At 37.1% G+C, this 144,179-nt stretch overlaps 7 protein-coding genes and 2 non-coding genes across 10 annotated transcripts; 5 read left to right on the top strand and 4 right to left on the bottom strand.

The window, feature by feature from the left end:
* Positions 1 to 5,731: 5,731 nt before the first annotated feature.
* Positions 5,732 to 39,160, bottom strand: LOC140153718 (E3 ubiquitin-protein ligase rnf8-B-like). Of its 2 annotated transcripts, none has more exons than XM_072176542.1 (9): positions 39,032 to 39,160; positions 21,166 to 21,297; positions 17,919 to 18,791; positions 16,858 to 17,094; positions 12,510 to 12,668; positions 11,532 to 11,666; positions 9,433 to 9,637; positions 7,611 to 7,940; positions 5,732 to 6,870 (listed from the first exon to the last, which is right to left on the bottom strand). In XM_072176542.1, the coding sequence occupies exons 1-9, from the start codon at positions 39,125 to 39,127 to the stop codon at positions 6,833 to 6,835; spliced, it is 2,205 nt and encodes a 734-aa protein (XP_072032643.1). In that variant the 5' UTR covers positions 39,128 to 39,160; the 3' UTR covers positions 5,732 to 6,832. The 2 variants fall into 2 exon arrangements, with proteins under 2 accessions (XP_072032643.1, XP_072032645.1); XM_072176544.1 differs by lacking the exon at positions 39,032 to 39,160 and adding an exon at positions 26,388 to 26,596 and having other exon boundaries at positions 5,735 to 6,870.
* Positions 39,161 to 46,386: 7,226 nt separating this feature from the next.
* On the bottom strand, positions 46,387 to 56,396 carry LOC140153717 (uncharacterized). Its single transcript, XM_072176541.1, has 5 exons — positions 56,277 to 56,396; positions 53,322 to 54,617; positions 52,296 to 52,421; positions 51,455 to 51,659; positions 46,387 to 47,699 (listed from the first exon to the last, which is right to left on the bottom strand). Exons 1-5 carry the CDS (start codon positions 56,352 to 56,354, stop codon positions 47,371 to 47,373), a joined length of 2,034 nt encoding a protein of 677 aa, XP_072032642.1. The 5' UTR covers positions 56,355 to 56,396; the 3' UTR covers positions 46,387 to 47,370.
* Positions 56,397 to 64,055: 7,659 nt separating this feature from the next.
* Positions 64,056 to 82,071, top strand: LOC140152398 (uncharacterized). The gene is given in 8 exon segments (XM_072174703.1): positions 64,056 to 64,356; positions 68,243 to 68,455; positions 70,170 to 70,375; positions 71,215 to 75,646; positions 75,649 to 75,696; positions 76,442 to 77,202; positions 78,228 to 78,445; positions 78,582 to 82,071. Coding segments are annotated over 7 exon segments (5,916 nt in total). The 5' UTR covers positions 64,056 to 64,356; positions 68,243 to 68,274; the 3' UTR covers positions 78,652 to 82,071.
* A 9,621-nt stretch (positions 82,072 to 91,692) lies between these two features.
* LOC140153716 (lamin-A-like) lies at positions 91,693 to 110,063 on the top strand. The gene is made up of 9 exons (XM_072176540.1): positions 91,693 to 92,242; positions 98,802 to 98,877; positions 101,998 to 102,099; positions 102,363 to 102,533; positions 102,992 to 103,149; positions 104,498 to 104,696; positions 106,510 to 106,737; positions 107,402 to 107,497; positions 108,295 to 110,063. The coding sequence occupies exons 1-9, from the start codon at positions 91,992 to 91,994 to the stop codon at positions 108,331 to 108,333; spliced, it is 1,320 nt and encodes a 439-aa protein (XP_072032641.1). The 5' UTR covers positions 91,693 to 91,991; the 3' UTR covers positions 108,334 to 110,063.
* Positions 110,064 to 110,886: 823 nt separating this feature from the next.
* LOC140153857 (U2 spliceosomal RNA) lies at positions 110,887 to 111,075 on the top strand. The gene has a single exon (XR_011859195.1). It is a non-coding gene; the product is annotated as a U2 spliceosomal RNA (small nuclear RNA).
* Positions 111,076 to 112,648: 1,573 nt separating this feature from the next.
* On the top strand, positions 112,649 to 112,837 carry LOC140153855 (U2 spliceosomal RNA). The gene has a single exon (XR_011859194.1). It is a non-coding gene; the product is annotated as a U2 spliceosomal RNA (small nuclear RNA).
* A 2,877-nt stretch (positions 112,838 to 115,714) lies between these two features.
* On the bottom strand, positions 115,715 to 123,732 carry LOC140153714 (ADP-dependent glucokinase-like). Its single transcript, XM_072176539.1, has 6 exons — positions 123,481 to 123,732; positions 122,210 to 122,403; positions 120,490 to 120,680; positions 119,426 to 119,519; positions 118,122 to 118,261; positions 115,715 to 117,485 (listed from the first exon to the last, which is right to left on the bottom strand). The coding sequence occupies exons 1-6, from the start codon at positions 123,622 to 123,624 to the stop codon at positions 116,818 to 116,820; spliced, it is 1,431 nt and encodes a 476-aa protein (XP_072032640.1). The 5' UTR covers positions 123,625 to 123,732; the 3' UTR covers positions 115,715 to 116,817.
* Positions 123,733 to 126,028: 2,296 nt separating this feature from the next.
* On the top strand, positions 126,029 to 129,544 carry LOC140152396 (uncharacterized). Its single transcript, XM_072174702.1, has one exon. The coding sequence runs from the start codon at positions 126,029 to 126,031 to the stop codon at positions 129,542 to 129,544; it is 3,516 nt and encodes a 1,171-aa protein (XP_072030803.1).
* An 8,453-nt stretch (positions 129,545 to 137,997) lies between these two features.
* LOC140152395 (steroid 17-alpha-hydroxylase/17,20 lyase-like) lies at positions 137,998 to 138,914 on the bottom strand. The gene is made up of 2 exons (XM_072174701.1): positions 138,797 to 138,914; positions 137,998 to 138,176 (listed from the first exon to the last, which is right to left on the bottom strand). Exons 1-2 carry the CDS (start codon positions 138,912 to 138,914, stop codon positions 137,998 to 138,000), a joined length of 297 nt encoding a protein of 98 aa, XP_072030802.1.
* Between the last annotated feature and the right edge of the window lie 5,265 nt (positions 138,915 to 144,179).

Here is a 144,179-nt window from a genome sequence, read left to right as displayed (position 1 = left end):
ATTGCAACAAGTCACTGTTCACTCTGCTGCCAGAGGAGGCTTAAAGGCATTCCTACAATGCACTATGATTGGGAAATTTGATCAATATAACCTAATTTTAAAGGCAAAGTCCCCATTGCCACACACACAAAATGGTAATTTTAAACCTGCAGCCAACGAGCTAATATTTGAGACTTGTGACTGATATTTGATATTCTTACAGGAAACAATCATATTGTCCCACTGCATTAATTTTATTCCTAAGTCTCGATGTTTTGAATGTTAAATAATAGGATGAAAACACCAAATATTTGCACACAGTCCAAATGCAAGGTATGATCAACTGTACCACATGTGTACAAAAGCCAGACATACAAGGTCAGAAACCCCATTGGGTTGTGGGAATGTCTTTAAACATCCTCTGCTCTGCTGCAAAACTTGTCCAGTTTTAATCTTTTAGTTGTAATAGAAAGAGTCATCTTCCATAATTTAATTTGATTTCTTTGTGCCAAGTCCATAATTCTATAGCCGATTTTGTTTTTACTTATTTACTGACATCTTCAACCAATGTGGCTTGTGTTCCCTCAATGGGACAAAGCTACTTCCAAACATATACAATGTGGAGAGCGGAAATCTGAATTGAATCTATCAACGTTACCAATGAATTTATAATTTTTAGAGAGTCAATAGTCAAGCATGTGGTTCATTTTGGAGATCCTCATGCATCACATGCAAGTACTCTCCTTGCCGCTCCATGGTCTTTCTTGAATTTGGGACTTGCAGCCTCCGAGTGAACACCGACTGTGACAAATTTGTCCACATACTTATTTACACAACATGGTAACAATCCACTGAAGATATCTCACTCTTTTTTTCCCAAATTATTGAGTAATTAATGTACATTACTTGGTCAGAATTCCTTTCCTAGATTTAATTTTAAATGTATTATAATTATGATAATTAGCAGGCAGAGCTTATAAATTCACCCAATCCCTTGTCATCTTTCCTGACATCAATCAGTAAACCTATAGAGGCCGTCAGCGTGACGTCATATGCCGCCATCTTGTGGGTACACGCTGTGATGGTCGTTCGATCTCCATGCGTGAACAGCAAAATCACTGTGTTGATGCGCGATGCAGCTGCGTGGCAAGCTGCGCCCTGCACGTAGTGTCCGACGCATGAACACACAGATCATTAATACCCACAAGATGGCGAAAGGCTGACGGCCTCTATTCAAGGCTTACATAGATAGATATGGGTGTTCTCATTGAATCAAATTAATATCGTGATCCTGGATTATATAAACTACCTGATTTAACAGCTCACGACTTTGCTGTCTAGTGTTAGAGGGATCATTTCCCAGAGCACCCTCTTGCAAATAAATATTTTAGTCTGTGATGTTGGTGTTATTGGCAATTTTATTTTATCTAGATCACCCAAGTTATTGTATTAGCAATTGAAGCACTACTGGCTCATTCAACTCACATGTTGTACTGATGAAAGGAATTCTGACAAAGTTTGGCTTCTTTTATAAATATTTATTTAAATAAAAAAAGAGACCACATGTGTAGGTCCATATCAAATCCATACAATTGCACCTTGATTGTGGTATTACATAAGTTTTGGGTTTGTACATGATTCTTTTTCCATGAGGAAAATATGCCCCAGATTTATTTTCCCATTTTATTGTTATTTCAAAATTGAGTGAGTCTCCTTAACATCTTTTAGCATTAATATAGTTATACACATAGACCAATAGATCTAACATTAATAAACTTCATTCAGGATGTGAACCTTCAACTAACGAGGACCTTGGTAGATGAAAGGTATCTGTTGTAATTATTTTCATCTTCATTCTTATAAATAAAATGTCATCTCCTGTGCTGGCAAATAAAACAATGAATTAAGTAAAAACGTAGTTTAAAATTGTACTTGAGAATAAGAAGAACACCACATGGTTAAGTTTTCTATGAACATTATGAAGCAATACAATAAATTTTTTGTTTACTTCTCTGTCCAAAATTAGAATAACATGTTGAAGTTTCACTCCCTTACATGATCATATTGCATGTTATCTTAATACATTCAATGCACCATGATTCTTAAATACAAAATGCACCTGAAGGATTCCTACAACAAATCTGAGCTTAAACCACTCTCAAGATTATTGGGTACATAGTCTACTACTTCCCATATGATTATTTTGTTGTAAATTTGACAACCCTTATTATTTGATTATTTGGAAGGAAAAAAAAAAAGCGCAGTGATTTATAGTGCGCTACGCACAGGCACAACGCCTAGACGTTGATCCACAAGCCTCAGCACACTTTACAGGTTGTCGCTGACCACTATGGCCCCACATCATTCCATAAACCATTAAACAACAATTTAGGGACTTTGCTGCTTCAAGAGCGCACACCCTAGACATTCCACAAATAACCTTCTCAACCAGGATCAGCTCCCCGAGTTTCGTATGGGTTACAACAAGACAACTTAGCAGTGAGTTCCTTTTCCAGGGGAATTTCAAGCTAACTCAATTTTCCACGAGCGTACTAGGCACCGTCAGGGTTCAAAACAGCAACCTCTCGCACCATAGTCGAACGCCTTATCAATTGAGCTAACTTGACTGCTTGATAGATTCCATTTCAAATTGTTCTGTGTACTTATTGCTCTGAAAAATAATGCTTTTTAAATAATAAACTAATAATATTTTAGTTTGTTGTGGGAATCCCGACTATTATTAAAGGCAAGGTGTCCAACCTTTTGAAATGGCTAACTATCAAAGATATGTCCTGAAGTTGATGATGTAAAGATGCACTGGTTGATCATGTTCATAAAAGGACACATTTCATGTCTAATTAACAAGTTCTGAGTATTTTGGTTTGCATATATGCCATGCCAGTTTTTAAGCTTTTATCTCACTGGAGAATGTCTTTGCAGGCAGTACGGAGGCTCCATGCATGGGTTACAGATTGGACACCCCTGTTATAGACACAAATTAATAGATTTAAACCTTTACTTTAATGCACCTTACCACTTTCACTACTTCTACTTAATAAGCAATTCAAATCTTAAATAGCAATCAGCTCTAGATAACTTGTCCAATTATAAATGAGCAACATGTGACCTTGAAACCAGAAACGACATCTTATCTTTTTCCATTCAAAGTCACACATTCGCTAGTGTAATACAAATGAAAGTAGATATTTAATGTACTTCAACATCAATTACTGTAAAAGTCGAAAGTTTCGCGCAATTAGTTTTTCGCACCTTGCCAATTTTGAACTGTTTCACTTGCGTAAATAAATTTTCAACCTAAGCTTATATTGACTGATGTACAAAAGGAATATATTCGCGCATTGTTATTTTTGTGGTATCTGCTTGAAATGCAAAAAGCGCGAAAATGTAGCGTGAACATTTCCACTTTTACATTATAACAAACCATAACCAAAAAGTAACAGTAAAGAAGCGATTTGTCACAAGTAATACCACACTAATGAAGCATTTGTGTCAGTGTGTTTTGTGACATGGTCCCTTGGTTAACTGCATACTCATTGCCAAAGATCTATTGCAAATTCTTAAGTTTTAAAACTTCATAGGAAATGATAAAGAATTACATAGTTCTCTAGGTAAGCTACATGCTCCAGTGTTGAGCAGCCAACCACAAATCAGTCTGCAGTGTTAAACATAATTATTATAATTAGTAATCATCATCATCATCAGTCGGCTGCGGAGCAGGTGACTACAAGCTTTCTCCAACTATTGCGATCTTGGGCAAGCGAAACAATTTTGTTTGGTTGAATTAGTAATAAATAAATTTACTGTTACAGAATAAATAAAATTATAATACACTGCATACTGAAGTGGTTTGGCACCACTGGGTCAAATTTTGAAGGTGATAAAAGTCACAAGAATCGGCAGAATGAAAGTAAGTGTTTTTGTTATTTATTCTCACTTACAATGTTCATAAAGATGAAAGATAATCAAATTGTTAGTATAGCGGTGACAACTTACACCATATTATGACCCAACTAGCACTGCCTACGGAATCCTGCTCCCATCTTAATTCCCCTGAAATGTACCAGTATGAAAATCTACTCAATGAAATCACATGGATGTTTTGCAATTCCACTGTTTTGCTTGTTACAATTCCCACCACATTTTAATCTTCCCTCAAAAACACTATTTGTAATAAGTTGCTCATCATAAGGTGCTCATGAGCATATCTTATTTTGAATTGTTTTTTGTTTGTGTTTTTTGTTTGTTTGTTTTGTTTGTTTTACTTATAATGAATTTTTTCAAAATTAATTCTGGATAATTTTTGGATTTTTCATCTCAAATTGTTGGTTCCTTTGGTGCTGGATGTTAACGGTACATAGGACAAGGTAAAACCTACTATGAGAAGGTTTAGTTTTAGTATGCTGTGCTGACCAAACATAATAGCATGGGCAATTTCTACAGAATTGGATAATGGGTCAACCAGCTAGTGTCAGGCACAGTAAATATTCAAACTAGCGTATTGGGAGAAATGTGAAGAAAACTCAGGCAGCAAATGCAGTAAGTAACATACAGCTAGGGATCGTATATTAAAAAAGCAAGTCATTGGTCCTGTCAAATATGTGTATGCACAATTGCACATCAAGGTTCAGCATAATCAGTGACTGTTCATCAGTATTATTTTTCTTTTATTTTTTTACAATTGTTTTTGTATAATTGACTATAAATACTGTCCCTTCTGTAATCAAAAGAGATTTGTTATATATTAACTTCACATTTGACATAGCACCATAAAAAAGTGGCTCAATTAAAGCACATTTGCTCAAGCAAATAAATGAATCCACATTAAATTGCCAAAAAATTTACGGTTCATTTTTAGAGTATCTTGGTACTGGTAGACTGGCGATTTACAGATACAACTGCCGCTGATTGAAGAAATGCAGCAAATGTATGATGCTTGATACATAGGTTATGTGACAATGTCATGTTTTATTTTTGCTTTTCCAAACCATGAAAATCGGATGATAAAAGATTGACAGATATTTTAAAAGTTGATTTTTAACAGGACAACAACAATGGCTGGATAGAGAGCAATATCTTGTTCTCTACCTTCCCTTTTATTGGGCTATTCCATTTAAAATCCACACTACCCCTGTGGAAGATTAAGTAAATATCTGCCACAGAGGTAGTATGAATTTCAATTTGAATGAGCACATTAGGCAGCTCCATTTGAATTACATACACCCTCTGAGAAAGATTCAACCTGAATCTTCCACAGAGGGAGGGCGAGTTTAAAATGGAGCTGCCTAATGTGTTACACTGTAAACTGAAAAGGTCCTAAGAAGGACAAATCAACCTAAGAGTTAATACCCTACTATAATGGGGAATTATCTCTACACTCCTTTGTGCCTCAATTCAACTTAGGCAAAGTTAGGGCACTAAAGAATTGAATTTAGGGCACTTTTTAGGACACCACTTCACTTAACAAAGGCAATCACTTCACTTTTAGGACAGCCACTTCACTTCAAGTGGGTTTCCTGGGAAGTGAAGTGGTTCCATTATTATGTGAAGTGGGTGTCCTAAAAAGTGCCCTAAATTCAATTCTTTATTGACCTAACTTTGCCTAAGTTGAATTGAGGCACAAAGGAGTGTAGAGATAATTCCCCATTGTAGTAAGGTATTAACTCTTAGGTTGATTTGTCCTTCTTAGGACCTTTTCAGTTTACAGTGTTAATTCCATTTGAAATTCATACTCCCCCTGTGGAACATATTTCCAAAATCTTCCACAGGGGTAGTGTGGATTTTAAATGGAACAGCCCATTGTGCAAACAAAAGCCAGGGTTGAAAACCTCTAATATGGTCTATACCTATTTACATGTGTGCAACTTTGATCAGCCTACAGGAATGTTCCTAATCCTTCATGACATGCTGGTTATCATGAGGGTGACTCAAGCATATGCACAACACAGTGGTACAGACAGGCATGCACAAATACCGGTGTGGGTGCACTAAGCAAGTCAACCAGTCATGATTGCTAACCAGCCATTTAATGCTAAAGATCACATGCACACACATCACAGGATGTTGAAAATGCCTCTAGTTGTATCTCTTGCTTTTATAACAATACTGCCAGCTGAACAAATTATGTAGATAGGTATATCATCACTGTTCTGGCAAAACCTCATAGCTCCAATAGCTGCTAGGTGTTACATATTTACATAACACATAGCAGCTATTGGAGTTACAAGGTTTTGCATTTTGCAGGTTTCCATACTATGATGGTGGTAGGTGATACATACATCAGATTCTAAATTGCACTGGTTCTCTCTTATAAAAGTTTCAGAGAGAGAGATGGTACGTGACGTTTGTTAATTTACCAAGATGAGTAAAAGATTACTCTCAGACTTGAACATTTACGATTGAAAATGAAATATTTATGATCTATTGTCTTAAATGCAATTGCATGCTCTATGAACGAAATGACAACCTCATCTTAAATGTATGTTAAAACTTGCACTGAGAATGTCTATAGTCTGTATGTATATCTACCTCGAATCGCCGGCCCAGGGTCACCGGCACTAGCTTTGAAGTTTAGCATGTTCTGCGTTAGCTTAAGCATTACTTGGTGCATGTACATACTTTTACACATGCGATCAACATGCTGCATATATACACACAAGAAACTACGCTAAGCCAACACAGTACATGCTGAACTAGCTAGTGTTGGTGACTCGAGGTAGATATACAGACCATAGAGTGTGCAAGTGGGTTGAGCATTCAAGTAAGATTATATTTCTTGGTGCAACTATGTAATACTGCATTGATATGTTACTGCATTTGTTCGTCATGTTCCTTTTTAATATGGACATCCTCTTGACCAGTGTCCTCTTCGACCTGAAACACAAAATTAATGAGGCTGTTAGTCATCCTTTCTTCAAAAGAAACTATAGGCAAAATATCAAACTCTTGATCATGAGAGGAGGTACCTTCTGTGTCAGCTATGTTTGCCCCGTAAGTGTGTGGTCTTTGCATAGTACGCTCAATGCTAATATCTGTGCGTACCCAAGTTCGATATTTGCCTATATGCGAATTGCGAAACCCTACCTAGCAGTGTTCGAAATAAGCACTTATCCTCTTGTCCTCTTGTCCAAAAATCTACCTAGTATAAATTCACTATAACACAACCCAGGTGTCACAGCATGTATGATTTATGTGATGGGCTTGTATTCATGAGAAAAAATGTATCAACTAAATTGATCAAAAGAGCATTGGCTCTCATTAAAGTTGTTCCTTGTTATGCAAATGAGACAGTTTACACTCCCTAGCTTTTACACTGAGATTTCGGGACTTGTTCTTTGTTATGCTAAAAACCTTCCGTATTTTACATGCTCAAGGCCATTTCTACACAAGTGAATGAGCATGAAAAGAGTCTACCACACGACTATTTGGTGCAAACTTAATATTACATTAGTGTACTCAGGGATTGTAATGATACGACAATTTTCAGCTCAGTCACTATCGAAGGGCTCTTTTATTCAATTTGCGCCAAAATCCAACATCCCATCCAAATGGTCTCAAGAACTCGGCAATGAGTGACACGCTGTTTATTCAATTAAACCCAAAATTCAACTTACCACATCTATGGCATGTGCCATAGCCACCATAATAATACCCAGGCATGCCTGGATCATAATTATCATCTATAACTTCTATGGGGTCGGTGCCTTCGCCATCAGATATGACGATAGGATCATTGCGACGGTTCTGGTGATGCATTTGCTGGTGAGGTTGTCCACGGTGACCGTGATGATAGCCACGATTATGATGCTGCTGTTGCTGATGATGTTGCTGTTGATGTTGCTGTTGTTGCTGTTGATGATATACTGGAATAGGAATGGGAGGTTCTTGTTGACGTGGAAATATTATAGCCGAGGTAGGTGGTCTTGAATTTTCATTTTGTTGTTCTGCAAGAAATTACAAATCAAAACAATTCAGTTCAAAATTCATGCATATTGTGTTGAACATTGTGAGAGGTATCTTTGGTGAAAAGCTGCCATACTTGGTGTCAGGGATAATGTGGATATTTAACTCATCCCACGCGGGTGTCGACTGCAGACGACAAGTTCCAATTTTTCTAATATTCAAAAATTTCAGAATTGTAAATATTCATGACCATATTTGGAATCAGCATGAAAAATGCATTAAAATAAGTACAAACAAGCCTAGTATTGGTTCAGTGGTTCTTAAGTTAGCTCTTGATCTTTTTAAGAAAATATCTCAAAAATTGGACTTTTTATGATGTTTTAATATGTTGAAACCTATGGTTAACATGTCCTTCATTACAACTTGGAAATCCAGAGCCAAATCTCTTCTTTCTCTCATCACCACAGGTATATAGCATGGGACACAACCTTAATTTGGCCGACCCAATTTTATTGACCTTCCTATGGCCTTGCATCTCCAAGATTGACAAAAAATCTAAAAACATATAAAGCTTTAGGTAAGTGCCTCGACACTTGATTCATTTCCATCTAATTTGCAATTACATATTTCGACCCAAATGTAAATATGCAAAGTGGAATTCTATTTCATCATCTCACATATAATCAGTATGCTTGGAAATGTCAAATTTCCTGTTATTCACAAACAGTGAAACCACATAATTTTTCCAGACGTATTACTCTACCATCTTATATTCAAGACATTTGGATTGAATTCTTATTTCCTCAATTCACGTATCTAGATATAACCACAAAAGTCTTTATCATTTTAGAAGTTGAAACTGATAAGATTTATTTCTTTCGGTTTACCATAGTAACGGTAAATTAACAGATTTGCTTACAAATTTCTCAGACCTGGTGATAGCATCGGTGTAAGACATACGACCAGGCGATATCATATTAGACCTGCTGTAAACTCATCTCTGATACTTTCATACCAAATGGTAATGAATCTCAGGTGACTTTGTAATCGAATACTAACTTTGAATGAAAACTCCTCTAATATCTCTTCGATTTTCAAGATGTCCTATAGAATTACATACATGTGTGACTGCAGAGTCATGGTTCCGTTACAATACGACACTGATACTCCGATACATTACCAGACACTATCAATCTAACAGGATTTATAGCTGTCCATGTACCATTTCATTTCAGTATGTCTAGCTGTAGGTCATCATTTCTATTTTATTTCCATTCATAAGTTTCAAATATTTAAAACTTAACTGTATACATTTGATAAGAGAAATCCTCGCTATAATCTACTCCAAACTCCAGTCCAGTGACACCTCATTAATTTCCCTGGACCGTTGGATGCATTGTATGAGGTATTAGCATTTCTCTTTGAAAAAAATTCAATAAAACAGGGCTGTAGTACTAGTTTTGATGCCCCTCTAGTAAACCTAGACCTAATCCTACCCAGGAAAAGATACATAAGGTCTCACATATGTCTTACTTTTTCTCTCAATGATGATAGCATCTCTTCTGTCCTTCATTTCTTCACTTAGTTTTTCAACCATCTTGTCAATATAGTTATCTAGTACAATGGAACGGTTATGAGAAAGGACAACTGTCCTACAGACTGGACACTCCCTCTTCTTATTCATCCATGTTAGAATACAGTAATTACAGAAAGAGTGTGAACAGTTCAGAGTAGTTGCCTGTAGAGAAAAAAATATAGAGAAAAGTTAATACTTTGAATCATATTTGTTTCATATTAGGCCAAAAAAAAAAAACATGTTTGTTTCCTGTAGCAGGTCAAAAAAGTCAAATGCGAAATGCATTTTTTTATTTTTTATTATTTTTATAATCCATGTCTTCAAATGAAAAAAAAAACACCTTTTTTATTGCAAATTGGAATGGAATTTTACAGTGGGTCTCTCCAACACACACAAAAATCATATTTCTTCATATTCAAGAACATTTATGACCCCCTATCAACCTGCAGTAGTTTTTCACTATGCTCGTTTGTTGTGTAATGTGTAAATGTTTTCTCCAGTAGTGTTTTATATTATTTTTGTGTGATTTTTCCAGGTTTTTTTTCTTTGTAAGTTAAAAAAAATTTCAAATGCGCACAATAAGCCGTCAAAAACGAAATTACCATTTGAATGAGAAGACACTTAAGAGGTCAAAACTCCTGAAGCAAACATTCCCCATTTTAAACAGGCCAAGTTTATTCAGCTTATAATTGGCAAGAAAATTGCGACTCATAACATTGTGTATTGATATAGAATAACATGGATGCAGTTTTACGCAACACTTACGCTAGTTGCGCATTGCATAATGTGTGACTGCCGCACGCTTATGTGAATGTATGTGATCGTAAGTGGGACTTATTATTTACATGTGCAGTAACAAAAACTTTACCAATAGAGGCTGTCAGCCTTTAGCCATCTTGTGAATACAAATGATCTGTGTGTTCATGCGTCGGACACTACGCGCAGGGTGCAGCTTGCTACGCAGCTGTTATCACGCATCAACGCAGTGATTTTGCTGCTCACGTATGGAGATCGAACGACCATCACAGCGTGTACCCTCAAGATGGCGGCATATGACATCATGCTGACGGCCTCTATTATAAGCCGAACAAACTTAAATAGGTATTCAGTTCAGAGAAGTTTAATATCTTACTTCTCATAAATATGTTTGATAATTTTTTAATCAATATTATATTTTTAGTTTGCTCTAACAGCTAGATACTTCTACAGCTAATATGACTAATTGAGCTATTCCAGTTGGAATCCTTACACCCCTACAACCTTAATCTTCCACACAGGGAGTGTGAATTTCAAATGGAGTTACCTCAATGACCGACTCCATTTGATATCTACACCCCCTGTGTGGGAGATTAAAGTCACATCTTCCAAAGTGTCTGTATGGGTTTCAACTGGAATAGTCCATTGTACCTCTATTGTCATCTTTTCAGTCCCTCCCTCCCTACACTTTACTAGGCCAGATGATTCTTACAAAATGAAAACATACAGATGGGCATAGGCCGGACACCATGTGTGCTCAGAGGAGGCTTAAAGGCATTCCTACAATGCACTATGATTGGGAAATTTGATCAATATAACCTAATTTTAAAGGCAAAGTCCCCATTGCCACACACACAAAATGGTAATTTTAAAACTGCAGCCAACAAGCTAATAGTTGAGACTTATGACTGATATTTGATTTTCTTACAGGAAACATTCATATTGTCCCACTGCATTAATTTTATTCCTAAGTCTCGATGTTTTGAATGTTAAATAATAGGATGAAAACACCAGATATTTGCACACAATCCCAATGCAAGGTATGATCAACTGACAACTGTACCACATGTGTACAAAAGCCAGACATACAAGGTCAGAAACCCCATTGGGTTGTGGGAATGTCTTTAAACATCCTCTGATGTGTGCTTGTATGTTGGGACTGCCTTGCCATGCATCAACCAAATTTAAACAAGTGAATAAATACATTCACATGCATACAAATTAGGCCAAATAAAACACAAACTGAATGATTTTGCTCAATGTACAATTTCACATTATAGCAAGAAAGTCTACATCATACCTGCATGAAAAATTCTGAGCAGATACTACAGGTGAGTTCTGTTTCCATGACGTCTGTGATGTTCTGCAATGCCTCTGCTCTTGCCCTCTGAAGAATCTCTTCCTGTTGCTCCTTCTCTAATTTGCTTTCATTTAGCTATAAAAATGATAAATAAAATTGATAAAATCAATTATTTTAACCCAGGATTTTAACATTTTCCTTGCCATTTGAGTGCAAATATTTGTGCTCAATAAATGTGCGCCAAAATGTACTTGCGCCCCCTTTTCCACTTGCAAGAAAATACATGATCCCTTCCCAAAAAAACTTTGCTTGCCTCTTCCCCACCTATATTTCATTTCACCTTGAGTTTGGATGTGAGGTAGGTACTTATTCTGTTAGGCGATGCCGCAGTGCCACTGCCAGTATCAAATCACATGCGCAAACAAAAACCCACTGACACCACTACCAAATTTGAGGTGAAACTAAGTATTCACCCTTGGGGAAGGTACACTTACAAGTAATTGATGTGGAGATGGAATAGTTACTGATTTCATGTCAAAGCTTTTTGTAAAATTAAGGACGCCAGATGGAGAATGTATTGTCATTGGTAAAGGGAATTCCTACTATACTCTGATCAGCTTGTAATAGGCAGGACTCATAACATCGTGGATTGATATAGAATGGCGTACACACAGTTGGGCGTAGCACCTACACAAACTGCGTATTGCGTGACCGACGCCTGCTTTTGTGAATTTACACCAGGTGTAAGTTTAGACTTTATTGACTCGCACAGTAATAAAAACCAAAGAAAGCCACGCCTATTACGAGCTGATCATAGTATAAGTGTATTAAATGTAAATACAAGAAATCGGGACATAACACAACCAATCGGCACAAGATATGACACATTAATTAACTCTTATTGAACCTGTCTCACTAGTACATAAATAAGCCATCTCTATTAATATGTTGATGTTGTACTAATGAATAAAGTCTTACTTCATTCTTCAGATTAGAGTATTCCTTTTCTTTATGCGCTATGACTTCTTCCAGTTTGGCTTTCTCTGCTTCCAATTTCATCTGCAAATCTTTGTTTTTCTCCTCCAGTTTTCTCTCTAATTCCTCTTGCAAACTCTCTTCCACTCTCTGCTTCTCATTCTATTTTATACAGAAGGAAAGAAATCAAAATCTCAAAAAATTGGCTATTTTACGGTGGAAAACATACATGAAATAATATCACTAAATTGGTATGAAAAAGAATACCGCATAGGCTCTTGTGCTAATAAGTGCACAGTTAGGCTTAAAGTGGTACTGCGTGATCCACAGCCTCATCCCCCAACACACTCCAAAAAAGGTTTTTATACCATCGGAAACCTAGGACTTCATGTTTGTACGCATAAACATTTTGCACATTCGGTCACTTGACAAAGATATCATTAGCATTTTCTGGCTGTCTAATGCCATAAATTAAAACAGTAGTGGCCTATGGGGTACTGTAATATATAACAAAATATATAATAACATGTACTTATCGTAACTCGCAATTGCATGTCAGAATCAACTAAAATTTAGGAAATGAGCTTGTTTTGTGTGTGGATATCAATTGAACCATACCCTTATATGTACAGGAGGATGCTAGAATCACGAAATACCCTTTAAAGATAAGTTTGCTTGAAGAATATTGATATTACTGTACTACGTTTAGTTCCTTTTTGCTTGCATACATGTACATTTACATGTATAAAATCAAATCAAAAATCAAATCTCATCAGCAATGAAAAATATGTGATGGTACTAAAATCAATAATTTGATTCCTAACCAAAAGGGAACTAGCAAAAATATCACTACAAATGAAGACAAATCCACTTTGACTGATGTATGGCCTATATAAATGCACTTCGCAAATCATTAGATATAATTGAAATTTTTAAATAAATATGAAGCTAACACCTTTGAAGATGAAAAATGATCATTATCTTTGTTTACTTAAATCTAAAAATAGGGACGGCGGTCCCAGATAGGTCGTCCGAAGATATGAGATAAATGTTTTTTTAATTTTCAGCCTATTTTAAAAGTTGACCTCAAATGACCTTTGACTTTAGTGTGTGACCTTGAATACCACTATTACATGAAAGTTCCTATAGTAAAGCTATGGCTTAAGTTTGGTTGCAATTGGATTTGAACTGTTCACATGAGTCCAGATTTTTCATTTTCAGCATATTTACAAGTTGACCTCAAATGACCCTTGACCTCAGTATGTGACCGTAAATATCGCCAATACATGAAAGGCAACCATAATTCAGCTATGACCCATGTTTGATATAAAATCGGACAGGTTGAGCCCATATTTATTGGTCGAGCTATGAGTTTGAATCCAATATTTTACAACTCACAGCGAGACCAATAAATATTGGGCGTGAAGCATCCAATTTTATCATTATTATGTGTTGGATCCAATATTTTCACACACTTGGATCCATCAAAACATAATAATGGTTGCATTAGGGCTCATATTGAAATACCCTACCACGTTTTCACACAGAAAGAAGGCTGGATTCCCCTCGCTAAGCGCGTGCCTCAGGAAAGCTCGGTCATAAAATGGATGGATTATATGCATCAGTGATACACCCTGCCCAGGATTTTAACAAAAGAAGGCTAGCACAGGAAAGCTGCAGGATGGCGCACACCTTCCTGTGTAAGGGAATTTCAATATGAGCCCTTAGGATTTTAATTCTTCATATGAGACCAAATTAACACATACACACAGCCTGTTGGCTGGACACACACAGACTGATGGACACACGACTTGTGATGCCATAAGGTCTTTCCTTTGGACGACCTGAAAATTGAAAATCACATATTTGTAAACTCACTATCTCTCATTCTAAAATAAGGGTAATAACTTAAACGTAACAACTTCCATTTTTCACTAGCAGACTTTACACCACCCACATTTTAACTGCCAAAAAAATGCGATCTGTCACTACATAACAAGAATGAACTGTTTCATGTCCATGAAAATACACGCTTATTTCTTATTGTAAGAAAGATATCCTTTCCTCTTGAAGTTTGGGTTTTATTATGTTTCAGTTTGGTTATTTAATGGCATAAAGTCTTCTCATGAGAAGGATGTTGACAAGTCATTCCAAATAGCCACAAATATTGGGATATTTGGAATGCCTTATTATGGATCGCACGTTTTGCCCCATTGCCAGCATTCAATTGAATATACACTAGTGTGGTGCCGAAGCCATTTATATCTTCCCTCATTCTGCGCGCGAAACCATAAATGGTCATTCTTTACATTTGGTATGGGAAATCCAGGCTGCTACTGAAGGGTCTCTTATCATGGATTGTGTGAATTAACTTTGGTTAGCTAAGCAGGAGCATCTAGGAGGAAAAAAAGGTTCAAATTTGTTTGACCCAAGTCTCAATAAGACACCGACTGACACAATGCACCAATGTACCAATTTCCATGGCAACGAAGCAGCAAACATCCACAAAAAGACACGCTCTCATCTCCTGAAAGGTTGTATACAGAAGTTCTTACACAACAAGGACACTTACTCGCCATCTGAATTTGAGCTTGGAAGCCATCTCAATGTCACCGTCACCATTTCAAAATTTGAAGAAAAAATCCTTGTTTAATAATTTGTGGAAATTTAGCATGCCTAAAAAGATAGGACTAAATCATTACCATGTGATATAATTAAATTTTAACAATGGTAATTTGTTTGATCTTTTTCAATTTTTATTTTGAATTTGAAAAATGTCAGCAACAAAATTGAGGCTTTTTTATCATCTCTTCGTTTTTTTCCATAACACTATGATTTGGCCCAAGACTACTTCCCACTGAGACAATGTTGTAGCTATGTCTAGTTGAAAACAGTTGATAGTGATTTAATGATTGATTGCATGATTGATTGATCAATCTATTGATTTATTTTTGAGTGTCAACTTAAAAATCGCAAGAGTAAAGTTAATTTCTAGTTGTCCTCAGCAACAGCAGAGATGGAAATTGTGAATTGGAAGGCAGTTTGATTCTAGAGTTGATCCAAAAAAATATTGGGGAAAACAGTTTTAAACAAAATGCAAACAAGAGTTTTGGTTTTTCAGTAATTCTAAACTATGTCACAAAATGATATCATTTGAGAAATAAATTTTGAAAAATAAATTAAATCAGTTTTGGATTGCTTAAAAATGATCATTTTGGTTTTCTGATTTCTACAACACTGGCTCAATTGTTACGCTCAAAGTGACGAAAAAAAAAATGTTTTAATCGTAATCACACTAATGCTCACACACTAACTGCATGAAACGTATGTACATGCATTAGTAAATAACCTATATGGTTAATTATAATCAATAAAAAAAATTCTGAGATATCTTACGGATCAGCAGACCTTGCGTCGCCGGAGGTGCAGCGTTGAATTCTTTAAGCAAACCCTCTCATTGGGTATTCTTCGGCATTCACATTTTATCTGGGCTATATATATATCCACGTTCCTAGATTGGTCTCCAGTAAAGGTAGTAAGACGACACAATTTTGATAATTGAAGAGCTTAAACTCACACTGCAGAACACAATTTGCACATGTTTTGGTTGAAAAGAGCCATGTTTCGAGATAACATGGATTATTTCATCATAAAAACCCTATTCTTCTTTCTACTTTCTTTTAGATAATTTAAACGGTCATCTTGACCCTTTAAAACGGTCGTGTTGACCCTTTAATGAGTGACCTGCATATTCACTCTATTGTAATTTTCATTTAGCATGTTTAGCAGTCGATTCTTTTGACCACTCTATGACATACCTCAACATTGGGGAATTCACAGTGGCAGTAAAACAAATTATATATTTCCATCAAGCAGTTTACTTCATCCGTATTCGCTGAATAATTCAAATTCTTTTACTGATATCGAGATGCGTTTTATGTCAACTTTCAATAGGGAATTGATCAATTCTTCCTATTCTATTGAGGAAAGCGTAGAACCCAGTATTTTGTTTTGTTACTTCAAACAAAAAATGCTTGCAACTGATCAACTGTTAATGTTACCGTTTTAAAGCAACTTGGAATAATGATCATGAGTGGAGATGTTAGTTATTCAAAGCCCGTAAAAAGACTTTTTAATTTTAATTCATCCACAGGCCCAAACTTCTCTTATTTTCCCCCTATTATCAATCATCTTTGCACCGGGCCCATTTTCAGTAGCTCTCATATTCCCATGAGGATGTTAAAGATATTATGATCCACCAAAATAGCAATAATGCTCATATATATATCCTGGATAAGGGCCGATGATGTGATTGGGCAAGTACTGAGCACAGAATGCAAGAAAGCCACACCTGCAGTGCTGCTCGTTGTGATTCCAACTGCTGCAACATCATCTCCTCCTTGTCCCTAATCTCCTTCTCCAAAGTCGTCTTCATTTCTTTCTGCAACTCTTGCAGATTCTTGTCTTTCTCTTCTAGTTTTTTCGACCACTCTTCCTGAAGTTGAGCCTCAACTCGCTGTTTCTCCCACAGAAGTTCCTCCCTCTGGGCTCGTAGCTGTTCCATCATCATGGCTTCTTTCTCTTGTACCTATTTTTGGGTGAAGAAATTTTAAATATTGTTATTTACTTGTGATAAAAACATCAATGGTCAAAAGGTGATGAATCTATACAGAGGAGAAAATGCTTGAGTAATACAGTGTGCTGTTACATGTTACTGCGGAGTGTTCTCAGATAATCTTGGTATCATTAACATACAGTACTTTATTTAAGTCTCTCACCAATTCCCGGGTACCTGATTTCCTACCTGTCCTTGGCCTACCCGGGTCAACAGGTTACCCAAACTCCCCTCCCCCCCACCATTTTTTTCCCAAAAATTGAAGAAGTTATAGACCCTTAATAATTGTTATTCAAGGTTGTAAAGCAGAGAACTACTGCAGCTAAAAAAAAATTGTAATTTCTTTTTTCTAAGCTGGATAAAGTGCGGTTTAATTACTTTTGCTTCTATTGAACATCTAACAATGCATACTAATTAAATATTTCCATGACTGATCAAGCAAAAGTAATTAAAATGTACAACTTTATCCAGCTTTGAAAAAAATATTAGCAATTCACGCAATAGAAGAGCCTTAACTTCTTTAGCAAATTAATCCACCAGTAATTGTGATGAGAAAGACAACATAATATATTTCTATGATTACCAGATAAATAAACAAAATAAAAGGAAAAAAGGCGTCGGTCAATAACAACTGGAAATCATTCCATAAAAACACACACTTCATACATGTGGATCTGTGAAAAAATGTTTTAATATAATTTTTATCAGTGCATTATAATAGTATTCAATGGGGCAAAAAGAAAACATTATTTATTACATTTAAATGTCTCAACAATTTTAAGACAATCTGGGTTTACCTGTGACTCTAAAGTAGCTTGCATCTCTTGTTGTAATTTAGTCAAGTCTTCCTCTTTCTCCTTCAGACGTCTCTCCCACTCTTCTCTGAGGGTATTTTCTAGTCTCTGCCTCTCCTCGGCCTGCGCTTCTTGTTGAAGCTTCAATTGCTCTTGTAAATCAAGTTCCTTCTGCAATACCTGACACTCCATAGCCTTTTCCATCTCATTCTGTATCTGCTGTCTTTTGGACTGGAAATCAGCCTTTTCTGTATCTAACTCTTTTAAAATCATCTTCTCTTTTTCTTTAAGTTGTTTTTCTAAAATCATCCTAGCCTCCTGCTGTTCTTTCAATTTTACCATCAGATCTCTAAGCTGTTCTTCTGCTTGTTTGGCTTGTATTTCCGCCTCTTTCTTCTGCTTCTCTAGCTGCTCAGTTAATTCTTTCTCCGACTCCGACATCTGTCTCTGCCTCTTTGGGAGAGGTGAACCAGATGTGCTAGGTCGTTCAGAGTCATCGGAACAAGTGATCATATCCATGCTGGTATCACTCAACTTCCTCTTCTGATCATTAGTCAACAGCAAAACTCTTTGAGATCTACTATGGTCTCTTCCAGAAGTGTCCACTTCTGTATTCTCGTTGTATAAATGTTGTGTTTCTTGGCTGTAATTTCCTTTAGCCTGACCTTTAGTTCCCATCTTACGAGTTTTCTTGTAAGATTTTAAGATAACCTCCACATCGGCTGGAGAATGATGTTCTTGGACAACAGTAAACAAAAAGTCAGGTGGCTGTGTCTTGTCCGGTGCAACAGCTAATTGGACTATATCACCTTCTTGAAGCAGGTGAGGTCTTTGTGGGCTGAGTTGGGTCCCATTCACATGAATACCATTCAAGCTCTGTAGGAAAATTAGACAAAAGTACAATTGTATCGATTAATAATTACACACAATATATATTCAGTACAAATAGTTTTGAATATGTACACCCCCACATCACACACTGACACACCCATATATATTATCACCTTTTGAGTATACCAAACTTGAAAACACAACCACTTGAAAAGATCATGCGTTAATATCAGAAATGTCTTTAGAATGACAATGTGTTTAACACACTGTGTTATGTTTAATACAAAGTAAAAGGCATCCAGTTCACACTCACACATATAGTTGTAGCTAACACACACAGACAGATACAAGAACACAAAATAAATTAATGTACCTTGCATTAAATTGTTCATTAAAAACCTTACCAGTTCCTGTACAATATGCACAAGGCAGTAGGAATATTCTATACACTGATATCAAATTAAATCTACAGACCTCAGTAATGTTTAAGGGGTACTACACCCCTCGATAAATTTGTGTCTATTTTTGCATTTTCTCAAAAACTAATAACACAGTGGTAACAAAAGTTATGTCTATTATAGGGGCAAGGAATCCAATTACTACACTGGAATTTCAGTGACCCAGGACAAGCGGTTTGTTATTTATGATAAGAAATAAGGTACCGCTAGGATGTACCTCGTCTATCATATATACTGAACCGCTTGTCTTGAGTCACTGAAATTTCAGTGTAGTAAATGGATTCCTTGCCCCAATAATATACATAACTTTTGTTACCAGTGTGTGATTAGTTTTTGAGAAAAATGCAAAAATAGACACAAATTTACCACATGGGTGTAGTACCCCCTTAAGTCACATTCTAATATTTTATCCTATACCCTGCAAAATAGTAATAATATCAATTTTTTCATGCTATGAATTTTATTAAAATTTCAAAATTAAACAGCACTAATTTTATACACGATATTGAATTCTATTCCCCATGGTTACAGCAGCTATCAGTTCTAAACCAAACTCGTCTTCCATATCATTAAAATATATTCAACTTTGTATTATCAGTCTGAATATTTTCTATGTTATATTAGATCAGTTCTACTCCCATTACACTTTCACTTCAGTCTGACCTGCGAGTACTTCCTGCTTTTGCCAATAATTCATGTCACAGAAATACTCCATTACAAAACACATAGACATCGTTCATCAAAATTATCCAAACAATCAACACTTTTGAATGCGGCAAAAATTTATCCATGTTGAACCAACAATGTTACCTGCATAATTTGAAATAGTTTTGTGGTGAGTAATTCCATATAATAAATGTGAAAAAATGTTGACAATAAGATCAAGACTACCCACATTTAGACCAATGATGTGGAGTCATTTACACTGTCAATATTGTTGCTATTTCTATCATTGTTATTATCATCACTACCATAAAATTAATTTGTGGGGTCCAGGCCAGGATAGTAGGCCTTGATCAAAATTATGTTTGAAAAAAATATTAGTGCGATTCAACATTGATTCAATTTGCCTCTCTTGCTGATTGTGTTGTTTAAGTTTTAAGGTCAATTGGAATGCAAATAAAAATACTAGAACAAACTTTGTAGTTAATCCTGGAGTGCACCTTTAAAACTGTCTGGAGGGTTGAGTTTTTTGCACATGAGCATGTCTTGTGGTATAGATTCTGTCTAGCATTATGTTAAACTCTGCTGTAACATGTGATGAAGATTGAGAGAGCGAATATGATAACTGTCTGCGAATTCTGTGCAATCATCATTAAAATGAACATGGCATATACCTACTTGAAATTATAATTATCTTCTGTAAATATCTTTTGAAAAACGAGTAACAATTTAAGAGTATTAATTTGCACAAAAAATCTAGCTTTCTGTTGGTGGATACATGAGAAACTGATGTCACACAAACAGAATTTTTAATGCAACAATTATACTTACTTTAAAATAAAACTGCAGACAAAAATGTGAAAAAAACTTCCTCTAAAAATTTGTATTAAATTTCAATTGTTTAAATACAATGTAAATGTGTAAAATTGTATATAGATATTAATGTCTGCAATATTTATTTAAATATGTGCAATTTTCAGGGGGTGTGAGTGACCTCTATTGAAAAAAGCACTTCGTTCAAAAAAGAGGAAAAAAGAGGAAAAGCACTGAAATATGCTCAAAATGGGCTGAAAATGAAAGAAAAAGATAACGTTTTGCCTCAAAGAAATTTCCAAAAAAGAGGAATTCAGGAGATTTCACACCCCTGAATTTTACATCTCTATGTATCATCATTACACTACACAACCTGTTATAAAATAATAAATAGTGTAACAAACAAATGTTGTTTAATTCAACCAGGGATATGATGAGACAAAGTTGTCTCAATTCCCTAATTCAAATGTCAATATGTGAGTCACCTTATTATCTCTCACTGTCCAATACTCTCCATCATCTGTCTCTTTTAATATAGCGTGTTTCCTGGATAACATCAAAGGATTCTTCCGGGATACTAGTTGAACTGTCACATCCAAACCTCGACCTAAAGTAACCTAATAACAGTCAAAATTCAAAGAACAAAAAGAAACAAAAGATTTGATGAATTTTAATGATAACAGAATGTACTGCAGACTGGGGTGGGCACTCACTAATGGGTGATGGGATTCTCATGGAAAGACCCCCTTTTGGGGGCCTTCTCACTGAAAGATCCCCTTTTTCGGTGTCTAGGCTCTCACCAAAAGACCCCTAGTTTCAAACTGCTGTACGGCTTTGTACGCACATCCCCGGATCCCCGTCACTTTCAAAGGCGAGTGCCCCTTGGGCTGCATACCAGGTCCATTAAGCTACTTGCAGTTCCGCCATTATGCACTATGTGAGGGAGAGCCTCGAACTGGCAGCATACATGAATGGGAATTGAACTAGTCATAACGTTCTGTGTAAGGTTACATAATTCTTCCTTTCATGTATGCTGCCAGTTCGAGGCTCTCCCCGCATATAGTGCATAATGGCGAACCGTGCAAGTAGCTAATATGCAGGATTTTATAGGGTGTGCAGATTTCCCGGGCAGATTTTGAAAAAGTGGAACTTTTTTCCGGGGGCACAATTATGTGAAAAGTGAACTTTCTTACCAACATTTTGACATTTTTGACCCAAAAAAAGTAAAAGCACTGATTTTTTTTGCTCACTACATGAATGCTTACAAATTTGGATTTTTTGGGATTTTTTTTATACTTTTGCAGGTTTTTTTTTTGGGGGGCAGCAATCTGCAGCAACATGCATGTGAAATCTGTATTAGAGTAGGCATCCAATCCAACCCTGCCATCAAAATAAATTCATTATGAAATCAATAAACTCAGCTTGTCAAATCTGACTTTTTATTTAAACAACAAATCAAAATAATAAAGATGTCTAAAATACAATACTGTGAAAGGTCATTTTCTGTTCCGGCCAGTCCAAAAATAATCACTGTGATGACTGATGACAAAGACAAGACATATAATTATGAAGGCTCTTTGCAATTTGCTATGTACCCATGCATAGACTCTGAAGCCATGAGAAAAGGGAAACCGACAAAGTTAACCATTATTTCTTCTGCATAAAGAAATCTATCTTGATTTTGATTATCAAGAATTGCAGAGTGCACTGCATTATTATCCTTTGAAGTGGAAAGTGTACATTTTATTTAGTGTAAAAGTGTAACATTTTCACGAGATGAATTTTTCACGCTTTGCCAATTTTGAGCCGTTTCCCTTGTTTTTAAATTTGCCATTCTAAGTTTCCTTACATTGATTTGACCTACACAAAAGGAATGTATTTACGCATTGTTATTTTCATGGTAGCAGCTTGGAATGCTAAAATAAATATAGCACTAAAATTTCCACTTTTAGGCGAAAAAAAAAACCCTGTTCTCTGGGGCCCGACCGACTCAGATTTTGAACAAATTGGGAAAAAAATTTTCCTGTGTAATGAATACCGACCAAAATTTCGGAAATTTCAGGAACAATTTAAAAAAAATTTTTTTCTCAAATTGCAAATTATTTACAGATTTGGGTGATTTTTTGGGTCATTGCCAAAAAAACAAAAAAGGCTGACCGACCGACCCTACTTCAAAGATCTGTCCACCCGTAGAACAGGGTTTCTTTTTTTTGTCGCCTTACGGTAAACTAATCACTTGACTACAGTCACAATACATGTACCAGGGTAGGTCAAGGTGTGCATGCAGTCAAGTTGTCCAGTATTCATGAGATTATTATGTTATAAATATGTGGTTTTCAAATTAATTATGAATAATTAATTCATCATCAATCAAGGTAATCTGGATTGACCTTAAATTTCCCCTTGAATTATTATATTAACCTAGTACCTGTACTGACAATTAACAGTAGCAAAAATCAATATAATCATTAATTTGTCAATAGTTAATGTTTGAAACGCACCTGCGTCATTAATGTTGGTACATCATGTTGCCATGGCAAACATTGATTTTCAAAGTCAAATACATTTATAACCATGATAACATCATGTCATCATTCAAGGGACCAGTCTACACATACAGATTACTAAAATGAACTTTATCATAATGAATTCCTTATAAATATTGCATGTCAGTATTACTTTAGGAAAAGGGCTGCTGCTATTAAAGGAGGGTATGGGGGTGAGACACACACCAATTCTTAATTTTGTCGGCAAAACCATAGGATTGTTGGCCAATTACAAGAGTCGTTATTATAAAAATTAAATGTGCGATTGTTAATGTAAAAGTACATGTAGTTACACATAAAAAAAATGTTTAGGAAAATTTTTGATCCTCACCCCCCCCACTTTTTTAGATTCTTGAGCACCCTGGGTAAATATGTTCTACACCCTCCTGATCCGATTGGTCTAGCGACGTCCCTGTATAGGACTGGGCTATTACTTCTCATGCAGGTATGTCTAGCCAAACATGAACAGCATTGGTTTTATATAGTGGTTCTTGGGATTCTTTTTCATACTTTTTTCCCACAAATTTAAAATTTGGCATCAGAGACATCCAGCGGAAAAAAAAATGTTCGTACATATTACTACCTAATCCAACTTACACCTTGTTTGTATCTATGCATAAATGGACCTTGAGATTCATGTACAATGTACATGTACATGAAAACGATAATGATACAAACTGAATCCATGTAATGCAAGAATCGCTGTTGCAATGAGAAGCAAGGGAAGCAAGAATTTCTTGTGACTGGCTGGCTGGGTAGTATCAAGTCCATGTTGGCATGGATAATTGCTTTAAAAATGGTCAAAGCACAAATTGTGCATGATTTAAGCCAGGTCAAGCAAATTATTGAAGTGAAAATTGTTAAAGAAGACAAGAAACTAGAGGTTTGTACAAAAATGCACCAAAGTACACATTACATCAAATTGAATGCAAAACCCCAAGCCTTTAATGTGTGAAATTTTTTGTGCTAAACTAATAATAGCTATTAGGGACCGTTCACAAACACTTGTAAGGGGGCCTGCTATGGGGGGGGGGGCCTGAAAAAATGACCACACATTTTCCAGGAAAAAATAAGTTTATATGCCTGCTTTTCTATGGGGTTGACCCATAAATTTCATGTCAAAAAGGGGGGGCCCTGAAATTTTTTAGGTCTGTAAAGGGGCCCCAAAAATTTTTAGTGATGAAATTTTTTTGCATCAGGCCCCCCTTACAAGTGTTTGTGAACGGTCCCTTACTAGTATTACTATTAGCATAGACAGTGAAGGGTCTCCTTCACTATCTATGGGCTTAGGCAGTGGTTTTTTACTAGGTGAACAGGGGGGGGGGGGGTGTTGTGGAAAAGTTCCCCCTTCATGCCCCCCTAGCACCACCACTGGGCATAGGCAATAGAATGTGAACAGACATAATCATTGAGGTAATATTGTTCAGTAATACTCAGTAGGTAGATGAAAAATGCTAAAAAACCACCATTATTCTGCACAAAACTCAACTTGTTATTAGACCGGTGCACAATAATCAGTCATTGATGACTAATTATGAAAACCCTGAAGTTGCACTCCCTTTCCTGCAACAAAACACGTTGTTCATTGGTCCAAGGAGGTTCACAATTCATATAATTACCGGTAATGTTTTACATAGGCCTATAATGAGAGTTAAACAAACTTGGAGAAAGTATACAGGTCTTTAAAGGGTGGAAATCATGATGCTCTTGGCTATATGGAAAGACGTCATTGTGCTTTCCTCAAACAAAGAAAACAGGCATGCACTTGGATAGCTATTTGTGGGAAATTTACTATCTTTGTGAAATAATTGGCTGTACATACAAAAATGTATATACAAATGTACTGCATCTTCCAGGATAGGCACTAATTTCAAGATCTGATTTTTTTTCAATAAACACACCCCAACACACCCCTGTGTGTGTTTGCCGCCAACCGAGGACAATGTGTATTGCTATCTAACCGAGGACGCGTGTATCATGTTTTCATCGCCTAACCATGGACTTAAAATGGCGAATTGTTTTTGTGTACAATATGAAATGGAATTTTATCCATCAACTGCTGACTGTAGTTTTTACATGTGTGGTCCTCGGCAAACAGCGCTATAATGCATTTAGCATGCATTTGAGGTCTTTTGCAGCAGTTTGAGACTGCGGACTGTCCTCGGTTGGAAGTAAGTCTGCAGTTTAGGGTGAAAAATCTTATGTGTATCCTCGTCTGCTGGCAAACACGTACGCATTTGAAACATGCTGTCACAAAGAGCTGATAAATTCACACATTATGTGACAGCAGAGCGGCCCTGACAGTACCAAATAGGAGGATGTTTTTTATTCAGCTGAAAAATAAATTATGACATCTGGCCAAAATAAAAGTGGCCCAAAAATAACATAAAAAAAAGAAACTGCACATTTCATAGGGTATCCTTAAAACTAAAAAAACACTAAAAACCTTAAAAAAAATACAATTAAAAAAAACTTTTTTGCTAGTTTTTGATCCTTACTGCAATTTTGATGAATACTCAGCATATTGTCACCTTTAGTTGAGTGTTGGGTAAGAATGTGAAATGACCACTTTGAGTTGAAAATTCTTTGAGTCGCACTTGATTTTGCATGACAAAATAAGTCATTCTGAATATTAATTTTCTGCCGTTTTCATGTAAATTATGATCAATGCTCATTCCCTTTAAATTATGAAGTGCAAAACTCAGCACAAATGTACAACAAATTGTTGATAACATAAAGATGACATTTCACCACACCTTAACTTTTTTCAATTAAAATATATTTAATACTAATATTACTCATATAATAATTACCCAAATATTAATTAACTTGTTTGATTAAAGCAAACAACAAGTTTAAACATAATGATGATCATAGTCACGATTTTCCCATTTTCACTCTGATAGCAACATTTTGCCATAACACAACAAATAGCAGCCCATCCCTGAACAAGGGAATGCAATCTACCGGTTTGTTTACATTCTGTAGGTAGAGTTCCCGCATACACATCCACACACACAAAATTCTCATTAACATACAATTTTACCTTAACAATATTTCATGATTTTATTGTTTTACACTTAATGACAGTCAAATTCAATTCCCCCAATTGATGACACGTCTTTTAATCAGTTAAAAATCAAGTAAAATGGATAGCTTACAATTCTTCAAGTCTCGGTAAAAACAGAGTAACAGCTGGTTGGTCTGCTGATATCTGATCAAGTAGGGAGTGGGTCTGGCTCGCTCTCTCTCTCTCTCTCTGTGCCAGTGTTGTGAGATCAATATTATATGCTCAATTGCAAATCTATGATCAACCATACAGCAACGGAGCAGCTAGCTATCTGGCATAGTGACACTATACCTTTAATTTTCTGAGAGCCACAGCTCGGCTGCCTGCATTCAGCTGATTGGTTAGGATGCTGTTGAGTTGGCCTGACCTTACTTTATTATGCAAGCATTTTTTTACCGGCTTGTAATTTTCATTTTATGACATTTCACTTATTCTTTATTATTCATTCCATTCAAATTGTTATCTTCAAAAGGGAAATTAGAAATTATTTTTAACAAGTTAATGATTTCAAGTTTTTTCTCAACCTCCACTCCTGACACAGCTAGCCCTAAAATAAAAATTCCCCAAAATTATTTGGATATGCTTAGCTGATCTATAGTTAGATTTATCTCAGGGTAAATATAGTGTTGCCGCATTGAGTGATATTGATCTGGAGTTATAGATTATTGATCAACAGCCACGCCTCTCCGAGATATAATAAACAGCTCTCGGATGCAACTCTGAATTCCCAAACTGCTAAAGTGGCTGAAAATTTCTCAAAAGAAAATCAAATCAAATAAAAAGCAATTATGACACTGTTTCAAATTTGAAGCAGGTTTGACTGCCAAAAATGGCAAAATATAAAGTTTCAAAAAATATTGTTTTAAATATGTTTTCTAGACTGAAATTTTGTGCTGAATTCATTTCTGAAGTCAGAAATGCACAATCTGTCATTGTTTTCCTGATATGAGCATTACAGTAGAGGCATATGCTTTTGACGGAAATAAAAATATGAGATCCATAAGTGACAACATCATCACAACATATTTGAACTCTATTGGCACATTTATAAAGGCTCTGCATGGCTCACATCATGTTGTAGTGCAAGTCTGACATCTGATTGGTGCACACACATTGAATATAGGTCACATGATTGCGCAATATTACAGGTACTAATTGTTCCCAATTTTGCCCAAAATGGGGTGGCGAGTCAATTTGATAAAAAATTAGAACTCAAAAAATATGCATTTTAGCACAAGTTTGATACTATATCCCTGTAGTACTGTATCATGGGAATAACTGATTAGTTTTTCTTAAGTCAGAAATGCAAAATCTGTCTTTGTTTTCCTGATATGAGCATTACAGTAGAGGCATATGCTTTTGACTGAAATAAAAATATGAGATCCATAAGTGACAACATCATCACAACATACAGCGTGTCCCAAAAGTTACTTAACATTGTGAATTGGATATATCTCAAATATTTCCTACTTCATACCAAAATGAAGAACATATTCATATAGATTGATCTTTTAGAATTATTCTGATACCAAAAACAGCATTATTGATGACCCTTTGACCTTACTGTGCGACTGTACATATGTGTGTATCAAACCCACAAAAGCAAGCTCATGTTTCTTTGTTCAAGAACATGAATGATGTACTTCCATGAACAATAGAGTTGGTTCACTCACTGCGCACGCTACATTTAGGTATGAACATTCATGGATTACATGGCTTAGCGTAAGCGTGACTGCTGTTTTAGATTATAATTAGGATATATGGACAATATTAAACTTTACTTTAAAACAGTTGAAGTGAAGATAAATGTCCTATAGATCAACGGATTCAGGTCGTATGGTTCTTTGCCGAGACAAAGTCGGACAAACTCACTGAAGCAATGTTTAAGGAACAGTTTAATGTAAATTATGCACTACCCAGCCGAAATACAATCCAGCAACTAATGCTGAAATTCCTATCATCTGTTCATGATCTACTTCGGGCAGGACGTGGAAGAACAGGAAGATCGTCTACAAACATTGATGTCATACGAAGAGCGGTGGCGAAAAGCCCAAGGCGATCAGTACGTCGACTTTCAATGGAGAACAACGTACCGCGTACAACTGTTCATCGAATCCTCAGAAAAGATCTTAAGTAGTTTCCATATAAAACCCAGATAAAACAGAAAATGAAGATTACGCATTGAAAACAAACAAACAAACACAGAATGATATCACGTTATATCGTGTTCACGTCTCAAATGACGAGACTTCTTTTGCGTTTATAAAAGTGGGTTTTACGGTACGGTAGATATCCATTAATTGAATGCCAAAGTGTCATGACCACATAGGCATGTTTGGTATCATAACATTTCTAAAAGAATTATCTACATACTGTGCAATTTTTGTAACAACACTATTAACCCAACGCAAGTTATGACAAATTCACAATGTTAAAGGCCCATATAAAATTAACAGATGTGGAAATAGGAGTATAAACTAACCAATAGATCCAGTTGTAGTCCTACTAATTCATGGCATATTGGATGGCCTATGGGAAAGTTAGCCCATATTAGCAAGACTATCCTTGCCTTCAAGGTGAAACAAACCTACTCATGTTACCCTCTGGCCATGGGCTGGCCTGGTATCAGATCTTACCCAGGGAAAGATGACATTCCAATATATGCCTTTAAGGGACTTTTGGGACACCCGGTATTTGAACTCTATTGGCACACTTATAAAGTTATACTCATCATGTTGTAGTGCAAGTCTGACATCTGATTGGTGCACACACATTGATAGGTCACATGATTGCGCAATATTACAGGTTCTAATTGTTCCCGATTTTGCTCAAAAATAGGGTGGTGAGTCAATTTGATAAAAAGATTAGAACTCAAAAAATATGCATTTTAGCACAAGTTTTTCTCAGACTCTCACCCATTTCAGACTTGAAGCTCCCCTCACTCACCCATTTAAATGTTGCCAATTTTGAAAGATATTTTTTACAAGATGAAGAAACATTTTGAAAATTATTGTGTACCCAAAACAAAACCAACACCCACCTTGTCTTTCTGAAACTGCTTATCACATTTACACTTTTCCTTTTTTAAATAGAGGGATTGTATCATGTAAATTATCATTTTTTTAAATGGTATTTCCTCATCCTGGTCAGGGATGTCATGGAGAGAAATGGGGGGGGGGGGGGGACCACCTTAGCCTCTGTGAATAATTGTTAAGCCCTGCCTAGGGAATAATAATTTCTTCCACAAGTTTGAAAGTGCTTCAATAAAGCAATCAAAATGTGTTCTAACCCTAATGGTAAACAAAACATGCTTTTTCCACAAAAAAGGCTTACGGAAACGCTTTTAAGCAAATTATTCCTGCTTTGCAATTTGGGATCCCAAAAATGGCATGTGCAAAGGGGGAAAGCCATTTTTGGCGGGCAGAGAAGGGGGGAGCAATTTTTGGCAAGCCGTTTGGAAATTTTACCCAGGGGGGAAGCTCTTAATTATTGCACAGCCCTTATGTAAGTATGTAAATTATCAGGTCTGGTGATGGGCTGTGGGATTGTGCAATTTCCAAAGGTTCTATTTACATTGGAGCTAATCCAGTGCGGGGGATTTTCCAGCTGTTCCACCAGTATAATATCTCTTAATGTTATGCAGTACTCGTATCTGGCAACACTGGTTTGTTGTGGTCTCACAGCTGATCAGCTAAATTTTATACTCTGCATAGGTAATGTTGGCACCTTGCCAGCTAGCTGATGTCAGTGCCATATTTTAACACAAAAATATTAAAATAAAACAATGTAGCAGTACTATATTATTGACATTCTCTTTATTTTGATGTTTCTTGTATTGAGATCATCACACACCTTTGGAATAATCGAAATCTCTTCACACTTCTTTATTTTAAACCCCTAAAACATACGTACATTTAAAAAAAAATCTAAATAGCAAGTAGGGGAATTTAATAACAATTATATTGGACAAAATGACCTCACAATTATCAATTCACAGATATTGTATGCATTGATTTTACTTATTAAATCTATTGACCTTGCAAGAATCCGGTAAAATACACTAGCACAAAATGCATGCAACACTGCACTAAACCTGAACAGGTACGGTACATAATAATTTACATCCATAGGGTGACATTCTATATTAAAAATCATTTTCAAACTCTACAATTACCATAGACCAAAATAATTTTTGTCTAATGTGAAAGCCGGGGTGAAAGCAAGCCAGAAGCACTAAAATATTGAAAGTTTATTTTTATCGTGTTACTCAATTTACATGTAAATAATATCATGTCTCTTCAGTCTGTTGCTATCCTATGTACATGTAAAAAGGTCATCCATAAATAAATTACTGCTAGTCTTTATTAATATTATTAGCAAATATTATTACAGAGGTTTTCAGTTATCATGTAATTATGATGTAACCGAGAGAATTTTCAATCAAATATTTGGTCATTCAATAGTTGTATTTTATTGCTATTTAATTTTCTTAATTGACCTATAAAAAGCTATAAAATGAAATTGAGATGATCCCTAGATTGGGTAAGGATTTCCTCATTATTTATTAATAGACTAGTTTCAAGTCTTGCCTCTCATCAAGATTGATGCATACAGCAGCAGGTTGATATACAATGGAAGTTGCAGTCTTGGGTACAGGCTAGGGCACAAACTGGTCAGGGAGGGTTGCCAAGAACAAGAACTTCCTTTAAAACAAATATTGTAGATCATTGAAGGTTTCATGGTAAATAAAATGTGTTGCAGATTCTGTTGCATTTCCACCATATGTGGGCAGGGGTGCACACAATAGCATAGCATTGTGACTACCCTACTAGTACACAGTTGTGACACGATCAAGGGAAATGAGTCGGATGTCGCTAATATTGATTTTGAGATATTGGCAAATAAAGCGTTTAATAAAATTCTTTTGTTTTATATTGTTTTCAGCTGTTGATAAATTGACATTTGTAAAGAAAAGTCGTATCAACATAGGGTTTTCAGATTCTGAAACCTATATAGAAAAATATGTAAAGTTGTAAACCTCATTTTCGACCATAATCATTTTCCTCTTGATCATGTCACATTTGAGGATTTTTTTATGTGAAAATATTCCACAAATAAAACTAGAAATATGCGGTTTGTAATTAAGATGGCCCCCACACAAAGGTGTGTCAAAAACAAAGGTTTCTAAAAACAAATAATATGTAAATAATAAGCTCATTTATGCATAAATATGCAAATAACATGGCACACAACTATACAGCACATCAGGATTAATTAAAATGTAGGCAAAATATGCAAATAAGCTCATGAATATTCATAAATGCAAATCACATGACACAAAACTAAATAGCACATCATACACCATATCCAATCACCATACCAAGTTTGATATAAAATTGGATTAAGCCCATATTTATTGACACAAAACTAAACAGCACATCATACACCATATCCAATCACCATACCAAGTTTGATATAAAATTGGATTAAGCCCATATTTATTGGTCGAGCTATGAGTTTTAAAATATTGGACGAGGCATAGTCGAGTCCAATATTTTAAAACAAAGATGTCAAAGATCTGTGTCAAAGATGTCAAAGATCTGCGTTTTGTATAATTCCATCAAAGGACCTTCAGATGCTGAACAACTTCAGCAGGGCATACATGTAGACAAGCTCGGTCAGTGGGAGTCAGCATGGCAGATGGAATTTAATTCTGCAAGAAATAAAACATAGGGTCTGCATTGCCTGAAATTCTGTCCAAAAGATGTCAAGATCTGCGTTTTGTATAATTCCATCAAAGGACCTTCAGATGCTGAACAACTTCAGCAGGGCTTACATGTAGACAAGCTCGGTCAGTGGGAGTCAGCATGGCAGATGGAATTTAATTCTGCAAAATGTTTTGCTAAGAATATACTGCCTTACACATACCACCTTGGTGATTCCATCTTTCAAGAAACCAACAGTAACACTTACTTGGGTGTTGAGATCAAGAATGATCTCAAGTGGAACCTCCATGTAAATAAAGTCAAATCTGCAGCCAATGCTTTCAACTCGCTCGTCAGACCCCACCTTGAATTCAGCTCTCCCGTGTGGGATCCGTACACTCAGCCAGGAACAAATTTCTCAACTTGACAAATACAACGCAGGGGAGCTAGATTCGTCTTCAACGACTACTCTTATACAAGCAGCCCATGAGACATGATATCTATTCTAAGCTGAACTGGGAGCCGCAGGCAATGAGAAGAAAAGGAGAAGACTGTTGGTATTACATCAAGCTTTGCATGGTCACCTGTTCATCCCGGTAGACAAAATCCTGCGCTCAACGACATGTCCGTCCCGCTATACCAACAAGTTCACATTCCACAGAATACGAGCCAGAGAAGATTGCTTCAAATACTCCTTCTTCCCGCAGGCAGTGGTGGACTGGAACAGTCTTCCATATAACATAATCTCAACAGACAAGAAAGCAAACTTCAAATCCAAACTTCACAAGCACCTAAGAGAGTAATAAATAGCATTGCACACCAGTCACAACCCTGTCCGGATTACTTCTACCTTTGCCAAGCAACCAAGGAGTGTTGGACAGTACCAAATCGGATTCAGATTCAGATTCAGAGTACAGAATTGAAACTTCAAGCTAAACACAAATATCGCAAATAGTTAATTGGCCATACATTGTATTATCACAAGGCACCCATGATGTATAGAGTAAGAGTAAGACCTTGTTCACATTAGAAAATTTTCTTCTTTCGACGAACCTCGAACGAAGATTAAAAATTGTTTTTTCCTAATGTGTACGCACTTTTCTTCCTTCGACAAAGATTAAAATTGCTTCATTCAACAAAGCTAAAAAGGTTGTTTCGACAAAGGAATACTTTGTTTGACGAAGCTAACTTTGTAATGTGTACGCTCGCTTCATTCGACGAAGGAAAGTGATCATGTAACAAGTGACCTTCGCCAGCTTAAATAATAGCCGGGCATTAATAGCTTCGTTAATTTTCATGAAATGTGTACAGTGCAATGTCTTCCTTCGATCTTCGTTCAGCGTAATGTGTATGCATGATTGATTAGTTAATCAAGATTAACTTATCTTCGTAGAATGAAGAAATCTTCTAATGTGAACAGGGTCTAAGACAATATCCCAAGGGATGGTTGAAGGTTGAAGAAGAAGAGCACCCCAGCAGCAGGATGGATAGGTGACATCAAGGTAAGTGCCATGAGCATGAACAATGTGTTCCGCGATAAAGAAGATCCCTCCGAGGTTTGGCTCATCTTCGACCTGTGACGTAACATCCTCTTCACAGGTCAACGAACATTTGCCGCTTTAACATCAGTTGGCCTGATGATGCATCCGAGATAGGATGTGAAATATTGCCACTCACAAAAACGTAAGTCCAGTAGATCAGATTATAATAATTTCATAATTAGAACTCATAGGCTTTAGTTGGCATCCAACCCAGTTTTGTTCAAAGGAAGAATTTATTGCACAAGTTTGTTTTTCATCTTTCGATCCACCATTAGTTCAAATTGCATTGCATAGCAACTTCCATCACATTTTACTGAGTTAATAAAAAGGCTATAGTGTAGGCTATAGCCCCCACCCCCTAAATTGTATTCCTTTTTTGGAGGCTCTAGTGGTGGGAGAGAAAACATATTTTTTAGTAGAAAACATTTAACACAAACAACATAGGACATAAAGGCCAAGTAAAATAAAATAACATACATGTACATACATTGTATGTATATCTTTGGGACGTTCTCAAAATTTGGTGAGGGAGGCCCTTATTATTTGTTACAAATTTGTTACAAATTTACTATTCATTTCTGTGTAAAATTGCAATTGCAAAGGCTTTGTCAACACATCATAAAAACTGGGAAGCCCCTAATATTTTTGTTATTTCCTTTAAAGCCCTTCCACTAGCTTGTAATGCGTAATGATAACCAAGATTTAACTTCGTTATTTAAAAAAATGTCTTTACAATAATTTTAGATACAAACCGGGTTCGATTTAGAGGGGCTTTACATGCACAGATGCATGTAACATTGGTTCTGTACAGTATGTACATGTGAAATTTTGCCTGTGCATGCAAATATTTGTGATATTCAGCCCATAGGCCTATTCAAGGAAAAAACTGCAGTGGTGCATGTAACTTTTATTCTAAAATCGACCCCTGGAAACAAAGTTAACAAGGGAGCTAATAATAAATAAAAAAAGTAAAGAAAACTATTTTAAAATCTCCAAAAATCGGTGAGGGCAGGGATCATGACAGTGGGTGTACAACCTCTGTTACTTTCCTATTCGGCAAGGATGACAATTTTGACATCCTCATCTGTTTACAGAGAGGTAGACAGCCCTCGAATTAAGGATCTGAAGGGGCACGGCAACTTTTGGGGGGGGGCAAGTTAATTATTGCCTTGGATTTTAACTGAAAAGGCAAGGCAGCACTGCAGTTTGCAATATTTCAAGAGGGCATCATGGCAACTGTTGAAAATTTGAGAAGGGCACCAAGGCAGTTTCTCAAAAGTGAAGAAAACACATACAAACAGTCTAGTAGATGATTTTATAATGAAGTAGACCCTCCCTCGGGTCCATGGAGAACGACTGATAATGTAGATTACATAGCATTAAAAATCAACCCAATACATGGACCCTCCCAGTCTGTAAGCAATTTGACTTCCAGTTCCCACAAAATGCTGGGAGTTCACTTTTACGGATTTGGAGTCACGCAATCTTTCTATATACCACGTCCATGTTTTCACTACATTAACGTTTGTGTAAGCGACTAAAACAACGATATTGTATCCGACCAATCAATGCAGCTTGGCAGCGCGGGGATATTTGAAAAGGCTTCCCTAGCTAAATAATGTGCAAACATTTGCAAACTGCACCCGATAATATACGCAATATGGACAATAGGCTAAGTCCGAGTCGAGTGGTTGCCTTTTATTATTGCGCGTACCATGGGTCTATCAGACGCGTGCCACTTGAGCTCAATACCTCTCAGTTGTTGACAAGCAATGACAAGTGTCCCATCCGATCTTGCGTCACATCCCGCGGCATAGCTTTGTGCTACCATATTTGAATTGAAACTGGGGCGGGGCTTTCGTAATTGACATCAGAATCACCGGGCTTCGTTGAACGAATATTTGGAAGTGAAATCTCTAACACTTCTCTCGGCGTGGGGAGCGGTCACTGAATTTTAGCGTTCAATATAGGAGGTGTGATCAGTGTAGTGGCATCAATTTGAGCTAATTTGTGTAGAGAGAGGAATTGGTTTTGGGCTGTGTATTTAGAATCGGGGGTGAAGGACTATGGCATATTTTGGTAGGCTATTATGTAATTATGAATCGTTCCATTATCCAGGCCGGACCGAACCGAGACTGTGGGACAGTCTAATAATGAAGGGGCAGGGCTGGAGCACCGACGGCAACTTCATTAGAGGGCACGGCAAGTGTCTGCCATCGGTAAAGGATATATTTTGAGGGCATTGCGGAAGTGGGGATGGGCACCCACGGCATTATGCCGTGGGTGCCATGGGTAAATTCGAGGGCTGACCATGTGCTTCGTTTGTCCAATTTGCCATCAAGATTTTGAATGGAAACAGTTGTCAGTAAATAAATATTTTCAATTTTGTTCTGGGACTGATTATTCAGCATCAAAGTGGTTACGTTTAAATTATCTTGGTTACCGGTACATGACATGAGAACAAATACTTGCACCTTCTAACTTTCGTATCACAAGCTATCGGTTGTTCATAGTCATACTAAAGTTAGAACTTTCGAACAATTCTCGAGTAACCCTTTGCTAGTGGTAATAAATTTATATTTGATTTGTATCTATTGGTGAAATTTTCCTTAAACAATAATTAGGGCAATCAATCCTGACTTTTAGACCACCCGCAAATTTCACTTTGGCAACAAGGTTAAACATGTTTTCAACTGTACAAACATACCTTTTATTCCATCGAACAAGCTTTATTTGTTCCAAAATTCACATTTTCATAGCTATTTTTATAGAGCTGGTAACAAAACAGGTGATGCCAGCTCCGAAGTTTTCACGTAGCACAAGCGCTTGAGTGATGTACGCTCGTTTTGAAGGTCATTTACGCTAGCATATCATGCATTTTCAAGCACGTTTGACATTGTTTTACTGCGTGACGCAATTCTACATTTATTCAAGATGGCAAATTTCTCGAAAAACATGATGTATTTTACCCAGTAATTTCCCTCATTAGGCCGTATAAAATTAATGTTTTGGTTCTCGTCCAGAGGATTTTCATGAATTGATGAGGGAGGGAGGTGTTTTTTTTGTTTTTTGTTTTTTTTCCAATGTAAAATTAGCATTGTCAGTAGTTTTCGGTCTTCTCCAACAGTGCTCGAGGAAACGATGAGGCCAAGGTCTTAGCCAGGCATGCGTCCACACGTCTTTAAGACGGCCTAATCTAATTTGAGACAGGTGGATTTAATGGATTTTACAGATGTGATAGCTCTAAAACAGATGATTTTAAGGTTATATGAACTTGAGACTAATTCAGAATGACATGTAAAGGCCAAATCAGGACATATTTGACCCCAGTGACCCTTTCATGGGTATAGACAAGTTGTTTTATATTTGAGGGTCAAATTTTGGTATCTGCTTGGACGGGTGGTTTCTGATTTCTGGCTAAGACTCTGGATGAGGCCCTTTTTTTTTTTTTCAAATGTGAGATTCTCAGGGATAAACCCCTAGAGTGCCACAAAAGACTTGGAAGTGATGCTTTTTATCTAATAAACTTATTTTTATGTATGAAGATTTCATAAATCATTCCAAAATCTAAAAAAAATGAAAAATCTAAAAAAAAAAAAAAATCTGACAAATCCCAGAAATTGAGGAGGGAGGGGACGAGAACCAAAATATTAATTTTACACGGCCTTACTCAAAGCCCTGCCCTCTTTCACAATATTTTAAGCTTCTTGGATATCATCGGAAACATAGATTAGTAATATTAGGTAGGTCACTGTATTTTTAAAGATTTTTTAGATGATTTTTACGATGTAAAAATTGATGATTTAAGCTTCTTTTTAAAAATTGGTTTTAGCTTATTAAAAAATGGGTACAAAATCATTTTTAGCTTGTTGAATATTGTTGCTTGTAGTTTTAAAGCTTGACTCCTTAGATGAAACTTTTAGTTTAAATTAAGCTTATGTAATAATTTCTTGTTATAATCAAATTATGTATTTCTTGGCCAAACTGGAACACTGTGAACGCTAGTGGCTCCGCGATAAACATGTGAATATAGCGCGGTACAGAAGACAGTATACACACGCCTTACACTGCGTGACACGCTTACATGTAGTATACTACATGGACACAAGGCGAATGTTCCAGTTTGGCCAAGAAATACTTAATTTGATTATAGAATATTAAACACTGTTAAACCTGGCTTGTCCTGAATGAAATAGTATATAATGAGCCACAGTGTCAACACCCTGTATTATAAATATTTTTTCCATACAGCTCAATACTCCATTGAAATCAATATTCTATTAAATATTGACACAGATAAAGAAAGTTTACATATGCATTGTGTTATACTAGGCTTGCACCTGGAACTTTTAAAACTGAATGGGCTAAACGTGTTCCTTTATACCTATAAAGTATTAATTGTAATTCTCAAAATTAAATATATCACAATCTTTACTTTTAAAATGCAGTAAAAGATATCCACAGCAAGCTGCAAGGCCCCGCTATTAGTGTATTGCTTTTCGAGTGAGTGTACTGGAAACAAAACCCTGGTTTTACCTGAAAACAAATCGATTTTCTTGTAATAGAAACATCATATGGGGTACTAGAGCATGCACAAATCGTAATAATGTGTAGAATATAGAACTCTGTTGTATCTCATATGATAGTCATGGTATGCTTAGCCTGAGTCGCTCGGCCTATCTCGAACAAAATCGCGATGCATAGCTGTTGAAAAACGAGAGGATTCGCTGTACTATCACTGCAATTTTTGACACGAAGATATAGGGATGATGACGATGTGTGAGCCCCTCTACTAGCGCCGGTGGTCTAAAAGTCAGGATCGCCATTTAGATTCATCAGATAATTACCATCATTACCAAACATCATATCTAGTGGGGGCCAATGTAACAACTTCAAGTAGACTACATTAGGGGTGGTGCAATAATTATGTACGTGTACCGGGGAATTATAGGGTGATTTTTGGCAGGCCAGAAGGGGGGGCAAGCATTTTTGGCAGGTCAAAAGGGGGGTCAAGCGATTTTGGCAGGTCAAAAGGGGGGCAAGCAATTTTGGCACAGATATTTTGGGTACCGTTTCTATATTACGCCCTAATAAAAAGGCGTAGGAAAACATTAGGAACACATTCAAATATGCAAAATTTCCTGCTCGCTGTGCTCGCATAATTTTTATGTTTTTAATTCGGGTTCCCCAAAATCGTGCATGTGTAATGGGGGGGGCAAAGATTTTTTGGCACGTCAAAAGGGGGGGGGGGGGCGAAGTTTTTTTGGCACGGCCAAAAGGGGGGGCAAGCGATTTTTGGCAGACCATTTTGAGAATTCACCCCAGGGTACCCCTTATATTATAGGTGTTTTCTGTTTTAGAGTAAAAATCCCGGCGTACTTTCGCCGAATTCGGCAGGCTTGTCCCATGATTCATGCATGCCGAAATACGAAAAAGTACAAAAACACTATTGAGTTTTAGAAATTTGCCTTACGAGAAAATCTACTTACCTCTCTACCAGGAGGAAGAGGAATTAAACCGTATTTTGGTGATTCTCCGCACTGCCTCAGACACCAAATGAGCTGATCTTCAATTTCTTCCGCCATCTCGAGCTGTGGCTCGGACGAATTTTGTTTTCAATATTAGCCTCTTCCCTGCCACCGAATACGGATGGAAAATTACTACGCACTACAACAGAATGCGTTCGAGACTACCTTTAACATATAGGGTGTTCAAAATGATTATTTCAATAGAAACTTTCAATTGCTGACTGTGAATGATGAGGTAGGCCTACTGAGTACGAAAATTTGTGTAGATCTGTGTAGGCCACAACGGAAGAAGGAAGTATTTTAAGAACGGATCAAAATCTCATTATAAAGACCACATTTTTTTTTCAGGTGTCATTTCAAACATGACTATGAAAAAAAAAAAAGCTGTCCAAAGTCCCTTTCTCTTCATATCATGATTTCGCACTTGACCCCGGGACACTCCCACTTTCGGGAGGACATGTATGTAGGGCTGTTAAGACCCCCCTTTTCAGCGTTGCTGTCACCCAAAGACCCCATATTTGTTTACGAACATAATGCTATGTCACCCGAAGACCACATATTTGAAGCCAGAACTAGATATCTATTCCAGTCTGTTTCACACTTTCGCATTTCTGTGGCACTGTTTCAGCTCTCACCCAAAGGTTCCATTTAAAATAAGGTCATGTTCTCACCCAATGACCCCATATTTTGTACATTTTGCTCTCACCGAATGCCAAAAATCATGCTCTCACCCAATGACCCCAAAGTGTCAACCCTGCGAGTCAGCCCTACACCTATATCCAAGTTCATATTGAAGTACCCCCGGGACTTGACCATAGCCTAATATTATTACAAAATTTATACAAAAAAAAAAAAGGAACGGATCAAAATTTCAATTATAAAGACTACCCAATTTTATTCGGTTGGCTTTTCAAATGTAAAAAGAAAGAAAAGCATTTTTTTGGCATGCCATTTGGAAATGATACCGGGAGAGATCATAATTATTGCACAGCCCCTAACTAAAGCTAACTATTAATAAACAACAGTAACATGCAATACATGCCATGACAGAATTTGGATCCTCAGTAATGGAAGCAAAGCAAAGTCAGTTAAGGAACTTCTGAACCAGGCCACAAAGAAATTCCTCCTTGACATTTTGCCTGGACATCATGTGGACATGAAGGGTTGTATTGAAAAGTTTCTGCATCATGCAAAGCCAAAAAGACTGCCAAAATGTTTGGACCAGTGGCATATAGGGCAGAGGGGGGGGGGTCAGAATGAGAATACCCCCAATTTTCTCCCCATAGCTGACGGCGCGTTTGTATGTGGCGGTAGGGCGTCCCCGTTCTCCTTCTCTAATTCTGTGATGTACATCCATCCATACCTAAAATTAAATTATATACCTTGTCCTGTGTGAGTCAGCGCATGGACATAGTACGTAGATTTTCATGGACTTTGAGCTGGCAAAGTTTGGCTTAGAGCATCTCTCAATTATGACTGATATTTTTTACGTGTATTTGCATGTTTAATGTATTGTACATTAGTATTTAAAACTAATGATATCATCAAACCTTTTCAACAACTTGAACTAACACAAACAACAAGTTATTATATTTGCACAATATTTTTATTTATTAATATTACACCAAGCTGTTTTGATATATTTCATTATGTACAATTCAACAACCTCTTTTGGTTTTTGTATAACATATAAATTCTGATGTTAGCCATCGATACTTTCATAATGAGCTACTTGCAAATGGTTTAGGAAATAAGCATGAAATAATCAAAAAGCTCAGCACCAGAATCACATAATTGTAACTACATGGAGTTCAGATATCATTGTTAAGTGGCAGTACACCCAATCGCCCCCCTGCATATCCCATACAAAGTCTTCGGGACTCATGAAGATAAGATATAGGGCTCTGATTCAGCATTACAGACAGAAATTGATCAATAATTCAATAGTGTATTGTTTGAGACCATGATGGAGATTAAATTTTGTGTTCCTGAAAAACCTAGTGTTGCCAGCTTCCTTTTCATACCAAAATTTCATTTCTGCAAAAATTGATGATAGTGGCTGTGAGCCTTACTATTATGATGGAATTGACCAGGTTAGGTGGGCCAAATACATGCCAATACTGAAGAAAATAACAGATAAATTCCTATCATGAAAGGGCTGTTTTGCTTAAGGGGTGGGGTATGATTGTTGGACAGTATTTATTTTGGGACATTAGAGCACACCAGACATATCGATTGCATTCTGAATACTGAAGAATGTCATTCTGATATCAAATAATTTTGATTTTTGAAATTGCAATTTAATACACATTTTATGGCAAATCATTAAAAATTGATATTTTGATATTTAACAGTACTTGAAGTAAATTTTATAAATCTGATGATTTATACTTAAAGTGTATGTAGCTTGGAGGAAAAACCGACGATCAATTGAAAATTTTGACCTTTCAGTATTGAAGATATGGATTTTTTTCCCAAAACACCAAAAAATTAGGTCTTTTGGGAAAAAAATCCATATCTTCAATATGAAAGGTCAAAATTTTCAATTGACCGTCGGCTTTTCCTCCTGCTACATACACTTTAAGAATATATCATTAGATTTATATAATTTGAAAAATATCAAATAAAATTTGTATTATATTGTGATTTTCAAAAAATGAAAATTATTTGATATCAGAAAGACATGCTTCAGATTCAGAATGCAATTCGATAGGTCTGAGGTGCTCTCATGTCCCACAAAAAATACTGTCGAAACGCAATAAACGCTCATTTTAGATCCCTTAATTGTTTGCTCAATATTGTATTGCAGATTTTTCTGGGAAAGAACCCAAATCAAGTTTCACATTATGTGTTACTATTAAGTTTTTATGATTGTTATAAGCAAGCATACTGAAAAAAGCCAGTGCAGGTACCTGGTTAAAGCTTTAATATGGAAAAACAGCATCACATTCCTGGAGCTGTAACATTATACATACAAGCATTGGTGCATCACCTACTGTATTGTGTTAATTTATATCCAATATCAAGTATTCTTCGAATCCGAGATGAAAATGAGGTATTTTCGTCTCACCTTGAATGTCCCTTCAGTGTTTTAATGATATGAGCAAAGATCCAGGGAACAATTGTAAAATTGTCACATAAACTGAAATAAGCTACATGATGGAACTACATGTTCTTTAATTCTTAAAATTACAATTAAGTGGTGTTGTTGGTATTTTTTTTTTTAATTTTGGTTTTGTAATTAAACAAAATGCCTTTGTCTCACACATTTGGACATTCCAAATGAAATTGACACAAATCCTCTCTAGTTATCATTGAAAGTATACCAATTTTAAATGTCTATATGACGGCGACATTTGAAGAGATGATGATCATGTCGTACAATAATAATAAATTTCTTGTTTATTGATGTTACCAGTTACTCAATTTACTATTTCCACTGATGTCCAATAATTTGTTGGTCGCAAGCAAATAGTGGCGTACGTGAAGGACAAAATACGTTTCTGAGAAAAACATGTTTGAAGGATACCCTACTAATAATGGAGTTGATACTCCTCCACTATTATCTCTCAGTGGCCCGATTCCATTTGAAATTGAAGTTTAACCCTAATCGTACCAGGTACTACAAAATACTACTTGATATATGCGCGCTGTTCGTGCTTGCATCCAACGTGGTGTGATGACGCAATTGCCCTATAGGCACAGTTTTGCTGGCCAGCGAAGCCCAACACCAGTGGCAAAGTGTTGCTGACCCAGTGCTTGGCATGCGAGGGGTCTCGGGTTTGAATCCCACCCAGGGCAAACAACTTCTTTCTTTGTTTTCTCTCTTTATTCCTTCCTTCTTTCTCTTCCCGTCGCCAAAAAGCCCTAAGCTCTAAACCTTTACGTCACTGTGTGAAACTCTACACCACTACGTGTTGCGACCGACAAATTCACTAGATGCCGGGTCATTTGAAATTAACAGTCCCAGGCAACATGAAATTGGAACAGAGTATACTTGCTGACCAATGCAAATCACCAGGAATGCATTATGTACATATCCAAATGTTAACTGAACAACTGTGTGTATTAACTGTGTGTATCTTGTTGTACTTTATGCTTCATATTTTACACACTGATCCTGGAAGAAGTTAGCATCACACATACATAATTGGCAATGGCAAGTGATTTTCAAGTTTGAAAAGTAACCTGCATTTGATGTGAATCAAATCCACTACCGTAAAAACTGGATAGTTAGCATGTGCTTACTATCGAGCGCTTTTGAAAACATGAAATTATACTGAAGTCCGGCACTTTGCCAACTGAGCTAATGGGGTTGAGACACATTTGAAGGTTTACTTGTTCATAACTATGTGTATCAATGATTTGCTCAAAACCCTTTACACTTTTGTGGATGGGGCTCTTCATGTTTGCTTTATATTTTACACACAAATCTTTTCACCAACTGGAAGGAGTTAGCATCACACATGTATACATGAATTGGCTACTGATTTTTAAGTTTGAGAAGTAACCTACATTCGATGTGATCAAATCCACTACCGTAAAAACTTGATAGTTAGCATCGGTGCTTACTATCGAGCACTTTTGAAAACATGAAATTGTACCGGCCCTTTACCAACTGAGCTAATGGGGTTGAGATACTCATTTGCAGGTTTACTTGTTCGTATATAAATATGTGTATCGATAATTTGCTCAAACCCTTTACACTTTTGTGGATGGGGCTCTTCATGTGTGCATGTTTGCATGTTTTCGAAGCGCTCGATAGTAAGCACATATGCTAACTATCAAGTTTTTATGGTATGGAATGAGAACAAGGAAACTGTATATAATTGTAGGTCAATATTTCAGCAACCATCAGACTTTAAATATAATTTTGTCCTACAGTGTCAGTAAGGCCAAAAAAAAGTTTGTTTGCTTGTCCTCGTCCAACCGACCGTCTTGGCAGTTCCGACCCTAGAACTTTTTTTTTACAATTTTCCCGAAAATGTCATGAACCTTTTGTTTGAATTAATATCGATTCCTGCACTTGATTCTAGCAAATTTTCTGTTTCACTTTGAAAATTTAGGAGAATCAAGGTTTATGGACATTTTTAGCAAGAATCGATGCAGACTATTCTCATCTGGTGAATGATGATTTCAACAATAAATTTCTCATAGTCTGAATTATAAGTTATATGTGACTGATATTTGACATTGAAAATTATGAGAATCAACTTTGATTCATGCAAATCTTTTGTGAGAATCAATCAATGTACAGCCTGATCTCATCTGGTGAATGACGATTTCACGATAACCTTCTCATAGTCTGAATTAAAAGTTATGCGACTGATATTAAACATTGAACATTTAGAGAATCAATATTCTTACCCAGTAAATGATGATTTCAAAAATACTTTTCACTTTTAAGTTTGTAAGTCATTGGTGACTGCTTTTAGACACTGAACATTTATTTAGGAGAACCAACTATTGGGAGCGATTGCTGAATAGGGTGCAACTCTACTTGTCTTATTCCAAGACTAGTACTGCCCTACCCCAACCCTAACCCTAAACTCCATAAACGAGGACAGAACTCAAGTCTAGCAAGTTGCACCCTATTCGGTAATTGTACCAACTTTCGTATAATGCAAATCTTTTTAGCAACAATCACTTAAAGCCATATTATAACATTTGCTGAGGCGAACGCCCTCAAATTTTTGGTAAATTCTGGTTTTTACACGATTGTAATGTACTTTAGTCAATAAAGATACTCTGCAAAAATCAAGACTTTAGGTGCTGTAGTTTTGTCAAAATCCAGATTTTGAATAAAACGATGGAACTGGCGTTTTATTATTACGATGGAAATATTAGTCGAACATGTATGCACAGTACGTACATGGCGTGCGGGATACACATACACACACACCCGAGGATTGTACCAGTATTACAACCGCTGGAGTAACATGCATGGGCGCTAGTAGTAAATTCCAATTTTCTATGCTTTACCTCACTTGTTCGGCTCAAAATTAAAAGGGACATATCTGACAGTAAAAGCTAACATTTTATGGAAAATAAATACCGTTAATTTCAACACCTTTTGTGTAGTCTGTATAGTAATACAACTGTTTCAATTTGTAATATCTGTTACAACAAGAATATTTGCTGGACAACAAATAAGTCAAGATAACTTTTTTGTGGTGGTAATTTCCGCTATATAATACATTGTACACTGTAGCACCCAACTTTCTTTCATGCACCTAGCATGTGCCCAAGAATTAGGCAAAAAAATTGTTGTGTTGCCCTCAAGTGGGAAAAATGGTAAGGTTGGATCGGTCGGTCAATTTTTTTTTTCTCTTTCTTTTTTAAACCTTCAGTTTTTTTAAATCTCAAAACAAGCAGCATTTAAAAATGCTGCTTCTTCCATGAGGACATTTGTCAATGTTGACTACAGTTTAATTGTTAGATAATCAATTTAAGACTAGTTTTTCAATAAAACATTCATTTTTAAGTGGAACACATTGATATTTTGAACATAAAGCATATCTGTCAAAATCATCATTAAAAAAATGCAACCCTGATATTTCAGAATTCATGGTCAGTCGCGGATGGCAACACAACAAATTTTTGTTTTGCCTTACTATACATTGAAAACTCGTTAATTGGTTCCGGCAAAATATCTGATAACACACATTCTTTTTTCAGTTCCAAGCATATACCTTTATATATTATAGCCTGTTAACACTAATTCCTTTTAACACAAATTATAATCCAAGGCCCCTGCAATTTTGTGTTAACGAGGTTCCATTCTATTACCTTCTTACTGAAATTTGCATAATAACAAATAACACCCGCGATCAAATGGCAATCTCAATTAGAATTCTTACTAATTACAAGGCAGGAACGAGTCATATACATGTAATATGTAATGATAATAATGATATAGAAGTATCTAGAGTTAAGGGCTCTTGGTATGAACGTTTCGACAGTATTTTTTGGGGACATGAGAGCATATCAGACATATCAAATTGAATTCTGAATACGAGGAATGTCCTGATACCAAATAATTTAGATTTTTTGAACTTTGCGATATATAATTCAAATTTTATGCCAAATTATTAAAATTTGATATCTTTAAAATTTTTGATATTTAACAGTCCTCGAAGTAAACTTTCTAAATCTAATGATAATTATGTACTTAAAGTGTATGTAGCTGGGATGAAAAGCCAGGAATCAATTGAAATTTTTTTGACCTTTCATATACATTGAAGATTTTTTTCCCCAAAAGACTTAATTTTTTGGTGTTTTGGGGGCAAATTTAATATCTTCAATATGAAGTCAAAATTTTCAATTGATTGTTGGCTTTTCATCCCAGCTACATACACTTTAAGTACATATTCATTAGATTTATAAAGTTTACTTCGAGGACTGTTAAATATCAAAATTATAATTTGCCATAAAATGTGTATTATATCGGGACTTTTCAAAAAATCAAAATTATTTGATATCAGATGGACATCAGAATGCAATGTCTGATGTGCTCTCATGTCCCACAAAAATACTGTCCTAACATTCATACCCCACCCCGTAAAAAGCAATTCAATTTTATGACATACTTCTTCCACCTATTAATTACACATACATAGTACCAGTTTCAAAACATTGATAGCAAAATGGTGGGGTTGAGTAACAAAAACATGGTAAAATCATTCTTTCAGACTTTTTGAGTAATATTAAAATGTTTGTGAAAGTTTGGGATTCCTAAAAAAATGTTGTCTTCACGTCAAACAATTGTAGTCTACTGTGAACTGGAAATTCCAATTTTTATGCGATTTTAGTTGTTATTATAACACAACTTTGGTCTGGGAATTCAGGAATTGCTATCTTTATAAATGTACAAGTGATCAGTTTGCCACTAACTTCAGGAATAGCCAATTTCTAAACAAAAGAGCCTGAACAAAGTTATCTATATAAACTATTTTTGGTATGAGAGAAGCAAATTTGCGATATGATCCCGAATTTCACAGAAACAATGTTGGGTTCATATATTTTTTTTCATTCCCCTAAAAAAAATCCAAATTTATCTTGACTGACTCTTTCATAATTCATATGCCTATTATACCCAACAGCTTTGATGTTTCTTTCTTTCAAAGTGACACACCTAGTCTTAATTTTTCCCTCTTGAAGACTTTGTAATATTCAAACATTTTTGTCATCACACAGCCCCCCTGAAAAATTATGGACTATAAGCGCCACCAATTAACAAATTTTATACTATGTAATACGATACAAATATGTTTGATACAATCTACAATGTATAGCACTTGTTAACATATAACACAATCATAGCTATCTCCATCTGAATCGCCATCATCGTTAAAGTCATCATCATTAAAGTCACCATCTGTGTCGGAGGATGAAGAGGAATCAGAACTGACATCATCATTGTTATCACTCAGAAGATCATCATCCCAATCATCCCACGAGCCTTCAGCATCATCAGCATCATCATCATCATCATCATCAAGGTCAATTGACAAGTCTTCATCGTCGTCGTCATCCCATACATCCCAGAAGTCATCATCGGAGGAGTCGCTGTCGCTGTGCTCATCAAAGTAACCAGCTTCTATTTGACGCCGGAGTTGCCTCTCTTGCTCTGCAATTCAAACACACAAGAAGTAACTTTACTATGATTCTGTTTATATCCAAGCCTTGAAATAAGCGGACTGGAACCAGGAGCAATTTACAATTTATTTTTGAACATTGCTCCTGCTTCACTGGGACTTTACAAGAACCAGGAGCCATTTCTGAAGAAACAAGAGCAATTTTCAAATAGTAAATCCTGTAACAATATAGCATAATGCATACCAGCACTGTTGCATCAAGTTCCAAACTGGAACCAGGAGCAATTTATTTTAGAAAATGGCTCCCGGTTTGTGTGAATTTTACAAGGCCCAGGAGCAATTGTTGGCTTTAAGATGGCAAATTTGCTCCTGACGCCTGCTTATTTGATGGCTTATTTATATATCTTATCATTATTTGAAGCTAAATGCTTTATCTATCTACTGATATTATTATATTATGCACTTTTCAAGTGCAATGTACTTCCCCCACCTGTATCCTGGGGAAATGATAGGGGCTTGTAATTTGTGTACATCCATATCAACACGATGCACTTGTCAGCTACTACCTGTGTCTCGTTTTACATAACAGCTAGGAATAAATACCAGACTCATCTCAAGTGGAGGTCACTTCAAATTCAAATCATCCCTAAGTCACATGGTTTAAGAATACAGAGAACACTCCTTAACCATGTGACTTCAGCGATGATTTGAATTGATCTCCACTTGAAATGAGTCTGGTATTTATTCCTAGCAAGTGCATCATCTTGATATGGATGTACACCATTTAAGTATATTCTCTGACCCCTGAGAGTAGTCCTTCAAGGAGGACCACGCTCCATTTAGTACGATAGTCCACGCCGTCAGGCGTGGGTCCTTCTAGATTAGACATATCCTGACCTGGAAAGTCGAGGGAAATCTCAAACTGATTAACCACGCCTACTGATTAGCTACTAATGATATTCAGCCAATCCGATTGACTAAATATCATCAATAGCTGTCAGTAGGTGTGGCTTGCCTACCTGCTACCAGAATACTAGCTTCCAGCTTGGAATTGACACCAGTATTGCGTAACAAAATTGATTATTAACCCTCTTCAGTTGCATGTGTTAATCCTGTTATAATACTCGGTTTTCTTCTTACCCTCAGTTCACTGACCTGTAGGTTGCGCACAATCAATTCCTTTTGTCATCACTACATTTAATATTGTCCTGGTTAACCTCGATTCCTTACTATTTTTTTATAAAGGTTGTGCTTGAAATTATTGATTGCAGTGCAGTCCATTCAATCAAATGTTGTCATAAACCTATTTGATCGTAGTGCATTTGTTATGTGTGTGAGACGAACTGTCTCGGTAGATTGCAATCATGCTTTTGTTGAATGGATTTGAGTATACCACCATATTAACGGTATGATACGTCATATGCGCAACCTCTATTAATTGGGATAGTTGGCCTATTCGTTTAACATGTTTAAGAAAAATATAGAATTGGAGGACACACGCTTCATAAAAACTTTGGGTTTCACGCATTTATTTACTTTAATTCCTTTTCTTGAAAAAAAAAAAGTTCAGCAAGTTCTTTCTTTCTTTCCTTCTTTCTTTCTTTCCTTCTCTCTTTCTTTCTTTCATTATTTAATACGGGCATATAATTACATTTATTTCATGTATCATCATTTATGTTTTATTATTAATGTGTGTTCATTAATTATTCATTTATTTATTTTATTTTCGCTGATTGATTTATATATTGCCATTGATCAGGCTTATATAGCTTATATCGAGAAATTATGATTTCTTTCATTTTTGCTTGCTTTTTTTTTTTGTTTAGAGATTTTTAGATCAAAGACTAATCATATCAGAACCAGAGTATTAATGATTATTGATGCTTAATCAGTCACTAATGAATGAATATCATGCATATGAATTATAAACGAATGCAATTTGTAATTGAATTATAGAATGAATGATTGGTAGATTGGTTGATTGAGAGACTGATTAATTTGAGATTGATGAAGTTATGAGCGGTCAATAACTATTTGGCTGACTGATTGAGATTGCCAGATCTAACACTATGGACCACGTGAATGGCCTCATCCTAATGACATAGTTCAATAACCTCAATTAAATACTCAATAGTGCAAATTTGACCTCAAGTTTCAGAGTATGAGTTTTGTATCCAAATTTTCCAAGGTCATTCAATGACTATACAAATGTATTGGGGTTAAAGAATTGTGCCCTTATTAATTATAGATGAGCATAATGTGGATCCTAGTGTAAGACCATGAAGAGACAATTGAGAGACTGATTATAAATTGAGTGGTTGCTTGACTCGATTACTTGATTGATTGATATTTTAACACCAAGATACGGTACATTAATTGCGAGACTACAATGTAATTTGTTAATAATTGATCGATTGATCGAATCTAATGATTATTGATTGATGCTTGATGAGTAGTTCAAATTTAATTTCATCAGACTGACTATTAATTTATTGTGATTCTATTATATTATATTATTATATTATATTGATTGATTGGATGACCTCCATATCAAATAATTCATTAATCAATTCATTAAATGATTCTGATTGTTTTATTGATTGTTTGTTGAATACTTATTGGGCGGATGTTGGTTGAATGAAACAACGATTGAGTGATTAAAAAAAGAATCCCTTGAACTTGAAGAACAGTTTGCATCCATTTTTCGAAAATCGGAGTGACTTTTACTTTTTCACCCCTAGCATGCAAATTGACCTTGGACCTGTCGAGCCTACTTGGTAACTATATGTCCTACGTGCAAATATGTTTTACTTTTGTAATCCTTGGACCTAGACAAATAATTTGACATGTTTTTTAGTGAATTTGGAGCATGTTTAATTTTTGCCCCCTATATGACTATGAGCATGTAGGGTGTTTGAGGGGTTTTTTGAGGGTCACGGAGTTCCAATGGTTGACAAAATTAAGTTTTGAATTCAGCATACCCGAATGAAACAAAACAATGTGGTTGCCAGCTTTTACGCGAACTTGCCGCTTGATGCTTAAATAAGCACATTTCCAATAGAACCAGACTAATAAAATAACACTGATTTTACAAAATAAATTAATATGATATCACAGTTTAGGCCTACACAGCTGGTCTATCGAAACCCAGCTACTTCAAAAGTGTGAAGTGTTTTGATCCATGCAATCTCAAAATCAATCGATTGAGATGACTAGAGCGTACTCGTCCCAGTTACATAACAGATGCGGTTAAATGATGGGCGTGGTTACCAACCATATTTGGAGTTATTACGTTGTCATTAACTGGGTTGGTTCAGGTCACTGCTTATGGTAATTCGATTGCGCTGCTGGGGTAGAGCACCAATCTATAAGGACCAACGCCTGACGGCGTTGATAATAGTGCTACATATTGCGTTGGTCCTGTATGGACTACCTGAGAGCCACTGTAGGCATGTATAGCCTGTATTACATGCCCTACTATCTCCTTGGTTCTATCATCACCAATCATCCATTTTGCAGGGTCAGGAAATTACAAAATACTGTGTGCGCCAGGTGCACCAACCATTTATAATCCCCTATGTAATCCCACCTTTCCACCAGTGCCTCATATTTCTCCAATCCAAAGTTTGTTTCATGGAAAAAGATGGTGTAAAGACAACTGTAATTTCTAGCTTCCTCAACCAACAGAAATGCCAATGGATCTCTTTAGAGAAATCCTGAACAAAACCCTCCTATATCTCATAAAAATCTTGTGTACACTGTAAAAGCAAAACTAGTATCTCCTTACCGGTTCGGTCATCCAAAGCCTTTTTTCGTCTCTCTTTAAAGGCATCGTCAAATTTGTCCACTACTTTGTCTATATATCTATCAAGATTCTCAAGGCTAAATTTAGAAGTGATGGTCGTCCGACATACAGGACAGAGGTCTTTACGCTTGGTCCAACGGGTGATACAGTGCTTACAGAATGTATGGCTGCAATTTAGAACTGTGGCCTAAAAATATGCAAAGAACACACACAAAACATAAATAATACACAAAACAAATACACACTGTACAAGATGGTTTGGAGGGCAATATTTTTGGTAAAATGATGTAAAGATAAGTTGCATGCCATAATTATATTACACCAAGGGGGCTGTTATTTCCCTCGAAATGGTGTGGGTCATGAATATGGGGTCACAGAATGTTTTTTACCAAAAATAGGGGGCATTGTAAAATTATCAAGGGCTTTACAATAAAAATCTGAACATAAGTGCACCTTCTTTCCACCAAGGGTACACATTTCGTATAACCATTGTGGAATACCTTGTTGTGAATAAGTGTGTGCGGAATGGAGGCATATTCAGGACCCACCCCCTTGCAAAGAAAATGACATCCCCCTTACAGGAGATAAGACAGCTAGCAAGACCTGATGGAAAAGCAGTAAAGTATCCGACAGATATCGGACAGATATATTATCTGTCAAGTTATATATTGTGGTTTTGCCACACACAAATTGGACCATGAAACTTGCAATATGTTCCCCCCCCCCCCCAAATAAAATAGATTGACTTTCATACCACAGGGTAATTCTGTCCTGTGTCCACCTGTTACCTTCAATCTTGATTGGCTCTACCATATCCACTCACCTGGATGAGAATTTCTGCGCAGATTAGGCATTGTAAATCCTCTTCTATCAAGTTAGACAGTCGTTCTTTTGCTTTCTTCTTGGCCATTGCCTTCATGTGTTCCTTGGGCGACATTGAGATTAAGTTCTGTCAAACAAAATATCAGAAATCAGAAATATGACAATTATATATTTGAAAATGGTAAGGGAAGATTATTTGAAACTTTATAATAGAAACCTAACAGATGGGAGAGAACGTCATTTGCCAAAATTTATTTGTATTGATGATTTTATATGCATTTCATTAAGGGCACATGATGATGATAATAACTACTCATCCAATAATGACAAAATATTTCCATTAAGTTTACTTATTGAGTGAATAGTAGGTTGCATCAAACCCTTCTCATGGCAACCAAATTTTTTGTACAGTACCTACTCTTAAAATATGCCACTGGTCAAATAAATAACCTACACCAAATTTGAATTCATTCCAAAGTTATCTTCTGGGTCCACCATGAGCCTATAAACTTTGAGCGTGATATCCTGCACTATTCAGTTCAAAGCAATATGGCAGCCATTTTACTAGTACACAGAATTTGGTACACAAAAATGGCTGCCATGTGCTTTACTTCTGGATTTGGGTACTAGTTGTCATGAGTGAAAACTAACAGAGCTTTAACCAGGGCAAGTGGATTTATCAAAATTCAATTTTCATTATTACATTGCATGTCCTGTATGAATGTAGACATCTTGACTCTGCAGTGCTATATGCATTCAGCAGGGTTGAAAACGGATAGCACAGGGTCAGGGAACACTTTTGATTGGGTCAACCTGATTCAGGGCACAGAAAAATGATGACCGGGCCAGTTCGATCTGGAGTGTTTGGCTGTCGGGTTTGTTCGGGTCCGGGAGTTAACAAAAGTATACTGTGCTCGTCTTTTGTTCAGACTATTTGAGAGGAATTGATCAGACAGCCAGCATACATGACATGAATCTGTAAAAACCTGTCAACTTAAACATGTTTAAAAAACTTTCTTACACTCACCATCAACATTTTCAATTCGCTTAATTCAGCATCCAGTTTTTTCAGTTGGACTGTCTTATCTGCATCACTCTTCCCATCTTTCTCAACTTCCAACTTCTGCTTCTCCAAGTCAACTTGCATTTGCTTCAGCTGTCTCTTACACGTTTTGAAATATTTATGCCGACTGTATGTCTTTTTCTGTCCCTCCAGTTTCTGTTCCATTTCGTGTTCTAGACTTTCTTTCTCTTTTCTCCACGACATTACTTTAGTCCTGAGTTCATGTCTCATTTTGGTGATTGTTGACTGCATTCTGTCCACTTGTTTCTGCCATCTGGAGTTCAGTTCTTTCTTAAACTTCTGCATCTCTTTCTGATTGATCTTCACCTCCGTTTGCAATCTCTTCTCCAGTTGCGTGGCTCTCTTCTCCATTTCCGACTCTTTCCTATCAAGGCTTCTCATAAGTTTCCTACTCTCCACTTGCTGTACTTGTTGTTTCTTCTTTTCCACTACACCTTTTACAACCTGTCTTTTCGATAACAACCGTTTCAGTCTAGCAATCTGTTCATTTTCTTTGCTGATTTCTTCCTTCAACTCTGCAACTTGCTCTTCCAACAATTTTGTTTTTGACGTAATTTTCTGTGTCTCTGTGGTAATGCTAGTAAATGATGACGATGATGATGAAGCTGATGTGGATGGTACATGTTTTTGAATATCTACTGAATCACACACAATTTCATGCTCATTTGTTTCTACACTGGTCTGTTTCTTCAATGAAATCTTTGATCTGCCTCGATGAGAGGAAGCACCTTGGCTATCACGTACACATTTCCTACGTGGGTTTTTTCTTCGAGTTCTTGCTGTAACACTTTTCACAATTGCAACTGTGTCCTTAGGTACTGTTTCTGACATTGGTTTTTCTTTGACTACAATATCTGCATTCAATTCTTTCTTTGGCTCTTGAGTTAGACTTTCTGCTTTAATCATCTGACGAGAGCACTTGGTGTGCTCCTTGCTCGATTTGGTAGATGCAAGTTTCTGTACCTTAACTGGCACATCAGCATCAGTCTTCGGGTACTCGGAACAACCACGTTTGCCTGCCTTTCTTAACATTGTCTTACAATTCTGATTTTCTTTAGTGTTCTTCTGAGTATGTGAACTCATTTTAGACCTTGAGCTCTTTCTGATTAAGTTTCTGTTCTCTTTGGAATCGGTGAGTACCGGTGGGTTTGAAGCTGCATTTGAAACTACCCAAGTACCGCTTGTTGTTTGCGCAACCTTTGCATCTATGGCCGTGGGTTTGTTGGACTTGTTAGCATACTGTAGAAGAAAAAAAAACCACGAAAAGTAGTAATAAGTTAGTTCAGGCATCCCCCCAAGCATTTACATAATGTGTACACTTGGGATCCACCATGTCCTCATATAACAACAGGAGGATCAAAAGTTATGCCATTTACTTGCATCCAACTTCTTGTAGCGCGAGGCGTTCAATCGTAATAGTAACAGAGCCCAAAAGTAGTGCTAGATAAATGTATACATATTTTCTGAAAGGAAATTGCACAAGGAAACTAATTTCTGGCGGCTTTTGCATTTGAAAAATTGTAGGAAGTAGTGTAAATAGGGAAGAGGAAGGTGACCTGATATGTTTGGAAAATCATTCTTTAAAACTTACGTACGGTATAACATAAAATGTCATTCCTTTCAAGCACTCATGCAAAAAGAACATGTAAATGTTTTTTGTAAATGTGACTAATTCCTAATGGAATTACCGACATTTATACAGCGTGATATTGGTAGTCTACAGTGCTTTTAATTTATAAGATAATCATCATGATCATGTAATAAAATATTGATTTCAAGTGAAAGGCCCTATTTTTCTAATTACATTACAATTACAAATTATTACAATTATTGAAATTAGAAGTTCCAACTCAGTGTATTTCCGAGAATATCATCAAAAAAATGCCTTAGAATTAGTCTCATGGTATGCCATATTTGTGACTATAGCCAAAATATTAAATTCTCGATCATGAGAGCCAACTTGGGTACGCACAGTTATTTGCGCCGAGCGTACTACGCAAATACCGGCGCTTACGGTGCAAACACAGCTTTTGAGAATTGACCAATCATATGGTCGTTGCTAGGCAAGGTTCGGTCATGCAGGTCGCGCGATCGTGTTATTCTATGAAAAGTAGGCCTACACTGACGCAGAAGGTACATCCTCTCATGATCGAGAAATTGTTATTTTGGCTATAATTCGGCAGTTTTTTAATGATTTCTTCGGAAATATACCGATTTGGAATGCCAAATTTCAATATGTTTATGAGAAAAAACAAGATGTATCTTTTGCGGGCCCTCACTGATTTTCGGGGGCTGAAGACCCTTGGTTTGGGCCCTCCTTATTTCGAGCCATGTATGTAAATATGTATTGTGTTTGGGCCCCGGTTTAGGCCAATTTGGCCGACTAGCAATTTATGCGTTAACTACGGTTTGCCTTTGCCTTTCAGTTTCATGTACTTAAATCATTATCATGTCATGCACCGATTACAGTAAGTGCAGAACTGTCATGTATGCATGAACTCGACATGTTCAGTGTTCATGATGCATCCATGACTGCCATGAGAACCGGCGTGGCGCGGCGCGGCATTACATTTGATCATATTGATGATTCAAATCCAATCAAGCAGCGATTGCTATTTCCAGAACGTCGCTGGATGAATTTGTTCAGTGATAAAGGAGCACAAGCCAGTTGGCACTGTACAATTCCGCGGTGGACACTAATTTTTACATGTATAATTTGTGAAAAAGGAATCCTGCTTTTTATTTTTTAAGCTTTAGCAAACTTCTCATGTTGTGCATATTGTTTTGTTACCATTTGGTGATGCTGTTATGTGCACATATCAAGAAACATTATCAATTATAAATAGCCTCATATTGAAGTTTAGAATGTTTTCTGTCTATTTTTACCCAGCCACTTACTTTACTGTGAAAATTTGTGCCATTTTCGCATTCACAACCTTTCTTACATCTGCTCCTAAGTTTCATGACCAGCGCCATGTTCCCGAAATGACAGTAGTTGTTCCGTGTGTTCACAGCTAAATTCCTATGGAAAAATGTACGTGACAAAATAAAACATGGAATCAGCCAAATTTACTGAGTGGTATAATCTCATTGAGAAGACTTTTGTGTGCTACATAGCGATCTCGGAACACTGTTTTGGACACCTGCGTTTATAATATGCAAACGAGATTATCAAGACGATTTATTGTTTCTAGAATATTTATAGTGATTTTCTCATACTGGAATTTCCCTGTACAATAAGTCTTTTACAGGGTGATCCAAAAGTGACCGGGTCTAAAGGGGGGGGGTATTTGATATCAAGGGGAGCCAGGCGGAACTTCCCCACAGACATTTTAGGATGGAAATGGGGTGTAAAGTATCATTAAAGCCATACTGTACGATCTTATAATATGAAGTTGGGTAATTTTTCAAAGCTGATTTTTTTGCATATTTGTAGGCCTAATGTTTAGGCCTACACATGTCCCAACTCCCAACTTGCACCTAAATGGAATCGGCCAAATTTGTTGTCTTTGTAGGTCAACAGAGCAAAGTTCGACATAAAGTCATAATTTTTTTATTATGATTTTATGTCCTCCCATAGAACTGCATGTTAAATGGCCAAAATAACCAGTGGGATTTTTTTCACTTTCAGCTTAAAATGGACAGCAACCATTCCCTGCAGTTATTACTAATATTATTTCAACATTTTGAATGAAGAATAACAAAATTAAAATTTGACGGAAATCGTACATTATTAAAGGCTTTAAATGACTAAAAATGGGACAACAAATGATTGGGTCGAAAATTTGGCTTTTCCCCATCACACTAAAAAATACCGTAAAATGGGGTAATTTTGGGCACTTTTCAGAGTTTTTAAACCACTGCTTCCAAACAAAACCAATTATATTTCTAATTATCTCTTTTTTATGACATTAGGGTTCCCTTCTACACCAAGTTGAAAAAAAATCTTTAAATAGGAAGCCTGCCCTAGGGGTTAAAAAATAGCCTGCCCAAAGTTACCCCGCATTTGGGGCAACTTTGGTCACCGTCAGACATTCCATGAAGAAAAAAAATCAAAAAAATTGATCTTCGCTGTACTATGGGCAAGTTGTGGTTTTTTGTGACATTTGACCCCTTGCCAAATTAATCAAGCACACATCCTTGCTCACAAACATCGAATTTTATTTTTTCTGCAAAAAATGTTTAAAAATGCTCATTTTTGGTTTAAAATTTCTAGGAATTGGACATGAGCAACTATTATTTCTTCCAAATATTTCTTAACAAATTGACACCAAATATGACTAAAAACAATATTGCTATACGAAAATATAACCATTAAAAATATATATCTGACCGACCAACTACCCGCTGACCGAAGTTACCCAATTTTACGGTAACTAGGCCTATACGAGCTCCTATACGCGCGCTGCTGGTGGGGGAGGGGTCATATTCAGTCCACAAAATAGGCCTATAGGGCCTACCATTTCGGTCAATTTTGCCAAAAAATCAATTATCAGCCGAGCGGGACTCTGAGGGTAAAATTCGAGATCCATTAGGGCTAAATTTCCTTATTTTTCACCTATTTTCTTCAGTGCAACCTGCTTTGTAAATTTTGATTTTCATAATTTAGCACGAAATAAAACACAGTCACTGAAAAACTATTTTTTCTAAAAAATCAACTCGTGATTAGGCCTACTGATGGTTACAAATAGGCCTATGATGTAGGCCGGGGAAAAATACAATATAGGCCCTAACGGGAAAAATACAGATGGTGGCGCCGGGCACGGGTTCGGGATCCGGGCTTGTGGCTCGTGATGTGATTAAAATTACACGTCGAAATTTTCGGGGCGCATTTTATGACCTTTTAAAGCCATAATGTGTGATTTGCATAAAGAATAGATTCCTAAACTGGCGGGCTCAAAAAGAAACTTATAATTTTTCACAAGGTCGTATCTTAAAATCCTGTCCATTAAAATGAACCAAAATTGCACACAGGACTATTACTTCAACACTCTAAACACTGGTCAGTAAACAATCAGGTGTCCAACTGACACAACAGCAAAATGCACTGACATTCGGAACAGCTTTCTGGAACACATTCACAGCCCAATAATTGGCACAAGAAATCTGTGAGTAAGTGAAATAGTGTGGAACAAGACCAGCACCTGTTTCTTGAAGAAAGTGTGTGAAAAACATAAGCAGCCCCGTTCCACACTATTCCACTTACTCTTTGGAAATTATCACCTGTGTAAGGATCTTTTACGCATTATCACAGATTTCTTTTGCTGGGTATATTATTCGCCTGTGAATGTGGTCCGGGAAGCTGTTCCGCGTCAGTGCATTTTGCTGCTGTGTGAGTTGGACAACTGCTTGGTTACTGACATGTGTTTATAGAGTAGAGTATAGTGAACTAAGTAAATCCTGTGTGTAATTTTTGTTCATTTTTATGGACAGGTTTTTAAGATATGACCTTGTGAAAAATTATAAGTTTCTTTTTGAGCCCAGTTTATTTAAATTTGCTAGTCACCGTCATTTGAGCATATTATTTGAGTAGGCCCTACATAGGCCCCTATTTCATATTCCAGAAAAATACAGCATTATCTTTTGGGGTTAAAAATATTGTCCTGTTTTGCCAAATGAAACAGTCCAATTCAAATATTTGGCCAATTGTTTTAAAATAAAGGGCCAAAACATGCTTTTTGGGGTATTTCATAAAGATCATTGCATTTAAATATCAGCTCAATTGGAGCATTTGTGAAAACGTGACCTTTGACCCCTTTATGACCCCTTAAAGTCATAATGTACGATCTTATAATATTAATTTGGTTAATTTTTTTCAAACCTGATTTTTTGGCATATTTGTAATGTTTACACATGTAACATCTTGCACTTAATTGGAATCAGCCAAATTTGTTGTGTTTGTAGGTAAACAGAGCAAAGTTCGACATAAAGTCATAATTCAAGAAATTATGACTTTATGTCCTCCTATAGAACTGCGTGTTAAACGGCCAAAATAACAAGCAGTGTTTACCTCGTTATTTCAGCTCAAAATGGACAGAAACCATTCCCGATATCGATAATTATTACTAGTATTATTTCAGCATTTTGAGTATATAATGACAAATTTAAAATTTGAAGGAAATCGTACATTAAGCCAAAATATTCTAAACATGTTTAGAATGTCATAAGGATCTTTGCATTTAAATTTCAGCTCAACTGGAGCATTTTCGGTTAAAATGACCTTTTTTGACCCCTGTGACCCCTTGGATGACCTCTGTCGTTAGGAAATATTTTTATTATATTTTTTAGGCCTACTCCTTCGATCTTTCATTTGACACCTGACCACTCGGGGGGTTACACCTTCGTGGCATTTTGAGATATATGTTCATTTCAGACCAAATGGTTAGTCATGTACGATCTTATAGGGCCTATGTAATATGAAATTGGTTAATGTTTTTCAAACCTGATTTTTTTGCATTTTGTAATGTTTACACTTGTCCCAACTTGCACCTAAATGGAAGCGGCCAAATTTGTTGTCTTTGTAGGGCAACAGAGCAAAGTTCGACATATTATCATAATTTAAAAATTATGATAATATGTCCTCCCATAGAACTGTCCAAAATAACCAGTGTGTTTTCTTTCACTTTACCTTGTTATTTCAACTTAAAATGGACAGCAACGCTTCCCGTCAGTTAGGGTACCTGCAGGTAATATGGGACCATTAAGGACGTTTAGCTTATGTGCATAAAAACTATAGAAGATATGCCCAAAAGAGATTGTTATGATGAACAACCTGTCCTTTAAGATTAATAAAACAGGCAATGTTATCTTGTTTTTATGTTTGTTTGGACTCTATGACGTCAAAATGACGTCATCGTCAAGTGTCCCATATTACCTGCATGTGCAGGTAATATGGGACACTGTGTTATCTCTATGGTGAAAATCAAAATGTTCAGAAAATCACTCTTTTGTTCTAAAAACATTTTTGTTACATGATTTTAAATGTTAAATGCAAATTTCAACAAGAAAATTCAATTTTCTAAATAGTTTTGCTTTTCGCATTGACAATGCACACAATTTCCTATGTGTCCCATATTACCTGCACCCATTCAGTTGAAAATCAGAGAAAATAATCATTTATAAAAGGAAAGTGCCACTTTTCAGTGGAATTTTACCTGCTGATAAGCTTAACCCATCACCTAAAACTCCTAAAGATCATAAAAAGTGACAAATGCACCCTCAATACCAGAGTATTTGGATACACAATCATAAAATGTGGCGTCATTGATTTTATATCAGGCCAAAAAAACGACGTAAATTTTTGGGCAATTTCACTCTTGGCATTGATTTCCAAGAGTTTGATACACAGACTCCAAAACTGCATTTCTTACGGAAGTAACTAAGGGCCATGTGGGTTCGCTTTGTAACGCAAGAAGTCAGGATCTTGTGATCACAAATCCCGACTTCTTGTGTTCCTGACTTAGCCAGTTTGAAATAAAGACGAAGTAAAGATATCAAAATAAAGAAATAGTTAAGACAACTCAGGATCTCAAGAACTCATGAAATCTGTTCAATTTTTACGGCGTTGGTATTTTAATTGTAAGCACATCCACGTTAGTTATCTCGAGATCCTATTTTCTTGACTTAAAGTCAGGAACTCATGAACTCAAGCCACGCTTGAGTTCCTGACTTCCTGACTTCAAGTCAGGAACACAGGATCACGAGATCCTGACTTCATGACTTTAAAGTCAGGAACTCGTAAACTCAAGCCGCGCTTGAGTTCTTGAGTTCCTGACTTCATGACTTTAAAGTCAGGAACTCGTGAACACAAGCCGCGCTTGAGTTCACGACTTCCTGACTTTGAACTCAGGAACACAAGAACTCAATCGCCGCTTGTGTTCACGACTTCCTGACTTTGAACTCAGGAACACAAGAACTCAAGCGCCGCTTGTGTTCACGACTTCCTGACTTTGAACTCAGGAACACAAGAACTCAAGCGCCGCTTGTGTTCACGACTTCCTGACTTTGAACTCAGGAAGTCACGAACACAAGAACTCAAGCACGGCTTGAGTTCGTGAGTTTGTGACTTTAGCACGTGTGTTGCTAGCGCCATCATTTGATATTATATGGATGCATTTAGGCTCTCTCAGCTGGTAGGTGACACCGAACTAAACTCGTCATATACTCGGATATCACTTATTAATTATTTATTTAATCTATTTTTTTTTTCATTTTAGCTTAATCATTGTTAATTTAGCAGTTGTGTTTGTAATTGCAATTAGAAACGTAATAAAACATGATTTTAAATATTTATAAATTAATTTTCTCTGAGGACTGGTGGTGTGTTTAATAATCAGGTAATGATGGTCGACGACAACGACGACGATAATGATGATGATGATGATAATCAATACACAAATGATAAAGAGAAATAAACATGCCTGGCATATATACTACGTGTATATTTATATTCTATTTTTAAGATGGACAAATTTGACCTCTTGGCTCCTTGCTTTTATGCATGGTAAAAGTCGGGTTGGCCTTGAAGAAAATATATATATTACATGCTGTTCGAATTAAGAAGACATAGTCGGGTTGACCTTACAATGTTTGTGCACTCATAAATTGACCTGTGAACGCATTGGATATAACACATCATACTCCACAACGTCAGGTTAACTTTCTTGTTGAATGGAGGCCTCGAGGTCACTGAACTGTGTCTTTGGAAATTATGTCTTTTTTGGCTCGTAGCAAATGATAGTATAATGTGTATGCGAAATCATAGGTGAGCAGGGTAGATGACATGACACGTGCTCTTTGTTCAAATATTACAAGTATTAAACACGATTGGCAAACATTAGCGTTTCATATTGCTTGCAACCACCCGGTCAACCCCCTCCCCCCAATTATTGTTAGAGCCAACACTATATTATTGTCCGTCCCTGTCTCAGTATCAAAACAACATTGACTGGACTGTGAGGAGGGGGAGTGAAGATTGCATAGTTAAATTTACTGAAATCCCTCATCACTGCCATCATCATCTTTTTTCATCACCACCATCATCTGACATCATCAGTATTATCCATTATCATCATCATCATCATCATCATCATCATCATCATCATCATCATCATCATCATCATCATCATCATCATCATCACTGTGATCATTAACATCATCATCATCATCATTACCTGATAATACTAGACACATCATCACAGCAACGAATTTGGGCGATATTCGATACTGCAAACGATCATTTCTGGATCACTTTCGTTCATTTTTCGTTCATTCTTTAAATCAAAATACCGGGCAAGTATGTCGGTAAATGTGTCTATTTTATGTATTTTTTGTGCTAATTTTATTACAAAATATTTGATATCAATCCTAGTTGCACTCCCATTCGAGTATATGACAAGTTTAGTTCGGTGTCACCTACCAGCTGAGAGAGCCTAAATGCATCCATATAATATCAAATGATGGCGCTAGCAACACACGTGCTAAAGTCACAAACTCACGAACTCAAGCCGTGCTTGAGTTCTTGTGTTCGTGACTTCCTGAGTTCAAAGTCAGGAAGTCGTGAACACAAGCGGCGCTTGAGTTCTTGTGTTCCTGAGTTCAAAGTCAAGAAGTCGTGAACACAAGCGGCGCTTGAGTTCTTGTGTTCCTGAGTTCAAAGTCAGGAAGTCGTGAACTCAAGCGGCGCTTGAGTTCTTGTGTTCCTGAGTTCAAAGTCAGGAAGTCGTGAACTCAAGCGCGGCTTGTGTTCACGAGTTCCTGGCTTTAAAGTCAGGAAGTCAGGAACTCAAGAACTCAAGCGCGGCTTGAGTTCACGAGTTCCTGACTTTAAAGTCATGAAGTCAGGATCTCGTGATCCTGTGTTCCTGACTTGAAGTCAGGAAGTCAGGAACTCAAGCGTGGCTTGAGTTCATGAGTTCCTGACTTTAAGTCAAGAAAATAGGATCTCGAGATAACTAACGTGGATGTGCTTACAATTAAAATACCAACGCCGTAAAAATTGAACATATTTCATGAGTTCTTGAGATCCTGAGTTGTCTTAACTATTTCTTTATTTTGATATCTTTACTTTGTCTTTATTTCAAACTGGCTAAGTCAGGAACACAAGAAGTCAGGATTTGTGATCACAAGATACTGACTTCTTGCGCTACAAAGCAACCCGCATGGCCCTTAGTTACTTCCGTAATTTCTAGAAGCACAATTGATGTCTCTAAACACTTATTAACAAATCAACTTAAAGTGTGTACCTTCTCTAAGCTACTTTTTGTTAAAATGAAAACAGGTGTCCCATATTACCTGCTGTCCCATATTACCTGCAGCTACCCTATTACTAATATTAAACATTTTGAATAAAGAATAACAAAATTGAAATTTGACGGAATGTTAAGGCTTTGAGCTCTTTAGTGAGCTAGTAACATTCACTATAGGCCTATAGGCTGATACCATTCCATGGTTCAGCAAAAATAGTTCTGTATTTTTCTGAAATAGGGAGTAGCCAACATGAACAAGACGGACGGACAAGACTCCCCGGGACAAGACAAGACTCGGAATCGCGAGTTGCGCAAAACTGATGCATTGGGGATTTCCCCACTGACGAATTGCGAAATGTACATGTACATGCTAAACCTGACATGAACTCGTATGGTGGAATGTTATCATGTAGGCCTACAGTGTGTGATTGAAGCTGCTAAATATGCGGACAATAATACCCGCCGGAAATTTTCATTGCATGAGTATGAGTTTCTCCGGAATTTTTCATTGCATGAGTTCGCAGTGCAGTTTTTGATCAATTGAGTAGGGCGGGTTTTTTGCTGAAATGACTACGATTCATAGTCTATTCATTTATCCGAAGATCGACAATCATATTCATAGACGATATTGCTGTTGCAGTGCAGTGGCGTTGTGCATTTTCTTGGCGTGAGAGTTCAGAATTCGACTCTGTAGGCCTATAGGCCCTATCAGCCGTTTGAGCCACAGATTGGTAAGTGGGATTATGGTAGTCTACGTTGGTTGGGACATTCAATGGTAGTCTAACATTTTAATTTATCATCCCTCTAAATCCCTCTGACCATGATCTGGCAACAGCACTGGGGATGTGTTGTGTTTTATACATGGGGATGCAAAGCAGTCCAGGGATGGGGTGTGTGTGTGTGTGTGTGTGTGTGTGTGGGGGGGGGGTGGGGGGTGGAAGGGGAGTGTGGCATAGCTAGTTCTTTTTCAGAGGGTGAGACAATTTTCAAACTCTGAAAATCGCTTGCTCCCCCCACCTCTCGGCCCGCCAAAAATCGCTTGCCCCCCCCACCCTTGCACATGAGCTCACATGCCAAATTATTGGGATCCCAATTTCCAGTCTATAATCACTAGGCATAGGTCTTTCCGTATAGGCCCTACTGTTTTCCTAAGGCTTTTTAGAGCGTTTTATTTAAAAGGTGCCCCAAGAATGTGTGCCAAAAATTGCCCCCCCCCCCTTTCAGCACGCCAAACATTTCTTGCCCCTCCCCCCAATTTTACCCTCCCACCAGGCCTAGGGCTCATAATTATTGCTCAGCCCCTTATAAGGAACCGTTCACAAACACTTGTAAGGGGGGGCTGATGCAAAAAGGGGGCTGAAAAAAATGACCACAAATTTTCCTGGGAAAATTGAGTTTATATGCTTTTCTATATTTTCATGTCAAAAAATTTTTGCGATGAAATTATTTTGCATCAGGCCCCCCTTACAAGTGTTGACTAAGTGTTGACTAAGTGTTGACAAGTGTTGACTAAGTGGTGTCATATTGACTAAGTGTAGGCCTACATATAAACCAATTTCAAAACTGTTAATTTAATGGTGGGATTAAGGGTAGATGAGGTATTGCTGGTCGAAGCAGCCAAAAAATGTTTCATTTAATATCTTAATATATTATTGTTAAAATAACACTTTGATGTTTTGCAAAAGTGATTCTACAAATCATATACTTTGAAAACTTGCTTGATTTATTGTTGTTAATGTGTTATATTATATTCGTTTTACAAAAGTGTTGTTGTTTCAGTCCTCTTTTCAACATAACTCAAGAACCATAGGATCTACAAACGTATATCTGTGATATAATTCTTCTACACTCTCTATGAATTGATCACTGCAATTTTTGCCAAAGCTCACTACCATTCGCAAGATGCTGTGAAGTACCAAATCGCAACAGTTTAAAATATTTGTATCATGTTATATAGGCCTATACGTACCTGGAGCTATCTGGACCCATTTATGGCCATAACTCAAATTTTGACCAAATGCCCTTGTCGTGGAGGGGCACACTTTATATCATTGTCGCTGCGATGTCGCAGATATAGATAAAAGTAGACCCAGTTGGTTCTTTAAAAATGTGAGGGTGTGCGCGGGCGGGGGGGTACAGGGGTTGTAAAAGACCTGCAAAGTGGACCTTGAATGATCTAATAGGCCTAGGATGTACGGCCATCGACCACTGTAAACAGCGTGTAATTTAGCTTAATTCGCCGTTTAAGCTATAATGTCACCTTTGTTATGGTTGAGGGTATGCCTACCCCATATTACAGTGATTATATACGATGATTTTTTTTTTTTTGGGTAGATCACCAGAAAGGATAAAATTCAAATTGAGAAAACATTCTGCAGTCTGGTGTGTCCGGTGGATGTCCTCGCTGGGGCGGTTGCCCCATTTTTCAACTCCTCTCACCCAGTGACCCCTTTTGTTTGACTGAACTCCTCTCACCCAATGACCCCCTTTTTTGTTTTCCTGTCACCAAAAGACCTCCTTTTTTCAAAAATTGTGGGGAAAATGACCCTGTTTTTTCATTATTTTTCTTCAAATTTTTTAAAATTTTTCAAAATTGTTCAAAATTTTGAAAATTTTGTGTCAACTTTTATATTTTGATCATGAAAAATGTTCCCAGTCTCAGTGAATGACCTCTTTTTTTGGTAAGATTGTCCCCAGTCTCACGGAGAGACCCCCTTTTGGGGGGCCTTCTCACTGAAAGACCCCCTTTTTCGGTGTCTAGGCTCTCACTGAAAGACCCCTAGTTTCGAACTGCTGTCCGCACATCCCCGTCATTTCCAAAGTCGAGTGCCCCCCCCCCCCAGGCGGTTGGTCACAGTTGGTATTGGTTGGTTGGGTATATTTTGGTCAAAAAAGTCCACCGTTGATTGTGTGAGGTTGGAATCCAAATATAGCAATGAATTTTTAAAAAGTCAAACGTCCCAATCACATAATAATTTATGAATTACAAAGTGAAAACGGTATTCAACCGGCACTCGAACGGCGGTTGAAAACATTTAGTCATTTCGTCATTATGTTGTTAGTCAATAGCATGAATAGGCTACTGAGGCCTAAAAAAAATCCGGTGTTGTTGTTGTTATTGTTTGTTTGGTTTTGTTTTGTTTGGGGGTGCAGTATACATCAAATGCCAATGAAGAAAACACTCAACGCGCCTCAGTATATGTATGACTAACAACATAACGACAAAATGACTAAAAATGTTTTCAACCGCCATTCGAGTGCCGGTTGAATACCGTTTTCACTTTGTAATTCATAAATTATTAGGATTGAACCGGAGGATTGGGACGTTTGACTATTCTTGAAACTCATTGCTATATTTGGAATTGTTTTGATGACGTATGATTGAAGCTCGAAGGGTTATCACAACTATAAGCAAACAATGCGACTCATTGTTTAGTAGCTTTTAGTTTATACCATGTACCAAAAACTGATAGAGTCAGGTTATAATGCACAATGTTCAAAGTTCAAAAACTCGTTGAATCTAAGTCCTCGTATTTATCGGCAGTATATAGGTGTCTGTGAAAATATGACTGTTTCCCATGTACCCTGTGCCTATATAAGGTGCCCCAGCAAAAAATCTCAAGTAGAAATTTTTCATAATTTTTGGGTTCCTTTTAGGGGGGAACTAAGGGCAAGAGTTCTGTCTGGGGGCTTTCCGTCGCCGGGTTTACAATACAAAAAGAAAGCACCACATAAAAACAAAGTTCGTCTACTTATTTTTAGAGTGATCATGTTTATTTTAGAGGTGCATTTTACCCCCTCCCCCCATTTCTCCAAAAAAAGTTGAGATTTTTATACCAAAGGAAACCTCTCGCTACATAATGTTTGAGTGTAAAAAAAGTTCTTGCCTATTCTTTTGTTTCTCAAATCAAATTTGTATTTACGACAAAATTACAAACAGCATGAACAGTGGCCTATGGAACAAATATGTAATATTACAATCATGTATAACTCAAACGCAAATATCGGAATAAACTGAAATTTTGGGAATAAAATTTTCCGTGATTGATATGCTGCGGGGAGCACTCCCACTTTGGAGGTGACGCGTATGTATATACCCCCTTTTTCAACGTCGCTGTCACCCGAAAAACCTCTTATTTTTCCCTTTGATCTGTCACCCAAAGACCCTTATTTTTCAATTTGAACAGCAACTTTCATTTATCACTGATTTTGTTACTTATTTTGAAAAAAGAAAGAAATTTGAAGCCATTTAGACCTAGAAATTCAATGTTCGAGGTTTCTGTGGCACTGTTTCGGCTCTCACCCAAAGGTTCCATTAAAAAAAGGTCATTATTTTCACCCAATGACCCCATATCTTTTACATTTTGCTCTCACCGAATGCCAAAAATAATGCTCTCACCCAATGACCCCATATTTTTTACATTTTGCTCTCACCGAATGCCTGTGAAAGTGCCAGCCCTACACCTATATCCATTTCATATTGAAGTGCCCCCCCCCCCGATCTGAAATAATGTCATAAAAAGAGATTGCTGTAATCACACAATACACCTTGAAAAGCAATAAACTTGCCATGAACATTTTGCCATCATCATCACCATCATGATATTTTTTTATCAGATTGGAAAAAGGGAAACAGTTTTTGAACAGAAATGGAAGAAGACGATTGGCTGCGAAGAGGGATCCTTGTGTCAAATTTACCCACTAGTGATGACGTCACCACAGATAAGTTAGAGATCCATTTCAGCAAACGGGCCAATGGCGGAGGTGATGTGGAAGATATCATTATGTTGGATAACTTTATGGCGATGGTCAAATTCAAAGAAGAGAAAAGTAGGTAGCAACAAACACAAAACGATTTCGACATTGTTTTCAAAAGGTCAGAAAAGGTTACCAGAAAACGCTAATGCCTAAATGTCGGGTTATATAATGGGTATAACGTTTTCGTAACTTAAGATTCAAAAACATTTCTTGAAAACTTGCACAATAAGTTCGAACATAATGTGTATTTAAGTGCTGACGAAACATTTTGCAAAAAAAAATGTTTGCAAAAATATTTTCCAATAAGGCGTCGAAAAAAGAAAACACTGTTCTATACGGCCCGACCGAAAACAAATGAATGCCGACCCAAATTTCGAAAATTTCAGAAACAAATTTTTTTTGGTATTTTACCAAATAACGAAATATTTAGATTTTTGTGATTATTTGGGTTATTTCCAAAACGAACAAAAAAAGCCCAACCGACTACTTGAAAGGTCCGTCCGCCCGGCGCGCCGGCCCGGAGAACAGCGGTTTTTTTCGTCGCCTAATTATGTGGGTATTTTCCGGGCTTTTTATGAGAATGATAAAGTTTCACATACAGCTTGGTAGACAAAATATTCGAATTCAGATTACTGACTAAAATACAGTGGTTGCATGATTTTACGAATACCTCTTATACACTAGCATTTTTTCCTTCATTTTTTAACAATTCTACGGCTTCAAGGCTGAAAAAAATTGACTATTGTTAGATACAGACCCCAGACATACTATATTTAGCTTGCAGTTTGTGTGATTGCATTTAAATAAGTATTATGTCTGTTCCCACGCCATGCAAGTAAAAGTATGACTCATTTTTTTTTTCTTTGGGGACATTTGGGTTACAGAAGTAGGGGAATTTTTGTAGTTACAGAATTAGATGATGTACCCACAATAGCCGATTTCGCCAAACGTTTGACAAACATTTAGCGATCACAAACGTTTGCCAAAATGTTTAACAAACGGTTTGTCAAACGTTTGGCGAAAACAGCTGACATACAAAGTGTTCAGGGACGAGTGGTAAAAAATATTAGTTGTGAAACACGTTTATTTTTTTTATTTATTTTTTTATTTATTTATTTATTTATTTATTTATTTATTTATTTATTTATTTATTTGTTTGTTTGTTTGTTTGTTTGTTTGTTTGTTTGTTTGTTTGTTTATTTATTTATTTATTTATTTATTTATTTATTTATTTATTTATTTTATTTTTTATTTTTGTATTTATTTATTTATAATTATACAGGTGAAATTTTAACACATAGCAATACAATTTGTTTCGTGTGGAAGGTTTAACTCATCCACACTCTTCAGTTGCAATGTGGAGAATGCCGGGGGAGAATGACAAAGAATAGCCTACATGCCTTGAGTTGTGAGGCGCGTATTCTTTGTCATTCTCCACATTGCAACTGAAGAGTGTCGGTGGGTTAAACCATATTTGTATTGCGATGTGTTAAAATTTCTCTAGTTTAATTATACATTTCGCTTCTATATTTTATAGTTGAGCACTGTCTCTAGTGATGGTTTAACTATAATTTCTTGCTATTTCTTTATTTCTTTATATATTTATTTATTTATTTATTTATTTATTTATTTATTTATTTATTTATTTATTTATATATTTATTTATGTTATATCTTATTGATTACTTATTCGTTTGTTTATTTTGCTTATTGTTTATATATTGTATGGGACTAGTAAACTGTCACTCAATGCGCTTTTAATATGTTACGGGTTGTTCTTCTCATAGCTGTTGAATCTGTCCTGGCTAAAAATCCCCAGTCCCTACTCGACTCGATTCTCACGATCACTCGATACACCATGTCAGATGTAAACCAGTTGAAGACATCTACCAACGGTCGACCAGGGAGTTTTCATGAATATGATGACTCTGATGGAATAGAATCAGATGGTCATTCAAGTGTTGATCAGTGCTCTTGTTACGACCTATTCCAGGTAAATTATCCTATTTTGTGGTATAATGATTTTATTATGTATCCTGTAACTCTTCTCAAATGACCTTACATCTGATTATCTATTATCTAAAGTAAGAGTTAAATGATGTGATAGTTACATTATAATCTTGTAGGATTAAGGGGGTACTACACCCGACTACACCCCTCGATAAATTTGTGTCTATTTTTGCATTTTTCTCAAAAACTAATAACACACTGGTAACAAAAGTTATGTATCTTATAGGGGCAAGGAATCCAATTACTACACTGGAACAAGATAGAGTTCAAAAGATTTCAACCAGAACCCCAAATTTCCTATTTCTCGACCCAAAGGCTAAGAGAAAAATTGTACAATTGATTTGTTGGGAGTGGCCTTTCTTTTCCGCCTTGATCTTTTTGCTCAATCCTATTTCTTTCTTTTCATTTCATATAAGCCAGTATGCTTACATACGATTTTAAGGCTGGGCTAAAGCATTTTGCGTGAGCCTGGACCTATCAGGACCCAAGTATGTGTCCGCCCGGACCGACTGGGTCAAGAAACAAATAAATAGTTGATCTTTTACCTTAAAACTGTTTATAATCAACCATAACAAACGAAAACACCGTAAAATGGCTGTAAGTGGTGTAAAACGCCCGGTAAAACGCAGAACAATATTCCCGATGCACTAAAAAAAAACAGTCGTGAAATTGTATTGCACACAGAATAGTTCGTCAAACACGTATGCTAAAACGTGCATTCCATATTGATTAGCATTTTTTATCGCTAAAACGTGAAAACCACATTGATTAGTTATTTTCAATGTAATCATGGTTATCGTTTACATTTTCGTTCTCGCGCAGATATTTGAACAGATGTCCGTCTCCATTCAGTTTGGAAAACTACAAAGCGGTTTGCTGGAACCTGGAAAACAACAGACTCTAAATAGAATTAGGGTTAAGACAGGTGTGAAATGGGAAATCGACCAATCCAAACAATTGCTTCATCTAACCGGCAATTTCGAAGAAATACGGCAAGCTACTGTAATGTTACAACATTATACAATTGATGACGAGATACACAATGGAGTTGAAAGGGATAGTTATAGCAAAGACGCGGGCGATTCGAGGTCTCAACGGCAATCGCCGTCAGATTCTCCAACAAATGGCATCAGAGCAAAGAAGATTCGCAAAACAGACAAGTTATACACTCCACAACAAGCCAACTCAGGGTCTTTCAATCAGTTAGAAAGAAGCAGTTCTCTAGATAATCCACATTCAGGAACTATCGCCACCAATGGCGATCTAACTAGCAATTTTGAAGAAATTCGGCAAGCTACTGTAATGTTACAACATTATACAATTGATGACGAGATACACAATGGAGTTGAAAGGGATTCGACTTATAGCAAAGACGCGGATGATTCGAGGTCTCAACGACCATCGTCGTCAGATTCTCAAACAAATGGCATCAGAGCAAAGAAGATTCGCAAAACAGACAAGTTATACTCTCCACAACAAGCCAACTCACTGTCGTTCAATCAGTTAGAAAGAAGCAGTTCTCTAGATAATCCACATTCAGGGACTATCACCACCAATGGTACCCGTTCTTCATTGGGAGATGAGCTTCATGCAGAACGACAGGATGGCCTTCCAAAACTGCAGCTTAGAGCTAGAAAGCCACAAGACAACATCCACAGGAAATCATCACCATTGGCACGCCATGAAAACCCGACGCGACTAGCTAAACCCACTGGTATTAATTCTCAAGACACGCGCTCGCTAACTACGAGATGTTTAGAAACACGCAGTGAAGACAACAAAGAGAGTAAGACGTCAAGGTCTCCGGTTAAAGAAACTTGTAAAGTAGATGTTACTCGTCTTGATCCAAAGTTACTAGGTTACATTATAACTATACGCAAATCAGAATTGGAAGAGATTCAAAAGCGTTTTTCGGTTAATTTCATTACCACTGAGAATGGTCAGGTAACATTGGAAGTGAGAAACGATTCTAATATGTTGTCTAATTCTAAGAATGCCATCGCGGAATTTCAAGCTCTTCTTGGTAAAATTCGAGAAAAAGATCCAGAACCTGTATCATTTGATTTCAAAAAGTGGAGTCTAACTGAAGAAGAATTAAAAGATATTTGCCGTAAAGCACGAAATGCCAATCCAGAAATTACTGTCGCACTGGGAGATAACTCAACCAGTATTCAGGTTTACGGCATCAGCATTGCAGTTAAGAAAGCAGAAGATTGGATGTCAGAAAACGTATTTGCTTTTGTAGAAGATCAAGAAGAGGAAGACGACGAGGAGATGGAGGAAGAGCATGAGGTGGAGGAAGATGCGGATGAGGATGATGATGAAGAAGAGAACGATGGAGATGAGGAAGAGGAAGTGAATACTCAAGAAATTCCACGTGGTCATGGTGGTGCATGTGTATCTCAATTTCAACTGCCAGATAAATATGAAGAAAAGAGGAGCCGTAACAGAGATCCCATGAACCACGATTCAGAAGCCAAACTAGAACAAAGACCATTCAGCGAAATGACAGACACACGACGAGGGATTCCAAATGGTAGAGTGGGTTCCCAATTTCAACTGCCAGATAGATATGAAGAAAAGAGGAGCCGTAACAAAGATCCCATGAACCAAGATTCAGAAGCCAAACTAGAACAAAGACCATTCAGCGAAATGACAGACACACGACGAGGGATTCCAAACGGTAGAGTGGGTTCCCAATTTCAACTGCCAGATAGATATGAAGAAAAGAGGAGCCGTAACAAAGATCCCATGAACCAAGATTCAGAAGCCAAACTAGAACAAAGACCATTCAGCGAAATGACAGACACGCGAGGGATTCCAAACGGTAGAGTTGATTCCATGAGTGGTGCTGAATTCCGTTCTGCAAGCTATCCGTCAAAGTCCTCATACGGGACAAATGAAACCCGAGGCCATGCGCCTTCTTTCCAAAGCCAGCAAAAAATACCTGCGAGATTTTCTGCACCAGGAAACAAATCCAAATTTGGCCGTCAAAGTGAGCCGAAGTCAGACGCAACCCCTGCACCAAGTGGTACAGACATGCTAGAGAATAAGGACAAGTTTGACCAAAAGAAACTGGACTTCATTCAAGAAAATCGTTACGGTGATATAACAAGATTAGCAGACACATTTCATGTAGATTTTGAAATGAAAGGCAATGGAAAAGTTCAAATACGAAAACGAAAATCAGAAGATGCTTCCGATATCAAGATGAATGTGGCTCTCTGCCGGGCTCTCTGCGCTCTAACCAACTTAGTCAAATCTCTGTCAGATTTTGAATCTCAGACCATAGATTTGAGAGACTTCGAAGATGTCCCACGGAAGGTTTTGGACAGGATCATTGCTGAAGTCAAGCAGCACAAAGATTTGCTGGTAATCGATGGACTAGGTTGCAAAGTTGAGTTTTTCGGGCCCAAGGATAACGTTCGCAACGCAGTTGATAATTTGAAGATGGAAATAAGAGAGGGCACAAAGGCTGACAAGACAAGTTCAACGACAAATGGATTATCCGGGAAACAACCGATGAATGCGGGGGTTAAACATCGGAATTATACCGTGTCGTCTGCTCAACACCAACATAAATCAAGCAGTCAATCGGTAGCATTTTCATCAACAACAACAAAGGCTCTCAGACCTTCCAACGACTCGGATGATACGAAGAAGCCAGTCACGATGCCAACAACAGGAACCAAGTCTCACAGACCTTTTTCACAGACCGACTCTGATGATACTACCAAGAGGTCAGTCGCCACTCCAACATCAAGAGTCATTGAACACGTGTTTGATCAAAAGATACTTGATTTCATTCAAACTATTCGCTATGATGACATTAACAAACTTGGAATCAAGTTTGGAGTTGATTTTGAAATGAAAGGTAATGGTATTGTTCAGATACAGCAACAGAATGGTATTGCTGTTTCTAAAATCAAGATGAACGTCGCTAAGGCCGCTTTGATAACCTTGGTAGATTCTCTAAACAACAAACTAAAATCCTACACCATAGATTTGAGAGACTTTGATGTCCCGCAGAAGGTTCTGGACAAAGCTATCGCTGAAGCCAAGCAGAACAAAGATGTGCTCGTTATCGATGGTCCTGGCTGCAAAGTTGAGCTTTTTGGTGCCAAAGATAAACTTGGAACTGCAGTTGATAGTCTTCTGAAGGTTATTAAATCGGGTAAAGTCGATGACAAGCCCAAAGTCATGGCAGAAGCTGTGGGAACGCCGCGATCGAGAGATATGCCTGCTAGGTTTACCAGCCAGCTAGGAGACCCAGAAAGAAACATAACTGAGGTGGCTAGCTTTGATTACCAAACCGCGCACGGCTTTAATGACGAGATGTTTAGTTCGTTCCATCAAAGCCAAAGCACAGGGAGTTCCATAGACCCAGGTTACGATATCGTAGATCAGCCACAGAGGAATGGGATATGGGGAAACCATGACAAGAAAGCGTCAGAATCGAGAAGTGGCAGTATACTGAGTGACCCAAGAAATTATCCTGAATTGAACGAAGATGCCAAAGGATTTATTAAAGACGATATGGAGGTTGATGGTGATCACTGGTACGATGGGGAGCTTACGTCAATCGTGATGCATAACGGACTACCACAACAACATCATCATCCAAACAGGGTATTTAGCAGAGCTGAAGCTGAACCCAGGTATTTCGTTGATGAAGACATCCGTGGTGCACATGGTGGTGGTAGTGGTCATGGTGGGGGTGGTGGTTACTTTGAAGACAGTGATGATGACGATGATGAAACTTCTCCAGGCGGTCTCCTCAATGACATTAGTGCTTACGGAGATCTTGATGCCGATGTAAGCTACGGAAATGTTGACGACGATGTCATGGATGTGAGCTACGGAGCTCGTGATCATGGTGATGATGACGTAAGCCTACCGGCATCAAATTCAACTGTGCTGAATACATCAGCTGGTTTTGATATAGAGATCGTACAGGGTGACATCACATTAGAATTTGTTTCGGTAATCGTCACTTCCGCAGATGCGCATTTGGGGAGCTGCACGGGTGTTGGTAGAGCCATTAAAAAAGCCGGTGGACACGAGCTCGCGGAAGCATGTAGGAAATGGGTTGAACTACGCGGTACAGTTGATAGTTCACGGCCTGTCTATACAACAGGTGGAAATTTGACGTGCAGTCAAGTGTTACACGTGGTTCCACCAGACATGTCTTCTGCAGCGGCAAGCTTCGGACAGAATCCATTGAGTGATATGATGCAGAGCATATTGAAGATTTGTTATCGTCCTCTGAAGCAAACACCATTGCTATGCCTGCAATTGGAATTGGTAAGTTTTGAAAGATAAGAATGTTCTAGTAATTTGAAAGATTGAGATGACGTGCGACAAACACACGTTAGCGCGTGTGTCACATCTTACCTACAATGTTAGGTTGCAGAAACCCGTCTAGAGTCTATGTCCCCTAACCTCATCTGTAATTATGTCGAATATTTCTCCTGATGTGATGTGTACATGTTATTTACATACACTCTTTTATTATCATGATTAGAATCTGCCAATTTTGGTTATCGGTGTCTAGAAATAAATACTACGTGAATAAAATAACTTTGATAAAAGCAATAAAATTAATGTTATAATTTTTCGAATTGACACTTTACGATACCCTCCTACTGTTAGCCGTAGTTAGGGGACTTTCCATAAGGCTATACCAGACTAAAGTTGTGAGCCAAGTCCACTGAACATGGTCTCTACACTTGCAGATATTATTTTAGAATATTGTATGCCGTATACAGTTCTTAGTGTCATTATCGTCATATGGGATGATACAGGTGTGGAAGTCCCCAGTTACAGCTGCCTTCACCTGACAGCTCCTGACCACAAGGATGCATGACAAGGCGTTTGCTCGGATTCGTGTACATACGATACTGACCGTAGGAGGTACTTATAACATAGAGCCATCAGACTCCGAATGCCTAAGATAATTTAAATCCGAGTTGTATTACATGGCTCTTTAACATTCAATTTAAACATTACCTAATGAATTGTTCATATTTCATTTGTGTGTACTTTCCAGATTCGCTACAAATACGCAGAGAGACTTATGCACGATATCTTTTCGAAGCCATCTTGAATTACATCAAGTCGCAATCCCATAGACGTAGGACTGGAGTGCTGCAAAAACTCAAGATAGTAGACAAAAATGCATCTCTGATTGAAAGTATACAAAAGGTTTTCACCACCATGTCTACAGATCCCACAAATAGACGCTTCTTCCAACCGCCGCCTCCAGGATCAGACTCTTCCCACATTGCACGGTCACAGTCGGCCCGTCATTTCGACACAGGCGCGAGACCAAATCGATCAAGAAGAAATAGAAGCTGGGACAGAGACCAAAATCGCAATCGACATGTCCGGAATGGAAATGGGATGCTTCGCAGTGAGCGACTGACGCGAAGTACAATGGCAGCAAAATTTCAAGATGATGATTTTGATGATGTCATGCAAGCACCGACACCAATGCCAACATCATCATCATCGCAGCAAGATGTCAATTCGGAGGCGGATAAATGCCCGATATGCTTAGATATATTTAAACAACCGAAGACTTTGAAATGTAAGCATACATTCTGCAGCACATGTCTGGCTGGATCTGTTAAACACCAAGGCCAAACCTGTCCTGTATGTAAGGAACCATTCGGGAAAGGGAAACGTGTGAGAACCATGCCATCAGGCACGATGGACGTTAGGTATGATCCTAACACCCGTGTACCAGGATTTCCAGATGCAAATGGAGCTATCGTTATAACCTACAAATTCACAAGTGGAGTTCAAGCGGTAAGTTGAAATATTTGATTGACAAATGCCGAAATTTTGAAATGTAAAGAAACGAAATGGAATTACACTAATTGATATGGTTACTCCACTTAGTCATTAAACATTGTTAAATGCAGTGATGGTGCAGTCAAAAGGGTGACATAACGACAATATCTCCGACATTTTGTGCTGGAAAATTGGGATGAAAACTCGATGGAACGTTCAAATCAAACCAATTGATTTATTGAGCATGTTGAGACCACGGTGGCCTAGCGGAACGGGCACTGACTCATAATCGAAAGGTTGCGGGTTCGAGCCCCGGCGACGCCATCGTGTTGTGCCCTTGAGTAAGGCACTTTATCTCGATTACTCCTCTCCACCCAGGTGTTTAAATGGGTACCTGCATTCTTAAATGCTGGGAAGGTAACAGACTCGCTGTAGAGGATGTGTAGCGATCCCCCTATAGCAACATTACATGGAGGAGTCTGGTCCAATCACCAATGAAAGAGAGATGGGCACTCCGATCACTGTTTATACAGGATCGTCTCCTTTACCATACCTTTACCTTGAGACCAAACGATTTTTTGCTTCTTGACTGTCGACTGTGCATTTGCTAAACCCTTTAATGGGATTCCTTAATCAGAAGTTATGTCTCGACGTCTATGGCAAGTTTTATGTAAGATAAAAGGGAGAAACTTCGTTTCTCGATCGCAAAGCCCGGGTTTTCACCGATAAACCTAGTTTCTTGATTGGAAAAACAGATTTATCAAAAACTTTGCTTTTCGAATCATAAAGAAACCAGGTTTATCGAATTTGGTTTCTTGGTCAAAAAAAACCAGGTTTACTACCAAAACAATTGCCTTTCGAATCGAGAAACAAGGTTTATCAAATCGCGATAAATCGCTGAGAAATCGTATAGCGCTCTTTTTACTGTGCATAATGCGTCGGCGAGAGTGGCTTCACACCATTAAAGCAAGGCGTTTAGCTAAGATGTGACTTGATCCTGACAGTATCATTTCAATGATTGATTGCTCTATCTGTTTCAGCCTAGTCATCCCAATCCAGGACGCACATACAAAGCTGCCACTCGTATTGCATACCTACCAGACAACCCAGAAGGACGCGACGTCCTTAATCTTCTCAAGAGAGCTTTCGACAGCAGATTGACCTTCACCGTTGGAACGTCTTCTTCGACCGGAGAACGGGATGTTATTGTATGGAATGATATTCATCATAAGACAAGTGTCACTGGTGGATCTGTGAAGTAAGTTATTTATATTTGAAAAAAATCAACATGGTCCGTTCGTCACTTATGATGATTCTTTAAACCTCGTATTTGAGTGAACAGAATTAAAATATTAAAATTAATTCATGGCGTTATATTTTCTTACTCATTGCAGTCATGGTTACCCAGATCCTACATATCTTGCCAGAGTGCGAAGGGAACTAGAAGACAAAGGCATACGTTAAAACTATTATGCTGAACAGCTGAAGACAGCCGATATATGAAATAAAGCCTACGCTATCCTACATTATTAGTATTTTGTAATTGATGTACTGTTGTTGTTATTGTGTTTATAACGTATAACGTGCAACTTTACTAACACTGCTGACTGCTCTCTTTGTAACTTAGAGCTACTTAGATAATACTATATGTACAGAAGTTTTAAAAGCTTGTCTTGTACGGTACCTATTAGCACGATTAGAGAGTGTTAAATCATATACGTCTAAACTCTTTGCTTTGGAAATAACAAACTTGTATAGTAGTAACTTAGCAATATACCGTAAGATGAAACAGACTACGTTTGTGATCTTGTTCAAATAATCACTATTATTAGAGTGTTTTTAGCAGGAAATTTTAGCATCCTACACTGCATTTTACATTGAAGGAAGCAACAAGTCAAAAATAAAGGCATGACACGTGCTGATTTGTGTGATCATTGGATGTAATGAAGACTTGTATAAACCAAGTAACACAATTGCCAATTTTTTACAAATTAATGTCAAACAGGAGCTAACAGGGACTGCAATCTCTGAAGGGATTTTCAGTGATTCTACAATACAAGAACATGGACATTCACTAGGATCCACAACATGCTCATCTATTAGAGCACAGTTCTTTAATTCCAATACATTTGTACATTTATTTAAATGACCTTTTAAACTTTGGGTACAAAAACTAATACTCTGCAACTTGAGGTCAAATATTGCACTATGATTGTTTAATTGAGGTTATTGAACTATGCCATTGGGATGAAGCCATTGTGGTCCATAGTAATTTATTAGAGTAGCTTATAAAACAACTGAGGATAAGTCTATGAGAATTATATTAACGGTACTTTTTCGCAGGATAAATCAACAAAAAGGGAAGATAAGCAGCAAATAAATATTGCTTTACATTATTTTTTCTTCTGTTCCGATTTTTTTTTTTTGGGGGGGCGTCCATATGCAGTTATGGCCAAACACCAAGTATCACACAACGCAATGCATAAGCATACTATTTACGTTAACTTATTATCAACATATTGTATGTTTGAGATTAATAAATGATTTTTTAAATTTATAAAATAAAAATAAATTATCTTGCAAAGTTGGAAATGTCAGATAGTGCAATCTTTATCGTTATAATAATATTCGTCGGATGTATTGCATAGTGACGTATTTGCAATAGTTGCCACAGTGTCATAGAGGTTATCCGTGTTCTATAAGTTCCATATCCTATCAAGGACTACTATATCTTGTTTAGGACTTTCAAAAGAAGAACCTGCATGTGCAACCATGACTGCTTCAAAATAGCCCGCCAAAGTCACGCAGGTAACTCCGAGGTCGTGCAATGAATTGGTTTGAATGAGGAATACTACGGGAATCGGCGCCATTTGTTAGAGGTCACGCATGAGTAAAGTGGATAACCTCTATTGCTGTATTTTAAATGTTGTTACTTAATACATTGTATTTCACCATGCTCCTGTCTTTTATGAATGCACATGGGATTGTAATATTGAGTTGCAAAATCTTTCGGAGCTCCTTTTAGTTCTACACGATTTATACTCGATGAAATCAATATTAAAGGGGCATTTCGTGATCCACAGCCTCATCCCCCCACTTTTCTCAAAAAAAAGTTGAGATCTTTATATCACTGGAAACCTCTGGCTACATAATGTTTATGTACAAAATATTTCTTGCAGATTAATTCGTTTAGCAAAGATATCGTGAAATTTGAATTTCGTTCTGGTGCACCAGAACGAAATTACAACGCATTGTCTATGGAGAAGTGTAATACACATACTCATGCATAACTCGCGAACGCAAAATCGGAATCAACTGAAATTTTGGGAATAGGTTTTTTTCGTGGATATCTAATGAAAAATGACATAAATAGAGGATGCTAGGATCACGAAATACTCCTTTAACACAATATAATAATTATGATATTGTTAATTATGCTATAGCTTATAGCCCCCATAGCACATGCAGTTTACCGTATATAGAATAGCCCAAAATGGAAAACGACAAGTTTATGAGTGTAAAATATTCTTATGGGACAAAATGAAATTAAATGTACTTAGTACATTATATATGTATATGAAAGTATTTCTATGGAGCTCTTGCAGTTAAGGCTAAACACCAAGTATGACACATCCACAACATAATATTTACGTTTTATTATCAACGTGTATGTTTGAGATTAATAGATAATTTTATAAATTTATAAAATTAAAAGAAATTAGTTGCAAAGTTGGAAATGTCAGATAGGGCAGGCTTTATCGTTTACGGTATATATTTAATAATAATATTCGTCGGCTGTATCACATAGTGACATATTTGCAATAGCTGCCTTCAGTGATATTTATTATCATTGTTGTATGTTATATGTTATTATTTAATACATTGTATTTCACCATGCTTCTTTTTTAATTGGTTGTTTAATGTATGTAGAATTGGATTCATTATTAACTAAATGCAAATTATAGATGGCGCTATTTATCCTAAATCATATTTCTTTATTTACAAGAGGTAGATGATTAATACTGCCATTAAAACAGCTGGAATAGGTGAAACAAGCAACAAGGAAATTTTATAAACATATTTCATGAAACAATAAAATGAATTATTTGTATTAAAAGCTTGGAAGAGTAATTTCCAGTAACTAAATAGCGCCACCAATTTTGTCATTAATAGATACATTTTATATTCGAAAAAGCTTTAAAAAATGCTATGAACGTGAATAATTTTGTATAAGAGGGGAATGTAATGTTAAGAATGACTCAAAAGCATCTGTATTAATTAACATGATATCACCTTTAGCTGTTTAAGCCTCAAATTTGGTTGTACATGATGTTTTATTTGAAAAACTAATAAATGACCCGTGTTTTATGAATAGGGATTGTAATATCAATACTGTGATAACACTTGAACAGTAAATTTCAACATTTATTTTACATTACAATATTAGATGGCAATAATAAAAGGTCAGATATGGCAGAGTATGTGATAACTAGTGTGTATAAAAGTGGTCCAAAAACAGGCTAACGCTATACTATACGTTTCAAGATATTATTATATTATATAATGTATCTCTCTCAAATGTTTAGATGTTTAGTGCGAAAATGGATGAAAATAATGTCAATAAAGAAATGGTAATGAAATATGTAAAAAGCCAAGACTGCAACCTTATTGTGTCTGTCAAAATTTTAGTTATGAATTGCAATAAAAGGGATCAAATCAAAACTCGACCGCCGGTTGACCGCCTTGGGAGTTGGTCGTACACACCACCACACAAACCAAGCAATTTTGACCAGAGACACGAAAATGGCATCTGCATATCTTCAACTCATCCTTCCCACCTAGAAGATACCTGAGATCTGGCGTCAAACTCGCATAATTGACCTACTCAAGCACTGGGAAGTACCACTCAGAGCAAAAGAGCTACAGACATACGGTATCTCACTTCTTTGCCACAGCTACGAACTGTTCGAGAGACTCACCCCCAACCCACCCCAACATACTCGCACCCCTTTGTAGATGTACATATCTTATTTAGCAGCTTTTAGCAAGTAGGCTTTCGACAAGACAAGTCCACAACTAGACAGCTAGCTCTTAGTCAACCTCACTTAAAGCCATATTATAACATTTTCAAACAAAATAGATTAGCATTTCTTTGCCATAACATGTTAGCTTTTACTGTCAGATATATCCCCTTCTATTTTTGAGCCGAACAACTACGGCAAAGCAAAGAAAATTGGAATTTACTACCAGCGCACATGTCGCCCATACGTTCCACTCCTTCGGTCATGTTGTGGTATGACCCTTTGTTGTGTATATCACCGTCCCGCAAGCCGTGTACGTAGGCCTACTGTGTGTTATGAACATCGTGTATGCGTTCGACTAATAATTCCATCGTAATAATAAAGCGCCGGTTCCGGCGTTTTATTCAAAATCTCGGATTTTGACAAAACTACAGCACCTAGAGTCTTGATTTTTGCAGGGTATATTGGTTTAATAAAGTACAATTTAATCGGTTAAAAAAGGAATTTTAAAAATTCAGTGATGGCGTCTTCCTCAGCAAATGTTATAATATGGCTTTAACATGTATGATGTATTTAGGAGAGGCCACGGGAGCAGTGTTTGTCGGTTTACCAGCAGCTTATGGTACGGTTAATCACAGGCACCTGATCAGCAAGGTCATCGAGTTGAGAAAAACGTTCCATAGACTACAGACCTTATCCTAGATCGCTACGATGCACACCGTCAACGTCCCTATATCTTCGTGTTAAAAATTGCCGTGATAGTACGATGAATCCTCACGTTTTTCAACAGCTACGCATGGTGATTTTGTTCGAGATAGGCCGAGCGACTCAGGCTAAGCATACAATGAGATTTTGAGAGCCTGCCACACTGTTTCTATTCTATGTTTTACGATTTTGGCATGATCAGTATATGGCTGGCCGTAACCGCCACAACGTGGAGCTGCTACGCGTAGCTTACTTTTCGCTTCGCGGAGCTAAATTGACCAATCATGTTTTCATTACGCGGAGCCAGTGGATGCATCCTCGTTCCAGAGAGAGAAAACTCTTCCAAAATTAATGTTTACTATGGGGATTTTAAATGAATCGATTGTAAATAAACCACGACCAGTTGTACAGGATCAATACCATTGTTTGATTAGTGTATAGTCAATGTTACCTTGCATGCATGTGTCATGTGTGTGGCGTGTTTGTTTGTTTGTTTGTCTACTGTGTCAGGCCAGGATCACTGACACCCACGGTACTGATACTGTCATACTATCACGGTGATCATATTGTTGAATGTTGTTGACTTTAAAATAATCATGATGCAGTCATGTCTACAGTAGAATTCACCACGACCTTTGAAGGACTTAAACCCCATTAAAAGCTATTAAACCAAGATAACACTCAATGAAAACAGCTCAACTATGTTACATCAGATCTTCTCTGGTTAAATACACACTGCACTTGTGTCTGTTTTACCTGTGCAATGAGCAATGAGCTGGTATTATAGTTTCAGTTGGGTGAACGATTATAAAGCGAACGCAAGGTAACAATACTGTGGGCTTTTGTTTACGAAATGAGACAATAGTCTGCTTATTGTTAACCAGCGTTCTTGAAAATGAGAAGCTTAATGACTTAACACGGTTTAGAAATAATTTCTTCATATTTTTTGGTGTTATCTGTCGTTTACATATCCTTCCTAAAACACTAAAGTACCAATATTTCCAAACACCTAAATTAGCTAAAAATTTAGGACATGTTACAAAACTATATTTTCTAGAATTTCAGAGAATACTTTAAATATTGGCCGGTTTTTACACAGTGACGTCAACTAGGCAATGGCCTATACTTCTAACATACACTATTTGTAGAGGTCACGCGTCAATGGTGAGCGCACTGAGTATTGTGTATAGGAAAACGGACAGTAACTACAGTATGTATGGCCTACTACTAGTATATAAAGTAAATCCGAACTGGTTTGCAGTTTGCTGAAGGTCGAATTCCGCAGGGACACCGCGCAAGTTATACAAATTAGCTCCCGGCGATACACTGCATCGCAGAACTGTGTGCATAGTTTACCACCACTCTGCCTAGCTATATAGTTATGTACAATACTGTATGAGTTTCTTATGAGTGCATGTCATGATGCAGTCATGTCTACAGTAGAATTCATCTCGACCTTTGCAGGACTTAACCCCATTAAAAGCTATTAAACCAAGATAACACTCATTGAAACAGCTCAACTGATTAAATCGGATCTTCTCTGGCTGTGCACATGTGACTGTTTTCATGTGCGATATCGCAATAAAGTTTTTTATTATAGCTTCAGTTGGGTAACCGATTATAAAGGAAACGAAAGGAAACAATGGTATGTGTACTATTGTTCACGAAATGAGACAATGGCGTGCTTTTGTAAACCAGCATTCTTGAAAATGAGCAACATAATGATTGTTGACTTAACACGGTTTGAAATAATTTCTTCGTATTTTGGTGTTATCTGTCGTTTACATATCCTTCCTAAAACACAAAAGTACGACCCTCTCCAAACACCTAAATTAGCTAAAAATTTAGGACATGTTACAAAACTATATTGTCTAGAATTTTAGAAGAGTACTTTTAATATTGGCCGGTTATTTTTCACACAGCGACGTTAACTAGGCAATGTACTATTACCTATAACATTAACTAAAACACCAAAGTACGAATATTTCCAAACATCTAAATTAGCTAAAAATTTAGGACATGTTAAAAACTATATTTTCTAGAACTTTACAAGAGTACTTTTTATATTGGCCGGTTATTTTTCACACAGCGACGTTAACTAGTCATATCCCCATACTTTTAACGTAGGGCTATTTGTAGAGGTCACTCGTCAATGGGAAAGAGCACTGTGTATAATAGGAAAACGGACAGTAACTGCAGTATGTCCATCTTAATAATAAGTCAGTTATGCACTTTTCATAAACTACTTTTTGAATCATAACTTTCATGACCGAGGATATCTTGCAACTACGTGACGCTCGTCTGGCAAATTCTTAATGAATAAATTCGCTTCACGTATTGAGTAAGTCGTACTTAATTGGTCAGTTTTACCTCCGAGTAATGAAAAACTCTAACATGATCATGATTGGTCAATTTGGCTCCACGGAGCAAAAAGTCAGCTACGCGTAGCAGCTCCACGTTGTGGCGGTTGCGGCCTACCATATCAGTATCCCATATGATATTTCTATTGCAAGAAAATTTTATTTGTTGTCAGGTTTTATCTTAAATACACTAACTGGAAATTAAATACACTAATTAGTGAGGACCGGTATTTTGCTGTGGATATGTTTAACTGCAATTTGCGGGTAAAAATTTGAAATCCTGGGTAAAAATTGTGATCATATTCAACTCTTTGAGAAAATAATTATATAAAGGAATGCATGTAAAATCCAGCTGCAATACAATGTACATTATTGACACACTATCACTCTCTTTATCTACGTCAATAATAGAATATCGATTTCAATCGAATTGAATACATTGCTCAGTTTTGAGTTTGTAGTTGACTACTAAGCGACCTAAGCGATCGATTGCTAGCCAATCAGATAGAACTCCTTTTCTTGCGTTCGGTGAAATACCACTCGCCCGTCGCTCACCAACGGAGTATTAAATTTATATTTATCGTATAGGACGTCGACACTGTGCGATGTAAACAGGACCAGATCTTTAGTAGTCTAGAGTGAACGCCCAAAATAACACCAAGTGGGACAGTACATACAGCAACCGTACGGTACGACACTGCCTTAGCTCCCAGCATCCAGAATATGCTTTGCCATGTCTCTAAAAGTGAACACCCAAAACAACATCATCGGCAAACTTACCAACACCGAGTGAGGAGTTAGTCCAGCTATTGTACGAAACACTGCCTTAGCCCTCAGCAGAATATGCTTGTGCTTATGGGGGAAGACCTACGCTTGCAAAGGAGATTGCCTCGATACTCAACACCAGCTAATCACTGGCTGCTTGAGATCTACAAAAATGAATAGCGAGGGTGTACATGGTTATATTAGCTGGCATTGTTCCACCCCGAGTATCCGGAGACATGTTGCAAATCAGATATAGAAAGTATGAAACCGATGACAGACTAAAGGCACCCACTGTTCAACCCATGTTCCTCCTCCTAGATGATTGAAGTTACGCTTTTTGGCTGTTTTCCAACCCATGCATATCACACCTACAGGATATATGGAATGATAGACTTGCTGGAATTCCAAAATCTACTACGGGTATCTCGACAGTAGAATGTCTTCCACAGTTGCCGAAGAACCATGACAAAGCCAGCTGGAAATTCCGTAACCGGCTGCGAACTGGAGTAGGTCGGTCAAAGATCCTGAGCAAATGGGGATACTACCAGCAGGGATTAGCCCTCTGTGATTGCGGCACTGATCATCAGACAATTCAACACCGCTATTGCATTGCCCCTTGCTTGAGGAACCATGCACTATGGCAGACCTTACACCTTACCTGACGGTCAGAGATATGTACTTGGACTTACTTGGACTTATTGCTTTCCTCCCTCGGATCCTGGGAACCTTGGAGCTAGCAGCCGTTTCACCATGGAAGTCCATATGCCTCTGTTTGTGACCATACTCCTTGCATTGTAGATTGATGTAATCCCAAATTCTTGGCAGCTGCTTTTTATGTTGTCAAGCCATCGCTTTGGGGTCTACCTCTAGGCCTGTGTCCAGGTATTCTACTTTCTAAGGCATGTTTAGGGTATCTGTCCTTTTGCATCCGTACGATGTGTCCAAAGTAGAACAGTTGTTTGGATTTGAATTTGTATAGTATTGTGACCTGGCTGCTTGTTGCCTCTCTTATTGATGTGTTCCGTAGCCTATCTCTTCTGGAGACTCCCATTATCCATCTTAAACAAGACATCTCGAACACCAACAATCTCTTCTCGTCTCTTTTCTTGAGCGTCCAAGCTTCTGCCCCATATGTTGCTTTTGACAAGATTAGCACCTGGTAGAGTTTCATTTTTGTGTCGATACTAATTACTTTTGACTTCCATATTGTGGTTAACTTCCGCATGCTTCCCATTGCCAGTCCAATCCTCCGTTTGATGTCTTCCGTACTGGTTGAATTCTCTGTGATAACTCCTTCCAGGTAGGTGGAGGTTTGGGCTTGCTTCAGTTGGTCACTTTCTATGAAGTTGGTTATTGGGTGGCTGACTTTGTTGATGATCTGTACTTCCGTTTTCCCCTTGTTTATGAGGCCAAATCTCTTGCTTTGAGTGTGGACTAGAGTTACAAGTGATTGAAGATCTTCCTCTGAATCTGCCATTAAAACAATGTCGTCGGCAAACCGCAGGTTGTTGAGGGTTTTGCCTTGGAATTTGATGCCAGTGTCCAGGTCCTGGATTGCTAAACTGATGACTAATTCCAGTAGTATGTTAAATAACTGTGGCGATAGGATGCAACCTTGCCTTACTCCTGTGGCAGTCCTGAACCACTCTGTGATATCTTTGTCCACCCTCAATGCACTTTTCGATGTGCCATACAAAGCCTGTAAGAGTCGAACTATCTTGTCCGGGTAACCTAGGTGCTTCATTGCTGCCCATAGTCCGTCTTGCCGTACGGTGTCAAAGGCCTTCTGGTAATCTATGTAGCAGAGATACAGTGCCTTGTCTATTTCAGTGTATTTTTCTGTGATTTGCCTTAGTGTAAAAAGCTGGTCAACAGTGCTACGGCCTGGTCTAAACCCTGTATCTCCTCAGTTTGCTTTTTCATCCGGCTGTGAAGTATGCTGCAGAAGACTTTCCCTGCGAGGCTCAGTAGGATTATGCCTCTATAATTGGCACAGTCTAATTTGTCCTTCTTTTTGAAAATGGGGACAATGATTGCTTTGCCCCAGTCCTCTGGTACACATTCGGATTCCCAGATCCTTCGGCATAATTTATGTATCATGTCTATTCCTGTATCACCAGCAGCTTTTAATTCCTCTGCTGTGATACCATCATGTCCAGCTGCTTTCCCTTCCTTAAGGTGTTTCAAGGCTAATTCCACTTCCTCTCTGAGTATTCCTGGTTCAGGATCACTGGATTGAGTATTGGATAATATCTGAAGTATGGTTGAGTCAGTTGGACCTGGCATGTTATATAAGTCAGAATAATTTTCTCTCCATCTATCCTTGATTTTTTCTTCGTCAGTCAGTGAGAATATTTCCTGCTTTATCTTTTACACTTTTCATCCGGAGAGTTTGTTTCCCTGTTAGATATACAACAGTGGGTAAACAGAGTTTAGTAGTGTAAAGGCACGACAGAAGAAGGTACACAGAAGGTCTTAAATAATGGGCAAACTGGCTTTTGACTCTTTGCACTGAAACTGGCATCATTTCTTTACGTCATCTTCCACCCCTTTGCATCGCATAGGCTATTCTGCGGAAGAAACGTGTATGATGAAATATATTTGTCGAAGTGTGGTGTGAAAAGCAGCTTTGAAAAAGTGTAATCTTGTTTTCTGGACTTCTCTGTACAAAATCCTCCCATCCGATACTCCACCAATCAATATTATGGGCCCAAACTAGGAGATTCAATTTGAATGTAGATAAAGTATCTCGAGCCCGGGTTCCCAAAGGCGTTGGGGCAATTTTTCACACAAACTTAGCGAAACTTTTCTCATACCGTACCAGCACACGGTGCAACGACTTACATCAACTTACTGAGTAATGCCAACGAACAATTTTTAGGAGTGCAGGATAAGGCTAGCGGATTTATTTTCGCGGACATGGAGACGAGAGTGAGATGATTCTTACCAAAACCATTCTTGAATGAGTTGTAATAGTCAAGTTTAGATCAAATGAGAGTACGGACAATGTCTCCGTGTCCATATATATATTTGAATCATGACGATTTAGGATTTTAAAAAATGTTATCAGCCCAGTGAGCTGTCATTGTGAAGTAATCAAGGGACTAGGGGTGCTGTTGGGCGTGACTTGTATAGTGATGGGTATTAATGAAGCGACAAAAAACTCTGTATATGATTGAGTTTCAATCTAGCATAATTTCCTGTCTGCAAGTCGTTTACGCACTTACTCAACTTTAATGAAAGCTAATGAAGGGTAAAAAGCATCGCCACGACAGGTACCCGGGAAATCTCGGGAAGATCGTATCTGAACATCATCCGACTGCGTAAATTGATAGCACAAGTTCTGGTCAACCTATGCTGATTCTGACACCAGGCTACATAAGCGCCCTCGTGATTTCATGGACTCGTATGTTGAGAGTTGACCAAATCATTGCGAGTCATCATCTGCTTTACATTTTGAGTTTTTGACTAGTAGTGCCCGACCCGGGTGCCCGACCGGGCTTGCTTAGTGCCAGAAGTGGGTAAGTGTAATAGCTGCCATGTGTTGATGACTGTACAGTATACTGTGTGTAAATTGCCAAATATTCACAGGGTAGCTATTTTACTTACCCGCTTCTTTCTGGCATTGAGCAGTCGAAATGTGGTAAAGCAGATGATGACTCGCAATGATTTGGTCAACTCTCAACAAAAGAGCGCATGAAATCACGAGGGCGCTTATGTAGTCTGGTTTCAGAACCAACATAGGTTGGCCAGAACCTGTGCGACGGAAATAAGTATTTATAAGCATTAATTTTATCTCTTCAAAGTGAAACAAATAAAACACCAAAAAATTCATTGTAATATTAAAGTATGATTGGTTATTGTATTCTTGTACTGAAAAGTGTTATTGTTCAAATTTTTAAAATACATGTTTTTTCTGAAAAAAAAATTTCATTCCGTTTTCATATTCAACATGAATCAAAATTGATAATTAATCGGGAAAGGATTTGATCAGCAAAACGATAAAATGGCAATTTGAACTGAATAAAAAACTATACATGAAATTTTATTTGTTTTGAATCAGTTTTACTAGTTTTGGTTTCACTGAAAAGTAATGCCAGGGTCAAGCCATAAGGAAGAAAATCCCATCTTGGATTCCAAAAAAATTGAGAAACTTCCAGTTTCTCACATCAAAAGACAAATCAATATAAACATGTAGCTGTAGCACTGAGATCTATGACAGCGAGAGCGAGTAAACTAAGGGGTGGTGGAATAATTATGTGTACCCCGGGGTGGTCACGAATTCTCAATATGGTCTGCCAAAAATCGCTTGCCCCCCTTCGGCCGTGCCAAAAATCTTTGCCCCCCTTATTCATGCAAGATTTTGAGGAACTCGAATTTAAAACCTTAAATTGTCTTATCATATAATGCGAGCGCAGCGAGCAGGAAATTTTGCATATTGGAACATGTTCCTAACGTTTTCCTGCGCCTTTTTAGGGCGTAATATAGAAACGGTGCTCAAAATATCTGTGCCAAAATTGCATGCTCCCCCTTTCGACCTGCCAAAAATCGCTTGACCCCCTTTTGACCTGCCAAAAATGCTTGCCCCCCCTTTTTGGCCTGCCAAAAAATCTTTGCCCCCCCCCTATAATTCACCACCCCGGGGGTACACATAATTATTGCACCACCCCTAAGTTAACTAACGCATACAATATCCCAATGTCACAAGTTGTGCTATGATTATCCAAAAATGCGGGAAGTTGAACAACGATGGTAGATAGTTGCGCAAAAGTGCTTTAGTCGCGTAACGTGTATACTGTGCGGAAAGTTTCGCAGTGCGAATTATGTTATGAAAGTTGCCGACGTTAGAACACCTCTGGGGTAATAAACATGAATAGTCGCTGTTTTTTATCAAAATTGTGGTTACCATAGTTACCGTTGGTATAAAGCTGTATAAACGACCAGATTATAACACAATCCATTCATTATAGAGCTACTTAGGTGAGAAATGCTCACCATGCTTCGGCCATTCTTATTGACCTGATATAAACAATACCGCTGCAAAACATGCATTTTGAAGTCATGGTTACACACGATTCCAGACTTTTGGCATACTATAGTAGGACGGGCGTAGGCGGATGCGGTTGTAGCTTTCCACAAAACGCCTACATGGTTATGGGTCAACAGGTGTGTATGAAAATGAACTTGAACACCAAAGAAATCAATAGAATGGAAAGGAACGATCAACTTAAATATGCAGTTTTTTTCAGTTTGAAGACCTTTGAACTTGAGTAAATTTAGAATTAAATCAGGTGCATCAGATTAATCATAAATTCATGCATAGCCCTACAAAAAGTTTTTCCATGTAGATTTTCATATAGTCAAACATTTTGAAAAAAATATGTTCATAAAGTACTTTTAATAGTTAAAAAAGGAAATTATTGAATTATTTTTAATATAAAGGGGTGAATAAATGATTGTACTATATCCTATCCATTCTGCATCCAGGATATTGTTCAGGATGATCATGATTATGCCTAGCAACAAAATGCAATCTCCAGATGGAAAATGTTGTATTATAAAACGATTGACTATTTTCTCTACACATCCTGTCATTGTTGTTAGCAACCGGAGCATTATTTATATATTACAATAATATAAATATTGCTTAGCCTCATTCTTAACATATTAAACCACGGTCTAGTTCAATATCAATCTGGAAACACCGCGTGGTGCTGCTGCTGTGTGATTAGCAAATGGTTAGGTCAGAATTTCATTCGAGATCGCCTCACCCTGTGCGCAAATTAGCGTATAACGGCGTCGCTTCTCTGAACAGTGTACCTTTGAAATTGAATCTTGAAACGAACTTGACGGTCGCATTGCATATTGGACTTACATATTGATAAGTAGACATTATTTGCAACATTAAAAAGGAAAAGTTCTACGAAAGATTCGGGTAACGCCTATATTCAAGATGAATGAAAAAAAGGAATTGCAAGGTTTGAATTGCAAGCTGGAGGTGTATATTGAGCGTATGCGCCAGCGAGAGCTTGGATCTGGTGGAGTTACCTATGAAGAAATATCAAGTGTAATTGACATGTTTGAACGGAATGTTGCTGAATTACGAGGATCTTTGGATGATGCTAATAAGGAAAATACACGTCTGAAGATTGAACTTGGAAAATATAAATCACAAGCGGACAGCAGAGATGATTTGAAACGCAGGTGAGTAACTAATTAGTAAATGTTCATTTGTAATTAAAAACTTGTCATTAATTACTTTCAAATTAGTTAATTAGCACAGAAAGAGTAGTTAAAATGCTTGTGAATGATATTGACTTATTAGCTAAACATATTTTTCTGCATTGTCTAAAGATACACGTTTATGTTGCCAAATCATAAAAGAGTTAATTTAATTTACGACGCGCAAATCATATAAGTACCACCACGTTTCAGGCCAAAACAACTCAAATCATAGTTTTCGCACAGAAAGAGTAGCTAAAATGCTTGTGAATGATATTGAATGATTAACTAAACATATTTTTCTACATTGTCTAAAGATACACGTTTATGTTGTCAAATCAGAAAAGAGTTAATTTAATTTACGACACACTAACTGAAATGAGATACCATCACGTATCATGCCTAACAAATCAAATCATAGTTTTCGCCCAGAAAGAGCAGTTAAAATGCTTGTGAATGATATTTAATGATTAGCTAAACATATTTTTCTGCATTGTCTAAAGACAACACGTTTATGTTAGCAAATCATAAAACGGTTTTAATATGATTTACGCTGAAATGAGATACCATCACGTATCATGAATAAAATACATCTCAAATCATAGTTTTCGCTTTAATTCTCTACGTTGAATAAAAACGCCCAAAACATATAATTATAGGTGGTGTATTCACAATGTTGCAATAAAAATATTTTGATAACCTTATTATGTCAGTAAATACAAATATCTATGGTTAAATTTAAATTTTACATTTTTAGAATTCTTCGAAAATATTAAACATGCAAATAAAATATGAAGCATATACCACACTTTATAGAATTGATGGAGTCGATACGAGAGATATTATTAATCTGATAAACAGAAATAGCCATCAATCAAATAACACCATATGTTACTTGAAACATCTATTCACTTGTTAAATATATAACTCGCATCGCGTGTCATATGCCTACTATTAACCTACATAATAACTGAAATACAATATATTGCACACCCACACCCTGACACCACAACCCATTCCCACCCCTCACACACATTTGTCACTATTGATTGCTGTTCGCATTTTGCATAGATATATAGATAGATATATAGATACTTATAGATATGATCTCTGCATATAAGCTAAGAGCTCTTTATATAAGCTATACAAAAAACATCCAATATCAAATTCGCACAAAAATGATTAGGAAAGTTTATTTATGCATTTAATTTATTATTTTTATTAATCATCATTTGACCGTAATAAGATTGACCAAAACAATTTACAATGTTAACTAATTAGGTCACTATTGGCCCATGAAGCTTCATAATTGGCCAAAACACGCTATAATATATTGTCATTATTGACATTGTCCACTTGAAAATGACCACTCCTTTGACCTTGGTTATATAGACTTTTCGCACCTTTTTATTAATTTAATATTACAAGTTCTTTTGGGAAATATTAATATTATGATATGCTATGCATGTATGTAAACTTACAATATTTAACTACTATTTAATAATATTGTAATAAAAAAGTAAAATTTTAATATAAATGTATGTGTGTTGCCTACGTTCAACATGTTCCATACAGATATCACATTCTTTGGCTGAAAGTATGTCTCATTTAACAAATACTAAATTTAGCATGTTTGTTTTTTTTATCCCGAGGGTTTACATCCGTGTTGCACATGTCCCAATTTTATGTTTCTCATGGAGGATGCCGAAACATCGATTTATCATTCAATGGTTTGAATTTCAAGTACATCATATTAAAATTAAAATATAACTTGATGAAGGTCAAACTGAAACGTGCATGCAAATTGACACTAGGATCCACAACATGCTCGTCTATCAAGGCACAGTTCTTTAACCCCAATACATTTGCACATTCATTGAATGACCTTTGAAAATTTGGTACAGAAACTCATACTCTGAAACTTGAGGTCAAATTTTGCACTGTGATTGTTTAATTGAAGTTATTGAACTATGCCATTGGGATGAGGCCATTATGGTCCATAGTGTGAGAACTGTTTTCCAGGTCAGATTTACTTGAAAAAAATAAACTTTCCCGTTGGCCATGACTTTCAAAATATACGTACAATAACTATTTAATGAATTCGTAACTTGGACACGTAATCCATAGGTTTGATACAATATATGAAGCTATTTGGTTTGCTGCATGCATGAGAAGGTTACTAAAATACCAAAGTCACAAAGTTTGGTTCCAGGGTATCAATTAACCTTTTAAAGTTCTATACCAAAGCCAATACTAAACTAATTGTAAAGATATTGGTGTCCTTCAACTTATTTAGTGTAACTTTATTATTTTATGTTTAGGATTACAATTTTTACGCGCTTTATTAACTTGGATTTTGATAGTAAATTTTAATTTTTTTTACAGTAGATATAATTGTTAATATTTCTTGTTTGTTTCTTTATTTTTTGCTCAACTTGAAAATTCACTTGATACTGCCGAAAAATCCGCGATGGCTTTTAAAAAATATTCGATATTGTTAATAATTTCTTTGGAATTTGAAATAAACTACATTTTCTATTTTCTTGGGACAAACTCTTCAACCTTGAAATGGTAAGATACAATCCTAGCTGGTAAACATGAAATGTAATGGTCAGCATTATTGGTTGTTTTTGCATAAAATATGTTCCACATAGTATTAATGCATAATACTGCCACGTTGTACATTGTATATACCTCAAAACCACAAAAACATCGTTCCCGCCGCTAAAATTGTAATTGACACCAAGGCAAAAATCACAAGAAAATATATATAAACTCGCTTACACTTAACCATATGTTTCTCTGGAGTCACTCAGCACGCCAGAGAACGTAAATGAATAAGGGAAGTAATTATTACAGACAAGATTTTGAGTTCAAGGTCACTGTGGTATAAATTCATTGAGAAAAAACACAAACATGCCTCTATACTAAATATAGGCCATATATCCTGTTGTATATAATGCTGATGATTTCTTTACCATTGACTGAATAGGCTTCCGGATAAATGACACTTAATTTCTTAACAATTTTATTATTTACCCCGGCATTTACCGTACTGACTATGTACTGACCCTCCACTCAATGAATGACATGTTTAAAATTGATTGTTGGAGCTGGACTTTGGTCATTTCACATTGACCTTGTATTTGCTTTATGGTTTGCGATTTAGATACAAGGAAAGTGTTCTAGTTACGATATATTACTGATACTGCAGATCAATCAATTTTGATGCCCCAATTGAGCCCAAGGTGATACAAGCAACACAATGGGCATACTCTCCTTGTGGGTCACTTATTAGAACAAAATATATTATGCAGAGGTCAAAATATTCCTCGCGTCATACGGATTCAGAAAATGTATAGTTTGACATATCTACGACTTATCGTTCCGGAGTTATGAGCAAAAGGTTGAAGGTCCCGTCGAAGGTCAACATTTGGGCTACTCATGGGTCTAAATCAGAAAAAAAAAATTTCCTCCGATTTTGATGAAATGGACTCAAATTGTTGGTCTTGTAATAGCAATCAAGAAAAAGAATAGTTTGCACTAGCTAGGATATTTGGCTACTGTTAAACACAGCAAAATAGGTTGCAACTAATCTCGGCAACTAATAGGACTATTGGGTATTGACCCGTTTCAGTGATACACTCATAGAAATTGTTCGTTGGCATTACTCAGTAAGTTGATGTAAGTCGTTGCGTCAACTTTCCGAGTAATGCCATACGCAGAGGATGATTTAAGGAAGCCCCATCATGCACTGTAAAAGTGTTATCACTAGAGTTTCAACTGCCACTTTACTTTTCAAATCTCATTGAACTCTGTGCAAAAGATGTTGTTTTAGAATTGCCCGTGTGTCATTATTACTTGGTCGATTTCAGATCTAAAGTGATGTATGCATGAAGGATAATTCACACCTTCTGTAGATAACATAAAATGTGAAATCGACCAACTTTTTGAAGGTGTTTTTATTGTAAATATATCTGTCCAAATTCAAATTTAACCATGCACGTGTGTATGCAGTGGGCGGGCAGTGGTGTCATGTTCACTCACACAGCTGTGCTAACCGCAAGACTTGCTGGGAAGTGCTTAATTCATCCTCTGTGCCATACGCGTACAATTTTGAGTAACGCTGACTTGATATCATTATGTTGGTCGCACTCATTTGCACTTACTTTATTGAGTTGTTACAACTCAGAAAATGAAACTAGCCTAGGTTAGCATAATTTTCTAGAGGTGTGCTAAGGTATATAAAATTTTGCACTGATTACAAAAATAAATATTTGAATACTGCTAATTGTGCAGAAAATGATCCAATTACGTGAATTAAGTAACAAAGTACCAAATTGGAATAACTCAAAACAATAAGTACCAGTAACTTAATATGAACGAGTTACATCAACTTACATGTTGAATTACAATAACTCAACTAATTGGTTCTTTGAACCTTGTTTATTTTCTAAGTTCCCTGAACTTGAATTCAGAAGTTGGCATTACTTAAAAAGTTGACGCAACGACTTACATCAACTTTTAAGTAATGCCAACAAAGTTGATTAGTTGACGGAACTTTTTTTTTTTTTTTAGCATTTTTTAAGTTCGGATAACTAGAATGAATTTTGTTTTTGCAACTTTTACACTATTTTGGAGTTGTCCAAACTTACTCCTTTTGAATTGCGCCAACAAGGCGAACAAGTCATTTCTATGAGTGTAGGCAACAAAACATCTCAGGTATTGCAAACTATTCCTTATTGAAATTATTATAACAAGTCAAACATTAACGCATTTTTCTTAAATGACCCACTTATGTTGCTTGTATCACCTTAGGCTCAGTGTTGGCTCAATTGATTCGCTAAAATCTGCAGTACTTAGGCTATGCGTCTCAGTTGCAACATTGTTTCGAATATCCGCTGTTCCACTTGCCGCTTTTTCTGAAGTTAGATGGATACACGGATACTTTTTAGAATATATCTTTTTACGAATATTTTACCGCTATTGGAATTATGTACCGATGTTTGGAATACCGGGTTGATCACAGCAACTTTTTGTTCATGAATCCTTGCAATCCTTTTATGGAAAAGTATTTTATCTGGTTGGTTTATACTTGCAAGTGCAACTGAAACGCATTTCTATAGATTATATCGTCAAGAAGAACACTTTCCTTATTATTAAGGTCAATGTGAAATGACCAAAGTCCAATTTCAATAATTAATTTCACACGTCATTATTAAGTGGATGTCAGCACGGACACGGTTAATGATAATTTTATGTAAATCTGTCTCTGTGGTCTGTGTCGATGACGATGACAATATTTAATAGTATTACTTTGGCATAGCTGCAAAGTCAAAGGTAGGTCATAAAGGTCTCCCCCGGATAAAATAAGAAGAAGTATGATTGATCGTTTGCCTGACACCTAAGTATGTTTATTGGTAGGAAGATAAATGAACTTGTGTCATTTATTTATGAGATCTGCAAAGGTCCTCTAAAGCGACTCTGCAGACTTTTTATTCGACGTAAAATATTTTGATGTAACATATCTACGTTATTTAATCTATTCCCATTCTATTTCCAGTAATGTTTAAGTTCTAACGAATGTTTGATGACGTAAAATCGATAATATATTTTTACTCGATATTCTACAAAACATATTATTGATTTACGTCATCAAACATTCGTTAGAACTTACAAAATTATAGAAAGGCGAAGGGCACAGAGGGTACCTGCTTCCAGTAATAACCTTGTTATAAAACTTTAACCTTGCTTTAAAGATTAGAAAATCTTCTGCTGAGAAATTCTAAATTATAATACTAACAGCCTATATAGTGAAACCTTATCTTGGTTTCTAAAAAGAAATATCTATACATAACCAAAGTCATACTTTTTGGTTTATAATATTCAAAACTATGAATATTGAAAGATCATTAATAACATTTCTGGAAATAGAATGGGACTAGATTAAATAACGTAGATATGTTACATGAAATTTCTACATCGAATACTCGGGGTATGTAGCGACCCTTATTGACTCATCTTGCGTATAATTATAGCACCCGCCAAGCCAAAAGATAGGTAATTAAAATAAAATATATTACGCAAGAAATTCAAATTCATGAGAAGCAAATTGAAGCAATCACGTTTAATAATTAGTGCAAGCCAAAATGGGTGCTCGTGAAAGGGCATTTTACTTGAAAATCGGAGCTTGGAAATTTGGGCAATTATTCAAGGTACACATTCCCCGACACATTTCCACCCCTCACACAAGCGAACAACGTCACAAATGCACTTGGAGTATTTTAAAATAAGATAAATATTAAGATAAATGGATGGTCAGTGAATTTTTTTTACTGGCTGCCATTTTTGTATGTAGAGACTTGTGTAAAAAAGTAAAAAAAAACCCTTTCTTATAAACATGATTAAGATGAATGTTCTATTCCTTGTTGACGAAGCAACATTTTTTAAAACTCAGATGTCTTCAAATTAGAGTTTTAGATCATCACAATAGAAATCAAACTGTTGTTGTTGATGATGTTGTTGCCGATTTTTTACACAGAATCGCCAAGCTTGAGAAGGAATTAGCGGCGGCAAGAGAGAGGATACAAGACCTTGAAGCGACGCTATCATTCCAGGTACGTACGTCAACATCTCAATATATCCTGATTATTATAGTCAGTCTCCAAATTAAATGGAAAGTACCCAGCAAACACAAACTATCTTTAATCTGTTAAATAATTCTTAAATGTTGGATTATCTAAATATTTTTAGAAGGTTTAAAAAAAAAAAAATTAGGCATACATACGAGGGGCAGTCAGTATGTTTTAAGAGTTGACTCGTGACGTCATTTGTGGATCGTTTTCATGGCATTTCTCAATGATTACATAAACACTGTACCTTTGTCTTTCAAACAACACATGTAAAAATTATATCACACACATGATTACGTAACAGCATTAGCATAAAATCAATGGTCTAGAGTCACCTGGTGAAATTGAGTCGTTTTTGTTAAGGGAAATAAGAGGCCGAAATGAGGTATTGTTGTATTTTCTATATTTTCTCGGGAATTAAAGAATGGAGAATGCTGCCGTTTGGAACAGTATTAGAACACATACTACCAGTTTATTAAACCATGTTTGTTGGGCTGGAAAGGTATTAGTTTATTTAAAATGCGTGGTCAAATATGTCTTATTTTTGACAAAAACAAGGCTTTTCTTTCTTTAAAAATCTTGATATTGCCAAAAATAGCAAACGTGGAAATTTAAGGTTTTTTACCAGTTCTGTTGACTAATCTCTAAACATTTAAACGGGAGTCTCCCTAGAAAACATTTGAATCCGTGATTAAAATATAACTGTTATTCTACCATTGTTACATTTATACAAAAAGTAGTGGTACAAAGAGAGAGACCATCGTTTGAATGAGAAATTAATTTTTTAAACTTTTCTGTTCATTTCAGGTTGAGATCATCCATAAAAATTCATATGAATATTTAAATTACAATTTTCATAGCATTTTGTAATATTTTAGGCCCTATTTACATGGAATTTTGCAATTTTCGTGCATTTCCACCATATTGTATCGGTCATCCCACCTACGCATGCGCAGATTGTTGTTTGATTTGCACCAGTTATCATCGCACTGAGTACCAGCTCTCAAACGTGACCAGTCATTATATTTTAGTATGTTTAATTTTGGAGATAATTGATGTCATTTGTAATAACTGCTTTTTCATTTTCGCCATTTTTGCAGAATAATTTCGCTTCCATTCAAGCCCTAAAGTTGTTGAAGTTTCCAGACGTCCCATTTCCACCAAAGTTTAATGACAAGTCTCATATTTTACCAAATGCAAACTGAGGACCTACTGTTTATTCCTGCCCAAAACTAGCCATATGCACCTTATACTTTTGCTGTTCTCGGACATTGTAAACACGTGTATTTTCTGTAATTTAAAAGGCCCGCTTTTTTGCGTGATTTGGCAGTGTCCCTAGACTATTGATTTTATGCTAATGCTGTTACGTAATCATGTGTATGATATAATTTTTACATGTGTTGTATGAAAGACAAAGGTACAATATTTATGTAATCATTGAGAAATGCCATGAAAACAATCCATAAATGACGTCACGAGACAACTCTTAAAACATACTGACTGCCCCTCGTATCAGAAAAACTTTCTTCATGATGTCAAAAAGATATACTGTAAACATTTTTGGCAAATATTTAAACAATTCTTTTAATTGTCAACATTTAACATAATATATTTATATATTGAATCAACTTTTCAACATGTATTGAAAATGTATGAAAACTTATTATATTTAGGTATTCAAGCAATATATAGTTTATGCACGAATTATGCACTCACATAATTGGAATTAACATTAATCAACTTTTCAATGAATCTCATGTGTAAATATCAAAACCCATATTGAGCATCAAAAGAAAAAACCATGAAAACAGATGCCGTCACCGGGACTCGCTTTAAAAGAAAAATACCACATGAAATATTTGCTTTCATTCAAATGTGTCTTTGTCCAATATTTTGACACTCTCATAAACCTTGCTGTACTTTTCACTGAATAGAATATACACACGTGGGCGCGTAAACCAGAAGTAACACATATTATTCTCGCTCGAATTTGCGCGCATTTTGATTCATGTAATGTGTGAGCAAACTTTACACCAACGCCGAGTACCTAAGTCTCATGTCGGAAATTTGAACATTGCGATTTGTTACATCGCGGCAGCAATAAAGAATAAAGAGAATACACTATTTGAACACGGATTAAATTTTTTAATTAAGAACATGGATTAAAGGCGCATTTTACAGTCAGTTTCATGAAAAAAGGTGCATATAAAGAGCAGATAATTAAGTTTATCTATATTTACAACAACAAAATCGGAAAATGCCGACATCCGCCTCATTTAATCATGTTGCCATACAATTTAGTATGACCTTGGTTTATTAATGGACAGACACCAAGTTCAACTTGCTTCTTTTTGCTATTAAATTGTTGACCAGGCGGAGAAGCTATAGTCTATTTGAGCCTCAGTGCACTTCGCCTTGACCTATTAATCCATATGACGCTATATAATTCTTTAATAAAATTAGACCGCTGTATTTTGCATTATATTATGTACATTATACTTGTGCATGTACATTGCACAAGTCCAAGTGTGAATATAATTATTACAAAATGCGAAATGATACCATATATAAATAAGCACTGAAAATTAATAATAATAATAACACTATAAACACTAATAATAATAATAATAATAATAATAATAATAATAATAATAATAATAATAATAATAATAAAATAATTAATAAATAAATAAATAAATAAATAAATAAATAAATAAATAAATAAATAAATAAATAAATAAATAAATAAATAAATAAATAAATACATAAATAAATAAATAAATAAATAGAATCAAAACTGAAACGCAATTTCGCTCACCAAAACCAATGCACACCGTTGTATTTTCATGCATGCGGTACATGTACTAGTACAATAAAAAACATGACATGCAATACAGTAAATGCATAAAATACACACAAACATGCAGGTACATTTTTTTACAATTAAAAAAAATAACATGCAATAAAGCAAATGCATTAATACACACAAACGAATATATATTTTGTTGTATTAAAAATACAATTTATTATAATAAATACATTTATTATGCAGGCACTGAATTGCTATATCATGTAACTTGTGTATTAACCATTTACTCTCTGCAGTCAGAAGAGAAGAGAATATTGAAGGCCGACTTGGAGAAACGCGTCGACAAACTCAACCAGCAACTGTTATTCAAAGACAAAGATTTGAAAGAAGTTAGAGAGGTAAATCCTTTAGCAATAAATATTTCGGGGAACTATGTTTTGAAAATGTAATATTAGTAGAATTACATTTTTAGAAAAGAATAACAAAAATGTCTTTTAATTCAACTTTGAATCAGGTAAGAGAATATTCATTGAGATATTTATAAAACGTCAGTGGCATCGCTTTTAGGTTGTAGAGCTCTACGATAATAGTAGGCCACAGTGATAGTACGCCCTCTATATTGAAGTTCAAATTGATAAATTCTTACGCCTTTTGCTTCCAGGAATTGAGGAAATTACTAGCCGGTCACACCCTAGATATCGACAAGATTTCGGCACGGATACGTATGGAATATGAAGAAAAGCTGGAAAAGTTACGCCGCGATTTACGCGAACAGCACAAGTATGACATGGACCAGCTTCGACTGAATTTGGAAAGCCAATTCTCCAGCGAGGTAGGTGCACTAAACTGAAAAAGTGTTAAGATGTATTATATTATATTATATATATCATATTATTATAATGTGAAATATATATATATAAAACAACGTCAACAACAAAAACAATTATTACAAGTGGAATTTAAGACCCTGGATTGTGGTATTCCTCAAGGCTCAATTCTTGGTCCTGCATATACTTAGGTAATTAAAGCTGACAAGACCGTGATTGTTATTGTACAGTACTTCTGCATAATATAATTGCACAATCGAATACACTTAAAAGTGTTACCGTGTTCAACACTGAAACTTTAAACAATAATTCCCATGCTTAGTGGTATGAATTATGTACAATAACTAAATTGTTATCATCTTTTAAAAAAATTATGTAGAAACAAATATTAATATTCAGATACCTGAAATATGATGCAATTATGACTTGTAAACTGACAAAGCTCTGTTTTATCTGATAACAGAAATCTCGACTGGTTGTGCGCATCAAAGATTTAGAGATGCAACTGGAAAAAGAGAGGGATTTGCACCGGCAACAGTTAGCTGCATTGAGGGGTCAGAGAGACTCTTTGGAACGTGAAATTGCTGAATACAGGAAGCTTCTAGAAGCTGAAGAGCTCAGGTAAGTGTGCACATATTGCATCTTACACATCTACAGAGAAAATGAAAAGGAGGCAATCAGTCATTAAAGGCTTAATGTACGATTTCCTTCAAATTTTAAATTTGTCATTATATACTCAAAATGCTGAAATAATACTAGTAATAATGATCGGGAATGGTTTCTGTCCATTTTGAGCTGAAATAACGAGGTAACGTGAAAGAAACACTGCTTGTTATTTTGGCCGTTTAACACGCAGTTCTATGGGCGGACATAAAGTCATAATTTCTTGAATTATGACTTTATGTCGAACTTTACTCTGTTTACCTACAAACACAACAAATTTGGCTGATTCCATTTAGGTACAAGTTGTGACATGTGTAAACATTTGAATACAAATATGCAAAAAAATCAGGTTTGAAAAAAATTAACCAAATTCATATTATAAGATCGTACATTATGACTTTAATTAGTTTCAGTGTCGATCTACATGATCTAATACTGATAATAATTATTCTATTGTAATGTATTACATTCTGCGTTGGACATCATATAAAATCATTGATCACGCTAATTGCTGGCTCTGAAACAGACTTGTTATTCAAGTGTATTGAAATCAATATCATTGAAAAATGTCAGTTTCTTTGTGACTTTTTTTCATATTGTTTGTCGATATCATAAATATTCTGCATCTATGTCCCATAACAATTGTCCATATATCAGTTTATAGCTATTCCAGTTGAAATCCACACTACCACTGTGGAAGATTTTGGAAATATCATCCACAGAGGGAGTATATTTTTCAAATTTAATTGGTTAGGGTTAATCATTTTGAAACCCATACTACCCCTGTATTATGGTTATTACCTATATCTTCCACAACTGGAGTGAGTATTTCAAATGGAAGTTACCCAACTGTCTGGTTTTATTTGAAACTTATACTCCGTCTGTGGAGGACTTTAGCTAAATCTTTCACAGGGGTAGTGTGGATTTTAAATGGAATAGCCCATTTCTTGAATTAAACGTAATATGCCAGTTTCTCTCCTGATAACATGACTCTATGTTTGATACAACACTGAAAGCCAAACTGGAGTCTAGGTGACTCTAAAAGTAGAGTCCAGCCACTCTGCGACTCTATGTCTAAAATGACTCCATATTGGGAGTCATTTGACTCCCATGAAGAGTCATACATTTCTTGACTCCGTCGACGACTCTGAATGTAGAGTCAAATTGACCCCACTGGTAGAGTCGACTGACTCTCCTGTGATAATCAGGTGACTCCTTTGGAGAGTCAGTGCTAGTTTACTCCACTTATAGAGTCACTTGACTCCATTCTGGCTATCAGTGATACTAAATTCCTCATTGTTCACAGGTTAAATGTCGACCTAACTCCAAACACACTCGCGAAAAAACGTCGACGTGTTCTTGAAACTACCAAAGCTATGAAAGCCAAGCGTCGACGTGAAGCGGTGATGGATACCATTTCCAGTTCGAGTAGTACAGGACTTGTATCAATTATAGATGCTGATCCAGATGGTGATTTTATCAAACTCCACAATAATGCTGATGATGTGAGTATAGGCTCCCAGCAAACACAAAAACGTTTTAAAACGTTTTATATGAGTTATTTTTGGCTTTTGGTTTAGGTAAAAACGTTTTAATAACATTAAAATGTCGGGTTATATAAAGGTCATGATAACGTTTTAAAACGTTTTGTATAAAAACACACTACAACAATATTTTTAAATGTTTTCAAAAAATGTTATTGCAAACTATTTTTGCAAACATTTTGCCAAATATTGTGTCAATACTTAAATAACATTATGTTAAAATGTTTGAACCCAGCAAACACAGAAATGTTCTTAAAATGTTTTTTCAAAACCTTTTAATAACATTTAAATGTCGGGTTATATAAAGGTCATGAAAACGTTTTTAAAACGTTATTGAAAATATTTTGGGCAAACATTTTTCACAAAATATTTTTCAACCCCAAAATAACATTTTGTTTAGAATGTTTTGTATCAAGTTTTCAAGAATGTTTTTGGAATGTTATTAAAACGTTTTATACCCTTTATATAACCCGACATTTAAACGTTTTCGGTAAAACATTTTTGTTTGCTGAGCACTAGATTATCAAAAATGTTTTTTAAGGTTATGAAAACGTTTTATACTCTTAATATACCCTTTATATAACCCGACATTTAAACGTTTTCTGACAACCTTTTATAACCATTTGCGAATGATGTCGAAAACGTTTTGTGTTTGCTGGGCTACTATTAAATTTTTGAGCTGCCGACTTTTCCCTCTATCTTTTTCCATTTTGATATTTGAATATCGTCACTGGGCGGGAAAAACCTCATGTACTTTTGGCCATTGAACATGGATAAAGCTTTGTAGGCGTAGCCTCATATTGAAGAGGTTGTTTCATCCATGTTCAAGGGCGAAAAGTCCATGCAGGGAACATCTCATATTTACTTTTGGCCCTTGAAAATGGATAAAACCTTGTAGGTGTAGATTTTATATTTAATGGTTTGCTTCATCCATGTTCAAGGGCAAAAAGTACATATGATTTTTTTCCCGCCCAGTGACGATATATTTCGAGGGTTGAGAACCAGAAAGCCTTTAACTCACATTGAAAACTATTGTGAGTTATGGCTTTCTGGTCCTCAACCCTCAACGATACCTTTACCTTTTTACTTGTTCTTTGAAGAAGAAAAACTTTACAGTGGTATGTTTCCTTGTGGACCGTGAGCTCTGCTTTCATTCGTCCAAATGCACGTTCTTCGTTCTCTGCCTATCTATGATCTATTGCAACTGCAATACACCCGTCACCTTTGGGGTTCATTTACTTGCTCTTCTCATGATAGTGTCCATTACCGGTGTATTTCAATATGTCCTTAAACCTTGTAAACTATTTGCTACCTCTTTTTTTAAAGAAATAACTTAAGTAATACGCAAATAGATTCATTAGGATTGTCCATTGAAATTATTTACATAGTCCTAAAACAAATCCAGTATAAAATAGGTCATGTTGACATACCTCAATGACGTTTCGTGCTTTAACACAACACTTTCTCAAATTGAATGACCAGCTTTGACCTTAAACGTCTGTTGCTTCCTGTTGGTAGCTGACGTAGGTGGCGCTGTTAGTAGTTTCCACAAGCCCTGTTGAGAGTGTTAGCCTGCCCCCTCTTTCGTATCTAACACTCTCAACAGGGATTGTGGAAACTACTTCCTTCCGCACATCTATGATCAGCTACTAACAGCGCCACCTGACTGCACAGCACTGTGATAACTGACGGCGTATAAATACTACAACTTATTATAAGTTCCCGTCGAGAAAGCCTATTACTTATACTAATAATTGGTTTCCCATTTTCGTAGGATCAATCCATGGGTGGATGGCACGTGAAGCGTACAGTGGACGATGATGAAGAAGTCTCCTATAAATTTCCATCCAAGTACGTTCTCAAGAAAGATAAAGAAGTGACCATATGGGCATCAGGTGCTGGTCGTTCACACAATCCTCCAAATCATCTTGTATTCAGATCAGAAGAAAGCTGGGGGAGTGGAGATCATATGGAGACTAAGCTTGTGGATGGATCGGGAGAGGTAATTACCATGGTTGCATAATGCTTAAGTTGTAGTAAGACAAACGCTCTGGCTGCCCTTGAATATGATCAAGAGCATCGTGTGAGCGTCCCTGAAGAATCAACTTTGCAAATTAAACGGTATCGAAATGCAGCAACATTTCGCATATTAATAGAAATTATTATCGATATTAACGACGAGAAAGTATTCCTTTATCTTCTTTCTACAAACGACAAACTACAATGCAACTGCCTCACTTGCCTGAATCGGGCAGAGTCTTGTAGCTACGGCCTGCGGAGCTAGTTGATATATTGCAAATCCATTCCTAGCCGTGATTCCAACATAGATCCATGTACTCCTATCACAAGGTCGGAAGGACTAGAATTCCTTTGGTCCTGATTTGACAGACCATAGATATGAAAGAACTGAGTTTCGGAACACCGTAGATATATACCGTAAAACCTCGTCTACAAGCATATAGAGTGTTTTTGATGAAAGCTAAATTAGTTCAGGCGCCCTCCATAAACAAAAATTATAACATTATGGAGTTTGAGCAAATAAATTACCGATACAAGCGAATACAAACAAGTATTATTGTAAGACTATTGTGAAATAGTGAAGTGAAAGGCAATCACACAGCATATTGGCATTGTTCAATCATATCGTTTTCACCACTTTCTTGCAGGTAATGGCAACACGTTTGGTCCAACGTGAATCATCAGCTAATTACGAAGAGGTCACTGGTTATGCAGACACAGATAGTCCTGATGGCTATGAGGATGTAAGTTGAGAGTATTATAAGTATAATATATAAACTTGTGAGAATTTTTCTTCTACGACTCCAGACTCACAAGAAAGCGTTTATTCCGCCAGATTTGGAAGGGGATACACAAATGCACCATGATGGACTCTCACCTTTAAATTGCACTAAACAATAAACATGATGTAGGGCTCTCGCTCTCGAAGGTATATACCGTAAAAACTTGTCTACAAGCATATATAATGCTTCTAAACGATGGTTGTTTGACGAAAGAGACGAGAGGCAGACACTCTCCACAAAAACATTATTTGGAGTTTGAACAACTATTATTGATATAGGTAGCTGTACAAACACGAATTATTGTAAAGCCAATCTATTGTAATTGTGTTTGTGGAGGGTATTACCCTTTCGTTTCTTTCGTCAAAAAGTACCTCGTTTAGAAGCACATAATATGCTTGCTATTCTACGTTATATAGTTCTTCACGGCTGATCCAGGCTGTATCAAAATGATTGCTCTCCATTCGGGTTTTGGTGTCTTGAACTTGTTGAAAAGCCCGCGCCCGTCTCTTCAGCTCTCTTCCAAACCCCATTGGATCAACTAATAATGACCAGACTCTATACTTCATACTTTATATTGAACATTCTGTTCTGAAGTGGACCCAATGGCACGTTTTGAAGAGGCGTGGTTTTCAAAACACCAAAAATGGACGGAGAGCAGTCATTTTGACGGATACAGCCTGTACAAATATAATAGAAGGTGTTACGTCCTTAACGTCTTTATCTCATTGTGTGTCTCCTTTTTACCCTTTTACATCCAGGTGGACGGTGATGAAGGCTCAAGATGTAAAATTATGTGAAGGAAAAGAACCTGAAATTGACAAGTGACACTGGGACGAAGCGGATGTGGCAAAGATAGAAAAGATAATTAGAGAGTGATGTATATTGATAACTTAACTTGTAGTATATGGTATACTTAAGGACGGTAGCGTACGTGTTGTTGTTAAAATGGTTATTGTTGGTGTTTTCAAGGTTGTGGACTTGTGGTACATGGTAACAGCACTTCTCAGGAAACGTATTTTGATATTAAATGTTAATTTGACAAAGGAGGGAATAAAACTTTCGTCGCGATCACCACATACTGACAAATCTGCGATAACTATAAATTGGTCTTTCAAGTTGTTTCACAATGACTATAAAGGGCGACTGTATCAACTTTGATTGCTTTACAACGTCGCGTTGCCATTATCGCTAACCGCGCTTGGCGAATCGCGCAGGTACTTCACAGGTTTTATATGGACGGTTCATAGAACCCTGGTATTCGTCAGTATGCAGAAATCACGACAAAATGGGCTATTACAGTTAAAATCCATACACCCCCTATGGAAGACTTGACCTTCATTTTCCACACAGGGGGTGTGAATTTCAAATGGGGCTACCTGAATGGATGATTCTATTTGAAATCTACACCCCCTGTGTGGAGATTATAAGGTCATATCTACCATGGGGGTGTGGGATTTCAACTGGAATAGCCTGATACTAGTATATGATAATGATAGTCATGTCACTGTCTGTAGTAATTAAAATGTAGACACAAGCTTGAAGCAATGTAGTAAATTGATAGACACATAGATCGAAAAATGAGTTTTGCAAAGTCAAATAATTTTAGAATATAGATCAACATATTCTTTATAGACCACTTGACATGTGACGTCATTGCCCAGCGGTATGCGCGAGAATTATGGCAATTTTCATTGTTCTTTGCCCTGCAGTGTGCGTACGCATCGTAGTTTGCTCAGGGCACGTGCATTTTAAATCGCCCACCACATTTCATATAGTACAAAAAAGCCATTGAACCATGTAACGGGTCGTTTAAGCATATCGATAGACCAGTCCCTCGCCTTTGTTGATAACAATTATGTCAAGTGGTCTATAGGTTCTGTAATATACAAGTCAATGTGCCAAACGTCGATGTGGACATAAACACTTTTTTACACCAAGCTTATAATAAAATACCTTGATTTCACCGTCACGGTATTGTACTTGACAATTGTAATTGTCAAAAGGAGATTCTTCGATGTTGTCTTTGAAAATAATAACTGTTGTTTTACATTGTTTTTATTATAGAAGTCTTGTTTTTAACATGTTTAATGATAAATTATAAGTTGCAGCGGCTGCACAGAAAAATTCATCAAACAGTACTGCATATTTGTGGGATAATATTTTATATTGCAAACAGTCAAACAATCTGACTGTATTGGCTTACATAGCAAGTACTTTCAGTGAAAACAATTGCCAGTAAGTTAAGTACATTATTTGTTAAATCGTGTATTTGTTTTGTTGTTGTTTTTTCCCCTCTTTTTTATGATATCTGCTTCGCGCGCGCGTAGCATGATACTTTTAAGGGTATTGACAGCGGAGTGCATCTTCAGGTTATCATTCTTTTCTAAATAGAGGGAAACAAAAACATAGATAGTGATGGGTAATTACTGTCCATTTTCTTCTTAAATTTGTTGTTTATTTCTTGTATATGTATACACTGACTCTAGTGTACGTGATAGCATTTGAAATAAACTTGTCAAACAAATCATTCCTTACTTTGAGCCTTTATTTAAGACTTTATTATGTTTGCAGGTACGTGCGACGACGGCCCGTGACGAAAATTGGCCATTTGAGTCCCTGCGCCTTCTAGCGTTTGCACTTCACCATGTTCACAGAGAATTTGTTAAAAATTAGGACGTATTACGTTTTGATCTATTTTGCTTGTCAGCTTTGAGAAATAAGTTGTCCACCGCCCGCCCGCCCCATCCGATATCTGATTCAAGCAAACTTTTAACCGTGTTAAGGACGCAGCACACCAAATCACTGCTCAAAAGGTGCAACGGTAATGAGATCCGGTTAAAAATATATGCTTACTGGAGACAATAAGTTGTCCATAGGAACCATGATCTTCGTGAGGTTGGCATGTTGTGATTAAAATGAAATATGCTAGCTTATTGATCGCTTAAATGGATATGAAATTATACAATTCGATTTTACAAGAAAAGTAGGCCCTCTCCGAATTACTGCTAACGAAACAGTTTTTTAATGCTGGTTTTGGTGTTAAAATAGCGGCATCGCTTTTTAACACGTTTTAATAACAAAAACTTGATCTATAAAGTTATCCAAAATGATAAGATGGTCTGCGTCCTTAACAGAAATAGTAGGTTTAAAGTATAGCGCCCGCAATACTATTCTGCCTCCATAACGTTGAGCAGACGTTTGTATGTCAGTTTTATGTATTTTATTAATCGGTGAATATTACCAACGCATTTCAAATGTTTCCTACGACTACGAGTGATTGAAAATAAACTAACACCATTACATATGGAATCTATAATTGACACAACTAATCAAGATAGAGAGTTTTCAGCATCGCTTCATGGCCGAATGGCTTTGATCGGATGTAGTATCTGTTCTCGCTCAGAGTGATATCTGGCGTTAGTGCTACGGCACTTTATGATATCTTCTGATTTTTGCATCCAAGGTGGGATAAAGAGGCTTGCCTCTTCCTACCACGAGTTTTCTTGGTATTGCACTACTTCCAGGAGGGCTCAAATAAAGAAATAAAAAGACAGAAACAAATCGATTTCTTAAGGCTCAGATTGATCGAATGATCCAGATCTATTTACGCAAATAACCAAACTTTTGTACAATCTAAAAGTGACAGTTGAAGCCAAAAAGAAGTTTCAAGAAGAAACTGTCTCCAGCAAACAAATATCGCTATAAAGGACACACAATTTGCAGACAAGCACGAAGTTTATACCTTAGGGACAATACAATAATCATGCATGAGCCCTGGGGTAAAATGGTAGGTCAAGAATGTTGTGGCCAGCCGAAAGGGGGGGGGCAATTTTTAGCAAGCTGGGATCGGATTGATCGAGAATGTTGTGGCCAGCCGAAAGGGGGGAAGCAATTTTTAGCAAGCTGGGGTAGATTTTTAGCACACATTCATGGGGCGTCTTTGAAATAAAGTAAAACGTTTAGAAAACAACACGGAAACGCTTAAATAATTTACTTGTCGCTGTGCTCACAATATAGTAGGCGTATACTGTATCTAGCCCATCTAAGATTTGCAAATTGTAATCCCAGAAATTTGGCATGTGCAAAAGGCGGGAGATCGAGAAGGGGCAAAGAATTTTGGCAGGCCGCAAGGGGGAAAGCAATTTTTGTCAAGCCGACGGTGGGGCAAAGCATTTCAGCAGGCCGTTTGGAAATTTTACTGGGTCTCATAAGTAATGCATTGCCTCTTATCATTTCCAATATCAGATACTCTGCTGATCGAAACTAAGCAGTTTTCATGTGGTATTTAAACATTTATTTCAAATGATTCTTTTTACCGTTGTTCAATGCACGTTGCTCCTGGGTGCAGGTGCGACGACGGCCCGTGCCGAAAATTGGCCATTTGAGTCCCTGCGCCTTCTAACGTTTGCACTTCACAATGTTCACAGAGAATTTGTTAAAAATTAGGACGTATTACGTTTTGATCTATTTTGCTTGTCAGCTTTGAGAAATAAGTTGTCCACCGCCCGCCCCATCCAATATCTGATTCAAGCAAACTTTTAACCGTGTTAAGGACGCAGCACACCAAATCACTGCGCAAAAGGTGCAATGGTAATGAGATCCGGTTAAAAATATATGCTTACTGGAGACAATAAGGTGTCCATAGGAACCATGATCTTCGTGAGGTTGGCATGTTGTGATTAAAATGAAATATGCTAGCTTATTGATCGCTTAAATGGATATGAAATTATACAATTCGATTTTACAAGAAAAGTAGGCCCTCTCCGAATTACTGCTAACGAAACAGTTTTTTAATGCTAGTTTTGGTGTTAAAATAGCGGCATCGCTTTTAACACGTTTTAATAACAAAAACTTGATCTATAAAGTTATCCAAAATGATAAGATGGTCTGCGTCCTTAACAGAAATAGTAGGTTTAAAGTATAGCGCCCGCAATACTATTCTGCCTCCATAACGTTGAGCAGACGTTTGTATGCCAGTTTTATGTATTTTATTAATCGGTGAATATTACCAACGCATTTCAAACGTTTCCTACTAGTGATTGAAAATAAACTAACACCATTACATATGCAATCTATAATTGACACAACTAATCAAGATAGAGAGTTTTCAGCATCGCTTCATGGCCGAATGGCTTTGATCGGATGTAGTATCTGTTCTCGCTCAGAGTGATATCTGGCGTTAGTGCTACGGCACTTTATGATATCTTCTGATTTTTGCATCCAAGGTGGGATAAAGAGGCTTGCCTCTTCCTACCACGAGTTTTCTTGGTATTGCACTACTTCCAGGAGGGCTCAAATAAAGAAATAAAAAAAAGACAGAAACAAATCGATTTCTTAAGGCAGCTGTGTACTCTCAGACATGCTTGTAGTAAAAGTGCCATAACTTTGTAATTATTAGCGCAAGACATATAAAAGTATACATTTTTATAAGGGCAAGACATCAATAAATCTTAATATACATACAGATTTGGGGTAAAAACAACGATTATGAAGAAAATCACAAAAAAGTGAGTTTTTGGCAATATTTGTTAGGTACATCATAACAAAAAAACATTGAAATAAAGGCCGTTGAAGTTCAAAGTGGTCACATTTTGCACTTTGATCGAAGCTCACAGGAGAATGCGGCAGTTCTCGTTTTTCTACCTTACATTACGTGAACATCAGGTAAATCCACAGCCCCTTGAGAAGTTTGGCGAAATCTATTCATATCTTGATGTTTAAATCCGGGGAAAGAACTTGAAAAAATTCACATTTTATCAGCTAAAACGGAGCCATTTGACCGCTATGTTTTTATGAAATCAGTGCTTCCGTGGTGCTTCCATAAGATGCGCCGCGCATGCAGATAAGCGTTGCGTATGTGTAGCGTATATGTGCGTTAACAAATTGCGCATCTACAAAACGCGATGCGTTGTTGCACGCGTATACCCCGATGGTACAACAAAGATTTTCTTTCCTTTTAAATTGCGGAAACAGTGAAATAGTGAAATAAAATCCATAAAATAGAGCAGTTGGAGTTAACAAATCTGGATTTTCTTTCCTTGTATTTATAAAAAGCATAACAAAGTAAATGCATTTCAAAAAAGCTCAATTTCGCGAAAGAAACAATGTTTAGAGTACACAGCCGCGTTAAGGCTCGGATTGATCGAATGATCCAGGTCTATTTACGCAGATAACCAATCTTTTGTACTATCTGAAAGTTACAGTGCTGTTGAAGCCAAAAAGAAGTTTCAAGAAGAAACTGCAGCAAACAAATATCGCTATAAAGGACACACAATTTGCAGACAAGCACGAAGTTTACACCTTAGGGACAATACAATAATTATGAGCCCTTGGGTATGCTAAAATGGTAGGACAAGAGTGTTGTGGCCAGCCGAAAGGGGGAAGCAATTTTTAAAGCTAGGGGAGGAGGGGGGTGGCAAGCGATTTTTGCCACACATTCATGGGGCGCCTTGTGTATTGTATTATAAATTAGGACGTATTACGTTTTGATTTATTTTGCTTGTCAGCTTTGAGAACTTGTCCAACGCCAGCCCCATCCAATATTTGATTCAAGCAAACTTTTAACAGTTATTTTATTTAGTAGAAGAGTGGTGTCAGCCCCTTACAATGCTTACCAGTAGCTAAAACCAATGATGGTCAAATGGTATATACTAAAACACAAGTCTAACAGATGGACAAAATCACACTTTCAAATCATGTATAAAATACTTTTAATTTACAAAAAGATAAAATATTTTTCTTCATAATTACAGTCACCTGCTTTGCTGAGCATATATTATAATTATATTATAGATGTGCATGCATAAAATTATAGTATACAAATACAACATGTTTTGAGGGGAAGTAGTCAAAACTACTGGTCCCGAGGTGTTGGATGATTTGACTACTTCCGCTGACGTAGTCAAATCATCCAACACCGAGGGACCAGTATAGTTTTGACTACATTCCCGAAATAAAACATGTTGTATTTGTTTTACTATACCTCATAAATATTTTCACTATCACGGTAAAATCGTAAACAGAAGTCAAAACACACACCAGTCAACGTGCGGCCAGCATGGTAAATAAGCTTATTATTTTACTTACCTGATTTTATTGAAGGATTTCTGTTCAATCAATCTACATTTTGACCTATATTATTCGAATTTTCTTTTTAACATTCCATATATAACATTTTGGTTTCATAAAACATTAAATTTGCGAGTTATTATCCATCGGTAAAAATACCTGCAGCAGACGCCATTTTCACGAAAAACGCATCTGCAGAATCGCCGATGTGTAGCATAATGCTACGTCAAAAGGAACGGTTACGCGCAAGGTCGATACACCGTGTGGTAGTAGGGTGCGGAAGTTGTTACTTACTTCCCAGCGTCGCGTAATTGCACAGGCGCGAGAAGTAGTCAAAATACCGTGCTTTCGGACGCTGGCATTATTAACCAATAAGATGTATGGATTACCTAATAAATATTTATGAGGTATAGTAATCATGCATCCCCTATGATGCATTTTCTTGCCATACCAAAGACTGAAACTGATTTGTTTCCCAACTTATCTTACTTCACAACCTCTTGATCTGATGCTCATGACAAATTGTATTTAACATGATTACAATTGAATATAAGTAAATATTTATTTCCCTATGCAATAAATATATGATACATGTATGAGGACAAGCTGCCTAGGATATCAGACAACTTGGGAAGAAAGTTATCATTTTGTATATTTGACTTTCTACTTGATTGTCTATTCGCTGGCGAAGTGATGTAATAATTGGATTAACTACCATAGCAATAGGTGAAAACAATTTTTGATTATATCGCGCTACACTTAGCACTACAACGTTCACGCGGTACCTATGCATTGAACCATTATAGATGTCAAAGAACAGGGATAAAGACCTGGATTGTAATTCTATAGAATAAACATATTATGCTCCTGTAAGAATGCAAGTGCAGTGCGATATAATCAAAAATTGTTTTCACATATTGCTATGGTAATTAATAAAATTTGATTATTGCCTAAATTTACAGTAAAACACATTGAAGACATTGATTTTGCATATTTTAAACCATAGATTCAACTCACACCATTTTACATATATTCATCGAAGTAGTTACACCACCTATTTAAATTAATAAAGAATTATGAATATTGAATAGGTATGGATATTTGGTTGCATTGAATGTTAATATATTACATGGAATGAGACAAGAATATATTTGATATAAGAGCTCTTAGCTCTCTGGAATGCTAAATAATAGCCATTATATTTTACTTCTCTTAAGGCGTGTCAGAGCATTCAGGTCATATTTTTCCCGTTTTGGATATTTTGCTTTTAATTTTTTTTTTTTTTTTTTTCTGTGGAATAATAATAGGAAATGAGTCAATGAAGCCACTGGTCACATGTATTTTTCCATATGCATTGCAGTTCTTGAGTTATGACAAATCATAACTATGATAAATCAAAAAGGGCAGTTTTTGCTATTTTTCTTCTCCCATCATGCACACAGGGGAATCAGGTACCGCTCTGACACACCTTTACCAACCACAAAACAGTCAATAGTATTTTGCTACATGCAACCAGGTCGATATCATTATCTATTAAATTCTTTCCAGAAAATTAACTAAATAGTAATACACCAGTAACACCACTGCAACTCTCACATCAAAAAAAGACTGGAATGGTTTGTTACTTTGTTTTAGGAATGACACTAGTAATCCTATAATACCTCAAGAGTCATATTGCAAAACAATTTTACAGATGTTTCTCAAATTTGCAAAATTTCATCATAAGTTTTAAATATATTATGCTCCCATAAGGTCTCCCTCCATACAACCTTTAAGATAGATCAAATAATTCTTGTACAGTCAAGAATTTGTATGCGATGTGTAAAATGTTTCAATATGAGAAAGTGTTCAATGCCACCAAAATGTCATCAATACATCAACGGTTGAGAACCAGACAGCTGTAACTCACAATGACGTGGCCAGCTGTCACAAAATGAGCATAAAGTTGACAAAATATTTTTTTGATATATTCCACATTAGAATTCCTTATTTTATACTCTTTAAAATCATACAGACATATTAGGATGGGATATTGCCTCCAGAATTTCTTTTGTTTTCTATAGCCTATTGTCATGATTAATTTACTGTATCTTAGCGATTTTATGCTCATTTTGTGCGAGCAGGTGATTCTGAGTTAAGGCTTTCTGGCTCTCAACCCTCGATATGATTTTGTTTCTTCAGAAGATCATTGGATCTGTGTCAATATCTTTTATCTAAATTTGCAGAACCAATCCAGCAGCAGATATGTTATCCCCGCCTCCTGCGGTCCTCAATACCTCAGTGCACACTACCACAGGAGCAACACATATCTCATAATCTGATTCCTCCCAACAAGACACAGGCCTTTCGGGGCTGAATGTAACCCTTCTGCTTCCTTCTTCACGTGAGATTGAAAATGAATCGTCCATTATTAAACGTGCCTTTTCTGTATCCACTCTAGGTTTGCCACATACATGCCTATTGGCTACCAGAGATGCTTTTGCAGCAGATGCCATTGTATTTTTCCAAGGTGATCCTTTCTGTGAAAGAATAGCCTGAAAGGCAACGGTGTGAATGTGCATTCGAGTTAGAGGGCGCTTGTTACCGTTTCTGGTTGTTTTGCGTAGAATTTCATAAACGGAGCGCATTTGGTCGAGTACCTTAGCCACACGTGGGTATGGATCACTGAGGATGGTGATATTACCATAGTTTAGAAGACTGTAAATATTATCTAGTTCTTGTTCATTACCACCGATGGAATCAGAATAATATAGGATCTTGTTGAGCAGTTCTTTCATCATGGCTTCTTCAGTAAATGAGGCCATCTCAAAATGGATTTTCATGTTCTCTGGAAGTTCTTTCAGAAGATCTTGCAGCGATGTCAGCAACTGTTCCCGCTCACCTAATGGACAGAAATTACAGCAGATTAAAATAAAAATAAGTTTAAAAGCCTGGAGGGTGGCTGACCCCGGGGTACTTAGTACAAATGACCATACGGGGACGTGCCGCTAACATGGGTAGCATTTTTGGCCATTTGGTATATCAATGCCCCCTTTTTCTAAGCTAATTTTGGTATATAAATGGGTCCTTTTTTCAAATATTAAAAAAAAATAACCCAATTTTGCCTCAATCTAGCCAAAATTTCGAAATTAAAAAAAAAATTGACAATTTGGATTAAATTTGGCCGAAAATTTTGACTTTTGGTATATCAACGGGTCCAAATTTCTTGAAAAATTGGTATATTTATGGGTCCACTTTCAAATTCTCAGCGGCACGTCCCTACCAAAATCAAAGTTGAGTACCCCCCCCCCCCCGGGGGGGCTGATCACACATGTATAAGTTGAGTTGCAGGTGTGTGCACACAGTACCCTGTAAAGAACCCTTAGCTAATATTTATATTGCTTCAGAAAACAACAGGAAGCAGGAATGATGTCATTCAAATTGTGAAACCAAATGTCAATCTTTAAATTCTTAAAACATGCTCTTTACGGCCTATTTTTTGACTGAATTGCAAACTGTGTTGTTCGATGCTACTAACCTTCTTTAAACCGAGGATAATTATCCATCATTTGCAGTCCGCCGATTACCACAGCGTTTGGTTTAAATTCCTTCAATTTGTCTCCAAATTCCTTCAGGCCTTCCAGTTTAGGATTAAGCAAATCACTATTTATCAGCAATCTTTGAAAATGAAAAATAAAATGAAAAAAGAATATTTTCAAAAATAAAGAATTGTAATATTTGGTTAAAGGGTCACTTTGTGATCCACAGCCTCATCCCACACCCCCGAATGAACCTTAGGACTAGCAGTCAATGCCCAATTCATCATTAGGCATATGTATAATAATAACAGTTGCAAGGCAGCCCCTTGTGGCTTGAACTAAAAATTTGAAAAAAATCTGCCAATTCAACACACAGAAAGACAAGACCAACATGTTAAGTAATTACATGCTTTTAAATGACTTAAACAAACAGCAATCTAGGGCAGTGGCATAGCCAGGGGGACAAAGGGGGGAAGCTGACCCTCTGTGAAAAGTCTTGACCGCCCCCCCTCCCGCAAGATGGTGGCCACTGGCCACCCCCATATTTAATAAGATTTTTTTTGGACTTTTTAGTCCATTTTCGTCAATGTTTGCCCCCCTTTAAATAAATTTATCTTGCCCACCCCCCTTTGCCCACCCTCTGAAAAAGTGCTGGCTACGCCACTGATCCAGGGCACCAAGGTAACACCATAGGATGCCAGATGCCATGAATTAAAATTACCATAAAATCAACATCAGATCAGGCCCGTACGCAGTGGGGTGCGAAAATAAACATTTTAAATAAACCGCCCAAAATTTGGAAAAGTACATGTATACACCCCCCCGCACAAATTTGGAAAAGTATACAAAAAGTCCCAAAATTTCAGAATTTGCGAGCGTAGCGATAAAAAAGTCCACTTTTTCAAAATCAGCATCCCCACAAATGATATCCTGCATACGGGCCTGCATCAGATGATGTTTTCAATGCTGGCATTCAAGTATTAAAATCCTACAATTTCCTATTGAAATACATACTCACAGTAATAACTACAAAAATGCACCAGAACCAAATTTGATCTCTGGATCAACCGTCAATGCTGCTTTGATGCTTGTTATTACGGTAATGAACTATCAATTAATTAATCAGAAATAATGGTAAATTTGTATTGGTCAGTATCATTACATACAAAGATTCATATACAATCACAATTAACAATAGTCAAATAAATGATTTCCTTAATTATAAGGATCACCCCGAGCATTGATGTTCGATCGAAAGTTCAAGCTAAGTTTGGATTAATATCTGCAGACTATTCACACATACCTATTTGCTCTGGGAGCTTCATATTTACCCCACCGCTCCCCTGTCTTATACTCCAATGCCATATGTACTTCATCAAAATCCCTAATGCCCAGAACTATTATAGAAACAAGGAAAGAAAATAAACATGTATATATTACATTTGCACTGTCCGATATTTAATGGTAAAAATAAACCTTCAATACACACAACATGCAATTCCAGCCATACTGAATTTATGGAGCACTCGAGGATATATGACTGCATATCAGATATTTTGAGGATATTGTGAAAAATTTAAACCTTCTTATTTTGGAACTGAGAAAATATATATTCCCAGGGTAAAGCAAAATGTTGAGATTTTTCACAATACTCGAAAACAAAACCTAATGCAAAGTCATTAAGGGCTCTGGTATGAACGTTTGGACAGTATTTTTGTGGGGCATGAGAGCACATCAGACATATCTGAATACGAGGAATGTCCCTCTCATAGAGATATCTATAATATTTTTAATTAAAAAAAAAAAAATTTGTGATATAAGGCCAAAAAAAAAAGGTTTGTCTCAAAGCTCACGAGAAATTTAAAAACTAATGCGAAATTTTTTATTTTTTATTCCGACTTTTTTTCATGGTATTTTGAGAAAAAGTCTGATTTTCGCAGATTTTTTCTAGAAAAAACTATAAAAACATTTTTTTTTAAATAAAAAAAATTTCCGCATTTGTTTTTTGTCAAATCATGGGATTTTATAAACGTGCGCGAAAGCTTTGAGACTTTTTTTTTGGCCTAATACAAATTTTATGACAAATTATTAAAATTTACATAGTAACCACACATCGCAATTGCAATTTTTGCAAATAAATAAGTTTGATTGGGTCTCGATGCTGATTGGGTCACAGGCTCATGTATTTATGATTGATATTAATAACTAGATTGTACCATCATGATCGAAGTTTGAGAAGGATATGCTGATTTATAATGAAAATGACCATCTGATGGTGCAGCTGATGAAAATCGAATGTGGTTTCTGGGTTTGTTGTTCAAAGTCAATATGAAATAATATGAAAATAATTCAATTCTAAGCTCATACCTTTGACATGATCATGTAACATTTCCTTGAGCCTCGGTGTAACTGAACCACCCAGCAGTACATCACACCCTTCCATCGCCAAACGGTTTGCCATGACTAATGCATTACCACCAATGGCCCAAGCTGCAGTTGGAATCTCACTTGATACAGCCACTAGTTGTTTGTAAAATTCCTGGTCATGAATGTACCGCCTTAATAGATAACACAGATAATTATTTTCAAAGTATTAGTACTTAATGGAGTATTAAGGGCTGTGCAATAATTATGAGCCTCCCGGGGTAAAATTTCAAACGGCTCGCCAAAATTGCTTGCCCCTCTCAGCCCGCCAAAAATCTTTGCCCCGAAAATGCCAAATATTTGGGATCCCAATTTGCAAACCTTAAATGGTCTATATACATGTTATGAAGCGCAGCTGAGCAGGAAAATTTGCATATTTAAGCGTTTCCGTGACGGTTTTCCTAAGCCTTTTAGAGTGTTTTTTAAAAAGCGGCCCAAGAATGTGTGCCAAAATTGCTCCCCCCCTTCGGCTCTCCAAAATTTCTTGCCCCCCCATTTTACCCTCCCCAGAGTTCATAATTATTGCACAGCCCCTTAGGCAATCAATCATGAATTCTTGTTGATAGTTTGCTTGGAGTAAAACATTGATTGTGCTCAGCAGAAACATATCAGAGTGATGAACTGTCAGATTGATGTAGAGTGACCCCGGGAGAGTGACCATCTGTCTGTTGAGGTAGTAATACTGTACTGGTTAACTCTCCAAAAATATAGTGTATCATAATTAGGGAGGGATCATTATTTAGTAAATATTTACACCAGGGGGGATGGAGGATTTTAGGGGGGATGCAATTTTTTTTATTGACTTGAGGGGGGAACATTGCTGTGTACTAAATTCTTATTTCACAAAACTACCCAGTTAAATGCAGAGTGCCAAGAGTTAAACTCTTGCAAATAATTAGTATACAATATATTTCAGTCCCAAATCATGCAAAAGTATAGCCTATTTCCGCCCCTCCAACCCCAGGTTCCAACCCTGTAATTTGATCATTTTCAAGTCACTGACTGCAAAGTTTATGCAAAATGGACAGCCCAGGGGGAAATCGTGGCGCAATGGTTAGGGTACTTGCTTTTTGTGCATTGAGGTCCCGGGTTCAATTCCCGGCTGTGGCGATTTGCTGGGATATTGACTTGGGAAAAAAAAGTCTGAAATTAATTGGCAACATCTGTATATTAAATTCAGACTTCCGCTCTCCCCATGGTTTATTTAGAATTGGGTGAATTGGGTACTCCGTCCTTCAGAGGGGACGTCGGTCCCGTGTGCAGAGTGTCAAACCTGTACATGTATCTTGCAGCCAGTTTCGAAAAGAGTAGGGTGTTAACCCCTGACTGTTCCCAACCCGTCCCGGTGTTCAGATGGACCCCAATGGAAATAAGCTTCAATAAAAGCTTTCTTGGGTTATCCAGGGTTGTCAAAACCCGAACAAATCAAATCAAATCAAAAAGCCCTAAATTGCATTGCTTTCATTGCCTTCACTGATATAAACGGTGGTTTAGAGTGTCCTGGGATGTGCCACTTTGAAAACCACTGTTCATGTTTATGCATTCTTATGCAACTGATGGAAATTAACAAAATAATAAAGAATAAAACTACATCCTAAAATCAATGAGAGTTTTGAGACAAACAAAGATATATTTCAATATGGTCAAACCTTTGGATACTTACTCTGCAGCTGCCCCATGAGTGAACTGATAGGCAAAACATTCTGCTAGTTCTGCTGCTCCTTGAATAGCCCCGTGATGTTTAGGTTCAGCAGGTGGGTCTAGGGAAATCCTTGCAAACAATTCTGTGGCATTTACTGACAAATCCATGCATGAGCCAAGACCAAGAGCTACTCTGGTTCTTGGAGTCACAGACACCTTAAATACAAGATATACCATATTGTCATTTAGTCACAAGGCAAAAAAAAAATATTGTTGTGTTGCCCTCAACCGTCCTACCCTAAATCCTGAAAAATCAGGGTCGCAATTTTTTTTTTTTTTGAATGATGATTTTTAAAGATTTGTTCAAAAACTCAATGTTTTTCACTTAAAATTAATATTTTATTGTAAGACTAGTCTTTAATTGTTGTCTAACAGGTATCCAGAACGGGAAGTCAAAATTGACAAATGTCCCCTAATTGAACAAGCATTATTTAATATTTGAGGGGATATTTAAAAACTGAAGGTTTAAAAAAAAAAAAAATAATAATAATAATAATAATAATCCGACCGTCCTACCCAATTTTCCCATTTTTCCACTTGAGGGCAACACAACAATTTTTTTTTTTTTGCCCAATATGAAAAATATTTCGAGTGATAGAGTGAAGTTTATGATGTTGTTTCTTTGCAAATTCCTAATGTTTTTCGCGTCCAAATGTATTGGGAACTTTCATAATGATTGCATACATGTATTATCATTTTGGAAGAAAACTTAAAAATTTAAAAAGATCGTACATTAAGGCTTTAGGTTCAACATTATTTTTCAAGCTGTATGAGCCATACATGTATGGTTTAATGTGAGAGTTCGATAGCGTATTTAACAAAACTCTCTCACATCACACATTTCTACTATGGCAGCTGCATGAAAAGTAATTTGACATTTTGTCATGCAGAAAAATAATATTTTTCATGCTGGCTGATTAATTTGTCCCTTGATTGTCAAGTAATAATACTGATTTGTTAATATGCTACAGTTGTCACTTATTTGGTGTTTGGACCAGCTTGAACCGGTTTGTACTAGAACTAAAACGAGCCATTTTTTATTTTTTATTTTATTTATAATTTTTTTTTTCATTTTGTTATATACCAGTAAGCAATGAATTTACTTGCATTTGTTGCATGATGTACATGTATTGTATGGATAGATAAAATTGATTAGTCCCCAGCCAGCTTGGAGCAGACAGGCTAGGAGAATCACATGATCAGCACATGCACAATATTTTTAAGCTTACTTACCTTGCGTTCAGCACGGAGTAAACTCTGCAATACATCGTCAAGTCTTTGCCGTAGTTGATCGTCCAAATTACGTTTGTACACATACGCTACTAATATTATAATCATGGACAACAATCCACCATACTTAAAGGCCGAGGTAATCATTTTCAAACGTTTTTGTATGGCTGTCTATGCTCAAATTCAATGCAACAACAATGTTTACATGTCCCAGGCACTGCACACATCGACCATGTTATGCAACGTGGAAGCAGGGTTGCTGCTACAAACTAACGTCCTCGCACATTTCTCGATGAGTTGGCAAAACAATACGCCCAAATCTAGCGGTCAACCAGATGCGTTGTTGGGTGATAATTGGTATTTCATATTCCTCCCAACTGGGCCAGTTTATGCAAAATTGGCAACACTACATGTAAACATTGACAGACCAGTTTGCCCCCGGGAGTTTTTGCCAGTTTAAAAATCAGTTTCCCGACCAGTTTTAAAAAGGGTGGTCTAATTTATTTTTGGGCCTCATAATCATGATAATAAAATTGCCGGGTAAAATTGCGAAATTGAATTTGTTTGAAAGTATATAAAAGTATATGCCTACATATTTCATCTGTGAGGTCAAATTTGGGCAAAATGCACATTTTTTTGGAGAAAATCTTCAGCAGGTTTTTTGGTCCAAATTTTTTTCGGACACTGTAACAACAAAATTAAAAACGTTTTGATTCATTTTTAAAAACTAGATAAAAATATCTAGGACCCTGTTTTTATTATTATTATTATTTTTATTATTATTATTTTAGTTTTGAACAACTTTGATCAATTTTCATCAAAATTGGTCAAAAATACTCAATTTTGTTTTTTAAAAACCCTGATTTTCGCCCAAATTTCATATATTTTTTGTGAAGTGTTTTTTTCTTACTCAAGAATTTTTTTGTTACGGTCTGAACAAATTTGGGCCAAAATACCAGTTTTGGGGGAATTGTTCCAAAACATTTTTGCCCAAGTTTGACCTTGCAGGTGAATGTCTTTCCATTCTATGTTGTCATGAAGCTGTATTATTAATGTGTGTATGTGAGATTGTGAAATTAGTGTATAAAGTTGCGAAATTACAAAATTGCTGACCATTGTGGAAATGTTTCAATGTCGTTTGCATGTGACCAGCATGAGAGACAGGTGGTCAACAGGAAGGAAGTGTGGGAGCCTGTGATTGGTAGAAAGTTAGCTTGACCATGAATGGAGGATTAGGGTGAGTGAGAGGAACAGGTGTGAGGAGTGGGGTGATGTTTGGATGTGGCCAGAGGAGGAGAATGAGAAGAGAGAGAGAGATCAATTGGAGTTTGGGTGTTAGAAGGCAAACATGCATTAATGTTATTGTAGACTAGACATTGTATCAATTGTGGATTCTTACTGAGAAAAGAACTGATGGATATTTTACACGATTATAATACAGTGCGTCTATGTGTCTGTTGAATCCCTACTAACTACTTTATATCTATACACCCTCCAACTTCATAACATGGTGGCAGCGGAAACTTTTTTTAAATGGAAAATGGAACGCCATAGGTGTGTGTTTTGAACTGCAGATATGAATCAATAACTGTGTAAACATGATTCGGATGATCATAGCATCTCATATGCAGAAGATACAGAACTCAACTTTGTGCAGTGGTACAAAATGTATTGCAACTGATCATGCTGATGGAGAACTGTTGCTGTTGATGCAGTGGTATTTCAACAATGAATTAACTTTTGTGAGCAGCCAGCAGTGCTAACAACTTGAACATAAATTATACATTTTTTGTCTGGATTTTTTAAGAAGGATGACACTGAACCAATGTTTCTTCATGGATTTGAATTTGCAAAGAACTTAATCAACAATCAGCATGTATCAGGTTTGTGTGTTGGCTTGCATATATCATAGAAATTAATTATTATCTTAAATTTTAATGTTTGAGATACAGTTTAGTATTTTATAAAATGTTTGTGCATGGTGATTAAGGCATCAATCTCTATTCAATTTTTCATTTGTAAGGTCAAATCTTTGGGCAGGTTGATTCAGATAAATTCTATCAATTTGTTAATGTTTGAGATCCAAAGTTTGGACATAAGCGTATAGAGCTTTCTTGAAAATTTGGCCTGCATACCAATATCATTATTAATTTCTTTTTAAATATTTGGGGTTCAGGAAGTTGGACATCTTGTTTTTATTTAGTTCAATTTCACCAATTGCTTGTGTATGTGGGTGTATCAGTGTGTACAGTGATTATATTCTGATGTAAGTGTGATGCAAAAGGTTTGCAGTCAAATGGTTGCGAGTGACTGACTGATGATAGGATAGTGAGTTTGCCTTTTTTTTAACGTGTCCCTGTACTTTTTTGTTGGCTTTTCTTTTAAATATCATGCCTAACAAAAGTAAAAATAAGGGTCAGCCCGATTCCAGTATGGCTTCCCAAAATAGTGCCGATACAAATACAGATAATGCTTCTGACACTGGAGCTAGCAATGACAATCACTCTGACATTACATATCCCCTGGTATACCCCCAGGTCTCCCCAAAGACATGTGGGTGTCATACTTAATCGATTTAAAAAAGGTTGAATCTCACAAGGAAATTGAGCTTGCGCGTTTGCAATGGGAAAAAGATGTTGCGCTTCAAAAGCTGCAAACCCCTGCCCCTGTATCAGCGGACAAAGTTTTGCCTGATAAAATCCGTGTACCTCGTTTAAAAGACAACGAGGACATTGATGTGTATTTACGTGCGTATGAGTTATTGGCCGAGGCTAATGGGTGGGACAAAAGTAAGTGGGCCACTTTTCTGGTGCCTGCTCTTTCAGGTAAGGCCAAAGAAGCCTATGCAAATATGTCAATCACCGACTCGCGCAACTATGACGCACTTAAGGCAGCTATTCTTGCTAAATATCAAATCAGCGCGGAAACGTACAGAGTCAAATTCCGTAGCACAGAACGTAAGCCAAATCAGACAGTAACCGAGTTTATGAATGATGTTAAATATTTCTTAGAAAAATGGCTCCAATATTCGGACATTTCGATGAAAGGCGATGGTGATGCAAGCGCCAGAGACATTCAAGACTTATTACTTATTGAACAAGTGCTCGGCAAATTGCCGCGCGATATGGCTGTCTACTTGCGCGATCGCAATTTGAAGGAAAGTGCTGCGTTAGCCCGCGAAGCAGATGCGTATGTGCTCCACCGTGGTGGTACGGAGTACTGGAAGCGGAAAAACGACTTTAAGGGGCGGGTTCAGCACAGCAGTGCCAAAAGCGGCCCATTCCGTGCATCGTCAGGGCAAGATGGAAAGACCGATAAGGTATGTTTCAGGTGCCAACAGCCTGGGCACATCGGTCGGGAATGTAAACAAAAAGAAAATATGTTCAATAGTGAAACGAAAACATGTTATGCATGTGGACAGGTGGGCCACATAGCACCACATTGTCCAAAAAAGGAGGGACGTGTGGATGGGCATAGTTCAAGTTTAAATGGGAGTAAAAGTAAGGGTGGTCCAAACGTGAAGAATGCGTATAACTGCCAAGTTCTCCCTGGAGTAAAGGTAAGTGACTTAGTTAGTCATGTTAGTGATAAAGAACTAGAAGCCAGACTGGAAAAGTGTAAAGTTGATGGTTTTCTACAAGGGAAAGCTGTGCGTATACTTCGAGATTCGGCATGCACCCAATCAGTGGTAAATGCTGCCCTAATTACCCAAGACTGTTATTTAGATGGTATAACTACAAAGGTAAGCGGTATTGGGGGTGAAGTGGAGCTTCCTGTGGCTATGGTCCACATAGAGTGTTGTGTACTTTCAGGGATTGTTCCTATTGGTGTAGTTGAGGACCTAGATAAAGATGTATTATTAGGTCATGACCTGGACCCAACTTGTGGTGAGGTGTTAAAACGAAGTGTGTGTGTTGTGACAAGGGCCCAGGCCAAACAGGAACTGGACGAGTTTGTCGAAGGTGAGTTAGAATTGCAGGCACACCTGGCTGATCAGGTGACGCAGGTGGTCCCAGGTAAGAGGGATGGGTCGGATATGTCCCAGGTGTCCTCAGGTAACGGTTTGTCGGTTGGGAGAGACACTTTGTGTCAGCAGCAAGCTGAGGATGCTACTTTGGAAAGTGTCAGGCAGCGGGTGCTGCCAATTTTGGATATGGAAAAACAGAGAGTATGTTTTTTTCAAAAGGATGGGTTATTGATGAGAAAGTGGGAGCGTGCTCAGTCGGCCAAGCGTAGGGCAGTCCGACGGCAGCGGGTAGAGCAAGTAGTTGTCCCTAAACAGTATCGGGTAAATATCATGGAGATGGCGCATGACAATGCTGGGCATATGGGCGTTCAAAAGACTAAGGATAGAGTACTTGCTCATTTCTACTGGCCTGGTGTTTTCCAGGACATTCAAAGGTATTGTAGAACATGTGATGTGTGTCAGAGACTGGATAAAGGTAAGCAAACACGAAAAGCTCCCCTGTTGCCTATGCCAGTGATTGATGTCCCGTTTAAGCGGATTGGTATTGACATTGTTGGTCCATTTGAGAGATCACGAAAGAGGAATATGTATCTTTTGACTATCTGTGATTATACTACTAGGTACCCTGAAGCAGTCCCTCTCACAAATATTAGGGCGGAGACCGTTGTGGATGCGTTGGTAACTGTTTTTGCTAGGGTGGGTATACCCCACGAAATTGTACATGACCAGGGCACAAACTTCATGTCCAAAGTCATGGTATCCCTTTGTACAAAGTTATGCATAACACAGCTCAAGGCTTCAGTCCGTCATCAGCAGACCAATGGGATGACTGAGAGATTTCATGGTACTTTAAAGAATATGCTCAGATCATTGACTACAGAGCAACAGAAATACTGGGATGAATACATACCGTACTTCCTTTTTGCGTATAGGGAAGTGCCCTGCCAAACCACAGGGTACTCTCCATTTGAATTGCTATACGGTCGACCCATCAGAGGGCCCCTTAGCATTCTTAAACAAAATTGGATATCTCCTAATTTGGAGGAAAATGAAGTGGTCTCAGATCTCCTCGAAATGCGTAAACGCATAAATAATCTGATTTATGAGGCAAATGAGAATACAAGAACCAATCAGAGACAAATGAAACTAAAAAAAGACAAAAATGCTTACGAAAGAGAATTTAGCCCTGGGGACAAGATTCTCGTCTTCTTGCCCGAAGGTCCAAGCAAGCTAGACAACAAATGGCAAGGCCCATATATGGTGACCCAAAAACTAGACAAAGTTAACTATGAGGTAGAACTACCAGACAAAGGTAAGTCCACTAGAGTATTTCATATCAACTTATGTAAAAAATACTTTGATCGTGCTGATGCCAAGCGGATATCTCAATGTATGTACGTCACAGGGGTGGTCCATGATATTGGCAGCACCATTGATGATGAGGGGCATGATGAGGATATTTTTGGTAATGGGCAGCATGATGATATAGGACCTATTTATAGACAAACACAGTCCTGGCATGATGTGCACATGGCTGATGATTTAACGAATGAACGGCGCCAAAAACTTAGCGATATTTTAGAAGCGCACACTACTGTGTTTTCTGATGTGCCAGGTAAAACGCACCTGGTCGAACATGAAATTAAGACAACAAGCGATATCCCTGTCAGGCAGCGCGCATATCGTACGCCGCATGCGCTGAAGGATAAAGTCAGAGCTGAGATAAACAATATGCTCCAGCTCGGCATCATAGAGCCAACCACTAGTGCGTATGCATCGCCTATTGTAGTTGTTGCCAAACCTGGTGGTGATATTAGGCTCACAACAGATTTTCGGACTTTGAACAAATCTTGCGATTTTGACCCATACAGGATGCCTCGGATAGATGAGATTTTGGACGAAGTTGCAAATGCCAAATTTATCTCTACTTTGGACTTAACTAAGGGATTTTATCAGGTACCTCTGTCCCCTGCGTCCCAGGCAAAGTCAGCGTTTGTGTGCTCTTTCGGCCAGTTTTGTTACAAAGTTCTTCCTTTTGGTTTACAAAATAGCAGTAGCACCTTCCAACGCCTCATGGATAAGGTCCTACTAAGGTTGTGAACAATTTGCGAAAGCCTATATTGACGATATATGCATATTTTCCGACACATGGCAAGACCACCTGGCTCACGTTCAGACTATACTTGACCGACTTGAGGGTGCTGGCCTCACGGTCAAACCGAAAAAGTGTAAATTTGGGCAAACTCACGTATCCTATCTAGGACATATAATTGGTGATGGTCAAGTGTCCCCAAAACAGGACAAAATTCAGGCAGTCAAGGATCTACCTATTCCCATGACCAAGAAACAAGTGCGGGCATTTTTGGGACTCACTGGGTACTATAGGAAATTTGTCCCCAATTATGCTACAATTGCCTACCCTCTTACTAACTTGACACGTAAAAGTATGTCCAATACTGTGATATGGTCAGAGGCATGTCAGGAGGCATTTGACAAACTCAAAGATTGTCTTATTAGTGAACCCATTTTGCGGGTCCCCGATTTTGAGAAGGTATTTTACCTGCAAACTGACGCATCCCAATTTGGCTTGGGAGCTGTCTTAACACAATTTCATGGTGACTCAGAACACCCCATTGTTTACTTGAGCAGAAAGATGCTCCCAAGGGAGGAAAACTACTCTGTGGCTGAAAAAGAATGCCTGGCCATAGTATGGGCCATAAACAAACTGCAGTATTATTTGTTTGGGAGGCAATTCATTGTCATGACTGACCATAAGTCCCTGCAGTGGCTAGACAGATTCAAATCGTCAAATAACCGCCTCATGAGATGGTTTCTGGCCCTGCAGCCCTATGAGTTTCAAATTATGTATAGAAAGGGCAATATCAATGGAAATGCTGATGCCCTTAGCAGAGTCTAAACAAACAAACAAAATTAATGCTTACAATGTACAGCATACAAAAGTTGTTTTCATTTTTTTGTAATTTTTACTTGTATCTCAGTAGAATTAGTTATGCATGCCATTTATGTTTGTAAATAGAGTAAAGCAAGCCAACACAGCCTGAATACCGGGCAAAATTTTCGCTAATGTTTATTCCTATTATGCACTCATCGCGAATAACCAATGTGTTTTATTTGAAGTCATCAACCCTTTACGAGGAACTTGTGAATTTCTACTTGTGATATTCTACGCTGCTGAATACCAGTATGTCAGGCAACTACCACAAGTGATGCAGATGAACTTGAACTGATAAACTTTATAAGGTGGAACATGTCGGTTGCACATGGTTTTGTCAGTTGTATGGAACTGGCTGGAAGAATATAGTGTCATTTGTACATGTTAGCTACAAGAACATGGTATGAAATTTCCTAATATGCAGACATGGTGGATGAAACCACAACAATGAAGCTGTGACTTCATAAAGTTAATATCCTAATGGATATCGCAAAATGGCCTGAATAATATGACTTATTTGGGACAGCATTTTTGAACTTCAGCATATAAATGATATTATGACCATGTGATATTGATGTTTGAACTTCTACATTTCGCGAGTTCAGCTGTGGATAACATGAGTGCTTATTCGATTATTATATACCTGAACATTAGCCCATTTTAACAAAAGGACTTTTGCTTCAAACTTTTCAGTGAATGATTTTTAATGAACATTTGCTGAACAACTATGAACTTTTAAATAATTTTGTTTGAGACTGACACAGTCTCTTTTAAAAGAAGGGGCATGTCATGAAGCTGTATTATTAATGTGTGTATGTGAGATTGTGAAATTAGTGTATAAGTTGCGAAATTACAAAATTGCTGACCATTGTGGAAATGTTTCAATGTCGTTTGCATGTGACCAGCATGAGAGACAGGTGGTCAACAGGAAGGAAGTGTGGGAGCCTGTGATTGGTAGAAAGTTAGCTTGACCATGAATGGAGGATTAGGGTGAGTGAGAGGAACAGGTGTGAGGAGTGGGGTGATGTTTGGATGTGGCCAGAGGAGGAGAATGAGAAGAGAGAGAGAGATCAATTGGAGTTTGGGTGTTAGAAGGCAAACATGCATTAATGTTATTGTAGACTAGACATTGTATCAATTGTGGATTCTTACTGAGAAAAGAACTGATGGATATTTTACACGATTATAATACAGTGCGTCTATGTGTCTGTTGAATCCCTACTAACTACTTTATAGCTATACACCCTCCAACTTCATAACATATGTGTACTTTTATTTAGCAGTTATGAGGCCCCAAAAGTTTCCATAATTAATTAATCCAGGACCGGGAGCTACCGGGGACTTAAAGGGGCATTTCGTGATCCACAGCCTCATCCCCCCACTTTTCCAAAAAAAAAGTTGAGATTTTTACACCACTGGATACCTCTGGCTACATAATGTTTATGTACCAAATATTTCTTGCAGATTAATTCGTTTAGCAAAAATATCGTTAAATTTGAATTTCGTTCTGGTGCACCAGAACGAAATTACAACACATTGTCTATGGAGCAGTGTAATACACATAATCATGCATAACTCGCAAACGCAAAATCGGAATCAACTGAAAGTTTGGAAATAAGCTTTTTTCGTGGATATCTACTGAAAAAGAGGATGCTAGGATCACGAAATCCTCCTTTAAGTAGAGAAAGAAATCATTGAAAATATAATGGCAAAAATGGCCGCGGGTGGGGGTGTCTGACTTAGAAACCTGAAGAGCTCTGAAGACCTAATTGAAGCCATTTGGTGGACCATTTTGGCACTATTGCGTAAAATTTTAGTTTGAAAAAGCCAAAAATTTGTGCAGGGATGCAAATTGTGCGGGAGCGGGGAGCACCGCTCCTAGCAAATGAGAGTCAAAATTGAGGAAATAAAGCTTTGAGCAGAAAAGAGAGAGAGAGAGAGAAAAGAGGAAGGAGAAGAAAAGAAAGGAGAGGAAAAGGGAAAGGGGAGAGGAAGAAAAGGAGAAGTGAGGTAAAAGATAACGTAGAGGGAAACAGATCTTAGCGAAAAGCCGCCGTGAGGCAGTTAAGCTATTGAATGGAAGAGAGTAAATCTCAGGACACTGGTTGTGCAAAATTTTGAGGAATTGACAGGATTGTTCAATAAATAAGAGCCTTAAAAGACGAAGGTGTTGTGTTAGAATATGGAAATGGGTAGCAACCCGGGGGTAGCAATGCATTTGAGGAAATTTACAGTTGATCACGAGACTAGGTATTCAATGTAATTCAAGAGGAAAAAAAGAAGTTCGTGAAGGCAGGTGGAAATAGGGCACCTATCTGAGGAAATTTATACAACGCGGCAATTAGGATTTTATGGAAAAATTGTAGTAATCAAGGAAATTCGGTGTATCAATATATTACAAAATCAGAAGTGCCAGTGAGGCGATAACGACCTGGAAAATCTTTTGGAAATTTAAAAAGAAGAAACAAAAAGTTGTAAAGGTAAGGAAATGGGTCTAAATCAACATTAAGAGGGTAAAAACTTAAAAAGGCAGTAGCCAACCATGCAACAGTAACAGAAATGGAGATACAAACGTCAGCAAGTGGATGAGTGGCTCCTACTGACCAGCCAGATTTGAGGAAATTAGAGGGAAACAAATTAAAGGGAAACAATCAATGAAAATTGATTGTGGTAGACAAGGAATTTTCAGAACTGCTAGTTGCAGGACTTAGGAGACTAGACTTTGATGGACAGTATTTTCATAACAGTGTTCAGAAGTAACTCCGATTCACTCATCTACACAGAGCTCACTTATGATTTTGCTCATCGAATGCAACTGACTGAGAAAGACTTCCGAGATGCTGGACTGAAGAGTAGTGACAAAACGCAATGCTCCCATGACTTTGTCAACAAGTCTATCAAACTACATGAACTAAGATCAGATGTGCTTTCTGACATCAAATTTGGGAAGAAGTTGGAAAGGGTGCTTGAGGCAATGAAGCAATGGCCTGCAGGTGGCAGAGTGCTCCCTGACAAAGAAAAATGTGCTCACTGTGGCAAAAATGAAAGAGAAAATCGGGGGAGGGGCAAAGGAAACGAAAAGGGGAAAGGAGCCCGTTTCCCACCAAATTTCACCCCAATTATGGTGTAAAATACCAAATTTTTGCGCGCTACGCGCGCACATAAAACCCTACTTTGAAAGCTTGAAGATTTAACATGTAGAGTCTCTCTGATTACTATTGTTATCTTTCGAAGTGTAGAATAAAGCTATTTAATGCCTGGATAATTTATGTATGATTGAGGAAATGTTGAGCTTTATCACAGCCCAAAAAACATTCGTTGCTGTGCCATGATAGTAGGGCAAATCTACTAGTTGTTCAACAGCCACGCATAGCGAGTTTGTTCGAGATAAAGCCGATCGACTCAAGCTAAGCACACCACCGGTTACCATTAAAATACACGCTTCTTCCCCATTACGAATGCAGCGTTGCCATTTATCAGCTGAAATTACAAATTTTTACGATCTGCGCATGCTCACTGTCCTCTTTAACATAGCTCAACAACTAAAAAAAATTCGATTTTTCGTCAGTTTTTGTTTTTCAAGACGCAGGTTGGGTTTTCAATACGCCTAGTAGCACTTGTCATATTCTTTCAACACCTATATTCAACTGCAAGTCTTACTAGCAAAATTAAAGTATACATTAAAGGGTTTGTGAATATAATCATATCAAAAGAATCTACACCATTATATCACTACATGTAGTCTATTTTCATTTAGGAATCAAAAATCAATTAATCTCAATATGCAACGGAGGAATGTGATCTTATTGTAGGAATGTGATCTTATTGTCCCTGAGTTTACTACAGACAATCGACCTTCAACAATAGAGGTTATCCACTTTACTCATGCGTGACTTCTAACAAAAGGCGCTGATTCCCGTAGCATTCCTCATTCAAACCAATTCAATGCACGACCTGGAATTACCTGCATAATTTTGGCGGGCTATTTTGAAGCAGTCATGGTTGCACATGCAGGTACTTCTTTTGAAAGTCCTAAACAAGGTATAGTAGTCGCTGATAGGATATGCAACTTATAAAACACGGATAACCTCTATACAGTGACGATATAGTTTAGCCTGTTTATTTTGAAAGAAACCCCATTCCTGAATTAATTACATCGCTGAGCTATTAGCGATTGATTATGGTTTTTAGCCAATGATTGGTTCTTAACCAATCGGTCACCGAGCGCGGAGTACAAGTATAAGCTCATTTCGTAATATATAGAAGCTACTCTCAGCAGCCGGCGGGTACTAAAGACACGTGCTTTGATGCCTATACAAAATGACGATGTGCCCTACTTAGTAAGCAACTTCATTGGTACTTAAGAAACTAAGAGGATGTACCACATAGACACATACAAAGAGTATTCGCAGTCGAAGTGACGTAATAATCGGATTAACTACCATAGCAATGGAGTAAAACAATTTTTGAATGTATCACGCTGCACAACAAGCAGGTTGTACTCATCACATGTGTATGTCTGCAATCATGGATTGAATACAATACCGTTCCTTTCAATATACTAAACTTACAGGTGCGAGTGATCAGCTTGATATGGTTCAATGCAGAGATACCGCGTGAACGTACCACTATGCAGCGCGGCATTTCAAAAATTGTTAACATGTTTTACCCCATTGCTATGGTAGTTAATCCGATTTATTACGTCACTTCGATGGCGAATCAGGGATCGATATAATGGGATAGGCATCGTAGTATTACGTAACACACCGAAAGATGTAGTTTAACTCTAGACAATAGGCGCCATATTGCAGGAGGGTTAGAGTTCATAGAGGAAACGTTAAAGGTTAGTAGATTAGGTCACCCAGGCACATCACTAATGTGTTTCACGAGTTGTAATACCGACAGGTAAAAACATTGATTTTGTAAAATTCTCCCGATTTTTAAAATTACTAAATAAGGTTAGTACTTCAAACCATTCTTTGATGAATCTATGCAATATGACGGTAATTTTTGAAACATCTAAGAATCAATCTTAAACATCTTCATGATATTCATTTTTTTGCATGCTCTTGCGCTATCCACAGACTATCCGGTGGAAACTTCAAAGCAACGATCATGCGTTAATATTTACAAAATGGCGAATGATGTAGTTTAAGTCGAACAATAGCGTGACCGGCGTGACGTAGTTTTTGGCATTGTTCCTATATGCACTTTCACCCTCCTGGGCGAATGGGTTCATGTGGTACATCGGAATCACAAGAACATGTACAGTACATACAATGCTACCGGATTGGCACTCTGAAGAGTAAAGCAGCCGGTGTACATGTACCTCTGGGGTTGTACTTGATCAATCATCATAAAACGAAGAACGTAATGCATATTTATTTTGAGCTCCAAGTTGTTATATTAAATATTGCGTAATATGATTAGGGCCGGATTTGCCTTTTGTTGCTGGCCCCTGGGCGCGGCAACATATGTTATTGGCCCCTGGCTCTTCAGCCGGATGGTACAATATGCGCCCGAAGCACGCGAAAAAATTGCCATATTGAAGCTGAGCTGCATGAGCTATCTAGCCCTATGATGGACGGCGATCCCAAGTACTTGCAGAGAGTTGATATTCTTGAGAGGGCACTCTATTCACGTGGTTTCTTTTCCAACGCTAAAAGATCACGGATTTTGGTGGTTTGCAAATAAAAAGTGTCCGCACTATCGATTGATTACGTAACTGTTATGAATAATTTATTAGGTTTTTCAATGCAATCGCCTCGACCCATTAATACATATTATCTGTATTATCAAAGTACTTGGAATAGCAATCCGGTGAGTTCACTGAACTACGCCCTAATACTGATGGCGTTTTAATGGCGTTTAATGGCGCTAATCCTCTCCATACACAGATGAACAAATACAATAGATGAAGGTCAACACGAATGACCTCCTATGTGACATGTTATATGTGATGTACAAAAACCTGAATATCATAAAGATCAGTATTCGTTTGTGCATATGAACTGCACATTTACGTTGCTAGATATTACTCATTATATATAATGACAAATATTGGTATTATGACAATACGGTATATACATTGTATATAAAACGACTAATAGATCCTACTATCATGGCGTCAGGTCAATGTTCATCATACCCCCGTATGTTTCTTAAAATTCATTCATATTTGAGACAAATTGCTGTGCCAATTTTATTGGTGCACAAGTAGATCCGGGTTTTTTTTAATTTTCATTTCCTTTTAATGAAAGAATTAAGGTTTTCCACTGCACGGTGGCCACAAGGGTGATACTAATTTTAATGCTATATTTTCAAAACGAATACGTGCTCCCGGTTGGCTCTATAGCGATTTCACAGAAAAGGTATTTCTAGTGCAATGCAGCGTCGGACTCTAGCTGAGAGCGTAGCCTAAGTCATTCCGGACTCCAAAAAGGGCTCTCCATACACAAATGAACAAACACAAAGGAGGGTAGTCTCCTCCGTGACCGGCTTGATTTCGATGGAGCGGAACCAAATTGGCTGCGGAGGAGACGGGTCATTTTTCCATGCAAATTTTTCAGTGTCAGCCGCCTGGTACTTGGCCGTCCATCATAGGGCTGGATCGCTCAGATAGTAGACTGGTCTCGCAAATCAGAGGTCGACGGTTCGAATCCCGCTTTAGATGATTTTCTTTGCTCCTCTTCTTTTTTTAATATTATTACCTGACCAGTTTCTCTGCATATACATGTATTGTTTACTATTAATACTTTGATCTAATGAGTCAAGGAAGTAAATAATCGCAATTACTTTCCAATATGTCTTACGGTTCTTGACAGTGGCGTAGCGACGGGAGGGGGGGGGGGGGGAGAGGGGCACGTGCTCTGGGCGCCATCTTAAGGGGCGCCGAATTTACCAATTCAGCATCGATTCTGCTTCTCCTTCAAGCGACAAAGGTCCAAATTTTTGCGCGACAGCACAAATTCACATTTAAAAGATCAATTTTAGACCGAAATTCACTGAACTTCATATAACCAAAATTATTTTTTCGCGCGCTCCGCGAGTAATTGTTTCAAGAATGAGGCGCCATTATTGGTCCCGGGCGCAACAACACCGTAGCTACGTACGCCACTGGTTCTTGAGGTACGTATTAACAATATAGGCATTTTCCCCTCCCGAGAAAGATCATACACATGTAGTGGACATGGCACCCTTATATCAAGCCTTGGGATCTCCCCCGGGGATCTCCTTTATAGAATCAATACCATTCTACTTGTGTGTCAGCTTTATTTGTCTCAATATTCGAGTGCAAATACCACTATACTTGATTAGCTCGTAATCGGCGGAAACACCGATAAATAGACCCACATTGAGAGTGATTAGTTGACTGTTCTATTTGTGTGTTTGAAATAAAGTAGGCAAAGTAAAGGATTTTAATTAATAATTCGTGATACTTCTGATGAGTTGTCTCAAGACAATTCGCGAAAGAAAATATATTGATATTAATCCGCGATGTTATAAGGCACGCCGATTACGAGTTGATCAAACTGTAGGTCATTATTCCCTCCGAACCACTTTTTATTGATATGTCTTTACTGTATCTCAGCTACAATATTTATAATCTCACGATTGCACGCATCATATATGGTTTGGGGGAATGCGTGATGCCGAATACTCCTTCGAAATCAAACTGCTCATTATCGGCTCTTTCGAATCTGAAATGATGCAGAAGATGGGTAAAGAAGATGAACACTTCCTTTCTGGCAAGTTGCTCTCCAATGCACTGACGACGACCTGTATACAACGACAAAAGAAAAGAACCCAAATAACTTTAACGAACCAGAAAGGATTCAGCAACGTTTCTCGAGAGCGATTTTATTACCATTTATACTAGTTTACAGGTTCAACGACCTTTTATAATTTTAAAAATAAACAATTAACATTTACTGGAGATTCTATTTTGCAGGCAAATGTATAAAAATCCTTTCGACATTACAGTGAAACTACGTTGATTGCACAAAAGCAGCTAAAAGCGCAACATCTCACAAAAAAGGCTTTATGACAAAATTGCAATGAAAATGGAGAATTGAAGAATACGATACATTCGGATATAAGGCGGTGTCTGGAGAAATTACATGATAAAAATGATATTGGGTGTAAAATTTAACTCTCTCCACGCGGGTGTCGACTGTACTGCAGACGAAGAGTTTAAATTTTCTTCAGAATTGTAAATATTCTTATGACCATAATTGAAATCAACATGAAAAATGCATTAAAATGAGTACAAACAAGCCCAGTATTGGTTCAGTGGTTCTTGAGATATAGCTCTTATAATTATTTGAGAACATATCCCAAAACTTGTGGACTTTTTATGTTGGAGAAGATGGTATCTTACCGTAACTAGAAGGTATTACTTGGTCCACCTTCGTCAAACATCCCTTTTCCATCTATAAAACGGCCAGGGTTGAATTTCTCCGGTTCATCCCATCGCCTAGGATCATGATGAGCTCCCCACAGATTGAGTATGATCATGGTTCCCTTGGGGATGTTATATCCCTTGATGATGGTGTCCTCGGTAGTACTATGGGGAACAGATAACGGGGGTAAGGGGGTTCGAATCCTGAATGTCTCCAGAATAATGGCATCGATGTACGGAAGATCGTCTCGGTCATTAACTTGGGACGTCTGTTACGGCCCACTACGGAATCTATTTCTTCTTGTACCTATATGGATGACAAAGTAAGATGGTTAGATGATTATTGTGAATTTAGCACTGATATGTCATAAAATAGCGTTGTATTGTGTTATAAACTGTTATTCCATTCATTTGAAGAAGAAGCAGAACGGCACATTACAAACGACATTTTGCGACTTATCTAGTGCAAGTGAAACAATATTTAGTTTGGTCAGCGTATTCATGTATTTAATATAATGAAAGACAGATAAAAAGACTAGTTTGCGTCTGACGTCATCTGTCAATCAAACTCGAGCACGGTTTGTATACAAGTGTCGTGATGATATGAGTTGCTGAACACGGCGGTAAAACCGGGCGCCTTATTGATAATTTTACACCTTCAAACATACAAACCATCTCAAAAGTTCGGTATTTATAGTAGGAAACTTTCTTTCACGAAGGCACCATGTCAACAATGCCTAGAAAAGTTGCTTTTGGCCTTGTAAAAGTACGTAATTTTTCGCCATTTACTGCTATTCTTTTTCTCCGATCGGCACCAGATAAATCGACCTTGTACGCGCTATTAACCAATCAAGGATCGTAAAGAATTTGATTGACAGTGACGTCAGACGCAAACTAGTCTTTTTTTATCTTTGTCTTCAATTATAACTCAACTTAAACTAATCATAAATCCATCATTCCACTCATTTTAGTGATAACATTTTTGCCCAAGCACTTTACCCGGGGGTAGGACCGACAATCAAAAATGACCATAGATTACCCTATGGTAACTGTTTATAATTGGAAATTGTGGGGTTGCAAAAATATGGTTACAAAATGTGGCTCAGTGGTACAGAGGTTTGGTGTACGAGGCTGCGTGGGAATAAAGCGAACACACTGTTATTTTAATATTAAAATATTACTTGTTTAATTCAAATACGTCGAGAGGGCCAGCGCCAAGCACTTGGGCAAGCACTTCCCTGATCCAAGGGCCCAAAACATTATATATGCACAGCAGACAGAGCGATTGAATACAGACATCTTAACGGTAAATTAACTCCTGATGTCGAGCGATAATACCATCTACCTTTTTCTGAATATCCGGGTATTCCATTAGGTACATCAAAGCCCAACGTAATGTTGTAGCTGACGTGTCCGTTCCCCAAAAAAACAACTGTGACAATGATGTCAATAGATTGAGTTCATTCAGATGAGCCGTAACTTCTCGAGACAATTCCATCTCTTTCAAGTAGACATCTATGTAATCATGAAGATTTTGCCCATCATAAATCTTCTGGTGATCTTTCACTATTGTTGAAAGGAAGGCATTAAAATCTTTTATCAACTTGGCCATGTCTGTTTTAGGGTGATTCAGTTTTGGTAGAAATTTCGCGATAGCACCAGGTATGAATATCTTCGCACCCGCTGATCCAACGAGTTTCGTTTGACGATCCAGGCAATCGATAATATAACGAAAATCGGCGTCTGAATACTCGTAGCGTTTGCCAACTATGACATCACACAGCACATTAGAAACCGCACCAAGAACAAGAAATTTGTTATCGAAAGGCTTGCCTTCATATTTTTCAAACTCCTTGACTAACATTTCGGTTTCGTCGGCTATCTGTCCTTCGTAACTTTTCCTACCAAGCCCGAAGCCCCGCAGAGTAGACAAGGTAAATCGGCGTTGTTGTATCCATACTTCATCGGAACTTATTGCAACCCCTGCAAATAACAAATGAAGTTAATGATTATCATCATCTTCCAAGTTTTAATTTAAAATTTCAAAGTTACTTAAACTTCTAAGATTTTACCGAGAATCGACTGGGAATCCAGGTTTTCCAATCGTGAAACATGGATTATCTTAAATTCGTTTTTAAATCGAGAATGCATGGACGTCTTTTCAAAAATGCTTCTACATCATTGTTTTTAATCGAGAAAAGGCCATAAACTTTTACTTCATCTACGTACGTATTTTTGATAGCAAAAGCAGGCGAAGTGGCAAACTTCTTAAACTGGACTTTACAGACTTGTGATGTGAATGTACTTAACTTCACCGCCGCCATTACTTGGTTGCAACACCTCAGGTCGTGCTGCAGTGTGCTTATTATGCCCAGCTTCTTGAACGGTCTCCAAATCATTTGCAACAACAACGAGTAGCTGAGGGCCAAGTTTGAGACTATACAACTCGTCATACTTTTTGCCGAGAAGTGTCAAAAACCTATGCGGAGCGAGGCTGCCAGCTCTGAAGTACTGGACAGCAATTCCAGGGATGCTTCCCAACCATGGCCAAGCAAATGGTCCTGGCGGAAGGTTCGAAGGGCGGCGAACATACCAGACGATTGTCGCAAATAGAGCAGAACAGACCAAAATGGTACCGAGATCAAGAAATGGTGAGATTCTTTCCAATATCGCTGACATGATTCTGATGTTGGATTATACCAGGTTAACGTAATCGATTGTAATCGTACGATCTTTTATAGGCGGACAAGAACATCAGGCTCTGGGTTTGTGTGGTCAAAGATTGTAGGGGAGAGCGGGGAGTGTGCGCCCTATTTTTTTCTGACCAGCCTAGCGATGTCAATTTTAAGGATAGGGATGACCTGATTAGCCCATGTGAAAGCCCTATGTCTTGGCTATACAACAACAATCTCAGAGCTACTGGTCTTACAATAGCAACAGGATGGAGCAAACAAAATATTTTTGCAAAGTCGCGAACTTGCCCCATGTTGGGACAGGTTCGCCCATATGGTGGGGCAAGTTCACCCTAAATCAAAACAAGGTTTAAACAGTGCATAACAAGAACATATTCAAAACAAACATTTATCAAGAGTATATAGGGCATTCATTAGTCTTCTGAGGAGTTACTAAATTTATTCCAGGGGTTGGGATCAGGGTAAAATGTAAGGGTCTAAAGTGAGCTTAAATGGTTTTTTTTTTTTACAACGGAGGATTATGGATTAGGACATAAATGGTGGTATGAGTAAAACATGCTTTTCAGTAGTTTTATCTTGTTTAATGGTATATCAATATTTTGCATAATACGCTAATGGGGGCAGGTTCGCCCACCAGTTTGGGTCTAAGTCCGCCCGGGGAAAATATAGGGCGAACATGCCCCATCCTCAAAGGGGCGAACGTGCCCCTTGTGCACATCTTTGTATTTTCCCCAGGGTATGCAAAATACAACTCGAATGCCGAGTGTATAACTGCATTACATCTTTGACAAATCTCGTATGCTTCTAATACATATTTCCATTAAAACCATCTGTATTTATGTATTGATGATAAAACAACATTATAAATGAAAAAAAAAAACACGTTTTCGTGCAATTCTTTTCTTTTGGCCGCAGTTCGATGAACACATTATTATATGTCGCATAGCTAATATGAGAAGTTTATAATGACATACCGTAAAACCTCGTCTACAAGCATATAGAGTGCTTCTGATGAAAGCTAAATTAACGCAGGCGCCATTATGGAGTTACAGATCCAATCATATACAAACAAGTATTATTGTAAGACAAATTTATTGTATTGGTATATTTACGCTTGTTTCATATTAATTTAGCTTCCATAAAAATACTATAATGCTTGTAGACGAGGTTTTACGGTATATCACCTAATTTTGCCATCACCAAATTCCCCGACAGTGCTAAAAATCAAGGGGTGGGCGAACCTGCCCCTAGGGCGAACATTCCCCGCTCTTCCCTACTCACTCACCCGATATTTCAACCTTTTCATTTAGCCACACAAACCCTCCACGCACGCACTGCCCGTGTGTAGAGGCATGTGTAGACTTGGACTTGGACTTGGACTCGACACATCGAAGCAATGGCAGTGATGCATGTGCGATACAGCTCGATGCATTTGCCCTTGGAAAATAGGTATATAAATTAAGTCCTACACACTAACGGATAGGCACACAGTATTGTGTACATTCTATACTTCAACATAGTGTAAAAACCAACTGAAAAAATATTGGAGTGAAGCCATGTTTTGTTTGTGCTTTGATACAGACTTCACTCCTTGTTAACCCTGCAATCGCGACAGACGTGCCAAGGATTGGCTCGTGATGTTTAGTTAGATGACGGCGAATATATTGTCATCATGTCTTGCACGTGAATCATTATTCAATTATACTCAATGTAACTCTGGTAAGACTTATTACACACATATTATGTATTTTCATCAGTTTGTCTGATGATGTAAATTCTCAATAAATCTCTTAAACTTAGTTTCTGTTTCATCTGGTTCAACTCGTGATAGTCATTCCCGTTCCCGTTCATTATCCCTCATCCTTTGGGACTCCAAATCTGGTACCTCGCTCTGCTTTTCCTCTGGACTAATTCCCCAATAGTCACAATTTTGATCCTCTACTCGAGACCAACGCTGAGACAGGAATACCACTTCCGGGAAAACCAAAACATCCGGTCAAGGTTCACTTGCAAATAAACTCTAAATAGCTGTAACAGACCTGATGAACCTCTTCAATCAAATCTGGTCAAATATGGTTTAAATTTAATAGTGAGAAGCGCACAAATATTGGCACTCTATCATCTGAGCTATCCAGCCCATGGACGGCGATCCCAAGTAGCCTACCAATATGACGATAATAATGGTTCAGAAACTATCTAAGCAACATGGTTGAACAAATTCATCAGGATCGGTAGAGTAAAGTCAGTCAAAAGGTTCTTATTTCTGATCCAATAAATTGCACTTACTGTGTACGTTTCGATAACCACTCGGTTATCTTTATCAACACTGAATGAAGACTGCTACTGTGAACTGGTCATCCAATCACCTATTGCTTTTGAGATTTTCAGAGATGAAGGTCAATATCAGCTTTCTCACATTTTTGATGAACTGCTACATCCTGTGAAAAATCCATCAAAACATCCAACAGGAAAAAAATCAACTGGCAACACAGTCAACAAGTCAATCACCAAAAAATCAATAGGTGATTGGATGACCAGTTCACAGTAGCAGTCTTCATTCAGTGTTGATAAAGATAACCGAGTGGTTATCGAAACGTACACAGTAAGTGCAATTTATTGGATCAGAAATAAGAACCTTTTGACTGAGTATCTAAGCAACAGAAAACAATATGTTTATTATAATTCTTA

Source organism: Amphiura filiformis, chromosome 5 (assembly GCF_039555335.1).
Source record: "Amphiura filiformis chromosome 5, Afil_fr2py, whole genome shotgun sequence".
Lineage (NCBI taxonomy): Eukaryota > Metazoa > Echinodermata > Ophiuroidea > Amphilepidida > Amphiuridae > Amphiura > Amphiura filiformis.
Note: the sequence above shows the minus strand (reverse complement) of the source record. Positions and strands in the feature narration are given on the sequence as shown.

Coding starts and splice junctions, on each gene's coding strand:
- LOC140153718 (XM_072176542.1), bottom strand. CDS start 39,127: ATGGCGGAAGAAATTGAAGATCAGCTCATTTGGTGTCTGAGGCAGTGC. Junction 18,792..21,165: donor GGACAGTGAGAGATAATAAG/GTGACTCACATA, acceptor ATTTTCCTACAG/AGCTTGAATGGTATTCATGT. Junction 12,669..16,857: donor CACAACGAGCAGCACTGCAG/GTGTGGCTTTCT, acceptor TGTATAAAATAG/AATGAGAAGCAGAGAGTGGA.
- LOC140153717 (XM_072176541.1), bottom strand. CDS start 56,354: ATGGCGCTGGTCATGAAACTTAGGAGCAGATGTAAGAAAGGTTGTGAA. Junction 54,618..56,276: donor GCACAAATTTTCACAGTAAA/GTAAGTGGCTGG, acceptor TTTCTTCTACAG/TATGCTAACAAGTCCAACAA. Junction 47,700..51,454: donor GGCTTTGGATGACCGAACCG/GTAAGGAGATAC, acceptor TTTGAATTGCAG/AGCAAGAGAGGCAACTCCGG.
- LOC140153716 (XM_072176540.1), top strand. CDS start 91,992: ATGAATGAAAAAAAGGAATTGCAAGGTTTGAATTGCAAGCTGGAGGTG. Junction 98,878..101,997: donor AAGCGACGCTATCATTCCAG/GTACGTACGTCA, acceptor TACTCTCTGCAG/TCAGAAGAGAAGAGAATATT. Junction 107,498..108,294: donor GTCCTGATGGCTATGAGGAT/GTAAGTTGAGAG, acceptor TTTTACATCCAG/GTGGACGGTGATGAAGGCTC.
- LOC140153714 (XM_072176539.1), bottom strand. CDS start 123,624: ATGATTACCTCGGCCTTTAAGTATGGTGGATTGTTGTCCATGATTATA. Junction 120,681..122,209: donor ACTCATGGGGCAGCTGCAGA/GTAAGTATCCAA, acceptor TTATCTATTAAG/GCGGTACATTCATGACCAGG. Junction 117,486..118,121: donor TTATCCTCGGTTTAAAGAAG/GTTAGTAGCATC, acceptor TCTGTCCATTAG/GTGAGCGGGAACAGTTGCTG.
- LOC140152396 (XM_072174702.1), top strand. CDS start 126,029: ATGTGGGTGTCATACTTAATCGATTTAAAAAAGGTTGAATCTCACAAG.
- LOC140152395 (XM_072174701.1), bottom strand. CDS start 138,914: ATGATCATACTCAATCTGTGGGGAGCTCATCATGATCCTAGGCGATGG. Junction 138,177..138,796: donor GTTTGACGAAGGTGGACCAA/GTAATACCTTCT, acceptor CGTTGTATACAG/GTCGTCGTCAGTGCATTGGA.